The sequence below is a fragment of the Podarcis bocagei genome, assembly GCF_964188305.1.
Source record: "Podarcis bocagei genome assembly, chromosome: 1".
NCBI classification, from domain to species: Eukaryota; Metazoa; Chordata; class Lepidosauria; order Squamata; family Lacertidae; genus Podarcis; species Podarcis bocagei.
The window spans coordinates 113,344,041-113,488,219 of NC_138125.1; the positions used below are offsets into that span (position 1 = coordinate 113,344,041).

The 144,179-nt window shown below is 43.3% G+C and overlaps 1 protein-coding gene across 1 annotated transcript; it reads left to right on the forward strand.

Moving 5' to 3' along the window:
* Positions 1 to 40,374: 40,374 nt before the first annotated feature.
* Positions 40,375 to 117,617, forward strand: XIRP2 (xin actin binding repeat containing 2). Its single transcript, XM_081189409.1, has 9 exons — positions 40,375 to 40,506; positions 64,227 to 64,378; positions 75,646 to 75,771; positions 97,009 to 97,119; positions 98,929 to 99,001; positions 100,644 to 100,768; positions 102,140 to 111,599; positions 115,371 to 115,504; positions 117,479 to 117,617. Exons 2-8 carry the CDS (start codon positions 64,322 to 64,324, stop codon positions 115,463 to 115,465), a joined length of 10,047 nt encoding a protein of 3,348 aa, XP_081045535.1. The 5' UTR covers positions 40,375 to 40,506; positions 64,227 to 64,321; the 3' UTR covers positions 115,466 to 115,504; positions 117,479 to 117,617.
* The last annotated feature ends 26,562 nt before the right edge of the window (positions 117,618 to 144,179 follow it).

Sequence of the window (144,179 nt, forward strand, 5' to 3'; positions counted from 1 at the left end):
AAACCTAGCTCTGCTATCATTCTTTGAGCCCAATCAGTTGATTTGTTACATAGCAACAAGGTAGAAAGCTGCCTGACACTGACTCCGGCAGTCAGGCCGTTGGTCTATTGAGGTCACTGCTGGTCACTTCATCACAGAAGCTTGCCGGTTCTTTATTTCTTGACAGCATTTTAAAATAGCAAGATCATGGAGAGACTCAAAGGCCATATACTAGTTCATCTCCCATTGAAACAACAGGACCATCTGCTCACCATACCTCCAGAGAACAACTTACGTGATGCAAACCACATTATGCCAGTAAGAAGAGAACAGGTGTTCTGCAGAATTCTACTTACAGGGCAAAAAACAGCTCTGGGCTTCATTTTATTGGAGCTTTCTCCCAATATAAAAGGCACTTCCAGAAATATAGTGGAATGTAGCAGCAGTTTGTTCAGTTTCCCCAACATTTGGGCTGCATTCAGACAATACTTTATTCCATCTTCGCAATGTTTCCTTAGAATCTTAGAATTGTGGGGTTGGAAGGGACCCTGAGGGTCATGTAGTCCAACCCCCTGCAATGCAGGAATATGCAGCTGCCCCATACAGGGATTGAACCTGCAACCTTGGCATCATCAGCACCACGCTCTAAACAAGTGAGCTATCCATGGAAAGGTGAAAACAATGAGCATTGTAAAATTCTACCTGTAAAAGAAAAGAACATTAGCTTGCAATATTATGCCTGGCACAGGACTGTAATAATCGCTAGTGGCCTTTTCATAGTTACCATGCAGTAAGCAGAAGTAGATTTACTGTAGGAGGGTTTTTGTAAAAACCATAGCGTGTGCTGAAACAGTGCAGTATATTTGGAATAGTGATGCTTTAACCTTGGCAGCGCAAACGTTTATCAACTCGTAGGCATTAAAAATTATAAAGATGAAAAAGATGTCTAGTCTCATTTGGCTGAAATGTCAGGCACATCATCCACCCTTTTTTATGGTCCCAAAAAGAAACCCTGGTATTCCTGATGATCTCATTTTGTTTTCAGTTCCCATTTCTTCCATTCAGGGTGTTAAACTGGCATTTCACTCTGCCCGAGGCTGTGATTTTGCAAACAGGATCTCCGGGATCATTCTTCACTGCTGCACACAGTGGCTTACGCAGCATTCCTGCCGATTCTGAAACACAGCCTGGAAAGTTCAAGTGCGTGTATCTTGGCTACATTATTGCAATAGACAAAATGCTGCCTGTGCTACGAAAGAAGTGTGGGCTTGGCTGCTGCAGTTCATATTGCTTCATATTTTACTTATATTAAAGAGTGTGCAGCTTTGACTTCTCCCACCAGGGCGTGATATAGCTGCCTTATACCGAATCAGACCATTAGTCTCTCAAACTCAGTACTGTCTGCACTGACTGCCAGTGGGTCTCCTGGACATCAGAGAGTGTCAGGCAGGGTGATGGGGAGGAGGAAGAATGCTGAGAGTTGTTAGGAGGGCCCTATTCCTCTTACAGTTCGTCAGTTCTCAGAGTGGTTTAACAACCAGTTGTTCTCCACAGGAAACTCTGTGTCATGAACTGGCAGGACAACAGGGAGGTGGAAGAGGATCCCAGTGAGGGGTGAGGGACTGGGACACACCGGGGCAAGCAGGGGGTGAAGAAGGCAGTACTCACAGAGTGGTAAAGGATGACAAGGGGATGGGGGTCAATGCACAGGAACCAGAGAAGCAGGACCCATCACCAGAGCCAGAGGCCACAAACACAATGGGCTCTGAGGCATAGGGAGCAGTGGGAGGGGTGTTCTAGGAGGCTGAGGCAGGCAAAGGCCCACTAGCTGGCCAGCTGGGGCTCGCTAACTCTGGGAGGATGTGTGTGATTCTTCAGCTGCAGTGGGCTTGGAACAGGTGAGGGTCACCTGCCTCGTCAAGCCCAGAAGCTGCAAATAGCATGCAAAGTATAAAAGGGAAGCAGAGCTGAGGTGTTGTGTCTGCTCAGCTGCCCATGTTGATGGAACTTGGCTTGGATGCTCCTGGGCCTCTACAGGATTGTGCTTCAGGTTTGACTCTGGACTGCATCCTGACAGACTTGACTACTTGGATTGACCTTGGACTGTGTTTCACCTTTGGGCTTTGCTTGTGTGGCTTGACCCCCGGGCTTTGGACTGCACATACTGACTTGCTGCCAGGTAGGCCATGGATTCAGGGCAACCTACAAAATATGCACTTTCCCAATCAATAGGTTGGGCCACAACTGACCATTAGGTCCAGTCGTGGCCGACTCTGGGGTTGCGGCGCTCATCTCGCTTTATTGGCCGAGGGAGCCAGCGTACAGCTTCCGAGTCATGTGGCCAGCATGACTAAGCCACTTCTGGCAAACCAGAGCAGCGCACGGAAACGTCGTTTACCATCCCGCCGGAGTGGTACCTATTTATCTACTTGCACTTTGACATGCTTTTGAACTGCTAGGTTGGCAGGAGCAGAGACCAAGCAACGGGAGCTCACCCCATCGCAGAGATTCGAACCGCGGACCTTCTGATTGGCAAGTCCTAGGTTCTGTGGTTTAACCACAGCACCACCCGCGTCCCCTATTCCCCTATTCCCAATCAATACCTGAATAAAAACACAGCTAAGCAACAACACTCACACAGCTACAAATTTTGTGATCCAATCCTTAAACTCTAAAATGTGTACATTGGCTGAGACTGTGGTGCCTGTTCTCTCAGCCTGGATGAAGTGTGCCTTGTTATGTTATAGATGTTATGGATGAAGTGGGCTATAAGGTCACAACCATTGGCAGATGCAAATGCGTCTGGGAAGCTGTTCATTTGGCAAGAGAGGAGGGGGGCTGTCAGCAGAGAGGCTGTGCCACTGTGGTGAATGGTCAGGGTTTACAGAAGGGGCTTTCAGCATACGGTGACTTTCAATATCCTGTACCATTACTGCATCAATTGCTATGTCATGCTCTTCACTAAGTGTCTGGTAGATTTGTCCGCTTTAGTGGTATGTCCCTATGGTTTGGTGTATTGACTGCTGGGGTGTATGAGGGGGTATATAATTGATTTATTGTGAATGACATTTTTATTGGTGTTAGTTGAATTGGTTTTCTCTTCAGTATTGAACTGATATATTTAGTGCAACATTTTTATTCTTAGACTTTATTCCTATTGTTTGTCTTGCTTATGCTGTTGTGTTTGGAAGGGAAATTTCCACATCCTCCCTTTGGAAGGAAAATGTAATTAAACTCTTTCGTAAAATGAACACTCTGTAATTGTGTCTTCACAATCCTATGCAAGTCTACTCAGTAATAAGCTCCATCAGTTTCACCAGGGCTGCTTCCAGGTAGACAGGTATCTGATTGTAGCCTTTGTTGTTCAGTTTATAATGGCATGCCAGGGACGAATCACATCTGCAGATTTTGCCAACTGATAGAGGTGAGATTGAACTGGTGGTGGTGCTGACGCGTAATTATGCAATAAAAGAAGGAATCCAAGGCACTAATTTTCAACCTGTCAATAGGTAAAATGCTGATCCTGGTGAAATCAATGGCAATGTTTTTGTTGACATCAAATAGGGCAAGGTTTAATAGATTTCATTGAGCCCAGGTGTTTGCCCTGGTGTCCTAATGACTTTCAACCATGCTGGGGAAAATAGTTCAACTCCTTAGGAGCCTAAGATGACAAAGTGCCTGAGCAGCAAGATTCCACAGCACCCCACAATCAAGAAACTGACATTTCCCTACATCCCCCCATCCCAGTTTAAAAGTGAGATTTTGTTTGTAATCTTGAACCAACAATGTGAAAGTTTAATCAACTTTATTTGCATCAGGGAGGAATCAGCATGCTGCAGTGCTCCCTTGCGATGCATTTCCAATCGCATCTTCCTAGGAAGATCAGACCGATCACTGATCATTGGGTGGTTTACCACCACACGTCAACTGCTAGAAACTTAGGATACTTGTTGATGATGTTCATTAATGGATAAGGAAATTTTCACTGGCTATGAATCTACCACATGCAACGCCTCTGCCCAAGTTTTTTTAGGTAAAGCGAGATGAGCGCCACAACCCCAGAGTTGTCTGCGAATGGACTTAACTGTCAGGGGTCCTTTACCTTTACCTAAAGGCGTAGTTAAGAAGGGCCTGCACAATGTGTCACCCATCGCAGAACTTCCAAGTGTCTCTACTGTATTTTCCAGGGACAGTCCCAGATTTACAGAAGCCATCCCGGTTTCTGATTTGATCCCGGAATGTCCCACTTTTCCTTAGGACTTCCCTATTTTCATTGGAGAAATGTTGGAGGGTATAAAGTTACGCAATCTTCAAGCCAAGGAGCTAAGTAACTATGCTACCTTTAGAAGACATCTGACAGCAGCCCCGTATGGGGAAGTTTTTGTCTTATGTTTTTCTATACATTGGAAGCTTCCCAGAGTGGCTGGGACAACCTAGTCAAATGGAGTATAAATAGGTAAGTTGTTGTTACTGTGGAATAGGACATCCCTATTTTCATCAGAGAAATGTTGTAGGATACGGCATCAAGATGCAACCTACTGCTCATGCACGGTCACCCACCAGAAACACTGAAAAAGACCAATACAGCCCAATACAGTTGTTCCATTAGTGCAAAGATTTACTCTTGTCCAGTGGAACTTCCCCCTTGTCCTCTCCCCTGCATGCCCCCCACCCCCCACACCCCAAATCTGTTCCAGGGGGTTGGGGAAAATCCAGAACAGATTTAGGTGGGCATGATGGGGAGAGGTAGAAAATTATGCTCAAGCTTAAATCCATGCGCTGATGAAAGGAGTTCCTTAGCACTGTGTTGGATACAACATTTGATCTATTCGGGCCAGTTATTTTGATTGTTTCTTGTGAGTGTTTCATTATTATCTATTCAGTTTTTAAAATTTTTGGTCCTAGTTATGTTGTTGCAGGGAGGAGCGCATTGGAGGAATTGATTTTTCCCCCTTAAGGGCCCTCATCATGGCTAGTGCTATGGAGTGGGTACAAAGCAGATAAAGTCACACTACAGTTTCCAGTGGGTAATGTGTCCACACACACACACACACACACACACACACACACACACACACAAAGCATAAGCCCACGTGCCCTAACAGAAGAAGCCATGAGAGAACTCTTGGGAAAGAAACAAACCTTTTCTAACCCAGAAAGCTCATAAATGCTGAGCCAGTTCCAAACTGAGCAGGCACGCTTTGCTGAACATCACTGGTCCTTAAGCACCTATTAGAAAGGCAGTGCTTTGCCCTTCCTAATGAGGAATTTCAGTACATGGATATGAGTGTTTAAGGATTAATGTCTGGCCTTTAAAGCCTTCAATGGCCTGGGACCAGAATATCTCAATAATTGCTTTCCGTCTTATGTTGGGGGTTGAAGAGGCCAAAATGCCATGGGGTTGGGGAACGAACATGCCAGAGATATTTGGAGAGGGGAAAGAACCTCCACTGGCATTTATATCGTGACTGCTAGAAGCCCTCAATCCAAAATGGTTCAGCTAGAATGCTTGGTTTTAAAGGAGAGCATAGATTGCTAGAAGGAGCATAATGGAAACTGGTGAAATGGAGCAAACCAGTGAGCATGTACACAAATTCTGTTGGAAGGGAAGGGGATACTGGGGATGATGTCACTCTGTACATCAAAGAGGACATAAATTCCAACAAGCTAGAAATCCCCAAAGAAGCAGATTCTTCCACAGAGTCACTGTAGCTGGCAATATCAGGCCCCATAAGTAATTCAGTAATTGAGACGTACTATTATTCCCCTGACCCAAATGCCTCTGGCAATTGTGAGTTAGATAACAGAATGAAGGAGACAGACAAAGAAGGAAGTGTTGTAGCAATGGGTGACTTCAGACTGGGTAAATGTGTGTCCTGCTCACAACAAAGAGGCAAAGTTTCTATATATAGATGGTTAGGGAACTGGCCAGAGAGGAGGCAACTCTTAAGTGGCACCCAGAACCCGGTGTGAGATGTAAATGTTGTTGAGTTGTAAACAGTGAGCACAGTGGTAGTAACTTCAACACAAATGTAAATGGCAATTGCCAAGGAAGTCCAACGTAGACATTATTGAGGAAAGTTGGTAGGAAAAAAAGTTGAAAGAGAAAGTCAAAAGGAACAAAAGTCTCCACCCCCATCATTCTGCCAGGACACTGAGGTCCAGCGCCAAGGTCCTTCTGGCGGTTCCCTCACTGTGAGAAGCCAAGTTACAGGGACCCAGGCAGAGGGCCTTCTCGGTAGTGGCGTCCTCCCTGTGGAATGCCCTCCCACCAGATGTCAAAGAGAAGAACAACTACCAGACTTCTAGAAGACATCTGAAGGCAGCCCTGTTTAGGGAAGCTTTTAATGTTTAACAGACCACTGTATTCTAATATTTTGTTGGAAGCCTCCCAGAGTGGCTGGGGAAACCCAGCCAGATGGGCAAGGTATAAATAATAAATTATTATTATGATGTTATATATTCCTTTGAAATGACCAGAGATAATTCAAAACCACAATAATGGGAACACAGCTAGATTGTATAGCACAGATCTGAAAAGGTACCATCAAGGCCTAGAGAAAACTATGGAGTTTTGTTGGCAAATGCAACCTTTGCCAACCTGTTGCTTTCCAGATGTTTTGGACCACAGCTCCCATTAGTCCCAGCCAGCATGGCTTTGCAGAACTTTAATGTGCAATTAGCAGCAGAATTTGGGCTCGAGTGCACCATTTCCCCTACAAAGCTAGCCCTTTATCATTCATCTTGCTTTAATGTGACTGCAGGCTAATTCAATGTGTAATTTTCAGAGGCCCCTCAGATCACTGCTTCCAGCACTCATCAGCTCTTCAATGTCCTTAAATTGCCAATCTACATATTGACTCATTTACAATGACTGAAAGGGCAGGTATGCCTGGGAGACAGAGATGGAAAAGATGGGGAACAAGTTTTAGAAAGCTACATTTTCTTTTCTTTTCTTTTTTTTGGGACATCGGAGCACAGTAAAGTGGTGCATTGCAGAGAATTGGCTGAAAGTACGCTGGAGTTTCTCTCTTTCTCAATACTTTGCTTTCCCCCCCTTTTGATGCAGCAGGTATTATTAGCGCTCCCCTGTAACAGACAATTTGTGGAGCTTGTCGTCAATCTTAATAATGCCCTTAGCATTCCAGCAGATGCTCCACAGGATTCCCAGCTCAGTGTGAGCTAAATGGCAGCAGGATAAATTTCCATCATATTTTAATTAACAAATGTGAACCACATTGGGAGCAGATTTTTATCATGCCACTTTTGTAAGCGACGGTCTAGTATTGTTATTATTATTATTATTATTATTATTATTATTATTATTATTATTATTATTCCTACACACCAACAGTGCTGCACATTTGCATTCAGTTTTTGTTTTGTGGTACATAATTGTGGGAAGGCGAGTGAGCGAATGATCCATTTGTCCAGCGGTCATGTGAAGCTCGTATTACTCTTAACACCTTCTCTAACTCGGCAATCTGATGAGGTGCTGAAGTCAGCCTGACTAATGGCCATGGAGCAAAATTCCCTCTCCTCTCTCTCGCACACAGAAGATACAGGAACATATGAAGCTGCCTTATACCAAATCAAACCATTGGCTGGGGATTGAACCTGAGCCCATCTGCACAAGGATGCTTTCTTACTGAGCTCCGACTTTCCTCCTATGATCCACGAATGTTTTAGCTTAGCAAAATATATGTGTGTGCCAGAAATCTGCCATTCTAGCAGGAGAACTATAGGGATGTTTACTAACTCAGAAGTTAGTGCCACTGAGTTCATTGGCATTTTCTCTCCAGTATAACTCTCTTTCGGATTGCAACTGAAATTATTTTGCTTTATCTGGCACTACTGTCTAAAGAAGGGATGCAGGTGGCACTGTGATCTAAACCACAGAGCCTAGGACTTGCCGATCAGAAGGTCAGCGGTTTGAATCCCCGCGACGGGGTGAGCTCCCGTTGCTCGGTCCCAGCTCCTGCCAACCTAGCAGTTCGAAAGCATGTCAAAGTGCAAGTGGCAGGAAGGGAAATGGCATTTCTGTACACTGCTCTGGTTCGCCAGAAGCGGCTTAGTCATGCTGGCCACATGACCTGGAAGCTGTACGCTGGCTCTCTCAGCCAGTAAAGCGAGATGAGCGCCGCAACACCAGAGTTGTCTGTAACTGGACCTAATGGTCAGGGGTCCCTTTACCTTTACTGTCTAAAGAAAGCCAAAGAATGAACAACAGCAGCAACAAAACAAAAAAATCTTAAGGTAGTGGCAAGATCATTAAATAGGAAATGAAGAAAAGAGTGCCGATGCTAATAAACAGTATAATGTGATTGTAAAAAAAAGAAGAGAGATTATTTTGCCAAACTAATAGATGTTTCACTCTCCTTTCGATATTGTAGACCTATTCTAAGAGCTGTCCAGAGGGTTATTTTGAAATTAGGATGGCTTTATAATCCAATAGGGCTGCCATATGTTCAGAATTTGCTGGACATAGCCAGGATTTGTCCTTCGAAAATGGTGTCCTGGAAGAATTTTTCGATGGTTAAAATGTCTAGGAAAATGTTAGCATATGGCAGCCCATTTTGGAATTGTTGATGTTTTTGGGTGGGGGAGTGAATTTCCTTAAAAATAGCTTTAAAACCTCTCCCCTTTTTTGAGATTTTTCTCAACTAATTTGTGTCTGGATTTTCACTTTTTGAAATATGGCAACCCTATGGTCCAGTCAAACCCATCTTAAATTGTACAGTCTACATGTAGTGTTGGGGGGATGAGATTGCACCAACCTGGCCCTCAGGTACACTTGTGTCAAGGTGCTAGAAGGAAGACATTCACACATCAAACATTTATTCAGTGTTAGTCATACTCACCCATTGACATGAATGGACATCACTAACTTAGGTCCATTAATTTCATCCATCACGGAATCTCAAGATGCAACACAGGAAATGGGGGTCCACAGCCCTGTATGGGGTGCTGGAAAAGTTTTTGAAGTTCTCTGTATTGTGGCTTTTAACTATAAAAAGAACCCAGCTAAACCATATAGGGTTTGATTATTTTACCCCATTGTTGTTGTTGTTTAGTCGTTTAGTCATGTCCGACTCTTCATGACCCCATGGACCAGAGCACGCCAGGCACTTCTGTCTTCCACTGCCTCCCGCAGTTTGGTCAAACTCATGCTGGTAGCTTCAAGAACAGTATCCAACCATCTCGTCCTCTGTCGTCCCCTTCTCCTTGTGCCCTCCATCTTTCCCAACATCAGGGTCTTTTCCAGGGAGTCTTCTCTTCTCATGAGGTGGCCAAAGTATTGGAGTCTCAGCTTCAGGATCTGTCCTTCCAGTGAGGCAGTGATCCATGAAGGGGATTTTACCCTATACTTTTATTAATAGGATTACTGATGAACATTACGTGTAATATTTACATCAAAATAAATGGGGCCTGAGTATGTTTGTACATAACTTTAATAGAAGTAATTAAGCCACATCCCCCCCCCCAACACTGGGATGGATGCTTACAAACTGGTCAATATTCTGTCACCTGCGCCTCTCCTCTTCCCAAACTGTGCGTAAGAAAAAAGATAACTGTACTTTGATAAAGCATTTCCCTCTATTTTAAGCCTCATGTGTTCTGGCTTACTGACCTCTAGATCAGCACAGGGTTAGATAACAAGCAGAAAGCCCACTATCTAAATGAAGTGGAACTATTGAGGAAGCGAGTGAAATGGGGAGACTTTATCTCTGACATATTCTGAATATAATGACTACATATTTCTGACATATGGCATTTGGATACTTCCTTTTTTAAAAAATTCCCCATACGACACTGAATAGAATGGCAAACTCATATCAAAAGATTAAAAGTAGCTTTTAAAAATAAAATAAAAATATGTAAGTGATTGGGGTGGGGAGGGGGAGAAACAGAACATCTGTATGTTTATTTTAAGCAGCAGCAGCAGGCATTTAACATTTAAAATAGGGGACTATCTACCCAGCAAAGAGTCTCGGCTTAATAGGGACTTTTGACTGAATCTTTCTTAGATTAAATGACTGCCTCTATTTAAAGAAGGCAGCTTTTCATAGGCACAGAACTACACAAGAGCTTAACATGAAATCCATTCAGAAGGAATACAGATAATCCTCACGCTCCTTATTCAAAACTTCTTTACAGTAGAAAACAAGCACTTGGAACAAAATACCAGTTTGGTGTCTAACTCATTTAAACATAAGAACATGAGAGAAGGCTGGATGGATCAGACCAGTGGCCTATTTCAACTATGGAGGCAGAGCCATCATGGCTAGTATTGTTATTATTTAGGGTTGCCATATGTCATTCAGCAAAAGGTCCGGGCAGAAATCGGTTAAAAAGAAAGCTGAATATCCAGACGTATGGCAGCCCATCTCGGCAGTGCTGTTTTTGCCAATTTTTCATAAAAATAGCTCAAAAATGACATTTCTTTCCTCATCCCTCCCCCCCCCCCCGAAAGCTCAACAACTTTTCTGTCTGGAGCTGTTTAAGGCTTTATAAGTCAAAAACATCAAGAGCCCCATCCTCCAGGAATTTGTCTAAAAATGCCCATCGCGAGAGGCAGTGAATTGATCCTGCTGCTCTCTAGTTCATTTGGAAATGATGTTGCATTCTCTCTTAAAGTAGCCAGTATCATTGCAGACAGTCGAGGCCAGTCAAGGCACAGTAGTTTTGGGGACACAGGACAGGCCCTGTGGCAGACTGCAGCTTGGCCCAGAGAGGAATGGCAGGGAGGGTTCCTATCATTGCCATCACTACCACCCAGCGCCTGGCACTAGAGGCAGCTGACTCACAATGCCTAATAGCAGTGCTTTTTTTCTGGGGGGACGCAGGGGGACGCAAACCCCTCACCATTTTGTGGATCTTTCAGGGGCAGTATTTCAATATGTGTAGGAAAAAGAGTACCCCGAAACGTTTTCCTTATTGAGGACGCTCTGTTTAAAAGAAGGATGGCAGTTTGCACACCATACTTCTTTTCAACGATGTTTTGCCCAGTGAAAATGTGCCCTTCAAAATACATTTTCTTCCCTGCAGAGTTGTTTATTGGGAGGGGCAAGACACTCACAGGGAGAAATGGCTTTAAATCAGTGTTTCCCAAGCTTTTTTGGGCAAAGGCATACTTGTTTGATGAAAAAAATCTCGAGGCACACCACCATTACAGCCCCGTGACATCAGCGCGCAGCGTCACGCCGGGAGGGACGCACGAAAGTGTAAGTTTCAATTTTTTCCCCTCCCCCTTGCCGGGGAACCTCCAAGCTTTGGGGGTGGGGGGAAGGAGGCAGCAAAGCGAGGCAGGAAGGAGAGCGCGGCTTGGCTGGGTGAGCTTTGGCAGGGAATGAGAGCCACGAGGCGGGCGCTGCGGACGGAGGCGCTGCCCGCCGAGCTCGCAGGCAGCCAGGCAGGCAGACGGCGAGAGCCCCGCGCTGGGCGGCCTCTCCTCGCCGCCCCGCCTCTTGCCGCCCGACTCGCCCGCCTCCCTCCAGGCAACATCTCGCGGCACACCAGGCAACATCTTGCGGCACACTAGTGTGCCGCGGAACAGTGGTTGGGAAACACTGCTTTAAATGTCCCTGCGAAGGAAGGAACTGTATTGTTGCTGACCAAGTCAAACGATTTATCCAGCTAGTCTGTTCTGTGTGGGAAATAGATTCTGTGGGGTTTGTGTGTTGTTGTTGTTGTTTTGAACCATTTTCTATCTAAATAAATAAATTTCATACAGAAATTATTAATAAAAGGGGCGGGGAAGATCAGATCAGTTTCTGCTAAAAAGTAACTTCCTTGGAATATGTTATCTCCAGGGATATAAAATCAATATACTGAAAGTGGTTTTTCTTTTCTTTATTGATAATAAAAAGCATAATGATTCCTGACTAGCTCTGGTAAGCATAGAGCCTGGGAAAGGGAATATGACAGGGTGGGGATGAGGGAACCTGTGACTCTCAGGAGGGTCACAGGTTCCCCATTCACTGTGACAGGGTACCTCTGTCAGTCTTTTGTGGAAGTATTTCAATCATGTTTCCAAAGCCTTAGGTTTGTGCAATTAAAGCACTCTGTTGCCCAACGTAATGTAACACATGTTCCCATCCCTGGCTTACTTTCTCAGCAAACCTTGTGCATATACCAGCTGTAATGGCAGACACTGCTTTTTTCAGATCCTATGTACATAATACTCTGCCTGTGTACACACAATATGGAGAGGCAGTAGACTGAACACATATAGATCAGGATTAAGTATGATCCAACCCCATATTCCTCTCTATGAATGCTGAGTCCCCACACACTGTGTTATGCCGCAAGGACTTAACAAGAGTTGATGGAGTTATTGGGCAATATGTTATGGAGGGGGTTCATTCTTTTGTTTGTTTTTACAGTTGATCTTTGAAACTTATTTCTCTAGTATCACACATGCATAAATAATGTGAGGCTGCCTCAAAGTACAACACTGATACTGTGGCAAGGTTTTAATTTTTTATTGGTTTTCTGAAGGAGCACAGAAGTTAACCTGTCTAACATAGAAAATCCAAACAACAAATAACTTTCTTTTTTCTTTTAGGCCACAAAAAAATCCCCACTAACTGTGATCATATGCTACAACAAAGAACCCTCCAAAATCATTCCTTCGGCCAAAAACATTTTTTAAAAAACAAAAAAAAACAAATTCTCCTGCAAGGCTAATGGAATGCAGAAATCTAATCTGCAGCACAAAAGTGTTTTTAAAATAACGGCTTTTGCTTTTTAAAGTTGTAATTAATGCAAGCATTTTGGAAATACAGCTCTGGAACAAAACAGGGACCCAGATTACAATGTTGCAAGTTCTACATCCCTGGGAAAAATTCAGCAAGGCAGGTGGATTTCTGTAAGCATTCCTATGTAGAAAAAGCAAAAAGTTACTCTCAGATGTGAAGACTCCCTTCTCTCCATCAGGTCTTTGTTCAGGAAGATGGTTGAGAATGCCAAAACTCAGCTTTGGAATTTGAAAAAGTAAATACTAGAGTGGCTTTGTGGACATGAAGCGTATTGCTGAGTAATCCTAATCCAGAGGTGGGTTACTTCTGGGGGGCTGAGAGAGTTGGAGTAACACAATCCAAGGCATTGCTTGCTACTTCCACACCCAGATTTATTTATTTATTTTTATAAAAAAAATTTATTGGTTTTTCACAATTTATATAAACACAAACAGTACACAATACAAACAAACAAGCACATAAACAAACATGTATAATTTCAAATCCTTTTTTCTTACACCTTACTTCACCGACTTCCCCGTACCTCCCCTTTCTGCATCCCAATTTCCAAATTTATTTCAGCAAATCTTCCCCCTTGATTTTATATAATTTTCCCTTGTTCTTTTCTTTTACTTAACCTTTTACAGCTGTAATCCCCTTTTTTCTATAACCTCAACATTTTAGCACTCAATAATTTTACAATATTTCTTAAGATAAATTTTGAATTTCTTCCAGAGGTGGGTTACTTCTGGGGGGCTGAGAGAGTTGGAGTAACACAATCCAAGGCATTGCTTGCTACTTCCACACCCAGATTTAAGCCCCAAAGTCCCTCACTGAATGTAACTGGGCTCATAAAGAGGCAAGACATATTCATGGGAGATAGGGATGCTCAAATTGGTTTTCCTCAGTATGCCACAAAACATCAGAAGGATAAGAGGAGAGGGGTGAGTGTGCGCTGCATGAGCGTTCTGTGTTGTTAAGCACTTGCTCTAAAGGATCCAGAAATTGCCACTTTCAGAGACATGATGGCCTTTTAATAACAGCCTTTGATCTGACCTTGTAAAGATGCACTTAACATTCATTCCAGCCTTCAAAAGTGACTCTTCATAGAGGGATGAATAAATTGTCTCTCCCACTCACCACACAAAGATGGAACAAAACAATTTCAACAACACAAACTTGTTGAAGCAGTTTTGTGTGTACAAACTGATATTCTCATAGAACCATAGAGTTGCAGAGGTGGAAGGGACCATGAGGGTAATATAGTCCAACCTCTTGCAATGCAGGAATCTTTTGCCCAATTTTGGCTCGAACACATGAGCCTGAGATTAATAGTCTCATGCTATACCGACTGAGCTATTGTGTGTGTGTGTGTGTATTAGATGTCTATACAGACTGCCCCAATCCAATGTTTGTCCCTGCCCCAGATCTGAAACCGGACTGTGACGGGGAAATACAAATATATGGAAATCCCATTGGCCTGAATTGCTGAATCAAAATGGCCACACGCTCCTTGTTTTTTCACATAGGAGCATGACCTCTGGAGACAGGATAGCCCCTTCAGAGGGGATTAACCCTGCCAACTTTCAGATGGGTTCTTCTGGGGCTTTTCATGCTACCAACCTTTTAACATTTGCTTTTTCCAAACAAAGAGAATATATACTGTATTTTTAAAAATACTGTAAGTGCTGAATCTTGCTAATTATCAGATGAGAATGAGTTTTCTATTGGGAAAATGAGTACAGGGTTGCAACCCAAAGCTTTTAATATATTTATGGAACACTAGCAAAATCAAACAATTTGAAAACCAAAGTACCTATTGCTTCTATCGCTTCAAAGGGCATTTCTAGTGGTAGGGCAGAGACAGAGAGCTGCTTTTTCAACATTGACATCAGTACACCATGCAGGGTCGGCACTGGGGTGGGGCAGTGTAGTGATGAAGTTAAAAGGTAAGGGGACCCCTGACCATTAGGTCCAGTTGTGACCGACTCTGGGGTTGTGACGCTCATCTCACTTTATTGGCCGAGGGAGCCGGCGTACCGCTTCCGGGACATGTGGCCAGCATGACTAAGCCGCTTCTGGTGAACCAGAGCAGTGCACGGAAACGCTGTTTACCTTCCCGCCGGAGCGGTACTATTTATCTACTTGCACTTTGATGTGCTTTTGAACTGCTAGGTTGGCAGGAGCAGGGACAGAGCAACGGGAGCTCACCCCGTCGCAAAGATTCGAACCGCCGACCTTCTGATCGGCAAGTCCTAGGCTCTGTGGTTTAACCCACAGCGCCACCCACATCCCTGTTGAAGTGATGAAGTTAGGGCTGCACTAATGCACTCATAAGAGTGCCAGATTGGCTCCTTTAATGTTGGATGGACTATTGTATTTTAATATTTTGTTGGAAGCCGCCCAGAGGGGCTGGGGAAACCCAGCTAGGTGGGCGGGGTATAAATAACACTGGTCAACAACAAATTTGTTGTCTGCATTTTTTCAGTTGATTTAGGATGAATCTGATGCGCTGAATCCAAAAATCACATTGGTTTTGCTCAATCAGGTCAAGTTTTTGAGCTATGGCCACATGTCGTTTTTTATGTTTTTGTTCACATGTACGCTTCTGTGGAGCATTTTAGAAGAAGTTGGTGGGGGTAAAATGCCATGTTGAATAATTGTTTTGATTGGAAATGATTATTTTAATGACAAGAAGTATTCAGGTCCGATAGTTCTGGGTGATTATGTCAAAAAGGGATCAGTTTGAAGTCATAAAACCTCAAAATCTTCCATAAATTGGTCAGCCAATTGGGGGATCAAAACTAGGTTAATGGGGCAGCCGCCCCACGAAGTATCCTGATCTTCAATCAGCACGTCGTCCTGTAGCTCATTGTGATGAAATTCCAGTGCCTATCTTCAGAGAACTTCCAGACATGAGTGACGAAGATGCCTCCAGTGTTGAAGGACATGAAGAAGAAGAAGTGGTTCTTGAAGATGATGCTCCACATCCATTTTCCCAAAAGGAGTTGAATGATCTAGTTCGCGACCTCAGCTTGTCAAAGGACTCTGCCGAACTGTTGGCATCCAGATTGAAGGGAAAAAACCTCCTCTCTGACAGTGCTCGCATCAGCTTCTTCCGCAACAGGCATCAAGAGTACCTCCGTTTTTTCTCAGAAGAGAAGGACTTGGTGTACTGTGCAGATATTGCGCAGCTTCTCCTCAAGCTTGGAGTGCCACAGTACGAACCCAAAGATTGGAGACTGTTCATTGACAGCAGCAAGTGATCACTGAAATGTGTTCTGCTACACAACGGCAACCAGTTTGCCTCTATACCCCTGGCTCACTCGAGTACACTGAAGGAGAACTATGAAGCGGTGAAGTATGTGCTGGAGAAAATTGGTTATGATCAGCATAAGTGGTTTATTTGTGTTGACCTGAAGATGGTGAACTTTTTGTTGGGACAACAGTCTGGCTTCACCAAGTACCCATGTTTTCTGTGCATGTGGGATAGTAGGGACCGTGCTCAGCATTACATGAAGAAGGACTGGCCTGTGCGGGAGGAATTGGTGCCTTGCAAAAAAAAAAAAAGGAACGTCATCAACGACCCTCTGGTGGACAGAGACAGAATACTCTTCCCACCGCTGCACATCAAGCTCGGCTTAATCAAGCAGTTCACCAAGGCTCTGGACAAGGATGGTGACTGCTTCACTTACTTGTGCCAGGCTTTTCCAGGATTGACCATGGAGAAGTTGAAAGCTGGCATCTTTGATGGTCCTCAGATCCGTCAGCTCATCAGAGATCCAGAGTTCGGAAAGTCAATGAACAACCTGGAGGCGGTTGGAGGATGGATGGCGGCTAACAGATTGAGGTTGAATCCTGACAAGACAGAAGTACTGTTTTTGGGGGACAGGGAGCGGGTTGGTGTGGGGGATTCCCTGGTCTTGAATGGGGTAACTGTGCCCCTGAAGGATCAGGTGCGCAGCCTGGGAGTCATTTTGGACTCACAGCTGTCCATGGAGGCGCAGGTTAACTCTGAGTCCAGGGCAGCTGTCTACCAGCTCCACCTGGTACGCAGGCTAAGACCCTACCTGCCTGCGAACTGTCTCGCCAGAGTGGTGCATGCTCTAGTTATCTCACGCTTGGACTACTGCAATGCGCTCTATGTGGGGCTACCTTTGAAGGTGACCCGGAAACTGCAATTAATCCAGAATGCGGCAGCTAGACTGGTGACTGGGAGTGGCCGCCGGGACCACATAACACCGGTTCTGAGAGATCTGCATTGGCTCCCAGTACGTTTCCGAGCACGATTCAAAGTGTTGGTGCTGACCTTTAAAGCCCTAAACGGCCTCGGTCCTGTATACCTGAAGGAGCGTCTCCACCCCCATCGTTCAGCCCGGACACTGAGATCCAGCGCCGAGAGCCTTCTGGCGGTTCCCTCATTGCGAGAAGTGAGGCTACAGGGAACCAGACAGAGGGCCTTCTCGGTAGTGGTGCCCGCCCTGTGGAACGCCCTCCCTTCAGATGTCAAAGAGATAAATAATTACCTGACATTCAGAAGACATCTTAAGGCAGCCCTGTTCAGAGAAGTTTTTAATATGTAACGCTGTACTGTTTTAAACACTGATTGGGAGCCGCCCAGAGTGGCTGGGGAAACTCAGCCAGATGGGCGGGATATAAATAATAAATAATTATTATTATTATTATTATTATTATTATTATTATTATTATTATTATTATTATTATTATTATTATTATAAGTGGAACTGGAAGCGTGGAAGGCATTTGTTCTGGTAGTGAAGAACTTTCTTGGCAACAAAAAGGCCAGAAACTACGCAGAACTTTTCAACAACATGCTGACTGCTTTCAGAAACCTGGGCTGCAACAGGAGCGTCAAGATGCACTACCTATTTTCACATATGGACCAGTTTCCTGAGAACCTGGGTTCAATGAGTGACAAGCAGGGGGAGAGATTCCATCAGGACATGAAAGAGATGGAGACCAGGTATCAGGGTCGCTGGGACGCAGTCATGATGGCTGACTACTGTTGGACTCTGAAGAGAGACCTCCTTGCCACTGAGCATTCCAGGAGTTCCAAGAAACGGAAGTTCAAGCCCTGAAGTTTGAAAAATGGTGAAGCAACATGCAATTTATGTGTACTTACCTTTATCAATGCCCACCATTCAGTTTACAGTAAACCTGACCTGATGGAGAAAAACGGATGCCATTTCCTGATTCAGCAGTGCAAAAATACCCTAAATCAGTTGTAGAAATCTAGACAACATTCAAAAAGTAAAAAATTGTTGCCCAGTGTAATAAATTATTATTATTATCCGCACGGATTTGACCTCATTGCTGTCCTTCCTTTCCCCAGCACTGTCAGGCAGTCTGCGATTCCAAGATCAGGAAGGTGGAGCCATGGCTATGCCTTACCATACTGGTCACTTCTCAAATCATTTTTCTTATGCCACAACAATGATGGCTGATGCCCATTGTGACCGGCGGGGCAGAAGGCAGGGAGGTGGACCCAGAGCAAATGACAGACTTCCTCCCTGCTCAATTCTGCAAGGGCAACACTGAGACTAAAGCAGAGGAAGCTGACAGATGGTGTCCGAAACATCTGGGGGGAACCAGGTGGGTCAAGGCTGCTCTGAAATGCAGCCATCCATATTACTCTGGAACTCCATTAATTCATCTGATGCCAGCCTTCATTCTTTTTAGCTCACCTGCTTCCAAACATCTCGGATCAAACAAAAAATATTCCTGCTGGAGTAAAAAAAAAAAAAGGAAGAAGAAGAAGAAGGGACAAATATGAGGCAAAGCATAAAGCATGTTGCATTTCCCTTTTACTGATTCTTACTAATTTCATGCCTCATTATCCAGATTATGCTTTTGTGTTTTTTTGTTTCATTTCCCAGAGCGTGACCTTGAGTACATCAAAGCATTCTGGACTCTGGGGGAATGTCTCTGTGTGCATTAGCTCACTATCTCTTTTGAGTTGCAGCAGGTTGACTTTAAAACACACACTGCGCAACAGCCAGAGCATCTATGGTAATATATAAAACATATGAGCACCCTTCATCTCTAAGGGTCAGCCCAGAAGCCCCCAGAAATTAATACAGAATGGTTTATGGATAAATCAGAATGAAAAATACCTTTGCTGGTTCTTTGCATTTCACGACTCAACTGCTTCTCTCAATAGCAGAGTAGAGTTCTATTTCCTTTTGTTTAATACTTCACCATAAGGATGAAATTCCTGCAAGCCAAACTGGATGATACGGGAGATCTGTGATTTCCTCCCCCCCCCCTTTTTTTTTAATGGAAAAATGCAGTCACTGACATCCCTCCCAATTTGGAATAAGCCTGTGCAGGAGGTAGATTAACCCATTTCTCATTCTCCTCCACCATATTTTAAACCATAATTAAACATTGTGCAAGGTCCCTGTCAGGGAACTGACATCGGAGCTAGAAGCGGAGGGAAGGCTCTCAAATGATGCTGGAGAAGGGTCCAGCAGGGAGAGAGGCAGCTCCGCAGATGGGGAAGCAAATCAGCGCAACACCAGGGATATAGAGGGGCTGATGGGGGAATCGGCGAGAGGGCTCCAGGACTCTTCACCGGACACCAGCGGGGAGAGCACGGGTCCTCCGCTACCCATGCCCACCCTGCGCAGAAGACTTCCACGCAGAGAGAGTAGGAGGAGACTGGGTGTCAAACAACTTTTATATTGGAAAAGATTTAAGAAACACCCACTGACGGATTCTGCTAGCGACTGAGGCAGCCACGAAGTGAAGGGCTGCCCAGACCGAAAGGTTTAGCAAGGCAACAAAGCCTGGGGAGGCGGCAACTTACGCACGAGCAACCCATACACATTACAGTCCCTGAATTTGTTCAGGGCCCAGATATGGGTCTAGTTTCTCCCTTTTCCGATTTGTAGTTTAGTTTGCTCCATTTCTGCATCGGTTTACAAACTTCTTTTTTTGTCCACCACATGAAAATTCATATGCAGTTTTTTGTATTTATGCACTCATTTTTGCAAGCAATTTCCCTTAAAATAATGCAAATTTGTATGCCATTTCCCCTAATATATGTATTTTTGTGTACACTTTCCAAAATATATGCTGTTGTTTTTAAATTGCATCACATATATTGAAGGCTGGTTCTGTTTAGGCTCATGTACTGCTCTAGAAAGTGTGAATTAGATAGGGTACACACAAACCCGTAACCACGTGAATCTAACTCCCTTGGGTTGTGGGTATTCTGACCCACTCTAAATTCCTGGGTTCTAGGGTTTGATCAGCTCTTTGAGAATTAAGATGAGCTGAATTAAGAGTGTTAAAATGCAGGCTGAATCAGCTTCCTGGCCAGGAATCACCTGGGGAGAAGAGCCATCACATAGTACAAAGCGAGGTGATAAGTGATTAACAATACACTTACTCTAGACCTGATAGTCGAGGAACTTGAGACTCTCCTTTCATGAAGAGATGGTGAGCAGAGGTAAAGACTAGGTTTAGCATTTCAACTTAGGCTGTGAGTGGTGTGAAATTCCAGGGGTCTTGGTGCTCATCCTGTATTCGTGTTTCCTTTTGAAATTAGACTGCAGTGTCTTTATGATATATGGTTCATTTATACACCCTGAGTCTACCATGGAGGGGAGGGTTCAGAACATTCACATCTCAAGATCATTCTTTGGTCCTTTCTTTGAAGCAGCAGGCTTAGGTCTACAAACAGAGGAACCAGCCTCTTCAGCCTGCCCGCCAAGAGTTCTTGCCAGCCCCCTTCTCCCCTGCTTTTCAGACCTCATGCAAAACACCACAATTTTCCTTCAGCTTACATCACCCAGCATTAAGCAAGATGGTTTGCAACTTGTATATATGCCTGTATACTGAAGAGCTCTCCTTTCCTTTCCCCCCTTTGGATTTCTTACACGATTCCAGCTATAGCAAAACATGTTGCATTCAGCATTTCAAGTACACTTCTGTTATTTTAAGGATGCCTCGAGGATATCTTTAGTTGCATAAAAGTCAGGGCAAAACACGGATCGTGAGGACTTCTTTGGTTTGATAAAAAATACTGGACAAGTATTTGAGAAAGTGCATTGAAACAGTCAGGGTACTGTCAGGAACTTGGCTTTGGAAAAAGTACTTCGTACTTTTCTGGTTCTGCCACTGTCAGTCAAAATTATACTTAGTACATTTAAAATGGCACCGATTTCATGTTCATTTTGTGCCCCGCCCCACCCATCCACTTTTTTCATTGTACACAATACGTTCTCAACAATTGCTCAAAGAAAATAATAAAAAGACAGTGTAAAAATAAGTAAAACAATTAACAGTACTAATGTATATACAGTTGTTCCTCTGGTTACATACTTAATTCGTTCCGGAGGTCTGTTCTTAACCTGAAACTGTTCTTAACCTGAAGCACCACTTTAGCTAATGGGGCCTCCCGCTGCCGCCGCGCAATTTCTGTTCTCATCCTGAAGGAAAGTTCTTAACCTGAGGTACTATTTCTGGGTTAGCGGAGTCTAGAAGCGTATGTAACCTGAAGCGAATGTAACCCAAGGTCTAGAAGCGTATGTAACCTGAAGCGAATGTAACCCAAGGTACCACTGTACACTCATTAAAAAATACACTCCCCCAACAAAAGCCCCTAAACAATTCCCCAGTCCAAAAATACAAATACAAAAATCCAAATTAACATATAACATTTTAAAACAACCCCACCCCCAAATAAAACAATAAATATACTCTGAGTAGGACGATTAAATACCAGTCTCTCCCCCCCCCCCATTTCGTCAATCTTTATTGAGTTATAATGAATATATCCATACAGTACTTGCCATTACAAGCTTACAACATAAGAAAGAAAGAAAAGAAAAATGCAAGATAAGGACAAGTGTATAAAAATCAAGGAAAAAAGAAGAGAAAAAACATACATAATTATGAAATTCCTCAACATTCTTTTGTTAATACAATGATTATTCACACAATTAGAAATAAAAAGTGCCGCAAACATTTTAAAAGACTTCCAAGTAGTCTCATTGTACTTTATCTGTTATGTACATTATACCGCACAGTTACCTGTTTCTTGTGATTTTTCATTATACCTCAGTTACCTTTTATGAATTTCAAGGGTCAGTCTAATTCTGCCAGGAGATTTCTGTTTACACCATATTTTTTTAAAAGTATTCTTTATATATTCTCCATTCCTTATAGACTCTGTTTTGTCTGACCTCTAACTCTTCCTGTCATCTTTGCTAGCTGCAGTTATTCTACCATTAGATTCTGCCAGTCCACTATATTGAGTATTGATTGACTCTTCCAGTTTCTTGCCACTAATATTCTGGCAGCTGTTATCCCATATATGGTCAATGGTCTTTTTTATTTTCCAAGTTCCTTCGGCAGCATGCTTAGGAGGAGGATTTCCAGTCTTTTTTAAAAAGTAAGTTTAAGTAGTTTTTTGAGTTCCTTGAATATATTATTCCAAAATTCACAGATTTCTATGCAATTCCACCATATGTGTAGATAGGACCCTTTCTCTTGTTTACATCTCCAACGCATGGGTGATCTGTTTTTATACATTTTGGCAAGTTTTGCCGGGGTTTGGTGAATACCAGTCTTTGGACACAATTATTTTCATTGCAGACATAGATGTTCATGTACGGAAGGGCTTTGTAAAATTCATGACATTTGCAGAATACCGAAGACTTAAGAATACCACAGGAACATGACTGTGTGTATATGATAGATGACAATAGGGAATCCTATTGCTTGTGGCCAACCCCACTCTTTTCTCAATTTCCTCTAATTCTTTTAGTTGTGCTTTTATGAGAGCTAGTGTGGTGCAGTGGTTAGAATGCTGGTCTAGGACCTGGGAGACCAGGGTTCAAATCCCTGTGAGCCATAAAACTCACTGGGTGACCTTGAGCCAGTTATTATCTCTGAGCCTAATCTGTCGTCTTGAGATTTTTTATGAGGATAAAAAGGAGAGGGGGAGAAGTGTGTGCGTGTCACACTGAAATCCTTGGGGGATATAAATGTAATATGAATGAGTGTGTGTATGAATGAATGAATGAATATATGTGTGCATGGGTATGTTCCATGATCACATGCAATTTGTCATATACATGATAAATAATTCCTTTTCCTAAACTTTCCTTGTTTCTCTAGAGGCTATATATGCCTGCATATTTTTCCCTTCTTTATTGCAGCTCTGGCAAGCCAAGATATCTTGATTTCAGGTAGATGCTCGCTTTATTACATCAGTATTATTATTATTCAGTATTTACTGGATACTCATAACCGGTACAAGATAAGATTATTTAGAAAAAAGAAAGTCAGCAGATTTGTTGTTTGTTTTTACCAGCATACAGAGAATAAATACACTTTTGATTAACAACTTTGCCTTATGAAATAACTAATAGAAAAGTCACTCCAATAAATGTGCTTTCAAAGTTATGCTCTGTTACATTTCATTCTCATTCTGCTTTGATTTCGGCATGCAAAACAGCAAAAGGTATCAAAAGCGACTTGCTTGTAGTTGCTTTGGAGATGCCCACAATATTTTCAGTCCACAGGAATCTTTTACAAATTAGTCCTTTGCAACATCTCATCAATTTTGCAGCTGTAATCACCTTAGTATTCTTATTAAAATCAAGGATTTGTCTAAAGTGTTTATTCCCAAAGAGCCAAATATGCTTTCCTGTCGCATCCTGAACAGCAAGACAGGCAAGAGAACAAGCGGAGCTTCAGATTGCCCACTCTAGTGAAATTGTAATTTATTTATTTTAAGGGTTACTTAACTGCGGACATTTTGCTGCTACAATTCTGTGTGTGATCATGATTACTGAATGAGATGGGTGGAAGGAACATGCAGCAGCGGAGCAAGCCAATCGGGCGCCTGGGGTGGTGCATGTGCCCTGCACCCAGGGACCTGACAGGTGCCAGGGTGGGGCGGGGCAAGCAGGGCAGGATGCTTTGCAGGGCTTCTGAGGAGTCTGCCTGCCTCCTCCCACTCAGATGCCCTACAAGGGGGGGGGGGAGGTGGCAGGTGGACCGTCTGGGGCAGCATGGAGCCTGCGGGTGCCCAAGCCACCGTGTCACTCCCAGGAGAGACGTGTGGCTCAGGCGTGCTGCAGGCCCCATGGTGAGTGCCTGTGACGTTAACGTAAGAGAGAGTGCTGGAGGTGAGATAGTTAAACAGGTTGGCCAGTCAGGACCCGGGGGGTGGAGTCAGTGGGACTATAAAACCAGTTCTGGGAGGAGTTTGTGGAGGAGTTTGTTGGGAGTTGTTGGTGGGTAGTTGGTTGGATTTAGTGGATTGGCTGGTTGGGAAAGGCAGTTGGTAATAGAGAGTCAGTTAAAGCAGTGGGTTCTTGAGTATGGGGAGGTAGAAGAGATAGAGAGAGGAAAATAAGACTAAGAAAGTAAAGAGCAACAACATTTGGAATGCCGTAAAAGTTTGTTTGTGTCTGAAATAAAATACACTCTTCTTTATTAATTGAGAAGCTAACTGAGTCTGAAGTCAACAGGCTCATCTCAGCTATCTGCCAATCTCCCATTCCCACCACCCTTCTGAGTAATACCCCTCCCCACCTTCTCACTATATAGAAGGATCTGACAACTTCTGTTTCGGTGTATCTGAAGAAGTGTGCATGCACACGAAAGCTCATACCAAGAACTAACTTAGTTGGTCTTTAAGGTGCTACTGGAAGGAATTTTTTTTATTTTGAGTCTGAAGTGATTTTACCAGGGAGGACCTGGTTGGTGGCAGCGGATTAGTGGTGTATGGGTCAATAGTCCGTGAGACGACCGGGGGCGCCGTACGAACGCCACAGTGCCATTTGGCATTTTGTCACCCCCCTCAGTGGTGACACCCGGGGTGACCCGCCCCCACCACACACCCTTCACCCGCCCCTGGGAACTTGGCTCCCTATGGCTGTGATGATGAGTGAAATCTGTTTGGAAGATCCCAGGGATAGCAGACAATTAAAACTCAGCAGAAATGCATCTAACTTCCAACATACCCTTTAAATGAGCAGGGACATGTTGCATCAAACCCATTGAAACACCCTTTTGGATTTGTAAAAATAAAATAAAAGTGCACTCAGATCTGTTGTTGTTGTTGTTACATACAGTATTTCCTTCCGGAAATGTGGTGGTGTTGAAAAATGTGCAAAGAAACGCCAAATGTGAAGAGCTGCAGTGGTTGCCTAGCTTCCCAATGTGTTGAAATGTAAACTGACAGCAAATGAACATTTGTAACCCTCTGCAATGTTAGAGATTTACCCTGAAGCATTTTGGAAAACATCAATCATGTAATGGAACCCCACTGCTCTTTCCCTCACCTTTTCACATCCTCCTCCCTCAGACAGCCACATCTGTTTCCTACTGATAGCTTTTAATACACATTCCCTTAATGTCTTCTAACAGGAAGTAGAAACCGAGAGAAGTTTGCGATCACCAGCATTTAAAATCCAGCCTGGGAGCCATTCTGTCATTCCAGGGAAAGATCCAGAAGCAAAAGGTGGCAAACCAGTTTTTGACAAGATGCCACCAGTAAATGCGCAGAACAACAACGCTGAAGGTTAGCATAACACTTTTTGATCTGATTTCTTGCTTTCATACTTTGTATAGAACAAGTTAGACAGCAAAACATCAAGCGGGGGAGGGGGAATTCTTCTTCTTCTGCAGCAGCAGCAACAACAACGCCCCCCCCCCCGCAAGATACAGATTCAAAGCAAAATTATAATGATAATATATGGGTAGGCTTCTGAAGTAAACAACATTCGATGCTGTAAAGCACAAATTTATTTGACACTCTTGTAATTTTGAAAGGCAGGTTTCAGTAGTAAAATGTTTGGGGAAGGTGCTTTTGTGATTAAATAAGGGCAAGCAAAAAGAATAAGTTTGATTGTTCTCTTTTTGTAAGATAGTTTTCCCAGCTTCAAATAGAAAACCATGTTAATTTCTTCAGGCACAGGGCATGAATATATATATATATATATTCAAAATACCTCTCTAAAACCATGACTGTATAATGAAAGCTGCATTCAATAAAAGGAGGAAAGAAAAAGCTTTCCGTCTATTCTTGTTCAGATGATTACCTTAAAATATATTTAATGTTTTTATGGTAGAACAAGACAGAATGGTGCCACGTTTTAGTAAAGCTTTCATTGGGTGTAATTTTGATTTATTAAGATTTTGGAAGTGGCATTTAAATGTTAATGCTCAAAACTGCAGATTGCCACAAATTTCAATGTAATTTAAGAACAAAATACAATGCAAGTTTACGTGAGGTAGTGAATAGATGCTGTTTGGAATTTCTGAAGAGAAAAGTCAATGCTGGAATTTTACATTGTGTATTTTGAAACCTGCAATATTTGTCAAAAATTATCATTGTGGAGAAGCATCCCAATGTTTCTTTAATATTAATGTTGCATATATATCCAGATACCATATTTCACATCCAAACTAAAGTTTGTTTGGAAAACAGATGTTAAGAACAGAGAAATTTAATGTCATGCACTAGTTGGTCACAGTGGGAAGAAGGGAGATCAAGGGGCAGAGAGGAGTCTGGCTAGTGACTCATCTCCCATGGGTGTCTCCCCATCCTGCTGCGACAAACTTCCCTCGCCCCTGACTCCCAGATCCAGGAGAGAGATGAAATGGGAGGAGCAAAGACAAGCTGCATGTAGGCGCAGTCTCCAATTGCTGGTAGAGGAGACGACCTAGACGGATGTGGGGAGGCAGGGTCTTTTAGTCTCGGCAACTGATTTCATGGAGTTATAGGGTTGCCATACATCTGAGGAAACCCAGACATGTCCTCTTTTGGGGGGGCTACAATGCCCATCCGGGCAGATCTTGGGGTTTTAAATGAAATGTCCAGGTTTTTCGGGGTCAGGTGGCTCGGGTTTGGGCGGTTCAGGCTGCTCTGCACATTGTGGCCGCTGCCAGCCTGAGCTGAGGAAAGAGGTGCCCAGGCATGACAGCAGCCCCACACACCTCTTTCCCTGGCTCAGACTGGCAGCAGCTCAGGCTGTCCTCTTCTTTTGCTCTTCAAGATATGGCAACCCTAATGGAGTAGGACCTACAGGGCATGAGTTGCTGTGCACATTAGGCCTGAAACTCAGCTAAGTCTGAAGTTCATGCTTCTCTAATTGAGTTAACGCAAGCTTTGAACTGTGTGATTTACTGACCGGCTTGCTCCGACATTTAAATGCCTCGTGAGATTAAGAGCCTCTTGATGAATTAAATAATTTGGTTTAATAATAATAATAATAATAATAATAATAATAATAATAATAATAAATGCTCTGTAACTACCATAGACTTAAATGGGATTATCTAATGTTTAACTTGACAGGTAAGCTCCGTGGAATTCAGTGGGTTGGAGGAGAGGTGAGAACCTACAGCCTGCAGGCATAATTAGTCCTCCCCATTTCCCCACAAGGCCATTTTATATATCCTCATTAGAAGGGTGTGTGTGTGTTTAACCCCCCCCCCTTCACACCAGTGTCTTGATCAAAGTCAGGCCCTTGTATCTGCCATTTGCTTTAGAAAGCTAGGCAAGCAACTGCCATGCCATGCTGCCCACACTTAAGTATGGCCTCCAGTCAAAACTAGCTTATGTCCCGTTAATTTTAAATGAGATTTAAGCGCTGCAGCCTTGTGGGATTTTTATTCAGGCATTTCAGTATCGATTGCAGGCTTTTAATTACTTCTATGTTGCCTTGAACATTTTATGAGGAGGTGGAGTGTAAATATATGGCCCAACTCTGCGAGCACCATCTCTGTCCGTCTAGAGATGCTAGCTTACCTTGAAATACTAGGGGAGGAATTCAACATTGTGCAAAGGTTTTTCCAGATAGAATGATCTCCTCTCTCCTCCCCCCCCCCCCAGGTGCTGTTCTGGTGGGTCTCCTGACCCTGCCCCAAAACCAGTTTTCAGGACCTCCTCCAACCGTGTGACATCACAAGCGTGTTGCACGTGACATCACTCACACGCGCAGGGCACTCACAATGTTGGGCTGAACCTGGTGAGCCTGTTGTCAGGACTAAAGGTTCAATTGGTAGCTAAAGCACAGTGTTTTCCTGAGCAAGTGCAGGACATGGGTGGCGCTGTGGGTTAAACCACAGAGCCTAGGACTTGCCCATCAGAAGGTTGGCAGTTTGAATCCCCGCGATGGGGTGAGTTCCTGTTGCTCAGTCCCTGCTCCTGCCAACCTAGCAGTCCGAAAGCACGTCAAAGTGCAAGTAGATAAATAGGTACCACTCCAGCGGGAAGGTAAATGGCATTTCCGTGTGCTGCTCTGGTTCACCAGAAGCAGCTTAGTCATGCTGGCCACAAGACCCAGAAGCTGTATGCCGGCTCCCTCGGCCAATAAAGCGAGATGAGCGCCGCAACCCCAGAGTCGGTCACGACTGGACCTAATGGTCAGGGGTCCCTTTACCTTTACCTTAAAGGACAGTGTTTTCCTGAGCAAGTGGAGTGTGTCCTACAACCAGGTAATGTGACTGTGGAAGCAGTCCGCTCTTAGAGGCCTCAGGTTAGGGGATGTGGGCCTCTTCTGCAAGCATGAGCTTTCAGTGCCTCTTATTTAAGACGTTAAGCGCTGTAAATAAGAATGACAAGAAAATACGATGATGTCTGTTTGATTTGCTCTTATTTATGCACGCCAGTGAAATCTCCACATCAACCTTGATCTCTCATCCTTGAGAGAAGCGCTATCTTTTGGCCTCTGCCAAGCAAACCTTTCGGAAGCAAGGTGACATGAATAAGGAATGAGCAAGATCCTGTCAGAGACGTGCATGAACTTTACCTTGTTTGCGCATTAACCAGAGCAGCAGGATCCATGGATATAGGAGCAGAATTTCCATTTAGGGAAAACATACTTTTCTCAGAAATGTGCTCCTTAAAAAGAGATTTTTGTCATGCTTTCCGCAAGTCAGACTCATAAATCTTTGGGCTGAATGGCTCCAACACAGCCTCTTTCATATTTATAACACTTAGGCTGTCAACGGCTAAGGGGTAATAAGCAGGCACATTTTTAGCCAAATGATTTCATATGATGTAGCATGAACGATGAAATGCAACTTGATAACAATCCATTTGTCACTCAGTGACATACCAAACTGGACACTTAAATCACATGATTAAGGATATTTTGACATTTGTATTACTCATCTGTGTTTCTGAGAGTTATTAGATGGCCATTGTGCCATGGGGCTGATTCTGCCTCCCCCTTCCAAACTGTCTTCTTTAGTTGCAGCAAATCAAACACCCATTAGTTGGATTTCATATAAATTCTGTTTTGACCTGCCAAAGCTAAGAAGAAACATTCAGGGCTTGTTTTTTGTTTGTCTCTCAGTAATTTAATTCTTACTTCAGAGTACAGACTTTTCTTTCTTTTTCTTTCCATCTTTCCCTTTTTTCTGCCTTCCTAATCCAGAATTTTGAAATGTGAGGCACTTGGGAAATGGGGCTAATGGAACCCCCAAAGGGAACAAAAAGTCAGTATTTGTTCTCTGGCAGATGGTGTAGCTCTGAGGTTAAAACCCCACTTGAAATTATACAGGAGTGGAAGGCAGAGAAAAACATTGGTTTTTGACCACTAAGAATTCAGTGAAGGGCACATTGGTGTGATTCCCTCCACATCACCGGTACAAAGGAAACATATAATTAAAATGAAGCTCTGAAGGTGAGCCTTGCAATAAAAGCAATTGAGAGCCTCTCTGCTCCCCATTCTGTCAATAGGAAAAGCAGAATCGCCCAAATCAAATTCCCGCTAGGTAATGATGTTCCTAATGCAGCAGGCTGCCAGATGATTATATTAACAAGGCTTGTTGGAACAAATTCTCGCTAATAATGTAAGAACAATACTTAATGATACTGCACTTTCCCTACATGCTCACTTCATATAAGTAGGACACTTCATATACATGGCACTTCATATGCACTTGGCAGAGGCAGATCTGTCGACTTCTGGTCTGTACCACTTTTGCATATCTCAACCCGTAATTCTATTCTGTTCCTTTTCTGCATTAGTTGGCCTTTTATAAAAGAAAGAAAAGTGTTCAAAATTCATATTTTAATGTATATTTTAAATGGCATTTAAATGCATATATTCTCTCATGTTTAAATATTTTGACATGTTAAAAAACTGCTGAGAGCTGCATTGCCGCCATTGGAGAATTGCAGAACGTTTGATACTGAAGTACAGATCCTTGCATCAAGAGGAGCAGACCATGTTGTTTTGTACAAGAATTCATGAAGAACCGACTCCCCAAGCATACCTGAATACATTGGGTTATATGCAACAATCATTCTCAGAGCAAACACATTGAAACTGATAGGTAAAAACTAACTTAGGGACATTTTCTACTCCAAACAGAAGGGTACAACCCATTATTTGGGGGAGCATTGTTGGGCCACCGACTCCTCATCCCTGAAATTGATAACAGCAGTAAAATAGGCTAGCATTATTGGGTTCATATACAAGCAAGAAAGTGTGGGTGGAGACTGTGTTTAAAGCAAGGATATGGTGGTTTTTGAAATGCCACCATGTGGGCTTATAAGCAGAATTGAGATACGTATTGGAGACTCCACAGTTCATAAAACATATGCTCTTGGTACCAAACAAGAAGTGCTCTCAGTAGCTGCAACGGACTGTCTTCTTTCTGATTTTCAATTTCTTGTCTCTTGCGGCAGTGCATGTGAATTAGTCAGGTGCTTCAGGTGTTAAAGTTGGCTTCTAATAAAAGTACAAGGTGAAGAGTAAGTGCATTTCCTCCTTTCCTACACAAAATTATAAATGCCTTTAGGCCTCTTCCCTTTGGTTTGCAGCCTGTTGTCAATGATGCTGATGCTGGATATTATAGAGCTGGAAAAGGGCAGAGAAAGGGCAGCAAACATTACACACACATTGCCCTTATGTCCTGCTTGTGGGATTCCCAGAGGAATCTGGTAGGTCACTGTGAGAACAGAATGCTGGGCCTTTGGTCTCCTCCAGCAAGACTTTTCATATGTTCTTAAGCTACATGATGTGGTGAAAGAAGATTGAAATAATGTTTTCCTCTCCTTTCCCCATGTACCCCTGCGCCTCCTCCGAATGCACCCTGGAACATCAGAGGAAACCCCTGAACATTGTGGAGGAGAGGGAAATTGTTCTGCTTGGCCAGCAGAAACGCTTGATGGAATGATCAGAAGAATTCCTTCCAACGTTTCCAAGTGTGTTTCTAGTCTGAAATGTCACTGAGTAAAAGTGAAATTTCGTGTTTATTATCTTCCAGCACTTTCTGAATCAAGTTTGATCAGATATTTCCATTTGTTTCAAGGTCAGCCTGGTAAATGCAGCTTGCATTCCAAGTTAAGCCTCCCCACCACCACCACCACCACCACCCAAACCCTTTTCCTTGTTCCTTGTAGCAAAAGTTCTCTAGAATGTACTTTTCTGCATTAAGAACTCTCTCTGTGATCCTACTATGTTTAGTGGGCTTTGCACAAGACAGAGGCGGATTCAGATTCTGTTAGGAATTCTGTCAGTGATGCACACTGAAAGAAATAAAGCTCAGCTTTGGGGGTAATTACAGATGAGGATGAAGCTTACGTGGGATACCAGGGCCTCTAGGCCAAAGTCTCAAGTTGAGAATGGGTCAGAGGGAACACTTGCGTTTCCCTCGCACAACTCATGAGAAGTGTATTTAAGCAATCTGAGGTGCTGATTCTTCACTTTGTAAATGATCTGTTGCCTGCAGTTGCACTTTTTAATTCTATATATGGTCCCTTTGATGATTTAGTTGTTAATGCTTGTAATGGAAAAGTATCCTCTATTTAGAGTTTGTAGGTAGTGCGAACAGAATCTCCAGGTCTTTGAAATGGTGAAGATTCATGCCAGCACTCTATGATACATGAACTGGCAGAATGGCCAAATAGAAACTACAGGCAATGTCGGTGTGACTCCCTTCAGAGGATGAGTGAGTGTTCTTGTGATGATTACACTGTCTTCCCAACAAGACGATGACATCAGAGGGACTGCCAATGGCCGAGAGGCTGAAGCAACAGAGTGGAAGGTTATAGCTCTCCTCCTCACTTCTACTCACTCACCAATCCCTAAAGAGTGCCTAGTCAATAGACCCAGCTGTTGTGACTGAAACTCATTACTCATCCATGCCCCTGTGTTTCCCTTGCCTTCCCACAGACAACTGAGCACAGAGGTTGGGTATTCCCCTCTGAGCCCAGTGCCAGGCGGACCACTTGAAAGGCTTCCAGAATAAACAGCTCTGGAAATCCAGCTGCTTATCCATGGGGATCCCATCTTTTATGTCCTTAAGCCAAGGGTACTGTGCCTTTTTCAGAGTTCATGGCTGACGGCAGTGAGGCAGCCAGGCGGGTGCAATGCTACCCAGTAAGGAGATGCAATGGTGAGGAAAGCTGTGCCAGTTGCTCCTCTGTCTACCAGGCAACGTTCAAAGAAGACACTGTGAGTGCACAAAGACTGCCATCCCCATTCCTCTGTGATGCTATCAGAATTCACTCTGCAAACTGATGCTGTCACACAATAAAACTGGTGACTATTTCAGCAGTGTCTTGGCATCCCCAGCTCTTCACAGGCAGTCCCCTTCCAGATGTCTTCATGATGGGACACGTACAGGAAGGAGTGTAGTTGAGTCTGCACTGCCGACTCTTCCACGTCTCTCTAGGAGATTGCATATGCATGAGATTCACATATAACCCTTTAAAAAGCTTGTGTGCGAGAGGGATCTTTTATGTGGGTACCACCCTGAGAATGAATCAAAGGAAGTTCAAAAGTCCAGGAATTCGCATCCAGACCAAAAGCTTAGGTTGAACAAGGAGACATCTGTTTAGTCAGTGGGGTAGAAGCATATTACTTCAAATTCACTTGCGTACCCTACTGCATTCACAACCCTAAAAAAGAGAATAGATTCTTAGAGGAAAGGGAGAAAGGTGGGGATGGGGGGGGGAGAGAGAGAGATAATCTTTAAAAAAGTGAGGTAAAAGGATGGGAGCACATCAATTTGACATAAAACTCCAGAAGACAGAACAGAGTTTAAGAGTTCTTTATTCAGTGGTTAGATGAGCTCTTGCAACTGTTAACTGAAGGAATTCTGTGCCTTAGGTTTTCGGATGATTTTCAGCTCTTAGACTCACAAGTTTTGCCTTGCAGTTACTCTGAGTAGGATATAATAGTCCCAGCAGGACCTCCAGGAAGGTAGGTTTGTGCCTTGTGAAAGCTTCACTCACATCTCCCTGGGGTGGGATTAGGGATGGGCAGAGCTGTCCATTTTGGTTCCTTTCAGTTTCTGCTTTTACCATTTTAAAGTTCAGCTCTCCACATTTCCCCATCAGTTTGCTTTTAAAAAAAAGTCCTCATGAAATTTCTCTTAATATACACATAATTTATATGCCCGTCTTTTGTAAACACATGTTTGCAAAGCAATTTGCTCTTACATAACACATTTCTCTATGCTATTTTTCACTAATAGCTGCTTTTCCATAAACACATTACCCTAGTATATGCATTTTTGAATGCATCACTGAGCTGGAGAACTCCATTGCAAAATTCAGACAGTTTCTTATTTTGAAGAATAGATGTATTTTGGTGCGTGCATGCATGCATTTGGAAAAGTGTGCATTAGGTTGGTTCACCTAAAGATGTGAACGGAATCAAATTTCTCCCTCAACTCTAAAGTGATCCCTGACCATAAGGTCCAGTCACGGATGACTCTGGGGTTGTGGTGCTCATCTCACTTTACTAGGCGAGGGAGCCGGCTTAATAATAATAATAATAATAATAAATTTTATTTATATCCCGTCCTCCCCAGCCGAAGCCGGGCTCAGGGCGGCTAACAACAATCAAATAATCAATCAAATAATCACACAATCTAAAAATATTTCATTATAAAAATTAATTAAATCAAATTGATGGCAACCAATTAAGCAAAATTCTGAGCAGGTTGCCAGAGGAGGGAGTCAGGCTGCGCCCTGACCAAAAGCCTGGCGGAACAACTCTGTCTTGCAGGCCCTGCGGAAAGATGTCAGGTCCCGCAGGGCCCTAGTCTCTTGTGACAGAGCATTCCACCAGTTTGGAGCCGCAGCCGAGAAGGCCCTGGCTCTAGTTGAGGCCAGCCTAACCTCTCTGAGGCCTGGGACCTTGAGGATGTTATTATTTGCAGACCGTAGGTTTCTCTGTGGGGCATACCAGGAGAAGCGGTCCCGTAGGTACGAGGGTCCTAGGCCGTATAGGGCTTTAAAGGTTAAAACCAGCACCTTAAACCTGATCCTGTACTCCACCGGGAGCCAGTGCAGCTGGTATAATACCGGATGAATGTGCTCTCGCAGCGAAGACCCCATAAGGAGTCTCGCCGCGGCATTCTGCACCCGCTGGAGTTTCTGGGTCAGTCTCAAGGGCAGCCCCACGTAGAGCGAGTTACAATAATCCAGTCTGGAGGTGACCGTCGCATGGATCACAGTGGCTAGGTCAGAACGAGAGAGATAAGGGGCCAACTGCTTAGCTTGGCGGAGATGAAAAAATGCCGCCTTTGTTATAGCTGTAATCTGCGCCTCCATAGAGAGGGAGGTATCGAAGATTACACCCAAACTCTTAACGGCCGGTGCTGGCACTAATTGCACCCCCGCAAGAGATGGGAGTTGCCCCCTCGATCCCATATCGTCCCGCCCCAGCCAGAGGACCTCTGTCTTCGAAGGATTTAACTTCAACCGGCTCCCACGTAACCATCCAGCCACAGCTTCCAGACATCTGGTCAGTGTGTCTGGGGCCGAGTCAGGATGGCCATCCATCAACAGATAGAGTTGGGTGTCATCAGCATACTGATGGCAACCCAGCCCAAAACTCCGGACAAGCTGGGCGAGGGGGCGCATAAAGATGTTAAAAAGCATCGGGGAGAGAATTGCACCCTGAGGCACTCCACACACCAAGGAGTGGCGTGATGACAATTCCCCCCCAAGCGCCACCCTCTGTCCCCGACCAGAGAGAAACGAGCGCAGCCATTGAAGGACTGTGCCCTGGATCCCCACGTCGGCAAGGCGGTGGTCCAGGAGTTCGTGATCGACCATGTCAAAGGCTGCTGACAGATCTAGAAGAATCAGCAGCCCCGACCCGCCTCGATCCAGCTGCCTGCGGAGATCATCTGTTAGGGCGACCAGAGCCGTCTCGGTCCCATGACCAGCGCGGAAGCCGGACTGGAATGGATCCAGAGCAGATGTTTCATCCAGAAACCTACCAAGCTGTTCAGCAACCGCTCTCTCAATCACCTTACCCAGGAATGGAAGATTCGAGACCGGGCGGTAATTGGATAGATCTGAGGGATCTAATGATGTTTTCTTTAAGAGCGGACGCACCACCGCCTCCTTCAGTTCCCCTGGGAATATCCCGGTGCCAGCTTCCGGGTCATGTGGCCAGCATGACTAAGCCGCCTCTGGCAAACCAGAGCAGTGCACGGAAACACAGTTTACCTTCCCGCCAGAGCGGTACCTATTTATCTACTTGCACTTTGACGTGCTTTCGAACTGCTAGGTGGGCAGGAGCTGGGACCAAACAATGGGAACTCACCCCGTTGTGGGGATTTGAACCGCCAACCTTCTGATCAGCAAGCCCTAGGCTCTGTAGTTTAACCCACAGCACCACCTGAGTCCCTCTCTAGCGTCAGCTCTAGGTGGGAGTTAAAATGATGGCTCTTATTTTCCCATTGCATTGTCCTTTCCCACTGAGCAGCTCCCAGTGCTGCTGCAATTCTCATCCTTCCTTGCATATGTAGCTCTCACCTCTTTCTTGCATGATGCTGACTTCCATGCACAGAGGCTACAATACAGATGTGCTTTATGCAGTGTCGGAGACACTGCTTGTGTGGAACCATGTTTGTCACAGTAGAGCTCGAACCTGTGTACTCTGACATTCTCCATGCAGGTCTCATTCCTGGAGCATCATGACTGTTTGTGCAGAGGGTGGGCATTGCTGTCCTCTCATTCCTGATGGTTGCTTGTGCATTGTGCGGAGGCCATGTGTGCATAATGAGAATTTCCAGCTGCCATGCACCGACTGGTACTTTCTATGCACAATTAGAGAGCATCAGTGGCATGATTGAGGGTTGGAAGCAGAGCTTCCAGGAACGCTTGAGGGAGTGTTGGCATTGGCACATTAGCTTTCCTTTCTGCAGCTATTTTGCTGTTGACCTTGATATTGGTTTGCTATCGGGTTGTGACTTTATGTCTGTGGCAGCCCTGGCATAGCGATTTCCCAGCATACCAAGGATCATAGGATCGCCCTGTAATTTAGGCAATTTAAATACTGTCAGCAAACTGTTAATTGCACACCTCCCCGGCTAATCTTGTTTGCTGCTAACCAGAATCATGACTGAGGAAGATAATGTATTGAAGTCTGGGAAACGAAGTTGAAATAGAACCTGAACGTTTTCATCTAGTAGAGATGGATGTTGTTAGCTTGTTGAGAGGAAGTGAAGGTTAAGCCTTTTCCTTTTTGAAAAAAAGCACACGCCCTCAGTTATGTGGGAGTGTGGCTTCCATCAACCTTGAAATTATACTTGTTTAGAGCATGGAAACTGTAATTGATAAACCGCAGCAGTAAGTACCAGTAGCTAGCTGCTGTTGGATTAACATAATTTGAAAAATGTGAATAGTCATCGACGGAGTTCACCTTGCACTTTTGTTGGCTTTATAACAATGTCACGCCCAGAGTGATTGCTCATTTATCCCAGATTGTGTGCTAGAGGACTTGGATTCTGTGCCCTTGTTCCAGGGAATTTATTTCAGCGGCAGATAGAAACACGTATTTCCTTAAATCTGACAAGCATTTGGAGAGCTGATGTCGGTACACACATCAGTCCTTGTCACATTGGTAAACAAGATTAGAATTCTTATTTATTATTATTTTAAACCCTCTTGCCAGACATTTTAGTTGTATGAGAGAGTGTGTGTGTTGTGTATTTTCTGTCTTATTTTATCTCTCTGGGATTTAAGTCCCACCTTTAACAGATTTATCATCTTCCCCCCTTCTTTTCTTTTTCACCATTTGGGCCTGTTCCTACCATCCTGGGTACATCTGTCAACATACAAAAACTTGAGTAAAAAAGAGAAAGACAGTGAAAACAAGGCTACTTTCCCCCCACTCTCAGGTCACAGGGTCTGTGTAACTCACAGGATAATTGCAGCCTCCTTCCATAAATGTGTGAAAACGCTGCCATCAGGCGCCATGTGATCAATCAGCATGGATCGCTGTCCTTAATTACTTCAGGCTTTAATTGCTTTAATTGACTCAACCAAATATCTAGTGGAGGCAAAGCTGAGAAGCAATCTGCATGCTTGATGGCAGCTGGATCATACCTCTAACTTACTTGATGAATCTTAGCTACCGTTCATACGGTTTTAATCCATGCTTACTAATTGGGGAACAAAACTGAAGTTTGCTAAGCTTCCTACCAAAAAAGTGGGGTGGAGGGAAAGACAAACAGCTGAGACTTCCCAAAGTGTGACATCCTCAGATTTGGGGGCCAAACAGGGAACCAGGATTCCCTGACTGGTCCTTAAGCCACACACCCTCCTGAGCCACACTGCTCACCCAGACTGGCTTTGCAACCTTCTTGAGTGTTTTTGCCTGGCCTTGAGCTCTGATCATGCATGGAGGGAGGATAGAGTGGGGTGTGGAGAAGCTAGCCTACTGTACAAAGGTAAAATCCACATTTCATTCTCCGCCCACTTCTGCCTCTGTTCTCACCCACCATTGGTATGTTGCTCTCAGAAAGGAATAGTAGAATCAATGAATTGTAGAGTTGGAAGTGACTCTGAGGATCATCTAGTCCAAACGCCTGCAGTACAGGAATATGCAGCTGTCTTATACAGGGATTGAACCTGCAACCTTGGCGTTACCAGCGCCACACTCTAACCAACTGAGCTATCCAGGCTGCAATGTGGTCCTTGAGCTGAGAAAGGGTCCCCACCTCTGTGTTTATGAATTGATTAACAGAGAGGCAGTGCTGGTAAGAAGCAGCTCCAATGAAAAGTAAGATGGGTATGAAGGCATTCACTTCAAAACAAACCAAGGATGTACAAAAGCTCCCCAGGAGAGGTGGCAGAACACAAAGATGATCTATAAGACAATGGTTGAGGAGGAGATCTCTACCCCTTTGTATGATTGCATGTATCAATTTGTATTTCTTTCTTCTTTTAAGTATTGTAAGCTACTCAGGGAACTCTAAGTTATGGGGCAGCAGACAGATGTCATACATAAATAAGCAGATGGTATCTTGACTCCATGACATCCATGTCATTCCTAGTGGTGCAGCAGTAAAACTACTAGCACATTTGCAGAGCTAATCAGGGTACAGTATGGTTTCAAGTTGGATGGGGGCCTGAGAGTTGAGGTTCTTGCATTGCAGGGAGTTGGACTAGATGACCCTTAAGGTCCCTTCCAACTCTACAATTTTATGATTCTATTGTTCCATAGTTTATGGAATAAGATGCCAGGAAAACTAAAGGTGGGTAGTGAGAGGTTTGGTAAGAAGCCTCTTATTCCTATTAGCTGTTCATCTCCTTAATGAACCTTCCTTCACTTATTCAAGGATGTGACTCACAAGTTGAGTGCAGAACTATTGAAAACTTGACTTTAAATTGAATATCGGATGATTATATATCATCCTGGAAATATACCAGAGTATGTAACTTTTTTTGGGGGGGGGGTAAAATAAATATTGAGGGTGGAATTGTTGTGTGTGCAGAACAAGATCAATCAGTGCAACAGGACTTTTTAGGCAGAGTTAGGTAGTCAAGAATTCTAAATTTTATAAAGGATCCCTCTATTCATGGGGGGGGGTTGCTAATTTAAGAAGAGTAATCATCACCCTATATTTGTTTAGACCTGCCCTGGATTATGTTCTTTGATCATGCTAATACATGGCAAAAAGGTGATAGATAATTTAGGGATCCAAATAAAGGCATACTTTGTCACCATCCTGTGTGAAAATAGTGAAAGCATTTACTGGCCTGGGATCCACACCATTGTTTCATTTTAATACTCAGTACTCATTCTTCCTTGTGTCTAAAATTAGCTTCGCAATAGAATTGGAAAGTGTGCCTGCCCTCTTTGTGGTTAGGGGTAATTATACAGTCAACTCACTAGGTGGCACTTGACTTAGTTGTATTTGCGGGAGTCAGGCATTCCCTGTGTCACTTCTGTTTTTGCTAGAGAGAGACAATAAAGTTTTTTGTCTAACTTTCTGACTGGTTTGCCTCTAAGCTTTCCATGATATCCTCAATGCTTAAAAGCAATGTACTAATGTATGCTCCTGTCTAGAAGCTGCATTTTCTAACTTAGAAGATACACTTGTATGTATGCATGAAACTGCTACCACCACCCTGATCTAGACATTTGGCTAGACTTACACAAATGGTCTTCCCTCCAAATTCCACAATTGTCTCACCTGATCAGGGTGCTCCCAATAATACAGTACAAGCAAAACTTGGGATGACAGCTTTGGGATGTGTGGAATTCCTGTGAGGAGCTTCACTCCTTTTCTCAAAACCCTATCAACATTCCTCAGATGTTTTGACTGATGACCCTTCCTCCAAATTCAATTCATATTTCACAGTAAGCAGAGTTTCACTGGTGAATCTATTATCAACCTCACAGGCTTGGGAATAGAGAGTCGTGATGCAGAGGTGACCAGGGGGGGGGGGGGAAATGCACTCATGGCTACTTCACTTTGAACTTGACACTTTGAGCAAGTTGTGGGACTGAGTTTTGGCTCAGGTTAAAAATTAAAAAACCCTGTTCCAGTCAGGGTCAATTTCATTTTAAAATAATAATATCAATTTTATTGAAAGTTATTTTTAACATATTAAACATGAAAATTCAAACTCATAAGAAAATACAAAACAGAAAGCAGATAGGAAAAAAGAGAATAAAAAGTCTTTTTAGTTATTCTTTAACTATCACATTTATGTCATGCATATCATATCATTCCTAGAAAGAAAGGCAGACTCTCGCAGCTCTCATCTGGTTGCCTACCTCTTCTCCCAGTGCTTTTTTTCATGCACATCCCCAGAGTTTAATGTGCTACTTCCTAAAAAATATGGACTTCTTGGTTTAAAGGAAACATTTCCCTCACAAAATAACCTGCTGTATAACCTCCATTAAATAAATGCTAATCCAAAGCATATATGTTGTTTGGTAGAATAGGAGTTTAAAATAATAATAAAAATTCCCTCAAAAAATAACTTGGTATGCATAAATTAAGGGGAAAGGGGTAGAAATGTTAATCCAAAGCATTGTGGGGTTGTTCCTATTTTGGTAGGATAATTGGAGTTCTTGTTTTATATAGGGGAGAAAACACTTAAGGAGGAATGACTAGAGGGTTAGGTAAGTGAAACTTTGATTGACTGAACAAGTGCTTATGCCATGCATAGAGATATGACAAAAGGACACTCTAAGATGGCCTTTACTAACAGGTTCCTAGAGCTAGTAGTCGACTCAGGCACTGGCTCATCAGGCCTCAGCCCCTAAAAATAGGTGCCAAGTGCCATGTTCTGCATGCAGGGCTAAAATAAAACCAGCTGTCTCAATCCACTCGCTTGAGAGAAGGGAGAGGTGTGTGTTTCAGTGGAGCTGGTCTCCACTAGACTCTGTATTCAGGGGACTGGGAACTTTGTCTTGCAAAGAAAACCACGCAAAACCGAGTCTGTGTGGAGAGGACTATAAAGATTTTTCAGTGACAAAGAGGCTGCGGTTCTCTCACAGAGTTCTGAACGTTAGGAAAGGTAAGTGGGTTGGGCATTATTCTCTCTGTTCGTGTGAGTTGGGAGCAAGGCATTCCTGTGTGAGCTGTGAACAGAAACTGCTTCCCTCTCAAGACATGGGTTTTATGTGGAGATTATAGATACAGCATGGCATTTATTGATACAGGGCTGAGAGGGAGCAAGAACACATGAGTGGCATTTAAATGTTATTTTAGAATCAACAACAGCAGCAAAATGGCTAATACTTTTAATCTCACACCACTCTCTCCATCTGTGGCAGTCACTGGCTTTGCTTTGTTAATTTGTGTGGACTTCTAGCTGAGCTGCTGTGGACTGGTCAGGTTTGTGCACGCAAACATCACACACACTGATATATTGGCTATACACCACATGGATACATTTTCAGCACCTCATCATAATGATTGCAGCTGGAGATCAAACCCCAAACTGCAAGATTGCACTCCCAATTCCACTTCGTTGGACATAAACCTTGGTTTGATCTGAACAAACCCCACTGAAGTTAATAGCACCCGCTGCATGAAAATCTCTCTCTCTAATTCCTGAGTGCATCAGCATTTTTAAATTAAAACAGCAATCGTCATTTTCATAGCAGCTCAAGTACATCATAATATTTAACACAGCCTTCCTGAAACCTGATGCATTCCACATGTTTTGAAGCACAATTCTCTGGCCTTTGCTGTCAGGGGCTGACAGGAGGGGACTTCCAAAACATCTGGAGGGCACAAAGGTTTTGTTGTAAAGAGATAGCACACCATCAAAAGGTAGCATTTATGACACTGTGCAAATGTAGGATTGAAGTGAGAACTGAAATTGCCATGGATGTTTAAAATCACCGGGTGGAATTCGATGCAAGAGGAATTCAGTGTGGTGGGAAATGAGGCCCCCCCCCTTGTGCTCCCCTGAGCCTGTTCTTGGGGTGTCCCCAACGCCCGGAGCAGATTTAAGGGTTGTGGGGGTATGCAGGTGGGTGAGATGGGGGGGGGTCTCGTTGTGTGAGCGGACCTCACTTCATGCATTCAACAACTTAAGGCAAGAACACAGAAGGGGGCCTAGAAGCAAAACTAGTAATTAAGAATAAGAAATACAGATAGTTTAAACAGTTTATCTTTTTAGCTTGCTTTTGAATAGTGTGTATGATGTCTGAAAAGTTTTGAACAGATCTTAGAAAATAGCACTGAAACTAGCAGAGGTTTTATACAGCACTGAGTACAATAACTTTTCAAATGGCATATATGGCTAGTGTTAATTTGTTTCTGGTTACATTGTCACGACAGTAATTATTGCGCTGGTATGAACTCTTGTTGGAAAGATTGGCTAGTGATAATCCCAAGTATTTCATGCTAGGTAGGGGCTTTGTTTTTGGTTCCTTTGCCTCCTAATTATTTATTTCAATGGTGAGCTAATACGATAGGGTATTAGATTACACATGACTTGTTCCTTCAGTGAGATCACCGCCCCTAATTGTGCCATGTTGGCTAATAAGTTCACAAGGTATTCAGAAGCAATCCTCACGCAGCCTACCCCATTACTCCAGCATGTATTTAAGGACCATTACCAAGCTGCAATCTTTATAAAAATAGACATGCTGAAAATAAAGAGGCATGTCCCTCTATCGCTAATATAAACCAACAGCTTAGTGCATTACAATTAGCACTGTGGTGAAGATCTAGGGATTCTGACTGAAATGTTTGTGGTATTAATAGGCATTGGGTTGCTTTTCCCTACCTCCCTTACCCCCAAGAGCATTCCACTTGGACTTCAAAGTTTAATTAAACCTGAAGTTATTGCTTGTTGAACCTAGCATTCAACACAACTTCCCAAAAGAATTATCTGTTTTTCATTCCAAAATCATATCTACGCTGACTTCAGCATATGGCGTTAGTATGCTCACACACACAGCCAGCTCAGCCCAAAATGGCACAGTCAACGTGCAATGACTGCAGAAAAATGGCTGTGCAACTGTGCAATTCGTCCTTTTTTTTCACCATAAGCATAGCTCAAGACAACTGATCTAACAACTTTTCTACTTATTGATATTTTGCACTGATATTCTGGCCTGAAATTGAATCTTTCAAACCAGGATGATGGAAATAAAAAGGAAGGCAAAGTATCAGCAGTGGAGATAATTCCTTGCACCAGCACTACCGGCACTTTCAAAGTTCTTTCTCTCCCGGCTGGAGTAGGGAGTGGTCCAGTCTTCTCTGTTTCAGCAAGGAGAGCTTTTGAGAGCAGACCCTCAAGGTGTCCTTATTTTCCAGGGACAGCCCTGGATTTACAGAAGCCATCCTGGTTTCTGATTTGATCCTGGAATGTCCTGCTTTTCCTTAGAATGTCCTTATTTTCATCGGAGAAATGATGGAGTGTATAGAGTTATGTGACCCGCGAGCCAAGGAGCTAAGTAAGCAGCCCTGTATAGGAAAGTTTTTTTTAATGCTTAATGTTTTATTGTGTTTTTTATGTATGCTGGAAGCTGCCCAGAGTGACTGGGGCAACCCAGTCAGATGGGCAGGGTATAAATATTATTATTGCTATGGAATAATAATTACAGATGTCCCTATTTTCATTGGAGAAATGTTGGAGGGTATGTGAGAGTGTGGATTGCACTCTTCCCATTTTTAAGTGTGTGTGAGGGAGGATGTCTGTGTGTGTGTGAGAGAGAGAGAGAGAGAGAAAGAGAGAGAGAGAGAGAGAGAGAGAGAGAGAGAGAGAGAGAGAGAGAGAGAGAGACTATGTACACATGAATGAATATGTGCAGGCCACACCTACCACAAGCTTCTAACATTAAGTTCCCCCCTTCTTTTTCTAATAGTTCTTTCACATGCCTCTCATTTAGGTTCTTCTTACTCTCCCAATATCTTTCAAGTTATGTTCCCACATTGTCTAGTAGGCGCTTATCTCTTTGTCGCCACCATCTCCAGCCCCCCAAAATTTAGCATTGTTGACCATCCATGTTATATCTGAGGTTCATCTTTACTTCTGAACTTCTAAGGCCAGCTGAGGTCCTAACCAACTTCAAGACTGCTGCCTCAGGATTGCACTGAAGATACAGATTCAAGTTCATCCTGGGGCAGATTATTTTGGGCTGTGAGTCTATCTGCAGCTTTCGGTTTAATCAAGCAGTGCCTTGGCATCATTCGATGTCTGACATTCAAACAAGTTATGTTGTTTTCTTCCCTCCTTATCACTTAAACACTTAATGTCAAATTAGCCAGGGATGAAAAGGTATGTGTACTTTGGAGGATGCTAAAATTAGACGAACAAGTAGTTCCTGACTATTTTGAATAGATCCAGGAAAGGGGCAAACAGGAAAACAGTTTCCAGTGTAGTGCTGAGAAACTCCAAGGATTTACACTTTTTGTTAAGTTGTGGGTGAACATATCAGACGACACAGCAATTCTTCGAATAGCTCTTGTTTATTCAGAGGCCAGAACAGAACTGAACTGAAGGGTTCAGTCAGCCTGCTTATAATAGAGCTCCAGTACAACGTAACTGTAACAATTTTCTAAAACTACCCAATCATTGAACGTCACTTTCAAACCCTTATTTGCATAACTATCTACAGTATCCCCCTGCTGGCCCAGGGTGAGAACTTCAGTACATAACATCTGAATCTGTTCTAGGTGTTCCCCTAACCTTCCAGAGCAGATGGGGCATGTGCAAGCGGAGGACAGCGGACGTCCTGCTGCACAAACACAAATCCTTACACTGGTAGGATGGTTACTCGGTGCTACATTAGATACAAACCTTGCTTTAGTACTTAATGGGGGTGGGGGGACCTGTGAATTGGGAAAGCTGCCATGGCTTTTCTGCAGTGAGCTGTGAGAATGCACAATAACTGCAGGGTCAAAGGGTTGCAGCCATGATAATCTCAACCCATACATCAGGGGTGGGCAATGTGTGGTTCTGGGCCTGTATGCAGTTCTCTGACTAATTTTTAAAGCCCTCTGCAAACTATCAGTTTGTGATGAAAGGCTCTGTTGCAAAAATCAGTACACTGTCCCAACAAAGGCTTAGCTGCAGGCTACACATTCTTAAGGCATGGCAGAGCTCTGCAATATATGGCTAGGTGTAAACTTACCACTCACAGGTCCTTATAATATCAGTGGAAACAGTTGGTCCTGGCAAGTATTAACCACTTTCAGTTTTAACCTGCGGATTGTCATCAGTTCAGTTTTAACTTTAATTTTAATTTATTTGAATTAATTTTAGGATGCATTTTAATCGATTGATTGCTTGTTTCTGTGCATATTGTATTATTTATATGATGTTAGCCACTCTGAGCCCAGCTCTTGCTAGGGAGGGCGGGGTACAAATAAAAATTTATTATTACAGTGGTACTTCTGGTTGCGAATGGGATCCATTCCGGAGGCCCGTTCGCAACCTGAAAAGAACGCAACCCGCATCTTCGCATGCATGGTCGCAATTCGCCGCTTCTGCGCATGCATGTGATGTCATTTTGCGTGTCTGCACATGCGTGAGCGGCAAAACCTGGAAGTAACCCTTTCTGGTACTTCCAGGTCGCAGCAGGACACAACCTGAAAATGCGCAACTTGAAGCAAACGTAACATGAGGTATGACTGTATTATTATTATTAGTTGTTTCAACACTTGACATGCCCCCTAGTCTCAGCACCAGGCAAGTAAGTGGGCATCCTTATGAGTACAAAAAGTTTGCACTGTCTGTTCCTGCTGGTGCAGTCATCTCTGCATCCTTGGAGATAGAGATGGAGGCAATGGGACAACTTGAATCCAGATCTACCCTTAGATGCCTCCTCCCTGAAAGCCACAGGCAAACACCAAGGCCACCACACTTATGTTATGCTAATGGTATCTGATGGCCCAAAGGTGGGTCACTCTTCTGCTTAGCCCTGTCCCCAAATCCAATTCTCTGCTTCCCAAGCCATAAGGGCCCTCCCAGCATTCCTCTAGGGCTTTCCTCTCCTCCCACACCTGCTGCTCATCTGACCACTCTCTCCATGATGTCTCCATGTCTCTTGACATGGGCCAATTCATGTGACAAGAAGTCAGTGCTTTAGATATTCAAATGCCAATCTGTAGAGAGCTCTAATTGTTATGATTTGAATTGTGCTATAAAAAAGACCAGGAGCCGGTTAGTTGGTTTTAAAACACCAATATATTTTCTTTCCAGACTGTTGAAGTCAATTGTCTAGTGACTGCATTTGTATTTTGTATTTCTTTTTGTTAAAAAAAATAGTAAATACCACAAAAAACATAAAAACATATTCAAGACATAAATAAATGTCACAAACAAAGGTTTTCAAAACCTAAGTAGAGAAACCGCACCAACCTTACACATATTGCATTATTATCCCAAAAACTGGCTGTATTTTGACCTAATTGAAGTTTCCAGGTATTCTTCAAAGGCAGCCTTGCATACAACACTTTGCAGCACTCTAACAGGGATGTTAGTTTAAGGCCGCAACAAAGTACTCATTCCCAATTTTACTATGCCATTTGGTGGTGGTGAATTGGGAAGACAGGTCTTCAGTTGGGGTGGTGGTGTGGGGGATATTTAAAGGCCAGCAAAGCATTAAAAAAAAGGCAGTGTACGATAAAATCATTAAAACACCATAAAGCTATAAAACACAGAACAAATGACTAGCACTGAATCAAAATGATTCCCTAAAAATGCTTGGAGAAACAAAAATGTTTTTCAGTAGGTGATGAAATATCAGAATTAGCAGCGCCTGCTGGAATTTAATAGGAAGAGTGTTCCAAATTGCTGGTGCCAGTTTGCTGAGAGCCTTGGCTTGCATGGAAAACAAGAGAGCATAAAATAAATGTGAGACAGAGGACTTCTCCAGGTGATCACAGCAATCTGGCCAGTGTATAAGAGAAAAGGTGATCCTTCAGGTAACTGGCTCCTAGGGTGTTTTAAGGGCTTTTATGCACTTTCGGTAATACCTTGAATACTTTAGATACATGTGATAAAAGCAAAGATGGCGGCTATCTCCTTTTCCTCATTAAAAAAACAATGGCTGAAAAATGTACTTTGGATGCCACTTGCAGTGGCATTATTCCAGGTGTGTGCATTAGTTTTACCATATGTTTATTAATTTTCAAAAATACAACTGCAAAAAGTCAACAAGGTGCACAAATCAATCAAAGGAGGAAAGCAACAACCATAGCTGTAACCATAACTGTAACTGAGTGAAGTACAGAAGTGGTTTAGATATTCATCATCTTCATCTTCACAGCTGTCTTATTGGGGGAGCTGCCTTTGCTCATGGCTGTAGTCAACATACACTAGCTATCTGAAAAATTTACTCCCCACCCTTGATATTGCCTCCGAATTCAGAGGTTCGAAATCTTTTGCACACGCATACAGTCATGCTCACACACATTGGAAAAGTTTGTTTTTGCAAACCTTTGGCCCACTTGTAGACTGAATGACTGATTTAGCAAAATGTCATTTCATTTAAAAGTCTCTAAGTAGTTTGTGTAAAATGCTATAAAATATCCATGAAAGATTTCAATAAAAACAAAAATATATAAATGAAACCAATGGTTTTAAAATTGTACAAAATAAATTTTAAAAGACATGTCTAGGTAGGCTAGTTGTTACCAGAGTGTGACAGGCTATCTCTGTCCAAAGAGCTAAAGTTGCTAAAGTTTACAAGATACTGTGGCTTTAGGGTCATCTGGGGTCATGCCAACCTGATATATAATTGGGGGAAATTAGAAATGTTAGCGTTGAATATGGTATGGAAACACCAGGTGCCCTATGGTATTCATTTAGTTCCCTGCTCATCCAGGCAGATGGAACAGATTGCCCCATATCCATTCTTTGTTTTGTTTTCCACAAGTTTTAAAAATAGTTGTGTTAACGGGGAAAGGAATATGACCTTATGAATAATGAAAGCTGAAAATAAAAGAAGTGATTTATTTTTTCACCCTGGGTATGTGCTATAAGCTGTTCAGCATCCATGTTATATGAGTCCTTCTCTCACATCCACCCCTCCCCCACCTTGGATGCGTATCATTTTCCACAGAGCGTCTTTGAAATATCTCCCTCGGCTTACTGGATTTGTCCAAGAAAGTTGTAATTGCCTTGTCTGTCCCAAATTGAGCTGTGTCAATTTTACTTAAAAGGATTTTTAAAAAGACAAACGTTTGGTTTGAGCCGATAATCTGACCTGTCATAAAACTGATCCTAAAACGGTTTATTTTGGGAGATTGCTGTGCTAGTTGCGCATCAAATGCCACCATACTGAGAGCCTTCCTCACATTCTGTCTGCCTGTGAGTTGTGCTCTAAAATTGTTGGTTGCATATTTAAATGTGTGGGACCTCACGGGGATCCTAGTTTTAAATAGAAAGGTTGTGCTTGAAGGGAAGCTTAACTGATGATGAAGGCGGCGCCTGAATTTAATCATCAGGGAATTTTGTATTTTTGTTTGCCTGCTACATGATACTTATGCCCCATGACACTTTTTGAGGATACACAAGCAAACCTGGGAGTGTACAAGAGAGAACAAAATAAGAAAGACTAAGGCCTGGTCCTGGATAGGGGCTACAGGTACACACAGGTCCCTCTCACATGAATAAACTGATAGAAACAGTCCTCCCACCAAACACACAATAACTTACACAAAGGTCACCTATCCTACACCATTCCTTAAGTTTGCTCACATGCAGAATGCTTTTTACGTTACTCCCTCTACATTGTCTCTCCTCTCTGAAACATACTCAGAGTCGCGTGTGGATTTCATGCTCTTTATTCAGCTCATAGTAGCGAGGAATGCAAGTTTCCCCAAACTCTCTGCTTTATATACATTATTTACACAATGGGCCCCATGTGATTGGCTAATTCCGGGATTCTCCTGTAGGCCAATCAGGTTGCAGATTCACTTCCACCTGGAGTGGATTGGGTGGCTCCTGCGGACCAATCAGACTGCTACATTTTGGATCCTATTCAACTCAGTACATAACACTCTCTCTAGTTCTTGTCATGTGTTTATTATGGGAAGGAGCATCTGGCACTGGAAAGGGAAGCACTGGACTATGGCACCAGCCAGTCCCCAGCATTGTGCAGCTCCCTGTCTCCCAGTGCCCACGTATTGAGCATGGCTTTCTAAGCTGAGGAGACCAGCATGCATAGATTTCTAGTTGACCTGGAAGCATGCACAATCAGGCTTCCAGATCCCACAGAAGGCCTACTCTCAGTGCTATTTTCTACAAAAAGAGGTGCCGGAACTCACCTTGAGCACCATCCTCATTGAATGGCAATGGCGCCCACCTTAGAGGTGCCGGAACTGAGTGCCCTGCCTACTCTGCCCCTTCCAATCCTTGTGTGATTAGGACATGAAGCAGGCTTTTCTGTTGACTTCCCTTGCCTCTTGTTCCTCCCTGGTTGCATGTGTATATGTATGTATATATGCAGGTTTGATGGGACAGCTGCATATTCCTGCATTGCAGGGGGTTGGACTAGATCAGGAATAGGCAAACTCGGCCCTCCAGATGTTTTGAGACTACAATTCCCATCATCCCTGACCACTGGTCCTGTTAGCTAAGGATGATGGGAGTTGTAGTCCCTAAACATCTGGAGGGCCAAGTTTGCCTATGCCTGGACTAGATGATACTCAGGGTCTCTTCCAGCTCTATGATTGTATGTATAAATGCATAAACATATGCTTTGTATTATCAGGGATGGGCAAATCTGTCAATTTCTGCTTCTTTCAGTTCCCCATTTTTCCACTCTTTAAAAACTGATGTTTCTGATCAGTTTCCTCTTTTTCTTTAAGTCCTCGTGAAAATTAATTGTGAAACTCAGCTACATGAGCAAAGAAAAAGCGTTTTATATGCGTAGCAACACTGTGACACCAGATGACACTATGGAGGTCCGTCTTCCACCAACATGATTTCCCACTTTGAGGTTTACAATGCTTTTTTGGTGTGTCTAGATCCAGCCAGGATTTTGGAGTTAATGTACCCGTGCTTCTATGCATTTTCCCCTGTTATACACATTTTTGCAAAGTAATTTCCTTAATATAATGCATTTTTGCTATGCTATGGTTGCTAACATATGCATTTTTATGCACACTTTGCCCCAGCATGTGCATTTGTGTAACAGTACTCGACTGGAGAAGTGCCATGCAAAATTCATGAGTTTCAAAGGATGGTAGTGTTTTGGTTTTTGTATTTTTGTATTTTTATTTTTTTGAAGGTGCAAATTAGGGAGGTTCACCTTTAACCGTGAGCTCATTTCTTCCCTTATCGCTATGCATTATGTACATAATTAAATTATGGAGGTGAAGGTGAAAACTTGGTGAGAGAATATGCCAAGATTCATTTGCTCAGTGTTATTTCCCACCAATTTCCATGGACAGATGGCAGACTAAGGCCACTGTGTCCAAGGCTGAGTTTTCTAATCTCACAACCACATGAGCAAATGTAAAGCCTGTTGCGATTTGGCCACCGTCAAAACGAAATCTTTATGTTTAGTGGGGTGGGGTAAAGTTTTCAGACCCAAATAAATATTACCTTTCACTGTGCTGCAATAATGGAAACATTCAACTTCTGGCAGGGAACGGAATTGGCGCAAAGCCCGATAGGTACGTGTTTTGCTTTCCATACAAACAGTTTTGTAGTTTTAATCTTCACTTGCTCATGTGGCACCTTTCGGAGGATTTTTGGCAGTAAGTTTGATTGTGTTATAGGAGGTTCAGAGGTTCAAAGTAGCCTTCTATTTTTAATCTGCCAGGGGAGTTTAATTCCCATTCTTTCATGCCTTATAAGTGCTGCAAAGATAATTACTTAAGTGATATTCCCGGCACATGTTTTCTGCTCTGGCTTTAAAGAGGTGAAGCAGAGCACACCTTATATGATACAAACTGCTATCAAAACACAGCAACATACCCTCCAAGTGTCCCTATTTTCCAGGTACGGTCCTGGAATTACCAAAAGCCATCCTGGCTCCTGATTTGATCCTGGAATGTCCCTAATTTCCCTGCCAGTATTGCTGCCACTGAACTCGGGGAGAAGGATGAGCCACTACTTGTCACAGCAGTGGTAATAACAGCTGTGAGGGAACATCCCATGGCATTTCCATGTCCGCCACTGTTGGCCTCCACCTTTGGGCCACTTGTAGCAGAGAATGGGCGGAGAGAAGGAGAGGCTGCTACCATCAAGGCACAACCCAATGTGACACACTGGCTCTGAGGGGCAGGCAGAGGCCACCTTGGGTGGGGGGAGTGGAGCGAAGCGCAAGGAGTCTTGATTTCTTTAAAAAGTGCTTTGTGCCCCCACATCTAATCCTGCCCCTTTCTGAAACTTATTTATTGCTTTTCGTTCAGTAAATCTACCAAAGAATGAAGTAAAATAAAATCAGGATTAAGGGGTTTTCCCCTGGACAGTGTGTGTGCTGTGTTCGATTTGTGTTGCAATTGTGGAAACGCTCTGTGGCAGCGGATGGGCCAAAAATGGGGGGCCGAGGAGGGTCAGTTGTGGGGAGTGAGAAATGTCCCTATTTTCATCTGAGGAATGTTGAGAGGTATGCAACACAAATGTGCATGTGATTACTCTCATTAGTTTAGGTCAGGCGTAGGCAAACTCGGCCCTCCAGATGTTTTGGGACTACAACTCCCATCATCCCTAGCTAACAGGACCAGTGGTCAGGGATGATGGGAATTGTAGTCTCAAAACATCTGGAGGGCCGAGTTTGCATATGCCTGGTTTAGGTAACCGCAGTTCATTGTTGTAGCGTATATCATCCATGAGCCCCCTCCCTTAAATAAAACCTGTTTAGGTAATGGAGAATTTAGTTGCAACGGTATATATGGAACACAAGAACTTTGCTCTTGAAGTTGGCTCCCAAAGTTGTTTTAAGTGCAGGTCAGCTGTACCTCTTCCAGACAGAATAATCCGCATGCATTTGTTCACTTGTGCATTTATCACACTTAGAAAGATTGCACATTTAAAACTGCTTGTTGACTAGGGCAAAGACTATATAATTAAAAGAAAAGGGAAACTGGGAAGAATAAAGGAGGGCAGGGGCAAGAGGTAACCTTAGCTGCTCTCAGGTTTATCTGCCATCATGAAGAGGGAGAATATAGATTTCCCTGAACAGGAAAGGTAATTTTTGTGAGGGCAAAAACCAATCAACTCCTTCCTAATCCTTATCTTTCCTTGAACATGCTTGTCAAGGGCAGCCTGTTCAGAATGGAAAAGCAGCCATAAAGCCCTGCCATTTGAAACAACTGTTGCATTGCCATGCAAAGACCATTGCAAATGGGTCTCACCTGCAGATATAATGATGGCGTTTGGTTGGTTCTCATGGGATGGATGTTGGCAGTGAAACTCTCATGAACCTCAAAGATGTGGCCACAGTCTAACATAGTTTCTGTCTCTTTTAAGTTATCTGAAACAGGTAAGCGCAGGCATAGGCAAACTCAGTCCTCCATATGTTTTGGGACTACAACTCCCATCATCCCTGACCACTGGTCCTGTTGGCTAGGGATGGTGGGAATTGTAGTTCTAAAACATCTGGAGGACCAAAGTTTGCCTATGCCTGGGTAAGCATTTAGCAAGAGCAAGGGCCTTCCCATCCCCACCACCCGCCATCACGATGTGACATCAGAAACTGCACTTTGCACCTTCCAACTTCCTTGGGGTTCTTAAAAGGACAAAAGCTGTTCCTTTGTCAGAGAACAAAAATCGGGTTCCCTCTAAGATATCAGTTGTCAGCTCTGCCCCAAGAATTGACAAGCTTCTCACAAATGTGCCCCCACCTCCCTCAAACGGTTAGCTCTCAACTGATAAACATGATAGCCTGGCAAGTAGTCTCAGGTGTCCTTGCAGGGACATTTGCACAGAATGTCAGGTTTGCATTCATCAACTTTTTTAAAAAAGGTGATTTCTATGCTTAAAAAAACATTGTGGCACTGGGAAATAATTTCAGAGTGAGTCAGGCAGATTTTGAGAACCGCACGGCTGTCAGAAAGGGAGCAGTGACATTTCAATGGCAAGAAATAAGACACACGCTCTCTGCTTTTTACTCCTCTGTCTCGCTCTCTCGCTCCCCCTCTCCTTCCCTTTGAATTAAACTGTACACTTCTAGGCTCTCGCATACCTTATAGGTTGGGTTACCCATGAGGTTGAATATTTCAGTATGTCCCACTTTATGTGCAATTTGAGTGCACCCACCTCTATAAACCCTTTCCCAGCAGTTCTTCTGTCAGATTCTGTTACTTCTCTAGGCTTAATTTATGAAGGGGGAAAAGAAAAGGAAGCTGCAATGAGAGCACTTAAGGCAGGAAATTATTAAGGCAGGAGAGTACCCCTGTTGCACTAGCAAAGCCCTCGTTATGGATCGGTCTATATTGATTATGACATCATATCTTTCTGGAAGTTATAGCTGAGTAATTCAGATGTAGTTATTATAAGGCTGAGAGACTGACTTGATGGGAGGCAAAATCCATTCTAATCCTTGCTTTGCGTCCAACACATCCAATTTTCATTGGTTCCATTTATAATAATAAATACCCCTCATTAAGCGGAGAACGGTATGGCAACATTATTTAATATGTGTGTGCAATTATGAGGCATAGAAAACAAATGCCGGAAAAAACATAATCACAATTTACATATTAAAGATGAATCATAGCACCCTTCAAACGCCTTTATTAGCTGGAGTTCGTGGGGGTTTTTTTATGTTGCACACTGATGTATTCTTCCAAAGGGTTTCCCCCATTATTTCACTTATATGTGTTCTGCAATGGCATGTAAAATGAGACCAGGTTCTTTTATTTTTATTATTTCTAGGTAATTTCAGTATGTGAAAAGAAATGTATTAAAGCATAGCTAAAATAAGCATCCAAGCCTCTTTTTTAAAAAATCCAATAGCCCATTGATTTGGGCAGCATAATTTGGGCGGGAAGGCCCACGTCCAAAAAAGTCTCGAGTTTCCTTCTCCCTTTGTATGCCTTTATTCCATTCGTAAATGAAATTGCTAATTGTGCATACTGCATATTGATTGGAGAGGAAGCAGATTCCAAGTGTTCTAAAATAGTTCTTTTAGCAACTACAATGCCCTTAACAGTAAATGCCTGTTGAGCTACTGGGAAATGACCAGATGCTGGTATATATCTCAGGAGGAGTTCTTTAAAATTAAATTACATGATGTCAGACACATCAGATTAAATGCATTTTGAAATTTAGAACAAAAGCGACAGACCGTTGTGAACATCTACAACATAGGAATTAAATTAACCTCCTGATAGAGTGTTATAAGAACCTTCCCACTCACCCCATTCCTAAACTAATGGAATAATCTAGGCTTGTTCCAGCAACTTTCACATGGGCTAAGGTGCTCTGCTGATTAGCAGTTTTCTTTTCTTCTAACCTCTCCAAAATACTACACTATCCAGAAGTGTTAAACCACTAATGCCAATTGTCAAATATCCCCTTTGGGGGCAAAATGCTTGAGAAGGTGGTAGTGGACATGCTTGGAGGAAGCTGATTACTTGGGTCCCTTCCAGTCAGGCCTCTGACCTGGTCATAACACTGAAACTGCCTTTATTACCCTTGTTGGTGACATTTATCAGGAGAAAGATGGGGAGAGTGTGACCCTACTTGTTTCCCCTCAATCTTTCAGTAGCTTTTGATCCTTGGTATCTTTCCAGAGCACCGCAGGAATGTGGGGACTGGGGGCACTGTACTTCAGTGACTCCACTCCTATTTCCTGGCCATTTCCAGAAAGTGGTTGGAATGCTGACTGCGCAGCTTCCATGAAGGAAGTGAAAGATCCATTTGCTTGGGAGAAAGAATTCGGACAACACCTGCAGATGAAACAAGAAGGACTGTGTGTTGTTGGCAAGAGAAATAATCATGGTCTAATCACTTATAAGCACTTTATAAATTTGTTGAAATGTACTAAATCCTCCTGTTACTTCATACTTTTCAACATTTCTCTGATAAAAATAGGGACATCCTATTCCATAATAATTTTATTTATACCCCACCTATCTAAAAGGTTTCCCCTAGCCACTCTGGGCAGCTTCCAACATATACATAAACCTTTTTTAAAAAAAAAACAAAAACAAAAACCTTCCCTATACTGGACTGCAGTTGTCTTCTAAAGATTATATAGTTACTTATCACCTTGGCTCAGGTAACCATACCTGCCAGCATTTATCTGATGAAATAATAATAATAATAATAATAATAATAATAATAATAATAATAATAATAATAATAATAATAATAATAATTTATTTATACCCCGCCCATCTGGCTGGGCTTCCCCAGCTACTCTGGGCAGCTTCCAAAAGAATATTAAAATACTATAATACATCAAACATTAAAAGCTTCTCGAAACAGGGCTGCCTTCAGATGTCTTCTAAAAGCCTGGTAGTTGTTGTTCTCTTTGACATCTGGTGGGAGGGTGTTTCACAGGGAAGGCGCCACTACCGAGAAGGCCCTCTGCCTGGTTCCCTGTAACTTGGCTTCTCGCAGTGAGTGAACTGCCAGAAGGCCCTCGGTGCTGGACCTCAGTGTCCGGGTAGAACGATGGGGGTGGAGACGCTCCTTCAGATATACTGGACCAAGGCCGTTTAGGGCTTTAAAGGTCAGCACCAACACTTTGAATTGTGCTCGGAAACGTACTGGGAGCCAATGTAGGTCTTTCAAGACCGGTGTTATGTGGTCTCTGTGGCCGCTCTCAGTCACCAGTCTAGCTGCCGCGTTCTGGATTAGTTGTAGTTTCCGGGTCACCTTCAAAGATAGCCCCACGTAGAGCGCATTGCAGTAATCCAAGCGGGAGATAACCAGAGCATGCACCACTCTGGCGAGACAGTCCACAGGCAGATAGGGTCTCAGCCTGCGTACCAGATGGAGCTGGTAAACAGCTGCCCTGGATACAGATTTGACCTGTGCCTCCATGGACAGCTGTGAGTCTAAAATGACTCCCAGGCTGCGCACCTGGTCCTTCAGGGGCACAGTTACCCCATTCAGGACCAGGGAATCCTCCACACCTGCCCGCCTCCTGTCCCCCCAAAACAGTACTTCTGTCTTGTCAGGATTCAACCTCAATCTGTTAGCTGCCATCCAACCTCCAACCGCCTCCAGGCGTCCTAAGGAAATGTGGGATGTTCCAGGATCAAGTCAGAAACCAGGACAGCTTCTGTAAATCTGGGACTCTCACTTGGAGGGTCTCATATATTTAATGTCATAATATAGTCCCAGAAAGTCATGAGAAGATATGGTGGTAATCATAATCAATGCAAAAAAAATACAGATAGCTGTGTTAGTCCATTGTGTGTCTATGGAGTGGGGAGGGGGGAATAAAACAACAACAACAGTGGTATAATACTTTCCTTAGGACCTACGACAAGGACAGAGTGTAGTGAACAAGCTTTTGAGCCCACAATTCTTCATCCAGCTGGACATTAAACAAGTATATAATAAAACTTTTTAAAAAGCGGTGGAGGAGAGAATGAGAAAACTGGGTATGAAGGAAAAGGCCCAGACTACTGTCCATTCTTGTAGTCTTAAGATGGCGCACATGAAGTCTTATGCAAACTATCAGTGCAATCCTATACATGTGTAGTAAGAAGAAAGGTATATTTTGCTCAATGGGCTTTCTCCCAGCACTAATTAAATTAGATCATGATGTATGCAAAAGAGCTTTCAGGTTCACCAAAGGTTACTAGGACATCATGGCTGTTTCCCTTTCAAAAATATAAAAACCAGCAATATTTGCCTCTGAATATTGCAGCAATTCCATATTTGCTAATTGCTGAACCTTTCAAACACTCTGGGTGCTATCAAACAAAGTTGTTCCATTAGCTCAAGGATACTTGGTTGTGCAATGAAACTTCTCCCACACATCAATGAAAGTGGAGGAATCCCAAGATTGTAACAAGAGGCTGAATTCAGGGCACAGTGTGTTCGGCCTGAGAGCTGTACATTATTGCCTGTACTAACCCTTCGCCCCACCAAGATGCTCAAAGGTTAGCACAGTATGTCCATGTGGGAATTGATAGCAAGGCAGCATTTCAATCAATACCGAATTGCAGGCTGAACACTTCCCATTTTCTAGAGGAAAACATCCTGTTCGCAGAAGTTTGTGTGCTGCCAAATCAAAGTTTCCAAGCAGCGTAAAGCTTGCCCACACAGGAATGGTGCAATTTTTATGAGGTAAACTTGGGGGAGATGGGTGGTTGATTCTCTACAGAGAGATTATTAATAAGCCAGAGGATGTTCACAACTTATTTTCTTCATCCCTGCGTACACCAAGAGCGAAGATATTCATGGTGATGCTTTTAAGGCATCCTTTCAATTATAAATGATTCTCTTAGCCTGGCAAGGGAATAGGGAAAATGCCAACAGAAGAGACTGCTGGGTACTTGTTTGTGAATGGAGACATTTCTGAGGTGCTAGAGATGGCTGCGTATGCATTTCTCTGTACTCCTGGATCAAGCAGCATATATTAGTTTCACAGAGTAAGTCAAAGGAAGCAAGAGTTTGGGCAGAGTTCTGCTCTACCTGTTTTGCATTCCTCTCTCTCTCCCATTTGCTGTCTCTCTCTCTCACACACACACACATAGCCAGCATTTAATGACAATCTCTACTTTGCATGAATATGCAGTTTAAAAACAAAACTATGACCCAGTGCTCAAGTTAGAGCAGATAATGTAGAGGGGCTCTTAATGAAAATCACATTCCCACACTGCTTAAATGCCCCCCCATCGTGCTCCTTCCACCTGTTACCTTCTAAAAACAATAGCTGAGAAGGCCTTCAGAAAAGGGTAAGGGGGACAGACTGGGGATGGGTGGTGGAGCTATAATTTGATCACCGCTGTGGCTCGCCACAGCTAGCAGCCTGGAAGACAGGAGCACGGATTAAAAATGGACGTTATTTTTGTTTAATATACAGCAGCGGATCCCTCTCTAGTCAACTGGAGCAAATGCTCTTCCAGTAATTTTCGAAGGAAGTGGTTTTTTTGGTGGGCTTACAATTATTATCTTTTTAGTACATTCTCTTCTCCTTAGACCTAATACAGAAGAAAGGGGAAGAGCTATGCAGATGACTGCTGTTTATTAACAATCAGCATGACTTTGCCAAAAGGAAATTGCTACATGTGTAATGTTTTACGGGCCATAAGAACAGCATATTCCTCCAGTAACTATAGGGGAAGACTCCACCTGCTGGTGTGTTTCTGAGTATTACTGCACTCCGATGTGGCTAACACACAATGCCTTTAATGCACATTCAGAGCATATTCTTTCCCTCAAAGAATTCTGGACACTGTAAGTTTACCCCTCACAGAGCTACAATTCCCAGCATCCTTTAACAACCTACATTTCCTAGATTTTTTTTTTCGGGGGGGGGGGGATGTGCTCTGAATGTGCTTTAAGAGCACAGTGTTGTCCCCACGGCATGAGAAACAGCTATTTCATAGTATTAACCAACTGAGGGGAAACTGACCTTGCTGCTCTGGTTTCTAAGCACAGACCTCCACATGTCCCTATTTTCCAGGGACAATCCTGGATTTACAAAAGCCATATCAATTTTATAATTTGATCTGAGAATGTCCTGCTTTTCCTTAGGACATTCCTATTTTCATTGGAGAAATGTTGGAGGGAATGGAGTTATGCAACCTCTCCCCCCCCCCCAAGCCAAGATGATAAGTAACTATACAACTTTAGAAGACATCTGAAGGCAGCCCTGTATAGGGAAGTTTTAAAATGTTTAATGTTTTATTATATGCTAGAGGCTGCCCAGAATGGCTGGGGCACCCCAGTCAGATGGGCAGGGTATGAATAATAAAATTATTATTATTTATTTTTATTATTAAACAGGACGCCCCTATTTTCACTGGAGAAAGCCCTTTATCACAAGGAAGGTTTACTGCCCTGCACCAGCTGTTTCAACCGTAGCAGAATGAAGGACAGAGACTACTTTGCACTGCTGTAGTCCATCATGTAATCTCCACTACATAAAAGCAGGGTTGAGGAACATTTATTCTGTCAATATTGCAGCATTTCCTTGAGGGGGGGTTCTGCTGGCATGTTAGCAGTGGGCAGGGCCTGAACCCAAGATGGGTGAGCCACCTATAGCCCCGCTCTTTAATAATAATAATAACTTTTTATTTATACCCCGCCCTTCCCGGTTCAGAAAACCGGGCTCAGGGCAGCTAAGAACAAATTTAAAACACTTAATTGATGCAACAAAAAACAGCATAAAATACAATATAAAACGTGAATAACAATAAATTCAGAATTCAAAAATCAATTTGGGGGGGAAATCCATCCAATAAACATTAGATGATCACTAGGGCTATCTGGCTACATTAGTCCTATTTGGGCCAGTGAGGAGACCAGGGGAGAATTAGCTGTGGGATCCCAGTGCGGGTAATGACACTCCATTCTGCTGTTACACTCATGAGTCTCTTGTGGACTTCCTACTGACATATGTTTAGCTATTTTGAGCGTTGGATTCAAGGGGCTTTTGGTCTGATCCAGCAGGAATCTTCTTGTATTATAAGAAGAAGTGTAACTGAGTCCACTGGGTTTCAATTCAGACATAGGGCTAATTATATTCCTCTTATGATAGCAGCCATATCAAAGATGTGGTGTATAATCAAAACTTCATGTTAACGGCCTCATGCAACTTTCCCATTGAGTCAGCACAAGCATTAATCTGCTGCTCTTTAAACCAGTATTTCTAGATAGGTGCGTTTAAAACAGCAACAGCACAGAGGTGTATTTTCCTCCAGCTGTAGGTTTGTCTGCAGCTTCTGCCATCCAGGCACACCACAGCTGGTAGCAGGATAAAAAGAAACGAGTTTATAGGAAACCACAGGGAGCAATGCTAGCTGTATCACCTTCAACTCTCTAAGAAAGAAACTATTGTCTGGCTTTAGCCTCTATTGCTTTGTTCTGTCCCTTGTTCATAAAAAAAAGAAGAAGAATCAGCCCAGAAATATCAGTAAGCTATTTTAAGAACCAATGAAAAATCTTGCAAATTCTAGCTACTAAACTAAGTTAGTATTCTGGTAATAGTAACAAAGGCATTATAGGGGACGTGCCACACACAGCCCAAGAGTTCGAAAAGGAATTCACTGCTCATGGTATATGGACACACCGTTCACGTAAACTTACAAGATTTAGTCTTATGACACTTTTGACCAGAAGGGGTGGGAGTGGGGCAGAGAATCTATTTGTATCTTAAGAACATAAAGAAAAGCCCTGCTGGATTCTGTTTTTATTATGTATTTTGTGTGTTTTATATTGTTGTTATTGGACGCGGGTGGCGCTGTGGTCTAAACCACTGAGCCACTTGGGCTTGCTGATCAGAAGGTCAGTGGTTCGAATCCCCATGACGAAGTGAGCTCCCGTTGCTCTGTCCCAGCTCCTGCCAACCTAGCAGTTCAAAAGCACACCAGTGCAAGTAGACAAATAGATACCACTGTGGCAGGAAGGTAAACGGCGTTTCCGTGCGCTCTGGTTTCTGTCACGGTGTTCTGTTGCGCCTGAAGCGGCTTAGTCATGTTGGTCATTGTCAGGGAACTGCCATCAGAGGCACGGGAGAAGGAGAGGGTCTCTGATTCTGCAGCGGAAGGTCCCAGCGCTAGAGGGAGACTCAGCTGGGAAGAAGGGGAAGAGAATGAGTGTAACACCAGGGATCCAGGAGAGCAACGGGACAGGGAGGTGCAGGGGCTCCAGGACTCTTCGTTGGAAGTTAGCGAGGAGAGCCCAAGCACCCCGCTGCCCACGCCCATCCTGCGCAGGAGACTCCCGCGCAGTGAGAGGCGGCGACGATTGGGCGTCAAACAACTCTTATGTTGGCAACGCTTTAAGAAACGCCCACAGACAGATTCTACGAGTGACTAAGGGCAGCCACGCTGAGATGGGCTGTGCAGTCCGGAGGGTTTAACCAGGCAATCTAACGCTCAAACGGAGCAGGATTACACACGAGTAACTCCCAACCATTATAGTCATATGACCCAGAAAGCTGTCTGTGGACTAATGCCTGCTCCCTCAGCCTGAAAGCAAGATGAGCGCCACAACCTCATAGTCTCCTTTGACTGGACTTAACCATCCAGGAATCCTTTACCTTTACCTTACTGGCCTTTATTGGCATAATGCTTTATATTGTAATTTTATGTTGTGAAGTGCCAAGATCGATGGGTACAGGGCAGCTACAAAATTAATGCAATAATAATAATATCTTGTTTCCCACTCTTGTGCTTTGATGCTGGAGGTGATGCATAGTGCTCAGGACCAGTAGTTCTTGGAAGAGCTGCTTCTCTGAAATCCTTTCCCAATTCCAACCATTACTTGCTATTTGAATATATCTGAAGTGGAAGTGAGAATAAGAAAGAACGAAATAGCACTACTTGTTCTTGAATGCAATTGCCTATTCTCTGTGAGTGAGCAACCTGAAAGGTTTTCAGGATACTCTTTCCAGACGGAAATAGAACAGCTCATATGAAACCAAGTTTACATTCTACAATGGGCATAACTAAATGACAAGAAAACAAGAAATGTTTTGAGTACTGTAGTACCAATACTAGTCCTATAGGCTGTCACTGCCAGTGGGAGAGGGACTTCATGTCAATTCTTACTGTATATACCCAAAGTCAAGCTTTGCAGATCTTGTTTTAATGCCTTATTGCAACCTTTAGAAAAAGCTTGACCCTTCTGCATACTCTAACACAGTGTTTCTCAAACTTGGGTCTTCAGCTGCTGTTAGACTACAACTCCAATCATCCCTAACCACTAGTCCTGCTAGCTAGGGGTGATGGGATTTGTAGTCCAACAACAGCTAGAGACCCAAGTTTGAGAAACGCTGCTCTAACGTTTGTGTGACTGGCTTCTCAAGCATATGTGGATTTTCAGCATTTGTGTGGTAGTGAGACCAAGATTTCCTTTTTCCTTGCTCACTGGTGTCTCAACTCATGCCATCCTGTATGAAGCCCCACCATGTCCCTGGAGTTATTGTTGTAAAGTTGTGTTCTAAGAAATAAAACTTTCAAAAGGACAGGGTTATAAAGTGAGGCTGAAAATGACTGAGACGCTGAAAATCCTAGCAAACTCATGAATCTCATCAGCTGTGCATGGAGAGCCTGTAACAATTTCCCAGCCTCACATCCCCTACTGTGATCGAAGCGGAAGGAACAAACACCAATAAAAATGTAAGGACTTTTAAAGCAAAGTAGTGTTGGTAACGCGGGTGGCGCTGTGGGTAAATCCTCAGCACCTAGGGCTTGCTGATCGTATGGTCGGCGGTTCGAATCCCCGCGGCGGGGTGAGCTCCCGTCTTTCGGTCCCAGCTCCTGCCCACCTAGCAGTTCGAAAGCACCCCTAAAAGTGCAAGTAGATAAATAGGTACCGCTTTAAAGCGGGAAGGTAAACGGTGTTCCGTGTGCTGTGCTGGCTCGCCAGAGCAGCGATGTCACACTGGCCACGTGACCCGGAAGTGTCTGCAGACGGCGCCGGCTCCCGGCCTCTAGAGTGAGATGAGCGCACAACCCTAGAGTCTGTCAAGACTGGCCCGTACAGGCAGGGGTACCTTTACCTTTAGTGCTGGTAACAAATCACGATGACATCACCTGCAAGCCTCATAGGCTGCAATCCGATGCTCTGCGAGCAAGTTCCATTGAATTAAGTGGGGTTTATTTCTGAGTAAGACACATGCTGGATTGTGCTTACAGAGTCGAATGGAAGGCGCATGGAAATGGGGCTGTTCTTTCTGGAACATTAAGTGCATAAATTGATCCTAAATGGTGTTTGGCTCCATAGTCTTTTGTGATTTTGCTCATTTCAGTTGCATGCTTGGAAAAGTGTGAATGTATGGTTGAAATCAACAAGCACAGGTGTAATACATAGGTATATTTTTTGGGCAAATTTACAAACGCTGGGTTTCCTGTTCCCCTCTGCTGAAAAGGTTATATTGTAGCCCAGCTAAGAGCTCAATAAAATGGTTGTTAAGCTCATTAAGCTGCAAATAAAAAAGCATATTATGACAAGAAAATGCACATATTTGACAGGAATAATTTCATTAATTGCCGGTTGGAAGGAAAATTACTGACCTGGTTGTGAAGCTAATAGAGGAAGTAATTTATGTTTTGCGTTTTCACAAAAAGTTTTACAGAACTAAGGGGACAACCTGTGGGCTTGGGAGTAGTCAGCCCCTGCACAGTGACTTCATTTTGCAGTACTTCAAGGGAGGTCAAAATAATTAATTATTGCGAAGGATTTATCACAGTCCTGCAGGCAAAATAATTAATAGTAAAAGACTGAATTGTGGAGATCACATTCATAGAATTATAGAATTGTAGAGTTGGAAGGGACCCCAAGGTTCATCCAGCCCATTATTGTATTGTTGCACACCACCACTATAGCTGAGCAGAGCAAGATTCCTAGGTGCTCCCCAGGATTTGTATTTTGTTTGGAAATGAGGCACAGTGGAGACTGCGGTGTCTTTATGATATGTGGTTTATTTACACACATATATACAACCTGAGCCTATGATGGAGGGGTTCTGAAGGAAGACCTTCAGAAGGTCTTATTTTTCCCTGCATCCTCTGATTATCTAGATTTTCCCTCTTTTCTAGCAAGAAGCCTTCTAACCTTAACCAGTTTCTGGAACTGGTGTTACCGCTATCCCGCTTTCCCATTCAGTAGGCATTGAACACCCTTGAGAATCCAAGGAAAGGTTCCCGACGCAAGGAAAACCAATAGGTGCCTCCTGTTGATTCATAGCTGCCACATGCAGCATTAAAAACATGTATTTAAAACATTTATAACCCATATTTCCATTGCAAGGCCGGCTTGCATCATAGGAAAGCAGCCCGGTAAGCATATCACAAATAAACAAACAACAAAGCCAGCGGCAGGTCACAACGGGTAAAACAATCTGATAACAGGTAACCAGCTCATTGTACTAAATATAATAAACAGCTTCATCTACGCACTATAGAAATATTGCATAGATGCAGCACAGTGGCCGTTTGTATAATTCTCTAAGGAAAAAACAAAGAAAGTAGCAGTTTTGCCTATCTCTGGTACAAGCAAAATGATTTTAAAATGGCTCATTAATTGTGTTTTAGGGGCTTTTAATCATTTGTTGCAGATGTTACTCTTTTATACCACAATCCAATCCAAACTAGCTCCCATGTGACTTTTGTTTATGGAAAGGGTATTGTAATGTGTATGGGTTGCTCGTGCGTAAGTTGCCGCCTCTCCAGGCTTTGTTGCCTTGCTAAACCTTTCAGTCTGGACAGCCCTTCACTTCGTGGCTGCCTCAGTCGCTAGCAGAATCCGTCAGTGGGCGTTTCTTAAATCTTTTCCAACATAAAAGTTGTTTGACACCCAGTCTCCTCCTACTCTCTCTGCGCGGAAGTCTTCTGCGCAGGGTGGGCGTGGGTAGCGGAGGACCCGTGCTCTCCCCGCTGGTGTCCGGCGAAGAGTCCTGGAGCCCTCTCGCCAATTCCCCCATCAGCCCCTCTATATCCCTGGTGTTGCGCTGATTGGCTTCCCCATCTGCAGAGCTGCCTCTCTCCCTGCTGGGCCCTTCTCCAGCATCATTTCAGAGCCTTCCCTCCGCCTCTAGCTCCGATGTCAGTTCCCTGACAGGTATATAAATGCAGCCTTTAATAAATAAATATAAACCATTCCACTTCCTCTTTACTTCACACAGAAATAATCGTTTTCTTCATACCCTTGTGTTCTTGTCTTGTTTTGTTCTGTTTTAGGTTCCGTAGGTGGTAAGAAATCAGCCAGTGGACAGCCAGGAGGGACTAGCCAGAGCAACAAGGAGCCCCAGGAGGTGGTCTCACTGAAGGAGAGGATGGCTTTGTATCAAGCAGCTGTGTCCAAAGTAGAGATCAGCAATTCCTCTGCGAATGTAAGTGAGCCACCTTTCCCTCCTAAGCCTTTAGTTTGATAGTGTGCCAGTGTTCTTTGCCTTCATACCATCCCTTCGAAGCAAATATTTGTCAAGTGATAATGTTCCATCCTGCCTTTCTTTCATGAGTCACGTGATAAGAAGGGACAATTTTCCCTGTCTGGTCCACCTTAGGCTGTTCGCACAACCAGTAGGCAAACAGGTAAGCAGAGCAACGTGACCATTTGTCATAGCTTGTTTCAGTAGCAGCACATGTGGAGGCATTGCCCCTGCTTACTCCCCCCACCCTGTAAGATTTTATTAAAGTTTTTTCATAATAGAGTAAGATAAAAGAAACTAATCTAAATAAAAACAGGAAGGAAGGAAGGAAGGAAACACAGAGTCCTCTCTCAAAGGTGGATCTTAACCCTTGTCTCACACAGAAAGTGGTGGACCCTTCTCCAAACTCTCACCTGGGAGCTTTCCTTTTGCTCATTCTGGCAGGTCTTCCCTTCCCTGCCTCTCACTCAGTCAATGTCCTTCACCCAACCATCCCTCACCTTCATGTGTCTCTAATCCTTGGACCCCAATAATGGCCCAGAGCAGAGGACATCAAAGGAAAACAAAACAAAAAGAAAGAAAGAAAAAAATGATAAAAGAAGGAAAGGAAAGAAGAAAAAAAAGAAATGACAAGGACTTCTGGTTTTCTACCTGTCAGTTACATAAAAGAAATTATTCAAAAAACTCACTCTAGGATGACATCCAACTTGTTCTACCTTCTCTTCAGCAATATTTCCCCAATCTTCAGACCCAAATGTCTCAAATTAATTCATTTTCCTTTCCCCACACATACACACAAAAATCCAAAAGAGTTCTCTAATTAGCTGCTGCTTACCTTGATGGGGTTGGGCTGGGACAGGCTGATGGTGATCAGTGATTGTCCTGCCAATGTACTCGCATGGTCCCAACCTCACCATCACCCTGCCCTGACACACTTCTATCCCTGATAAACATCAGTGATGTTGGTGCTGGGGAGTTGGCTCTGTAGCTCCTCCCTAGCACACACGCCATTACAGAATGTGCTTGTTATACAGTCGTACCTTGGAAGTTGAATGGAATCCGTTCCGGAAGTCCATTCAACTTCCAAAATGTTCGGAAACCAAAGCGCGGCTTCCTGCAGCCAATCGGAAACTGCGGAAGCCCCTTCAGATGTCTGGCTTCCAAAAATAGTTCGCAAACCGGAACAGTCAAACCGTAACGTTTGTGACGTTCGGGAGCCAAAACGTTCGACTAGCAAGGCACTCGACTTCCAAGGTACGACAATACTGACAAAATATCCTGGGATTAAGAGGCCCATTGCTTAGCTCCACAGTTCTTCCAAATAATGTATAGTGGATGCACCTCTTTTGGAGTTAGGGACCTGGTAGTCATATTTGAAAGGCGGTAAGAACTGACCCTGTCCTCAACTGGAAGTCCAAGGAAAGTGTCTGATTGTGGGCCCTACTGAGGGATAACAAAAATGATTAGAAGCTAAACTCTTGGGGTTTGCTCTGAAGGTGTAACTAATTCCTGGAGAGCTCAGGAAAATAAATTGCTCACTGCAAAGATAATAACGTGGGTCAGAGGGATCGCCGCTGTGCTCCCACTTGGGTGCCTGCTTTCTGCTCAGAAGTGCTGACGTCAGCTCTCCCAATGGAAGCTTCTGCTCACGGATTAATCTTTGCTTAGCTGCATATGAGAATTCACGTCCAAGGCATAATAAAATGAGCCTGGACTCCTGTTTGCTTTTGCGATGTTTGGCAAATCCTAAAGTCAAGGAAACAAAAGTCAATCAGATATATCAGAATAATCTCGTTTCATGATGCAAAGGGAGCCATCCCAAATTAAGGATATCTTTTAAAAGTGTGTGTGAAGTAAATCCACAGCAGTGTGTATGATGGATTTTTAACCTTCAGAAAGGAGTCCAACTTTTTTTTATGGAACGCCGAATGGAACATAAAAAGCCCTTTACTCTCCCTATGTAAGCGAATGTCTGCTATTCACTCGTGTGAAGATAAATGAAGCTCTGCGCTTGTAGACATCTTTCAGATGGAGCTGAAAATTGCCTCCCAACCCTAACCCTAGAGGCTTCAGCCTCCAGTAACAGTTTGGATGGAGGGGGCATATTGCATATCCAACTTGGGAAAAGCCGGGTCTGTATCTATATGGTAGAGCATAAGACTCTTACTCTCAGGGTATGCTACATTGAACTCCTTGGAGAAAAAGGTGGAATATAAATTCAGAAAATAAAATACATGCATACATAACCCAAGCTAATATACAGGGTGAGTCCTTTAAAAGAGGCCCCATGGATACAGAGTACACCTGTTCCACAGGGCCTCTTTTAAAAGACTCACCCTGTACAATAGGTTGGATTCAATGTCACACTGCCACACATGTTGTCAGCACATGCATTCCTGCTTGCTCAATGGAACAATCTCTCCTCTCCTCCATATGTAAGCAGTTCTACTTACTTAATTACACACACACACAGCCAATTCAGTGGGGAGGGAAGAAGGGGGAAGTCCTTGTATGAGCTGGCGATAATGAGACCAGTTAGTTGAATTTGGCCCAATGGGTTGTATTCAACCAAGTCCTGCTCAGAAAAGACCCACTGAAATTAATGAACCTAAGTTAGTAATGTATATTAAATTCAGTGGGTGTACTCTGAGTAGGACTAGCATTGCTTACCACCCAATGAATTGTATGGTACTGCTCATATTTAGAGCAGACTAATTGAAATCAATGGATGGGACTGATTTTGGTCATTGGTTTCAGTGGGTTTACTCTGATTAGAATTTATTTAGCTACATTCCAGCATTAATGGCACTTTATGACTGCTGTGTAGCATCTTTAAAATTACCTAGGGTTAAATATAAGGTATGACAGATAAAAATTTGTACTGTGTACATCATACTGCTGGCCAATTTCTCTTCTTCCTGCTGCTGAAGGCATAAAATCTGTTCGAATTGGCTTAGTCAACAGAGAAATGAGATCTGTTTACACTCTTGTCACTTGATAAACCAGTTAAAGGAGTAGGAATAGCTGCAGATTCCCATGGTGGCGGCAGCTTAGTATTGTTGTAGTAGTTGTTGTTGCTTGAAATGACTGCAGTGCAGCCACAGCTGCCTCCTGTTGTAAGAAAAGCAACAGGAATGTTAAAAGATCATTGAAATAATTAGTGAATTGTAATGAAGATGGATTCTCTAATCCCAGGAAATATGGAACCAGCAGAAGGGTTGATGCCTGCAGTCATATCCATGGTTCTATAAAATTGGCTGCTTTACATAGGGTAATACACCATTACCAGAGTGTTACAGATGCCCTTGTTTTGTCCATATCCTCCATGTTGCATAATACCACTACTACTACTACTACTACTAATAATAATAATTTTATTATTCATATCATACCCATCTGACTGGGTTGCTTCAGCCTCTCTTGGTGGCTTCCAACACTCATAAAAACATAAAAAATAATTGCACATAAAAAAGCTTTCCTATACAGAGCTGCCTTCAGATGCGTTCTAAAGGTTATATAGTTACTCATCTCCTTGACATTTGATGGGAAGGCGTTCCACAGGGTGGATGCCACTACCGAGAAGGCCCTCTGCCTGGTTCCCTGTAGCTTCACTTCTCACATTGAGGGGGCCACCAGAAGGCCTTCAGTGCTGGATCTCAGTGTCTGGGCAGAAGGATGGAGGTGGAGACGCTCCTTCAGGTATACAGGGCTGAGGCCATTTAGGGTATACCCATTCCATCTCACCTGCATGTGAAAACTTGTGTCAACGCACAAGATGCAGCTATGCTCACAGTTAGGGACACCCCTCTTGTGGTGGGGAAAGGTCACCTCTCTTAGACCCCATGCTTTGTGGGGAGGGGGCCACACCTGACACTGGCAGCTACAGCTGGCAGCCCTGCTGCCTGACTAGCTCTGCCACCACCTATCAACCCAGAGAGGCTTTCCAACTTCTCCCTTCCCAGAGCAAATAAGGGAGGGATGAGGTGGAGGGTCTCAATGCTGCCACTAAAGAAACAGCGAAAGGAAAAATGCAAGGGAATTCTCTCACGCACCTGAACCACGCAGGATTGAACTTCCAATGCACAGAGACATCATTCCTGCTTTCTACAGATTTTGGCCACAACAGTTGCCAATTCAGCTGCATCTGTTCCTGTTCCACACCTGATGTCACATATGACATCAGATTTGGGGCAGATGGGCATGGTTTCTGGGCCAAATGAGGAGGTCTGGTGAGAAGCTCTCCATCCCTGCTACACACACTTAGCAGAGAACAAGTCCCATTGAACTCAGAAGCCCTTAATATTGAGTAGTCATGCGCTGGAATGCACTGTTATAGTTGCTTTATACATAGAGGGTAACTTGAAACAGAGATGGGGCAAATTTTAATTCATGAGGCTGTAAGTTCATGGCACAATACTTATTTTTGAGGCTGTTTTGCTTTCTGTGTGTTTCTGGGTAAGGAGGAATGAGCAATAAAATATTAAAGGTCCCGTTCCTTGCTAACAGTGAGTGATCACTTAAATTTTCGCAAACAAAATCTGTCTTCTTTGATATATTAAAAACACGCCCATACGGCAGTTTGGGTAATATGCAAATTTAATATGAAAATCGGTTGGTTGTTTAAAAGTCAAGCAATTAAGGAACTACAAATCTTCTTTTGACAGCCCCATTTAATAGTGCCAGAATACAAGTATCAAAATAAAAGTTCCACGTATAATACTTAGAGCTTGGCATTACTAAGTGCCTCAGAGGAAGTACCCAGGTAATGTGGAGACTTTAAAGGTATTGCCTAATCTACTTCTTGCTGTTTAGTTGGTGGGAGCACAATTCAAAGTGTTGGTGCTGACCTTTAAAGCCCTAAACGGCCTTGTCCAGTATATCTGAAGGAGCGTCTCCACCTCCATCGTTCAGCCCAGACACTGAGGTCCAGCACCGAGGGCCTTCTGGCGGTTCCCTCACTGCGAGAAGCCAGGTTACAGGGAACCAGGCAGAGGGCCTTCTTGGTAGTGGTGCCTACCTTGTGGAACGCCCTCCCACCAGATGTCAAAGGGAAAAATAACTACCAAACTTTTAGAATACATCTGAAGGCAGCCCTGTTTAGGGAAGCTTTTAATATTTAATAGGTTATTGTATTTTAGTGTTTTGTTGGAAGCCGCCCCGAGTGGCAGGGGAAACCCAGCCAGATGGGTGGGGTATAAATAAATTATTATTATTATTATTATTATTATTATTATTATTAGTCCCCAAACTCTACAGCAGGGGAACATGTGGACCTCCAGATTTTTCTGGATTCCAAGTCCCATCGTCCCTGAGCATGGGTCATACTGGCTGTCAGAAGCACCAACCTGCACAGAAGATGGGGCGGGGGGCTGATGACACATATGTGACGTCAGGATGCCAGGAAGAGCTAGGGCCCAGAGCGAAACACAGTGGCAGTGTGGCTTCAATGGCCAGCAGCTCCTCCCCTCTCGTGCTTGGCCTTCTCCTCCTGCTGTTGCCGCCACCGGCCAGGGGCTGCTTCCCCCGTCTTTCTGTTATGCTGCAGCAACAGCAGGAGAAGGAACCATGAGCCGCTGAAGTTGTGCCGCAACTTGCTGGGTTCCACGGCTGGCCGCCTCTTCCTCCTCCTGTCGCTGCCACCGACCAGGGACTGCTTCCTCCCTCTTTCCCCTCTGGGGCAGGAGGAAGAAGAGCCAGCCACTGAAGCCACGCCACGCTTGCCTCCGCACTCGGCCTTCTCCACTCCCTGATCATTGTGGGTGGGGAGAGAGAGCAGGTCCCTAGGAATTGGTGCCTAGGAATTGGAGTTGAACAACATCCGATGGGCCACATGCTCCCCATCCCTGATAGTGATGTATGACCAACAGGTGTCCATTGGGCATGATGAAGCAGCAGTAGCAAATGCCTTGCAGTTCTTTAGACCCGCACAGCTGGAAACGGCTTGCTCCTTTTGCATAGCACTGCAATATGTAGCCGAGAAGGCTGGTGAATGAAGTGTACTTTTGTGTGTTGTGTAGGATACTATGGTCATTTGCATATTGTGTCGTGATGCCTCTACTCTGCCCTAAGCATGCACACAGTCCAGTACACAGGAGCCACAGGAACAGGACTTGCCACTGGGAGGGGGTTGCCAATTCCTGCCACTCACAAAGGAATATAGGAAGTGCCTTATGCTGAAACAAACCTTTGGTCCATCTAGCTCAGTATTGTCCACACTGACTGGCAGCAGCTTTCTGGGATTTCAGAGCAGTGAGCATTTCCAGCCTTACCTACCTGTAGAGATATTAGGGATTGAACCTGGAAATTTCTGCATGCAGCGCAAATGCTCTACCACTGAGCTACTGTCCTTCCTATCTGAAGAACAGGCCTCATACATTTAATTAGACAAAACATATTCTCTCTCATTCATATATGTGTGTGTGTGTGTGTGTGTGTGTGTGTATTTCTCTGAGTGCCTTCACACAATGCAGTATTCAAATGTAACTTGTGTTTTTCATTTGTTCAGAAATAGTGAAATTACTGTAATCAACCATCCTACAATTGCTTCTCATTGCCTTCTAACACCTCAAACAATCATCCAACAAAGGGCCATTGTATTTTATTATTATTATTATTACTACTACTATTACCTTTTCTACCTATCATATGACAACTGTTGCATTCGAGCTGCTTGGTTGATTGACATTTCACTTTTGGTCAGAGAAAATGTGTGTTGCAAGGAGATTTTGCTTGTTTGTTTTTGTGCTGGAGAGAGAAAGAGATACACTGCTTCCATAATTAAAATAGAGAATTTAATGGAAACCTGTAATCTCTATCCAAATCCAAGAACTGTATTATGAACTCTACACACCTTTGCATTGTAAATTTACTGACTATTGAATGTTCTGTGCCATTTAAGGACTCAATACGTAGCTAAACTTAACACTGAAATTAGAGCTACTTTCTCCCAAACAGGATGTCTGAACAGACAGTAGATATTTGCTAGTGGCCTTTTATATAAGTAACATTCATCGGAGAGCTTAAAGAGTGTCAGACTAAAATTGCCCACCACAAATCATTGAAAATTCACTGGCTTGCGCTAGGCATGCATGAAATGGCCGCTTGCTAATATAACTGGCTGTTCACATTTGCTCTGCCAAAACATAGATCTTCAAACGTAACTTCATGTCTTTTGCATCCTTTGGAAACCGGTGCTGTTTTGTTAGGACATGCCTAGTTGCTCCTCAGATATATGTACTAGCTACCCAAAATGACTTGGACATTTCAAGAAAATTACATTCCCCACTGACTTGCTAGCTGCTATAGTGTTTTGGGGTTGTTGTTGTTGTGAAGAAATATGTCAGATCCTGGCAGCTTTGGCTATTCAGTGCCCTGGTGTGAAATTGCCATTTCAAAACAGAGGACCCCAAATCTAAATGTAAGGTGTGACACCTCAACTTCCCCTTGATATAGTCCAAAATGCTTGCCATTCGGCAGGAACCAGGAGGGAGCCGTCTTTGTTGGGAAAATAAGGTCCATGTGAATTTTGTGCAAGGCAACAGAGGTGTGTGTGGAAGAAGGAGCAGCCCAGCCCCCAAGTGTGTGTCTGGGGTTGACACACAAGGTCATAAACAGGGTTTGATTTTTAACAAACTGTGCAGGACAAGAACTTCCATGCCTTTTGTTAATGTGGAAAATCTTAATGGAAAGCTCTGCGCACTAAACTGAGAACAGTTTCCCACCAAACTAGGGGATGAAGTTGCCAGTTCCTTATCAGGAGAGTGTTTTTATAGACTTTTTGGTGGTTTAAAAAGACATTTTAAAAATACCATACCTGGTTTATTAGAGTTCACTTCTGTTTCGATAGACAAGACATGACTCTTTTTGCTAGAGGTAGCCTTTCCCAAGGTCACTGCTTCCACCATCTCCTAGTTTGCAACAAAGCCATTTCCAAGCTAGAGAGGAGAGGGGGTTGCGGGCTAACCCTTCCCACACACTCCACTCGCGGGGGCTGGCCTTCTGCCCCCGCGAGAGCAGGGGAATCCCCGGGCGTGCCGGCAACCCGGCCCACCAATCGGCGGGGATGGGGGCGTGGCCTAGCCCATTTAAGGCCAGGCACGTCCGGGGACCGCCCTCTTTTGCCCCGTTCAGCTGACAAGACGTGACTCTTTTTGCTAGAGGTAGCCTTTCCCAAGGTCACTGCTTCCACCATCTCCTAGTTTGCAACAAAGTGTTCAGTTAAACAGGCAGAGTGCTATATTCTAATGAGGTCCAGTCAGCAAGGTAATTTGTCACAAAGCAGTGGTGTCCAATCCCCCTGCCACGATGTTGCTGCTTCCCATCTGTCTTTGGATGGCCCTAATGCCCTGCAAACCACAATAACGAAAGTTACTTGTACCACTAGGTTAGATAGAACATGACACAGAATTTTTGCTTGATTTGTTTAGGAGGGGAAGGATGCCTTGCTAGGATTTTTAGTTTAAGTTCTTTACTTTTTGACACTATACCCTTCTTCATATCTCTTTGCCATGGTCTCCTTGCCCCTCGCTTCCCTTGAACGTGATGATCTTGGCCCTTCGGTGGGTTTCTTATTCTTCCCATGCCGTTTCCAGCCCTGATACAGAGAAAAGCGTGTCTTTTTGTGCTTCCATAATAATCTGCAAAAGGTGAGATCCAGATGGGAGGGAGCAACTCCCCCTTCTTGCTGTGGGGGAGATGAGTGAGATTCTTTTTTGTAACAATATTACCTAGGACGTCAACTCATTGTGACATGTAAATCGTTGTGAATAAAGGTGAAGATCAAGATGGTCCCCTCTCCATTCCACGTACTGAAACCAACTGGACTGCTAGTTTAATTTTCCCTTCACCACACCAGAGGATGGCAGGCTGGCTTGAAGGTTCAAGGGACGTTGTGTAGCATATTCAACTGTTTCTTCCAATACTTCATTGCTGCTGCCTGCCCCCACCCAAGTTTCTGCTTCCTAAGGCAGCTTCTTCACTCTACCTAATGGTAGAGATGGTTCTGATATCAGTGGGCAAATATACCATTTTAAAAGTATCCCATTGCTGCCTCTTCTTCTTCTTCTTCTTCTTCTTCTTCTTCTTCTTCTTCTTCTTCTTTGTGGATGTTAGTGGCAAAGTAGCATGTGTTTTTTTGTTTTTGTTTTTAAAAAATCAATATGTTTTTGAAGCTATTTTGGGAGGCAGTTTCTTAGCCTTGGAGTTATGAAGTCTCTGAGTGAATTCATACCTGTCCAAAACATGTTTGTTTGGGTGTTGTTGTGTTTTGTTTTTTTAATCCCACAAACTTGCACAATGCACTCTGGCAATATATCCCCTTGCATTCCTGGAAAACAAAGTGTGCAATGGAGATTTGCAAAGTGTGTGCTCATCTGTTTTTCACAGCTTTAATATATAAGAACGCTGGAAGCAAATGTGCAGATTTGTCAAGCTGGCACCCAAAGAATGAAATATATGCTTCACCCACTCACACTTGGATATTAGAGAACAACACAGTGATGTATAAGAAACAAATGGGATCTCTATACTTAGGGGCAAACGACATGTTATACAGAAATGCATGCAATGCAGCTGCAGCAAATTTTATCAGAGAAGCCATGAGTAGGGGGAGGGTCCTTTACCATTTCCAATGGGTCATCTTCTTACTCGAGATCTTCCTTCCCCCCTCACATCTGGCATACACATGTGGATCTTGAGGATAGTTTGGAGGAAAGGGAAAATGGCCAGTAGAAAAAATGGAGAAAGGATGAGGCACCTCCTGGTCACCTGAGACTTCTAGATCAGTGTTTCCAGCTCTTGTTGGACTACAACTACCATCGTCCCTAGCTAGCAGGACCAGTGGTCAGGGATGATGAGAATTGTAGTCCCAAAAAATAGCTGGCTGCGCAAGTTTGGGAAACACACTTCTAGATTCAAACAGGCTGCTTTCCTTTAGAAAGAGCAGTCACTGTCAGTGTGTCATGTGCATTTGTGCATGATGTATATAGCTTGCCCCAGGCCAAACATGCACGTGCATGACCCAAACTCCAGGCAGAGCTTTGGATCTGGGTTATTACCCTAAAGCAGAAATGAGGAACCTCTGGCTCCCCAGATGGTTTTGAAGCACAGCTCTTGTTTTTCCTGACCATTGGCCATGGTGACTGTGGTTGGGGGGAGTTGGGGTTCACAGTTTCCCACCCCTGTCCTAAAATTACCTGCTGGTTCACACTCCCTTCCTGCCTCCTGCTTCCTCCTCTTACATGGTAAAAATAAAAGGATCCTATTAGCACAGAGGAAAACAAAGGAAGATAGATAGGTAATGGGCAGATCCTAAGTGGTAGTGATTAGTCATCATTGTGGTTGTCAGGAGCCAGTGGCTTCCAGATGCATTGTGGATCCGCCACTGTTTTAAAAGTCTCGCTGGAATCCCAGTTTCCAAGTTGTCATTGAGCCTCGGCTTTTCTAACTTACTTTGTGGCTCTCTCTGGGTCAGCGTCTGAAAGGCAGTTCTTCCCAAACACAGAGTGCAGCGTGCATTATTGTGCTAATCCATCTGCATTATGGAATGGGCCTCTGAGACTTTGCATGTTGGTTTTGAAAAGAGATTAATTCGTATCTGTGTAGTGGCAGAATCTCTTCGTTGTCTCTGAACACCTGACAGTGTAAAGTAGTTAATGGTATTGAAGAAGCTCTGGATTAGGGGATTCTGAAATCTGCTTATTGTTAGTATGGCTTTAATCTTTTAAATCAATGAGGTAATAATACCACAGCAAGCTTCTCTAAGTAGGAATCTTCATAATGTACAGCCCATTCATATTTTAAGGATTTTGATGACAGCCTCCTAATAGGTTTGCTTTCTAACTTTGGCATGGCTTATTAAGAAATGTATGCGAATGAGCTGTTGTTCGGGATACAAGGAACAAGTGTCAAAAGGCATTTTCTGCATAAAAAACAACAACATCATCATCATTGCATAATAATTCGCATCTTACACTTTGTGCACTTCTAATATTTTAAAACTCCTTTTTTAAAAAACTGACTTTTTAGAAAAACAAAACAAAAGCAATCCTACAAAATGCAAAAGCGTCATTTGGAAGAACAGGCAGAATAGCAACTATGGTTAAGTAAGATGGTGGTTGAGAGACAGTGACTAGTTCAATTCACCCGGCAAGCTTCATGGCTGGGTGAGGATATGAACCCTCCTCTCATGTATCCTAATCCAACGCTCTAACCACTATTTGCCCCACCAGGCTCTTGAAGAAACAGAGGCTTGTAGGATACCTGGAGGCTTGGCAAGTGTGAAGAACCAATTTGAAAAAGCAGAAACGGCCACATCGCAGAGTGCTCAGTACCAATACCAGCAGAAATCTGTACAGGTAAGAAGTAGTAGACTTAGCAATGGTGCTTGTGTGGAGGGTAGTCCTAGTTTTAAGCAACAGCAAGATGTATTGACCTTGTAAGCCACCTTCATATAAATCAGGGTGTATGCTTACAGATGACTTTTATGGGCGGTTTTTTGTTTTTGTTTTAAATGTGTGATAGCCCATTCATATTTACAGGACTCAGCTATACAGCTGCAAATAAAACGTTTTAAGTGTGTTTTAAGTGCAATACACAATGTGACACTAGATGGTGATGGCGAGCTTATGGAAAATTCAATGTATTTTTAAAAAACGCTTTTTGGAAAAAGCATTCCTAGAACTTTTTTAATATGTGTATAGATTGCAACTAAAGACTGTCATCACTAAGAACAGGGCTTACTGCATCTTTTCATCATGTTACCATAACCCAAACTTGGTCTGTTGCAGTTCATATTTTGTTAAACATATATGATCTCGGCCAAATCTGGTGGTTTACATAAGTGCTTTCGATCTTCCTGACAGTGTTGCTGGCGTTGCTTGTGTAACGGATATTGTTATTGACAGTACGGCTACTGTTATTTATTGCCCATCATCAAGTATCCCATCATATACCCACCCCACCCCCACCAGGCGCATTGTAATTCATCTGTCTTGTGGCAGCATCACATTAATTTTGACATGTCCCTTTCTTCTTTCCCTTTTTTTTAAATTTAATGAGATTTGTGCATGCAGCTGAACACTGTAATCTGCTTCACTATTTTCTGTTTTAAACGTTTACTCAATCCTCAATCCTCAATTGTGTTGTTGGTCCTAACTGGGTTTTTTTCTTGGGGGTGAGGGTTGATACCGAGAAGTGTCACATGTCTGAATGGCTTTATTTTAAGCCTTCAAGCACTGTGATCATGTCTCTTGGCCTTACAGTTACTTGGTGGGACTGTGAAGTGTGACTCAAACCAAAATTGATAAGGCAGGATCCACCACCCAGTATTGTATAGGTAATGTTTCTGCTTCTATTCATAAGGCCCGCCCTCTAGTCCTCCTCCTCTCAGCTTGTCGATGATACTTTTTGCCTCAGGATACAGATTTCTACCCAACATTGTTTGTGCAGATTACTGAGCCATCCATTGATAGGATTTCCTCAAGTACCTCTGAGGGAAGCTGAGATAATCGTTCTTACTTTTAAAAATAATCTGCCTACATATTTATTGCCTGCTACTACTGCTATTATTTAAAGGTAAAGGTACCCCCTAACCGTTTGGTCCAGTTGTGGACAACTCTGGGATTGCACGCTCATCTCGCTTTACTGGCCGAGGGAGCCGGTGTTTGTCCACAGACAGCTTCCAGGTCATGTGGCCAGCATGACTAAGCCGCTTCTGGCGAAACCAGAGCAGCGCACGGAAACGCCGTTTACATTCCCGCCAGAGAATGTAACCTATTTATCTACTTGCACTTTGACGCGCTTTCGAACTGCTAGGTGGGCAGGAGCTGGGACAGAGTAATGTGTCCCTCCTACTATTATTTAGTATTTAATAAATTTGTATTCCACCCTTCATTTGTAGATCTCAGAGCAGTTCACAGCATAAAAATACAGCATAAAAAGTTCACAGCATAAAAAAGATATAAGCACAAAATATTTTATTTTATTTTATTATTTATTTATATTGTATGCCGTCCTATACCTGTAGGTCTCAGGACTGTTCACAACAAAAACTAATATAACAGAGAGTTATATAGGTGGAGAGACAGGATAAGAAATATAACAATTATTGTTAATGGCTACCATCATCACTTCAAGGCAATATACATTTCAGCATATCAGATTGGATGGTAACTCCAAAACAATGTCAGTGAACACAGTACCATTAGTATAATGGTCTGGGTTTGACAATATTGAAGTTTGTGATTGATTGATTGATTGATTGATTTACAATGTATCCTTAAATATTGCTAGTTCTTGCATAAAACTCTGCATACTCATATGGTTGGCGAATAAGCAAACATTACAGAGCTTGCATTAAAGTTTGATGACTGTGAAATTCTCCAACTTGCAAGAGGGCTGGCCCATGGCATTTTGTTGACTGAACAACAGAACAGCTTCCCCAAACCTATCCCTATGCACATAAGGAACCCAAGCTGGCTAAGTTGTTTTCAAAGAAAATCCCACGAGTCCCTTTCTCTGGGAGCAAAAATGCAATAAATATACATTAAACAATTAACAGTTTGCTGCTCTCTAATGACACTCAAAACCAACTGCCTGAGGCAGCCCCTTCACTCTGCCTAATGATAGCGCCAGCCCTGCATCGCCATCTGAAAGAGGATGAGACATGGGAATGTTCACTTGGCTTTAAACAAAAAAAGTAATATGAGCTGCTTCCCTGATTGGCCATTTTCCTGGATGCACATGAATATTGGTAATTTTCAATGTTCTGTTTTACAAGGTTACCGTAAGGTAAAGTTAAAGAACCCCTGGATGGTTAAGTCCAGTCAAAGGTGACTATAGGGTTGTGGTGCTCATCTAACTTTCAGGCCGAGTGAGCCAGCGTTTGTCTACAGACAGCTTTCCGAGTCATGTGACTAGCATGACTAAACCACTTCTGGCACAACAGAAGCCAGAGCGCATGGAAATGCCATTTACCTTCCTGCCACAGTGGCGCTGATTTATCTACTTGCACTGGTATGCTTTTGAACTGCTAGGTTGGCAGAAGCTGGGCCAGCCAAGAAGAAGAAGAATTTGGATTTGATATCCCACTTTATCACTACCCGAAGGAGTCTCAAAGCGGCTAACATTCTCCTTTCCCTTCCTCCCCCACAACAAACACTCTGTGAGGTGAGGGGGGCTGAGAGACTTTGAAGAAGTGTGACTAGTCCAAGGTCACCCAGCAGCTGCATGTGGAGAAGCGGAGACGCGAACCCGGTTCCCCAGATTATGAATCTACTGCTCTTAACCACTACACCACACTGGCTCACCAATGTGAGCTCACCCCATCACAGGGACTTGAACTGCTGACCTTCTGAATCGGCAAGCCCAAGAGGCTCAGTGGTTTAGACCACAGCGTCACCCGCGTCCCTGTGGTGGTTACTGTATCTGAAGGTAAAACAAACAAATGAATGAAGTGCCAGTCAAAACTCATATTGTAGAACAGTGATCCAAACACACCTCTGTTCTATGGCCCCCAAACATATGAAAATGTGAACCACGTCTTTGGGGTTATAATTCATTATAAACTATCTGTGAGTGTTTTGCATATATTTTTCTTGGAGCTGTGCTAAGCTGTTCTCTTTGGGAAAGAGTTTGCTGTTTTCTTTGTGTTAAATTTAATCAGCTTCTCTAAATAGATCAAAAATGGCACAGAGGAACCCAGATGCTACACAAAGCCATATAAACGCAGCTTCCAAATGTTGGTTTAGATAAGAGGTTTATGTATTTTATTACTTCATTATCATATATCATGGAAAAAAACTGTTGCAGCCAAGTTAATGATTTTTGGAATATGTAAGGGATGGTATAATGAAACTCATTGCACTATCTATGTGCTGTTCATTTTGAGAAATAGTAACGGCTTGATAAACAGCCACATTTACTCTAATGCTCAGCGCTCATCTATGAAACAACAAAATGATGTTAGTCTAAAACTCTGCTGAACCAATAAATAAAATTCCATGGTCTCGAGGTGCTTTAAATCAAGGTCATTCATACACAAGGTCACTGTCAATTATGTCATCCAGCTTTTACAGTCCACAGTGAGACAGCTAGCTGCCTTTGGGTATCAACGTGAGCAGGTTTTATTTACATAAAATGAGAACTCTGTATCCGAAGGCAGGATTTTTCTCCAGTTGTAAATATGGAAAGAATTAAAAGCATCACCAGAAAATGTTTTGAGTCTAATGCTGGAGGTACATGTCAATGAAATCATGGGTTTTCACATGGAGAATTGTGATTAAATCCTTTCACACAATCTGTATTAGGAAATGTTTCATCCCTAGAGAAATGTCATATCGTGTTTGTCCGTGCCTGGGTTTGTGTGCCTGGTTTCAAATAAAGGTTAAGGTTCTTGGTTCTTCTTCCCAGAGAAGTCCATTAGGATGAAGCAGCCTGAAATTACTCAGAGTAGCCTGGAATCTTGACTAGGACTGGGCAGAGGCACCAGCTTCTCAAGTTGATTGAGGGGCCTGATGCGACGTCCTAATGTTGTCACAAGGAGCCATGGGACAGAGCCAAATGCCCTCTGAACATTGAGGGAGTCCGACCCTCTTAAAAAAATCAGGGGAGCCAAAACAGCCTCAGGCCCTAGGAGCTGGCATGTATGGACCAGGGACTGAGTATACCATAGTAAAGGTAAAGGTAAAGGTACCCCTGCCCGTATGGGCCAGTCGTGTCCAACTCTAGGCCGGGGGCCAGCGCTGTCCGGAGACACTTCCAGGTCACGTGGCCAGCGTGACGAAGCTGCTCTGGCGAGCCGGCACCAGCGCAGCACACGGAAACGCCGTTTACCTTCCCGCTAGAAAGCGGTACCTATTTATCTACTTGCACTTAGGGGTGCTTTCGAACTGCTAGATGGGCAGGAGCTAGGACCGAATGGCGGGAGCTCACCCCACCGCGGGGATTCGAACCGCCGACCATGCAATCGGCAAGCCCTAGGCACTGAGGTTTTACCCACAGCGCCACCCGCGTCCCGCGAGTATACCATAATGTATAGTAAATGTATGTGAGAGAGTTTCTGTGTGTGTATGTGGTTGTACTGTAAACAAATCCATTTTGCATCTAGGCTGCTTTGCTTTTAAACTGTGGGTGAAACACAATGTTGTGTGAGGGGGCTACTGCTTCTTCAACAGGACTTCCTCTTCCTCTTGGGATGTTCCTTGGTTAGAGCTCCAAAGGGGAGGAGGGGGAGGGGAAGTCCATTCCACTCATGCATTGACAACTGGCTATCACCCTGTGAATTTTAAAATTAGCCATTGACAATACTTCACTATGCTTCCTTAAATTAACCCACTGATACCTAATATGGGAATACAGGTTGTGTGTGAGGCAGTGCTTGTTAGGTTGTCGGCGAACATATCAGACGACACAGTGATTCTTCCAAAGCAGCTCTTTATTTGTAAGCTGGAACAGAACTGAACTGAGGAGCTCAGTCAGCCTGCTTATATAGAGCTCCAGAACAACGTAACTGTTGCAACTTTCTAAAACTATCCAATCACTGAACATCACTTTCAATCCTTCATTTGCATAACTATCTACAGTATGCCCCTGCTGGCCCAGGGTGAGAACTTCAGTACGTAACAGGGCTGGTGTTGCAAACTCTTCTGGAAGAGGCCGTGTTATGACATCAACACATTCTGCATTTTCTCTCTCTCCTCCAGCAGGCAGCCATTGTTCCCTGCACAGGTGCAGGGAAACACATGTCTTGATAATGTGACAACCTGGATATGTCATTAGTGCAGCTTCCAGATGACCCTTCATCATGATTTGTTTGCAGGAGTATTAGACAAAGTTGGCTATTTAATGAGCATTCGCTCTCAAGGCTTGATCATTGCAATATGCTCCATACGGGTCTACCCTTTTGCTTTGTCTGGTGCCCAGTGCTGAGACTAGATTGTTGATGGGAACATGTCAGCACATAACACTGGTACTTATTATACTTATTATACCATATTATACTGGACCAGGTTCAGGGTTCTTGTCTTAATGTACAAGGCCCTTGGGTGCAAGATACCTTCAGCACCTCCTGATGCCTTATATCTCTGCCCAACCACTGTGATCTTTGAAAGGAATCTCAGTTAGCCCCCCTCTTCCCCATGGTTCAGATACATGGCCTGTAACTACCAGAAGCTATGCATTCAGTATTGGGGGCAAAATCCTATAGAACCCCCTTCCAGTTGAGATTAGGTAGGCATCCTCTCTGGTAAACTTCAGGTGCTTGAAAAAGACTTTCCTATTTTGGCAGGAATTAAAGGTAGTTTTCTGTTTCTAGGATAGATTTTAAGTGTCCTTATCCTAGAGGGTTATTTTGTTTAAACATTTTACGTGCACCACATAGAAATTCTGTGTTTTAAGTGAGCAATGTGGTGCTCTGCAGATATTGCTGAACTTCAACTACCATCATTCCTGGCTATTAACCAAGCTGGCTGGTACTACAGGGAGCAGGAGTACAACAACAACAACAGATGGAGGGCACCATGTTAGCTAACCCTCCATTACAGGAAAGCAAATTTAGGTGAAACTTGAGGGAGAAAAAAGCCAAAATAATTAAAGGTGTGAAACACAAAAGGCCTATATTTAATAGGTTTGCATATGCAATTTCCTCAGACCATCTCATATCTACAGTCAGAAATTCTGCCAGCTATGGTGATACAATGAACCATTCTGACAGCTCTCTGTGGCACGGTACATTTCATTGGTGCAAGTTTAACATGCCTCAGCAGAAAAACCAGGAGTGAGTTATAGAGGTCAACCAAAACAAGCGTAAATAAAGCCTTTTAGAGTGTTTTAAAAGTGTTTTTATTGATACTGGGCTTTATCTTCAGGTACTTTATGCCATGTTAGCAGTTCCCTGATCTCTCCAGGCTGGTCAGAAGTAGCTGTTCCCTTCCATGTACTTAATAATTACTTCCCATGTTACTTTTTAACTGGGAATGGGGGGGAATTTGATCCAGTTTTCATTTAAAGACAAACTTGCTTGATTCACACTTAACAATATGCAAATCAAAACACAGCCAACTCTCAAAATTTGCACTTCTCCGAAGGTAACTTCTCCAGCCAAGTGATGTGTATGAGAACACTATATTGTACATGTCATGATGTAGCATTAGTCCCAAAGAGCAGTCTGTTCCGAGAATGGAGCCTGAGCAGCTACACTGTGGAAAGCCATTTCTGTTGTTTTAAAAAAGAAATGAACAAACTGAGAGCACATTGAATTTGAAGTCAACGATGAAAATTCTTAACAATTTGTCCATTCCCCAAAGATTAATCCAATCATCAGAGGACATTCTCCTCAAAATGTATGAAAATGACTGGGCCAAATACTTCAGCCAAGGACTAGATTTGAGTGGAGATGGGAGGTGGGAGGTGGGAGAGAACCTGGCAGGTTCCCCACAATAAAGCGAAAAGACCATCTTCTTTGTGTAATATTTACAGCAGTGTTTCTCAAACTTGTGTCTCTGGCTGTTTTTGGACTACAACTCCCATCATTCCTAGCTAGCAGGGTCAGTGGTCAGGGATGATGAGTATTGTAGTTCAAAAACAGCTGGGCAGACCCAAGTTTTTTTTGGGGGGGGGCTGGTTTACAGCAGGAGATAGGATGTACATGCAGTAGAACAGGGACGTCCAACTCCCAAGAGACTGCGATCTACTCCCGGATAAAAAAATCTAGCAGTGATCTAGCATTTGGGAGGGAACCCAAAGTTGTTGAGCTAGGGAGGCAGGCCAAAGTTGTTGAGCTTTTTTGGGGGGATGCCATACTTCTGCTGCTTTTTGGGGGGGACGCGCCATGAAATGCTTACCGAGTAGTAAACACAGCAGCAATAACTCCGTCTTCCGTTTTTGCAATCATGCATGAATGAAGGGAAGACCGAGGGGGCGGGAGTGGGGGCAGGGGGGGATGCTATTTTTCCCCCGCAGAGGAAAGTGAGCCCGCGATCATCCACTATCACCCGGGGATCGACCTGTCAATCGCGGTTGACCGGTTGGATATCCCTGCATTAGAAGTTTAGTATAATACTAAACTTTCAACTTCTTGAGACTGAAAAGAAGCTTTTGCCCAATTAATAATGTCCCATGAATTACGCCACTCTTAATTTGATTTTCAAATGCATCATGAAGAAGAAATCAGCATACCTACTACAGGTTTGTAAAAAAAACCAAAAACCAAAACAAGCACAGACCTCTAGGCATCTTCTTTGTCTTCTATGTATGCAGGCTTTGTACAAATAAATCCTATTAGCAGCAATATGTACTGCAAGGCTAAAAACAAACAAACAACTACCATAGTCTTTTGGGCTGAAAAGGAATTCCGGGCACAAAAGACACTCACAGAGAGAACAGAGATTATCTTTTTGGTCTTAATAGAATAGGGCAGAGCAGAAAGTGGGACTGTCTGGATAAAAACAAGAGCTTGGTCCTCTGCATATTTACTCAGAGTTTCCTGGCCTGTGGATGGGACGTGGGTGGTGCTGTGGATTAAACCACAGAGCCTAGGGCTTGCCGATCAGAAGGTTGGTGGTTCAAATCCCAGCAACGGGGTGAGTTCCCGTTGCTCAGCCCTGCTCCAGCCAACCTAGCAGTTCGAAAGCACGTCAAAGTGCAAGTAGATAAATAAGTACCACTCCGGTGGGAAGGTGGTACGAAAGCTGTACTACTCAGGACAGGATGGGGTTGTGCAGGGTTGTTAAGGCAGCAGAGAGCATTGTTGGCTGCCCACTCTCCACCTTAGAGCAGATTTATGCCACAAGGTACCATAGGAAGGCACTGGACATAGTAAAAGATCCATCGCATCCTGGTCACTGTCTCTTCAAGCTCCTGCCGTCGGGACGGAGATACAGGACAATGAAGACAAGAACGAGCCGTCTTAAGAACAGCTTCTTCTCCAGAGCGATCTCGGCCCTGAATGGGAAGCCCAGACTTTGAAAGTCATCTAACCTCCCTTGCTGTATTATACTGTATTGTTTAATTAGTGTTTTTATGGAGCAGTCAAGTAATTTCGTTGTCCCCGAAGGGGACAATAAAGATATTATTATTATTATTATTATTATTATTATTATTATTATTATTATTATACGGCGTTTCCGTGTGCTGCTCTGGTTCTCCAGAAGCGGCTTAGTCATGCTGGTCACATGACCCGGAAGCTGTACACTGGCTCCCTTGGTCAATAAAGCGAGATGAGCGCTGCAACCCCAGAGTTGGTCACGACTGGACCTAATGGTCAGGGGTCCCTTTACCTTTACCTAATCCTTTAGGAGCTCAATTTTTTTTCTTCTGCTGCTTTCATTGATGGTGCTGTATTTATATCCAATGGAGCTTTCTCTTCTGTAGGATCATAAATAATACACACTCCTAGTTAAAAAAAGAAAAGGTGCTCACCATTTGATTTAACATGATTTGTCAGTAATGTACTACACTCTCACGGGCGCAATCTCAACTGGTACTTACCTATGCTTAGTGCATTTCACTTACTTAAAGTAAACCTAATGCTAAAAATAAGTGTAGATCGAAATGCATATGGTAGTCATATCCCTTGAGGTATATGGGAGACAGACAGGGAGAGTAGCCTCCAGCAAAAAATCTCATCTAATCAAGTTATGCATTCACTTCCCCTTCTGAAACTGCATGGGTTTTCTGTCCACAGATTTCTGACAACTCTTAAGGGAATCCATAGCCTGTCACAGGAAATTATTCAATTCCTTTTAATCAATGTGATGCATTCCCAGTTTGAAAGCTGTTTTAAGCCACCCGAGCAAATATAAAGATCAGGTCTGCTGTGTTGCCCTATTGCAAGCCAGGATTCACGTAGCTAATGGTAACAAGGAAATCCAGGATGGCATCCTGTCCTTATTTAACTTTAGTATCTTGGGTCAATATTCAATGCAGTGTACCAAAGAGAGCAATAGAAGCTTGATCAAGATGCATTTTAAACATTGGACTTGAAGCATGCATCACCTCAGTTAGAAATAATAATGATTGTTGAGCCCATGTTCCTTAGGGGAAAAAATCTGCTAATGTTATTGTTGTGCATTAGAGTCAAATAGGCAAAAAATACCCGATTTTACCGTGAATTTTCTTTCATACTGCAGTTTTCAGGTCAATAGCTGTTTGCCTCTCCTTTCAGGAGAGTGTGTGTGTAGGAGCACACAGTACAGTCTTACTATAAAAGATCTTTGTTCTAGAAGGAACATTTGGCAATAAACAGTGGAAAGCAAGTTAAATCTTCATTTTTGAAAGCTAGCAACGAACCAGGAAAGCATATCAGTTCCATGACATTGTAAGATCTGGGAGGCTGAAGGAAGAAGGCTTGCTCTTTTCTGATCACTGACAGGATCCTCCTTGAATGATTTCCTCTGTAAGCGTTCATTCAAATTATTTGCTGTGGATATCCTACTAGGAGGAACATTTTGGATCCGAGACACTGATTTGGCTTTAACTCACCCCACCCTGAGTGGAAGATGGTTCTGACCATACTCATTGGGTACCCATGAGGCCAAGGCAGCAAGGCAGTTCTGTGGTTGCAGCACCAAGTGAACAACTTGCTCTGAGGAAGACTGGACATGAACCGAGACCTAATACACCTCTTCGTTCAGTCTACCTTCCCCAGGCTCCACCACCTTGGCCTGGCATCTGTGGTTCTGGCCAGCACTCTGTCCTGAAGACAAGTACTTACTCTTACTGTGACCTTCCTTCTGATGTTCTCCTTGCATTGCTGGGCAGGTCTGATTCCTCTATCTGTCTTGGGGCTAATAGCGTCCCTTAAGGACCTAAGCTCTGCAGACTCCAGACCACCAGCCTCAGGTTCCATGGCTTCCAAATCATCAGCCCAAGCTTCTGTAGGAGCACACAGTGAACCTGGTCCAATTCCCCAGTGAGTGGTACAGCAGCCTCAGGTGTGGCTGACTCAGTGGCGTAGCGTGGGTTGTCAGCACCCGGGGCAAGGCAAGTAATTTGCGCCCCCTAACCAGTGGATTTGCACCCCCTAACCTGTGGATTTGCGCCCCCTAACCCTACCCCCCAGATGTTGTGCCCGGTGCGGCCGGCCCCCCCTGCACCCCCCACGCTATGCCACTGGGCTGACTCCTCTTTATTCAACTCTGATTCTCTTCTGCTGTCTGTAATTTGAGCACTGATACCATTTAATTACAAAGGTATTATATATTAGTTGTGCAAGCTTTTGAGCTATGTGCAGTTCTTCACATAAAACGAGTGGCTGAATAATGGTTAGTACTTGCTTCTAGCAGAACTGAAAGCAAAGTCCAGCTAAAGGGCAAACATCACTCATCTCTGGATTGCAATAAATATATTTATTAGTAATCCTTCTCTTCTGGCTTCTGAAGAACTCAGGGTGCCACACTTGCAATGATCTCCTTTCATCCTCATGGCATCCTGGTGGGATAGGTAATGCTGACTTGCTAAAGGCCACAAAATGCACATCATGGCTGCGCTGGAAGCAAACTGAAGATGCCATGTGAATGCCTCCATCTGTCAGATTATATTAGATTCCGCATTTACAAAAATACAGCCCGGTTTAAATGTGCTGAGCAAAAAAGAAGAAAAGGAATTGCGCACACAGTGTCACCGGTTCTGTGTGCATAATGAACATGCTAGCACAAAATACTCCTGAGGCACAGATCACTTGTGTATTAATGCTGCACATGTAGATGCCAACAGGTGTGACACCAGGTGCATGGAACCCAGCATGGGTGAGTTTGTTTCACATTTAACCCAGGTCTGAGTCCCATTGCATTCCAGTGACATACATCCTAGTGAATTTGCAATACACTATCTATTTTGGAGACCCATTATGGATACCTCTTTTCTGCTTGACCCAAAGACAGGTCTTACCTAGTGGTCTTACCATCTATGTAAGAAACAATCTGCTAATACTGAAATAATATACTAAAAATGAAGCTAAACACTGGAGAAGGCAGCAAGAAACTAGCTGAAATAGACATGACAGTGCAGTTATATATCTCTACTCAGAAGCAAGCACCACTTCTAATGGACTTATAACACCATCCAAACCATGTATACTCAGAAATAAGACCTATTGAATTAAATTGGGGTTACTCATAGTTAAAGAGGATTAGGATTTCAGCATAAACTTCAGATTTGATTATAGAATTGCATTCTAAAGACATTTTAAAATCAAAAGTATGAGAATTAATTTAACAAATATTGTTTGCTAAAGAGTTGCATAGTGAAGGAGAAAAAGGAAAAAAAGCATGAAGCATGAGAGGAAGAAGTCCAGCATGTGACAAATAATAAGAAGCAGAAAAATGGAAAGGAAGGAAAGTAGAATATAGAGAAACCAGAGATGAAGGCGAGCAGGATCTAGAGAATGAATACATTTTTTGCCAATTATTTTTATTGATTTTCCATAACTTTTAACAAATTGTCACTAAATTAATACAAATTCAAGTTGACTTCCCATCCACCCCAGATGTCCCCTCTATTTTCCTTCCTCCTTTGCTGCTCCCAATAAAATAACTTTTCCAGCTATAATTCAAAATACATTCATCCCTTCGCCTCTACACCTGTTCAGTTACCAATTTCTGCTATGGCATTTATACATTGTTATAACCTGTCCTCAAAATAGTTGAGTAGAGTAAACCCTCATCTATCTATAATAGTTGTTCATCAATTTTCAAACATTTCCTTCTGATACCTCTTGAGTAACATTTTACCTGAGAAAAACAGATCTTGCTTCCTCCCAGTCAACATACAAACATTCCTCCTTAACATGGCCTTGAACATTGCTGTCTGACATCTGGCCCCAGTAATCAACAACTCAGCCTCACTGGTGCAGCGTGCAGAGCGTGAAAATGAAACCCCTAGAATTTTTTTGTAAAAATATATAATAAACACCCCCCCTTTAATACTCCCAATCTCCCAGCATCACCCACCCTTCAGATTTTGCCAAATTTAATCCTCAATTTTACATCCAACCAGCTCATTAATAAATACACACAATCCATATCTATTCTTTTCTGTCTGAAAGTCTCAGAAGCTGCCAAGTTGGTATACACTGTGGTCCACCCTGTCCCTTTCACTGTTCTTATTTCCAACTTCAAGCTTCAAGAGGGTGGGCTGATGTAATCTAAACAAAATCCATATCTCCTCTCCATCCTCCTCCCTAAACTAATTAATCTTCCTGCAGTCCATCCTGCCAATCCTCAGTTACATTACATCCAACTCAACAGTTTATTCTCTTCCAAGTGCTTTACAGACAGTCAGTCCAGTTGTTACCAAAAAGGCATTAATGGACGACCACAGGTCATGCCCTTTTGTTACTCTGAAAAGGATAGGGGAGACATGCCCCTTACCCATTAATCTCCACGGGGACCCCTCCCAGGCATCAGAGCACCTGAGAGGGTGACTTGCTGGGTTCATTGCATAACAGGAAGTCCGAGATTGAATACATTTTGTGGCAAGTTGCAGAATCATAAATTGAATGTGAAAAGGAAAAGGTAACCACTGAAGAGGAATCAAAGGCAGAGAAACATGATCATATTTGTGTGAGGAAAAATAAGGCAGGTAACAAAATGAAAGCAACAAGAGGGTAATTCAGAAGACCAACCAAAAGAGCACTGCAATAATCCAAGTGTCAGAAAATAAGAGAATGATTCAAAGGATGGACAGAATAAACAAAAAGAAATGAATGAATTTTAGCTGGCTTTGACAACCGAAAATGACAGAGCTTAGCTGAAAATAAAGTCTCTGAAGAAAAAAGAAGGAAAAGGTTCTGAGATCTCTGGTTCGAAGAGAAGGACAACTGATAACATCAGCCATAAATCAAAGAAGCAAAAAGAACAGGAAGAGAAGAGACAGGAAAAATAAGATATTCTATTTTCTGTTTGAAGATTTAACTTCAAAGAATGAGCAGGCTGCCATGTGGAAGCAACAAGAAGACATGACAAAAGCTTGGCAAAAGAAGAAGACAGATCAGAAATAGAAAAGAGTAGCTGGATATCGTCCTGAACATGCTGATCAATATGAAAAGACTAAATGAGGGAATCTAAAACTCTAATGAAGGTAAACAACAAGAATCAAAACCTTTAGGAATTTCAAATAATAGAAACACAAGCGTTGTTAAAAAATATATGAGGAGAACCATGAAACTAGACTCATGCAAGGAAGAAAGAAGAGTATGATTAACAATATTGAAAACAGAAGGAAGAAGAGAATTACTAATAATATTTAATGCAGAGGAGAGATCAGGAAGAGATCAGCATACAAGGGGCATTCAGATAAATTAGCTAAGGAAAAGAACATTGTTTCTGTTCTGTTAGCATGAAGATCTGATTGATAAGACTCAAAAAGAGTATTTGATAAAATTCAAATAAGATTTGTTCAAGTAATTAAGAAACAAAGGGAAATATCCAATGTTAGTGATTTTCAGAGTAGGCCCACTGAATTCAACAGACAACCACTGATTTAAATGGGTCTCTCTAAGTTTGACTAACACTGGATGCCACCGAAAAGCAAGATGAAAAACTAGCCAATAGCAAGTGAAGAAGAATCAACCATTGTTGACACTTCTGTGTTCTTAAATTAAAATTAGAGTTAAAGGTCAAATAAAACTAACCAGAAATCAAGGAGGGAATAGTTAGAGAAAGAAAGCAAAATGAGCTAAAGCAATATATTTAATGAGAAGAAGAAGAAATGGGATCAAAAAGGACTGGATGTAGGTGAGGGTGAGGACAAAACCAGAAAGATCTTCTGATAGTAGAGAAAGAAGAAAATCAAGAGGCATAGGGGGAGGCATAGGAATCTGCCTTGTAGCAAAGCGGCTTCCTTTATTTCTTCTGCTCATTGCTTTCCTTCTTCCACTGCTATTTCTTTAGATGATCTGTCCAGTTCAGTATTATCTATACTGACTAGGTGTCTTTTCCAGCCCTGGAGATGCCCAGGATTGAATGTGGGACCTTCTCCATGCACTGCAGGTCCACTGCCAATGAGCTATGACCCATTTGGTTGAGAAGGTTTAGAAATAAGAGTTCTATAAAGGACCAGGAGATGTAAGTTACAGAAATAGAAAAGTCAGGAGCTGCTGATTTATTATGGTGGGCAGGGGAACTAAGCAAAATTCTGAGATGTGAGACGTGGGGAGGGGATGAAAAAAGGTAGAGCACAAAATTAACAGTTAAAAAGCAAGGAGGAGAAGGAAAAGAAGCAATTCATGTTGGCAAATAGTAAGGTTGAGCAGAAGGAAGAAGAAAAGAGATGTACATTAATTTATGCCAGGGAGAAGAAATGTTTAGTCTTGCCCCATAACTTATAAAGCAGCCCAAGTTCATTACCAAAGTTACTACAATGAGGAACTAAAGGCAAAGTAGGAGAAGGATGACAGGAACAATATAGAAGAGGGAAAGAGGAACACTGGAAGAAGATGCAGGGAATAAATAAACAGGAGATATCAACCGAAGGACCTAGCAGGGACGAAGGCATCAAAATCCAGATGCTGAAGGTAATTTGATGATCTAGTAAGAGGTTTGCACAAAGAAGAATGAGAGAAAAAGAAGGTGACCATCAGAAAATGGAAATATAGAAAAAACTGACATGATCTGTGAGTGAGCCAAAGAGGTAGAAAAATTGAGGGATGGGGATACAAACCAGAAAGCGCAAGATGACATCAAGCATCTGAATCATCAGAGTTATTGGGGTGGATATTGAAAACTACCACAAGAACAGGGAAACAATGGAACCCAAAGTTCAAAGTCAGATAATAAGTTAGGTAAAGGACCGGGTGGGGTGGGGGAGTTAGGACAGTTTTGTTCTGCAAAACTTAGGTTCTAACTCATATGGGGAGCATAGAGCAGTCTACACATTTCAAATTTCATCCTCCAACTCATAGAGAATAACGGGCATCACAACACAGGGCTTAGTAATTCCATCCTGCTTTTGTGTAGCTTTCCCACACAACCAGCACACTCAAATAGATCTAAAAAGCCATGCATTAGCAGGAGCCAGATAGATGGAGCTCTTTCATTTGACTTTCCCACCAGGGTGGTGTTCAATTCTAAGTAAAAGTAAAAGTAAAAAAAAAGAAAAAAGCAGCATGTGGTGAAGTGCTTTCAAACTCTGGTTGTAAATACTGCTAGGAAGCCCCCTCCTGTCTCCTTCACACAATGCTACTGAACACAATGAAATAGTTTTGAATGGCATTTAAGCAACAGCCATTGATGGGAGCAGCAGCCAGTGTTCTGGAAACCAAAGCAAGCGTAATCTGCTCTCCAAAAAATCATCTGCCTGGTATATGTCTCTTGCTCTTCAGAAACAAATACAGTGGTACCTCAGGTTGAGAACTTAATTCGTTCTGGAGGTCCCTTCTTAACCTGAAACTGTTCTTAACCTGAGGTACCACTTTAGCTAATGGGGCCTTCCGCTGCCGCCGCGTGATTTCTGTTCTCATCCTGAAGCAAAGTTCTTAACCCGAGGTACTATTTATGGGTTAGCGGAGTCTGTAACCTGAAGCGTCTGTAACCTGAAGCATCTGTAACCCGAGGTACCACTGTATACTGTAATACATGCACAACTTAACATTGCAAAGAGAACTGCATAGAATTGTAGCATCAAATATTAAACTCTTTGGCATGGAATGCCACCACCCAGCGTCGGTGAACCTCAGTCCTGTGCATATGTATGCTCAGATGTAAGTCCCACTGTATTAAATGGAGCATACTCCTGGTTTGTCTGTGCAGGGCTGAAGCCCTAATGGATAAGGATCCACATGTGCAAATGAGGGTCATGCCTGCAGTTCCTTTTGCCAAATTCTTACCAGGCCTTGGGATGACCTAGTTTGGTTCAATGAAATTCACTGAATTAGTTCAAAAATTTCTGAACTGTATCTGAAAATAGTTCCCATAATTGCCAAGTGAGCTGAACATGAATTAAGTTCATTTTTGGAGCAGAACTTTGAATGATTTCTTGTTCATCTTCAAGTTCATTCACACTTTGGGCCTTTTAGTTTAAAGATCCTAATTGCTGGGGGAAATAAATGAAACAAAATTCACACACATATGTGTGTGTGTTTAGATGTTTTCTTAGACTTCTTAAGTATGTTTTATACTTTGGCGCAGCAGCTTTGTTTTGCAAAGGGACAGCTGTGAGCCAGAATTAGCTCCTTTGCAGACATGTTGAACTTGAACTTGTTTGATTTTAAAACAAACTTCCTTACATCTGGTACCAAGGACTGATGTAGGGTTCCTGCAGTGTGCATTGGGATCCATGTTATAGTACCAAATGCATGGCCGATGCTGTCCATTTTGACAGTGCTGATCATATCGTTTGGAGAAGGTTGGGGACTGTTCTCTCACTATCTTCACAATGTGTCTAGGCATGCAGACCACTACTAAACACCAGGATCTTTGTATCAGAGCCTGGTATCTATGTGTGCGTGTGGCGGGGTGTAGCATGCAATTTAGCTACAGAAGTTCACCACTGCACTGTGTGAAATTGGAAAGAACCTCTTCTGTTCTTGAAGGGGCCAAAAATCATCTCAGGCGCAGCTACTCAATTGATTTTGAAGGATAAGGAGGGCAGTCCGTCAATACGGCATAAACCTGGCTGTCAGATACAAACACTCTCAGACAAAGAGCAGGCAGCCTTCTCCATGGGAAGGGATAAAGCTGAATTCTTATAGACCAGAGGACATTGTGCCATAACAAAGAGCATCAACTGATATGAAGTCTGGCTCATCATAAAAAGCACAGAAAGCTCAGGAAAATGGATTACTGCTAGTAAAACCAGGGTAGTGCACCTGAGTCACTGCTGAAGAATATGATCATCATTCCCTTTAGAGACCTCTGGCTGCACATCTCTCCAAAGAATGTGATTACAAATAATATTGGTCACTAACGTGTAGGGCTCATCCACTCTATTTTGGGATTTGCTTGAAGGGGATTGACAGCTCTTTGCCAGGGCTGCACAAAAGCAGGCCAAGGCTGGTAGATGAAAGGATGAGCATAGCAGGTGAGGCTTGCAGTCCTGCACCCATTTTCCCTGGGGGTGGGTCCAGCTTCTGAGTAGACATGAATAGGATGTCACTGCAAGTGATAGATACACAAACTAAACAACGCTGATTACTAATATGGTTCATTGTCAAATGGGTGAGAACCTGTTATTCTCCCATGCTGCGTAGTCCAACATCTCCTGTGGTGTTGTCTTACAAAAAATTAGTATCTTTAACGCAGAGTTTGCTTATCAGCATATGTGTCATGAGAAGACTCTAAAATGTTGTACACATAACTTCCATTTAATGGATAAGAACGTGGTTGGCAGACCTGAAATTGGACCTTCTTATATCCGGATGAAGAAGAATTTCTCTCTCTCATTTGTGTGTGTGTGTGTGAACAGGTTCAATTTCAAGTCCGTAAAGTATTAAATTAGTAATATATTAAAAGACCATTCAGTGGTCTTTTGTAGACGATGAACAGAAAAGTGGATAAGATAGAACCCTGAAGCAGAAAAAAAAACCCAGTGCTACATTTTGGATGAGTGGAACCACCACAATGAAATACCACCCTCACCCAGCTTGGACAGCCTTTCCAAATTAATACCATGGTTCAAAGTAACAGCCACTGCTGTGCGGACAAGGGGAATCAACAGGGTCACACTCCCCCGTCATAGAATAATTGAATCATAAAATTGTAGAGTTGGAAGGAACCACAAGGGGCCCTGCAATGCAGAAATTTTTCACCCAATGTGGGGCTCAAACCCACTACTTTGGATTAAGAGTCTCATGCTCTATCCTTGATCCCCACAGAGGTTATCCTGCAGGGTGACCAAGTACCAAAACCAGAAACCCCATCTCCTTCAAGAGTGCCTGGACCAGACTGGCAACTCATCCCATTTCTTTTACCCAATGAAGTTACTTGGAGTTATAACTTAAGAGAGGAGCCTTTATTTTTGGCACTGGACATAAAAAGCACACAGACTGCGATAACAACAGCTGTAGGTGAACCGCGTAGAATAGAACCAGTTGTGTTCCCTGCAAATTGTGTGCTGTGCCCATCACTCAGTCTCGGCAAGGAAGAAAGATGAGGCAAATTGTAAATGGAATGCCTGTAGCTCTCAAGCCACTTAGCTACATAACAATCCCATTGGCGCTGTAGGAAAGATTCAACTATAAATACAAAGCAAGCCCTCATACACTTACTAACCATTGTTAGCTGTCTTTGAACTGTCAGTTATATCCCTAATGGAACCATAATTAGGAAAATGCTTAATATAATGTAGTTTTAAGGTGCATCTCAAAATGAGAGAGATGCCAGTGGATGATGCCATCTAGACTCCTTGACTTCTGCTTCCTTTCAACTGTGATCTACTCCAGAGAATTTTGTATGTTAAAAAAAAAAAATCAATCCTGAACACTTCTTAACATTTATTCTTACCTGTGGGACATGCACACTATTTTTATGTGAAAATCACTGTACAACAGCATTTCCACAATTACATTTATTGGGGCGGAGGGCCATGGCCCATCTAAATAATCTTGCCCATTCTTCCTACCATTCCTTCCCACCTAGTTTGAACGATATGTTCTGCCTCATGGTTGCCTCCGCTTAACATAATTGCCGTTGCAAGCAACAGTTGGAAAGTTCAAACCTTTACATTCTGCAATTCACATGCTCTCTTTCCCTTTGGACATTGGGAAATATTTATGAACCTATGAATTATCAAACAATGAAATAGATTATTTTCTTTGAAAATCACCCCCACACCCATTGTCCCTGCCCAAGGGCTTTGGGAACATGAGCTGAACAGTCCATCACACCCAGAACCATTTGTGTGTCTCTGTCTATTTCCATGTGCTCCAGGTGCTACAGATCTGTAGAGCCAGGCATCTGATTTTCAAATTTGGCATGAACATCCATGATAACATGGATCCGAGGAGGATCATAGAATCATCAACTTGTAGAGTTGGAAGGGAGCATGGGGGTCATTTATTCCAACCCCCTGCAATGCAGGTATCTTTTCCCCAGTGTGGGACTCAAACTCACAACCCTGAGATTAAGAGTCTCATGAATTACCAGCTGAGCAACCCCAGGAATGGCCAATTAAGCCATTGTTTAGGGAATGCAATGGAAGCCCTCTTGTGCATGGCCCAGCCAAAGTTAAGCCCTCATTAATTCCTATTGACTTCTGCTAATGCTCCCCTTGAAATCCATGGGGATTTAACTTGGGCTTGTATATGGCCATCATGCTGAAAAAACTAGCTACATTGTCATAATAATTGCCACACACTGCAGATGTTGCTTCCCACCATTATGCTGTTTGCTGGAGACCTCATTACTTTACAGTTTCCGGCATGTGAATTGGCTCCTCCCTCATTTGTCCCTTGGAGAAACAGGCAGTGAGGAGTGAATTCTCCAGGCTTGACTCAGGCTGAGGCTAGCAACCCAAAGCAATTCGTACAAACAGCACAGTGCTCTTTCTCACCTTCCTCTTCTTTGGCACTGGTGGTGGAAGAAAGAGGTGTCTCTTTCCACTCTCCGTCCCCCAATGTCTGGAGCACTGTAGTAACAGCATCCCAAGCACCAGGGAGCAAGTAGGAAATTACAGAGGTGTCCTTCCCTGAGGAGCAGAAGAGGGAGGACAACCTTCTTCTTTGTGGCAGCTGCCCCCACTGTGGCAGAAATCGGGTAGAAAGGTGGGTGGGTGGGAGTCCTTGTTCAGCTCGAATAGGGTTGAAATCTGAGGGCTGAAGAGCCATAATGCACAGCTTGTATTGAAGGCAAAGATTAAGAGTTGCTGTGGTTTGTAATCAGGGATTTAAGCTGCAACAATTTCTAGCAACGCTAGAAATTTTCCTCTGTCCCAACTGCTGGGACTCCTAGCTCCGCATATTTACATCCTCCGAACAAGACCTTCACATCATCTTCAAGTTGGGGAACTTTCTCCTATATATTCCAGTCACGTACTTGCTTGTAAATAGGAATCTGACGATTAAATCAACAGAGCTTCCATTAAAACCCAGGTCACTGTGTCCTGTACTACTACTTTTAATACATATCTTATGCCACAGAGCCTAGCAAAGGAAATCTCCTGGATGCACTATAGTAATGAAACCACAATGTGTGTTACGGCAAAAGCCATCCCAGTATTTTTTTTTCTTATCTTATCCTTGCCAATTATATTATGAGTTATGCCCTGTTACTAAATAACTGGCTCTTTCCTCTTATATACCGTAGAATCATTTATGATTATGGAGGCAGTTCTATTTCTGGAACTGCCTCCCAGTACAGATCTGGTTCTCACCCGCATTATGTATTGATTCATGCGCCAGCTTAAGAACCATTTATTTTTGCAGGTCTTCAGAGCATCGCGGGAGTGGCCCTCTTGGTCAACCTGTTTCGCTGATTGCCACATGCTGTTGCATTGCCAATTGTGGCTTTACTTGTGGTTTTTTAATGCGGGTGTTAGTCCCTGTGGGCTCTGTATGAGGAAAGGCCTGTGTACAAGAAATAAAAGGAAAATAAAATAAAAAAGTGTTTATTTAAGTGTACTGTAAACTTGCCAACGTAGAATTATTTTCTATTCATCTTCAGAAGGTGACGAGTCGAAGCCAAGCCACAATGTCAAGCAGCAGCAGCACAGAAACCAGGGTGAACGAGGTGGCATCAAAGGCAACTCAGCGTGAAGCCTTTCAATCAGAAAAGGTAACTGTATCAATGCAATGAGATACCATTTTGCCTGTGCCACTTTTGCCTTCTGGTGCTTAGGGCATCCGTCCTTGCTTTGGTGGCAAGGAGGGGTTTTATATGGGACGATTTGCACCTGTACTCATTACCCATCCCCATTACCTGTCTCAGGAAATAATTGAAGTACCACTGATAAAGTATTTGTGCAAAAATTTTGCAACTTGGCAGGGCAGGCTTCAGGTTTGTGTGGGCCTTGGGCGACAGAAGAGCAGTGGATCCCATTGGACACTGCCCCTTCCTCCTTTCACCGCAACTTTCCTTCTTTGACACCTTCCTGTTAACCACACCCGTTCCTCTTCAAACCCATTTCCACTTTCTTCTTTGGTCTCTCCTCTTTGGGTTGCCCCATGCTAAACTGGAACAAGTGAACATTGTATGCAATATGCTATACCTACCGGATAGACACTTTACTACAGAAATTAAAGAACTGCTGGTCCAGATGTCTTGTACCGATGTGTAAGTTTGTATTGCTGTACCCAGTGCTTTTCAGTCTCTAGAAAATAAGGTGCTGGTACTCGCTGCCTAGAAATGGCTGGAGGAGGGACAACCAAGTGGGCAAAGGGGGGGAGGCGCTCTGCCCATGCTCAGGGAAGGAGGCAGCAGGGCTCCAGCAGGACTCTTGCCTCATTCCCTAAGCGCAGGAAGCACTTGCTCAGCTTTGGGATGGAGGCAGGAGGGCTCTGACAGGGTCCAAGAGCCCTCTCATTTCAGGCTCCAGGATGCTGGCAGGGCCTCGCTCCCTGAGCCCAGGATGTGCTTGTCCACCTTGCAGGATGAGGGTGTGAGGGTCTGTCAGGCTCCATCAGGATCCCAGCATGCTGCTGCATCCTTCCTAATGCCGGGCAAGTGTTTCCTGGGCTTAGGGAATGAGGCAGCAGGTAGTCAGGATCCTGACAGAGCCTTGTGCCTTGTTCCCCAAGCCCAGGAAGCATTTGCAGCAATGGAGGCGGTGGCAGCAAAAGTGTGAGGGAAGCAAGGGGGTAGGCAAACAGTGGCAAGATGGGGGGAGAGGTGGTGTGCACTGTCCCTGCGTGTACTACCTCAAAACACAAACAAACCACTGGCTGCAGAGTTTGTGCTCTGTGTGAGCTGCTCCAAATTCAGTCACTGGTGTTGTGTATTTGATCTTTTCTGCATTCATATGGAAGTTATTGAGTCCTCAAAGCACTTCACATACTTTGTCTCAGTTATCCCTGAAACTGCCCTGTAAAGTAGCCTAAATTATTGACCCAGTATTATCACAGAATGCTTTGAGATGATGATGATGATGGCATGTCCAATTATATGGGGCTTAAATTATGGGGATGGGGAGGTGGTGGGGGAAATCTCTCATCCCCTAACATACTAAGCTTAGCCAAATGATGCAGCCATGTAGGAGGACTGACCCCTAAAATAAGGGAGGCTGGACCCTCTCTGTCCCCCCAATTCAAGCACTGTCAAGTATTGTGCTTACATATTTATAAATAGTAGTATATACATCAATAAAATACATAAATAAATGCATTTCAAGAGATGAAGAGATGGCAACTTGCCTACCTTGTGAATTTTTGGCAGAGGTGAAATTTTAACTGCTGATTTTCTGACTCACAGATAACTACAGAGCATCAGTTCTAGTGTAGGAAGGACTCACACTGTTCCCTCCTTAAAGCACTTGTTCCTCCTCCTCCCAGAGTTGCATAAAGCATACAATAGATCAAATTAAAATATTGATTTTTCATTGAGATTTGGTTTATTTAATTATTTTGTGGTGTGTATTTGTGTTTGCAGGTTTCTCATCGTGAACAAGCTTTGTCTGAGGCTATGAGAGCTTCTAACGTCACTCAAAGCATTGAGGAAACAGGTAAGAGAAATCTGAGAATATACTGGGAGCGATAGCTACACTTTCACACAGCAAATTCTGTTGTATGCATATGGATGAAAGACAAAATCCATCCACAATTAAGTCCTGGGAGTGCCATTAATTTTGACTGGAGAACTAAGCACCTACTTAAATATCATCCATCAAAATCAGTGGGACTTAACTTTGGATGGATTGTGGCCATAAAGATTAGAATATAATTAAGGTTATTTACACTCACTCCAGCCCAGAAGCCTTTGCATCTCCTCTTAAGCACATTCATACATCCCATTGATATGAATGGTGGTGTGCTTAAAATTACCTAATATATGCTTGAGTGTTTTTCACAAGTGCCCTGGGCTTAGGCAAACAATTTTTCTTTCTCTATTATTATTGTAACAATTCCCCTAGCAGATATTTTAATGTCATGAATATCAAAGGATATAATTACCCTTGGACTGATCACCTAGGCAGAAATTAATAAAGGCTCGCAGTCCCTGTTATTGCAGTGTTCAATCAGCTCTGATCTGACATGTGAAAGAGGTGCTGTATGTCACTCAGCAAATAAACTCTGGTTCACTGTGCTTCCAGCTCATGGCTAGGACTTTCTATCTATGAAAGGTTCTCTGCTATCAATGCGAGAGAAATAGTGCAGAATAAGAACCATAGAGTCTCCAGGCTAGACTTTGACCCAGAGGCCCATCAGATCCACCCTGGTGGTTTTTGGTAGCATCTTCCAACCAATCACGCTACTGGGAAGGCTCAGGCCTTTGGGGATTCCTGAAGTAGGGATGGAGGAGTGTTGCTCTGGTTTGCAACACTATCTACACCCTTGTGCAAATTAATTGAAACAAACACAAAAAGTCAGTTGATCATTATGGTGCCAGAAGCTGGAAGCCAATAGAAGTAATGATGTGCTCACCACAATATATTGAGGTTCTATAAAAGAGGGTTATTCCAGAGCTGAAAAATAGGTATCCTGATGGTACTGGGATATTGCAGCAGGACCTAGCCCCCTGTCACATATCGAAAGTGGTGAAGAAATTCATGACAGAGCAGCAAATACAGGTACTTGATTGGCCAGGGAATTCCTCAGATGTAAATCCCACTGGGAATTTGTGGGCTATATGCAAAAGTTGCCTCCGTTCTGTAGACTGTACGACTATGGAGAAGCTGGTTCAGGTGTGGTACAGGGATCCGAAAATCAACAGTGACTGTTCAAAACTAGTAGACTCCATGCCAAACCATGTTCAAATGCTGCTTAAAAATAGCAGAGGTCATGTCTGCTAGTTTTGTATGTGAGTTTTGTACAATAAACTACTAAATTCATTGTTTGTTTCAATTAACTTGCACAAGGGTGTAACTCACACATCCTAAATAATATGCACACCAAAATGCAAACCGTCCTTTGAAATTTGCACTTTGAGGGGGGGAATGAAATGCATACGTTAGGGGGAGTTGTTCATAAAAATACATACATTTGTGAAAATATGTTATAAAAATGCAATATAGTTTTTTTTGGGGGGGGCACATACAAAAATGTGCCTGTGGGGAGAAACGCACAGAAAAATGCTGATGAATTTTCATGCAACCAATATAGATTCAAGTTTTCGTTTTTTCTTTTCATTTTCTTTCTGTATCACAGTGGTCAATGCAGCTACAGATGAGGAGATCCCAAAGATTTCTACGCAATCCTTAAAGCAGCACTTTGAAAAAACAGCCCAGTTCCATTCTGGCCGAGAGAGTGGAACGCCTGCAAAGCAGATCAAGGTCGGTGGTGCCGAAAATGGGATTATCTCCATCCAAACAATCCTGAATTGTTATCATTTTTTGCATATAGTTAACATTCTTTTCTGAGTTGCAGTGCCTTTAAATTCAGAATAGCCATGTTACATTCGTTTAAGTGATATTTCCAGTGCAAATCTTAAGTCTGTAAACAAGGGATGTGTGTGGCAGGGGGGGGGGGGTATGCTCCAGTTGTTTGGGGGCAAATTAAAACTGTGTCAGGGCAAACAGTGACCAGCTAGAGTGTTCTCTGATCACTTGCTAGCAAGACAGAGTGTGCTCACTGTTTTTCCTGCCAAGTCCTTGCTGCAATGAAGTAGTGGGATTTGATTACACTGGCTTTTCTTTGACTGAAAAAGTTGTTAGGATGCTGTGAGCATGGCAGCCAATAGCAGAGTTGGGGTTGTGACCCCCCCTTACCTTCCCATGTACCTGTTAAAGCATCATAACAACATTGGGCTCCTTAAGCGTGATCCCATAAACCAATGTATAGTGACTCACAGGACAGTGCTGTTTGTATATTAAATTATATTTAGGTCTGTTTGGGAGAGATCCAGGAAGATCTTGCAAGTGTTTAGTCTAAATTTTACAGACATAATCTGGAATTCTCTAACATCCTTAAGTGTATTTTTTTGATCAACACCCACCTATAAGGTACAGCTTTCCTTTTTAAAATATCCTTTGTGTGCTGTTAAATTCTTTTTCTCTGGCTGCATGTTCTGTATTCCATTTCCAATTCTTAGAAGAAGGCACACACGCTATAGTATAGATAAATGATATTTTACGGGTATAAACTATCTGGCTCCTTGCTCTGTGTTCTGTCTATTTACAATTCTTACAAGAAGGCATAGACCTATGACTGCTGCATCTGTTAATATGAGATAAAAGCAGGCAAGATCAAGATTATCTCAGAATGTGTATATACTATAGTGCAGATAAATAATATCAGAACAAACTACCTTGTTGAAGTAATGGAGGCTATGGATGAATTGCACCAGTTCTAATTCATAGAATGTAGAAGGCTGCCTTCTACCAGGTAGGCCCATCTAGCCTATTATTGTCTACACCGACTGGTAGCAGCTCTCAAGCATAACAGGCTGCGGACTCTCAGAGCCCTGCCTACAGATGCCAGGAATTGAAATTTGGACCTTCTGCCTGAAAAGCAGATGCTCTACTACTGAGCAATGGCCCTTCCCCAGTATGTTGACTCACACTGTTGGACATTAGTTTTGTTCTCAGGTAGATTAGAAATTTGAGCTCCTACTGCTTAGCACTTGGGAGGGCTGAGTGAACTATATAGAATGAATTCAAGGAAACAGTTTTTTAAAAAGAAACAACTAATTTTGTCCCCTAAAGATTGAAAATGAGTATCCAGAAATGGCCTGGCCTTCTGCAGCCTTTTCCTCTTCTGCTGAAGTGGCTTCTGCAAATAGACAGCAAGGAATATATATGGCGAGGGAAACCGAGTGCACATCTGCTGCCTCAGCTGCAGCTTATAGCTGCTCTTCCAAGTATGCAAGTACAGAGGAGTTTCCTCCTCCACCTTCTCCAGACTTACTACAGGCTCCACCTGAAATGACAGAGTTTTCCCAGTCCCCTGAATCCTCTCCCTCTCCATCGAAGCAGCCCCTTCCCAAAGATCTGTATTCCAAGCAACGAAACCTTTACGAATTAAAGCGTTTGTACAAACACATCCACCCAGAATTGAGAAAGAATTTGGAAAAAGATTACTTCAATGATATTTCTGATATCGTGTCTAGTGACACTGAAATAAGCCGCTCGGCTGCAAGAGATGTACGCCAGGCGAGGTACGTCTTTGAAAACACAGAGAGCAGCCCTCAGAAGTGCATGAGCCCAGAAAGGGAATATCTGGAGTGGGATGAAATCCTCAAGGGAGAGGTCCAATCTATGAGGTGGATCTTTGAGAATCAGCCTCTGGATTCCATCAAAGATGAATCTCCTGACCCGGACAATGTTAAAAGCATTGCCAGTCAAGAAATCATTGCAGGTGGGGATGTTAAGTATACCACCTGGATGTTTGAAAACCAGCCCATTGATGCACTGGGTGGACATTCTTCAGACAACACTGAAAGCGCAGACAGAATTCCTGAATTGGCTCGAGGCGATGTCCGCACAGCTGCGTGGATGTTTGAAACTCAGCCACTGGACTCAATGAATAAAATTCACCATGAGAAAGACCAGGAATCCAATGAAACCTCTGATGAGGAGATCACTGGTGGAGATGTGAAAACGGTGAGGTATATGTTTGAAACACAACATCTGGATAGCATTGGACAACTTTATTCAGTGGATGAAGCTAAGCTGCTGCAGCTCCGATCTGAATTACAGGAGATTAAAGGCGGTGTGAAGAGAAGTATAAGGCATTTTGAAACTCTACCGATGTATGTTATTAGAAACGATTTGGGCCAAATGCTAGAGATTAAAACTGTCCACAGAGAAGACCTTGAGAGAGGAGATGTCAGGACAGTGCGCTGGATGTTTGAAACACAGCCTTTGGACATGATCAACAAAGATTCCTTGGAAATCAAAGTTGTCCGTGGAATCTCCATGGAGGAGGGTGTCAGAGGTGAAGTAGGCAGGGCAAAATGGCTCTTTGAAACCCAGCCTTTAGATGCCATTAAGGAGGAGACTGAAGAAACTGTGATGGAAAAAGAAGTCATCCTAGGCACTGATGTCTGCAGAAAATGCTGGCTTTTTGAGACTCAGCCTCTTGACACTCTAAAGGAAAGTGGAGATGAAAATCCTCTACCCACAGAAGAAATAATCGGAGGTGACGTAAATACCACAAAACACTTGTTTGAAACACTGCCAATGGATATGCTGAAAGACAGCCCAGATGTTGGGAAGCTTCAGAAAATGGCCGCCACTGAGGAAGAAAAAGGGGATGTGAGGCATCAGAAATGGATTTTTGAGACTAAGCCCCTTGAACAGATTAGAGAAGAAAAGAAAGAAGTCATAAGAACTGTGAGACTGGAGGAAATTGACAAGGGGGATGTGAGCAGCTGCAAACATGCATTTGAAATGTGCCGTTTCAGAAAACACGACGACTCATGTAAAATCCATGTGGAAGGTGTAACAAGAGGTGCTGTAAAATTAAACAAAGGTCTTTTTGAAACAACTCCATTATATGCCATCCAAGATAGGCATGGCAAATATCATGAAGTTAAAACAATTCGACAAGAGGAAGTCGTGAGAGGGGATGTCAGGAACTGCAGGTGGCTCTTTGAGACGAGGCCCATTGACCAGTTTGACGAGAGTATTGAAAAAATTGAGATCATCAAAGGGATCTCCTCACAAGAAGTACAGTCAGGTGATGTGAAAACAGCCAAGTGGCTGTTTGAAACTCAGCCCCTTGACTCCATTAAATACTTTAGCAACGTGGAAGATGAAGAAAGCACAGAACAGACTGAGACAACTGAAATTGTGAAGGGGAATGTTAAAACATGCAGGTGGTTATTTGAAACCCAGCCAATGGAATCTCTATATGACAAAGAGAAGGTCACGACAGACAGTGAAGAAATCCGCAGAGGAGATGTCAAGACCTGTACCTGGCTCTTTGAAACTCAGCCTCTTGATGCAATAAGGGAAGAAGCAGAAACAGCCATAAAACTTCACACTGTGGAGCAGGAGGACATTCAGGGAAGTGACGTCCGCACAGCTTGTTTCCTTTTTGAGACTGAAAACCTAGAAAATATCCAAGGAGAAGAAGAGAAAGAACTCAAGCGGGTGGTGGAAATTGACATCCAGCCTGGAGATGTCTCCACCATGCGGTATAAATTTGAGAATCAATCGTTAGACTCCATAAATGTCAACTCAGAGGAAGTTGTGAACAAAATTAAAACCATCCAAAGTGAAGATATACAGAAAGGGGATGTTTTGCGCTGCTGTTGGCTTTTTGAGAACCAGTCAATTGACGAAATAACAGACCACCAGGGAGACAGGACCTCAGTTAAAACTGTTACAGACATACAAGGTGGAAATGTGAGGAAAGGATGTTTCATCTTTGAGACGTTTTCTTTGGACCAGATTAAAGATGAATCTTCTGTAGATGTCAGCACCAAGAAAACCATAAGTGAAGAAGAAATAGCCAAAGGGGATGTGAAAAGCTACAGAATGCTCTTTGAGACCCAGCCACTTTACGCAATTCAAGACAAAGAAGGGTATTATCATGAGGTGACTACCGTGAAGAAGGAAGAAGTAATTCATGGGGATGTACGTGGAACGCGGTGGTTGTTTGAAACAAAGCCTTTAGGATCGATAAACAAATCAGATAATGTGTATGTTATAAAATCTGTCACCCAGGAAGATATTCAGAAAGGAGATGTTAGTTCGGTCAGATACCGATTTGAAACACAGCCGCTGGACACCATTTCAGATGAGGAAAAATTCATTGTACCCACAGTCGACACTGTGCAGGGTGGCAACGTGAAGGCCAACAAGAAATTATTTGAGTCTGAAGAAAGCCAAGGAAGCATGTATGTAAGAACAGTGAGTGTCAGCGAAATACAGCAAGGCAATGTCAAAACGTCTACTTGGTTATTTGAAACACACACCATGGATGAGATTAGAGGAGAGGGGTCAGAGTATAAAGATGTCAAGACAGTAACAAAGGAGGATGTGCAAGAAGGTGATGTTCAGCATGCAGTGTGGCTTTTTGAAAACCAGCCTCTGGACTCCATTAAGGAAACTGACGAAAACGATACAAAAATAGATAAAGAAGAAATTCCACAGGCAGATGTAAAGACTACGACGTGGCTGTTTGAAACAACTCCTTTCCATGAATTCAATGAAAGCAGAGTTGAAAAGGAAGAAATCATAGGGAAAAGTGTGAAAGAAACTTTAAAGGAACTTTATTCTCACAAAGTCGTAGAATCCCATGGGATCATCTTGGAAGCAGATGAAATTGGCGATGTCCGAATGACAAAATATAAACTCATGAATCAGGAGGCTCCTGAAATACAAAAAGAAGAGATAATCAGAGGAGATTTAGCCAACATCATGTTGAACCTGCTGTCCAAACCAGGCCCAATTGAAAGGGAAACTAAAGTCAATGAAGATGAAAAGGGAAATGTGAATTTAGCAAAAGAGCAACTGCTGAATAGATCAACAGATGTTCACATTGAAAAGGAAGAGGTAGTGAGAGGTGATATACAGCAAGCCATAAAAAACCTGTTTAGTAAGGACAGCTCTGTAAAACGTGGAATTTTAATTCAGGAAAACGAGAGAGGTGATATTAACATGACAGTCTATTCTCTCTTTCACAAAAAGGATAGTGATAAAATCGAGCAAGAAGAAGTGATATGTGGCGATGTGAAGCGTACAATTCATAGCCTTCTCTCTTCTGCAATGAATTATGAAATATCAGAAAGACCTAAAATAGATGATTCAGAAAGGGGAAATGTTCAGTTTTTTACAACATGCATAGAAGCTGGGGCACTAGATTATTTGAGACTACTCCAGACAGGCGAAAGTGAAACATTTGCAAGACGCGATCAAGAAGAGGAGGAGGAGGAAATCATCGGTGGTGATGTTGAAGCTACAAAACTGTTGCTTAAGAAAAAGAAGTCTCAAATTCAGCGGACAGTTGAGGAAACTGACATAATCCCTGGAGATGTGTGCAATGCAGTTAAAATCTTTACAACAGAGCCACAAAATACATCTTGTCATGTATGCAAAGAAGAAATTATAAGGGGTGATTTGAAGGCAGCTTTAAATTCCCTCAGCCAGGCCATAAATCAAACAACTGTTACAGAGAAGGAAGAAATTATAAAAGCTGACATCCTTGCAATTCTGAAGTCCCTTAAAGAATCGGCTTCTCAGCTGAAGGAAACAGAAAAGCCTGATGTCATCCCTGGAGATATTAAGCAAGCGATTGAATCTCTGGAGAAAGCAAGAAACACAAAAAGCCAGGTATTGAGAGAAGAGGTTGTTCGAGGTGACCTTGAATCCACACTGAGGTCTTTAAAAGCAGCACATCAGTCTTTCAAGAGCGTCAGCAAAGAGGAAATGGTCAGGAGGGATGTTCAGGTGGAGGCAGAGAGCTTTCTTGAAACTTCTGCAGAAACTAAAACAAAGCTGCAGCAAACAGGCACCGGCCGAGAGATGAAGAGGCTCACCGAGCAACTGCATGAGCCACCTCAGCAATTAGTCAAGAAGCAAGTTAATGTAACTGAAAGTTCACAAAATAATATTGAAGAATGTCACCAGGAACTTCATGAAGGAATGAAGTCTGAGGAGACAAGCGTTCTCAGTGGAGGCACCAGAGCAATCCATTCTGTTCAGAAATGGAGCAGCAAGGCACATGAGTCAGATAAGAAAAATGTGAAGTGCTTATCTAATTCCCAGCACAAGGTCACCGAGAAAGTGGATAAGTCCATGAATAAGGTCAGAGTCCAGAACATTGTGAAAAGGGAAGCAAAAAGTCATGCAGATCAATATGTGATTGATCAACCCGCTCTTCCTAGCAGTATTCAGAAAAGCGAAAGAACAGAGAAGTCAGAGGGAGGTGGAATGCTGAGGAAAGGCAGTTCACCCGGCATTGGACCGTCTGCAAAGCAAGTAATGACTGGAAAGAAGCAGAATGTGTTCCAGGAATGTAAAGATGAAGAATATTTTGACATGAGCGTTCAGGAGGAGAGGAAAGAAAAATCAAAATTGTCGGCCCGTGAGCACAGCTCTCATCGCAGGGGTGCGGAGCAGCTGGTCAACATGTCAACTGGCATGATTTCCAAAGCAACTGGTCATGTTGAAGCGCAAGGGGCGCAGCAAGATAGAAAACAATCTCAGTATTCAAAGGCAGTTTGCCAAGAGAAGAAAAAGAATGTTAAGGCGACCCAAGCGGAGGTTTCCATGGCATCAGAGCAGAATATTAAAACCAATAAAAAAGTCAGAGTCACCCAGGAAATGCACAGCCAATTTAAAGAAGCCGAGAGGAAGCAAGACATTATCCAGCGAAATGAAAAATCCACAGTGAAGTTTCAAGGAAAAGCTAAAGTGGAAGCTGCGGCATCGAACTTCAGAGGTGTGCTGAAAAATCCACTGAATCCAAACAAAAACCCCAAAGGCCCAGACAGGACAGAAATTGATTCTCCGCCTCCCCCTCCCCCTCCCCCTTCGCCCCCAATCTCAGTTACTTCATCTGAAGCAGATCTTCCTCTGCCTCCTCCTCCTCCTCTGACTCATTTCATGATGGCTTCTGACAGACAAAGCTTTCCTTCCCCTCCGCCCCCCATAGGACAGGCTAAAGCCGAATATGAACATTTTCCTCCTCCACCTCCACCCCCTATCGAAGATGAGCATGAATTGGTGGCTTTGGCTTCATCTCCAGTTCCTCAGCCCTTTGCTGTTCATCAGGCAAAGCAAAGGAAAGAACATTTCCTCAAACGTCTAGACAACACTTTACAGCAGTCGACTCAGCTTCATGCCAGTGTTAAGCCTGGCAAGGCCCCACACACCAAGAAACATCCTCCAATAGAACTTACGAAAGAGTCAGAAGCACCCCAGCAGAAAACATCTCACAAAGTTCACCCAAGCATTGTCCAGAGGCACCAAGAAAACAATGCCACAAAAATAATGGAAGAAAACATGGAGAGCACAACAACGAGGAATGTTGTTAGCTGTGAAAAGAGAGAAGAAAGAGTTTGTGCAAGGGCTGAAGAGGTTAGAAGGCCGGCATCAGTTATGGAAGTGATCAAGCTGGAGCCCTCGCCATTAAAGAGAACAAGTCCATTCCCGCTTGTCAAATCTCCTTCCCTGCCAGCAGATGTGACACAAGCAAGTCCTAAGCCTTATGTGCGAAAATTCAAAACCCCTTTAATGATCGCAGAAGAAAAATACAGGCAGCAAAGGGAACAGATGGAGCAGAAGCAAACCCAAGATGTTTGCAAAGTGGTTATGAGAAGAAACAGTGAAGCTTCGGGAAGTTCAGTTCAGACAGAGCCAGAACATTGTCTGCCAGTACTAAAACCAGACAAACAGGATCAAACCCCTCTGCCAGGCCTTTTGCCCTCAGCTCCAGATCGGCCCACTCAGCCTGAATGTCAGGGAAAGGCACAGGTTGTGGTGTCACAAAGCAATAAACTGCAGTCTATGTCAACGGTATTGGCTGCTGAACAGTCTCAAACCATCGTTAGGATCTCAGCAGAGGAACACACTCAAAAAACATCAACGCATGAGTCAGAAAACCTAACAAAGCACTGTGTGTCTTCTCAGAAGGTACAGACCCATGAAGAACATCCTATGCATGCAGGAGAGCAACAGAAAACTGTGGAGCATTTGCACATGCCCAAAAGCAAACTGGTCTCCCCTACTTTCAATGTAAGAACCGTCAAGCTTCCCACCTTAGAACAAAGTTCATATGAAACCCACAAGGAGTCTGAGATGCATAAAAAGCAAGAGGGAACTAGCTTCCAGAATGCTGTGAAGCAAGAAGTTAAAGAGAAACAGAAAGACAATGTGAGCAATTCTATCAGAAAAAAGCAAAGCACCACAAAGACCAATAACCAGGTGACCGTTGATGAGAAGATGCACGTGGGGAAAGGACTCCTAAAATATACAGAAGGCAAGAAGGATGGAAGAGAGAAAGATTCAAGTGAAGTGAAACAAATATTAGTTCAAAGGAAAGAAACAGGGACCGAAGAAATGAAGCAAGAAAGAGTCTCCTTGGCTGTGGAAAGAAAGCAGAAGCAAGTCATTGCTTGCCCCAAGGAAGAGAAAGTAATAATCCAAAGAAAACAAGACGAGGTTAGCAATAAATCAGAGAAAATGGTCAAGCAAAAGATAATTGATATGCATCAGGAGTCACAGACATCTATCTCACAGAAAGAGAAAACATTTGTTTCAGAAACAAATGCCCAAAATAAAAAACTGCCCCAGAAAACTAGCAGCCTACAAGGAAAGGAATATGCCCAGGAAAAGTCCACACAGCAGAAAAAAGGCCTTTTAAAGGCAACAGAGATGAAACAAGAGCTGGCACAGAAAAAGACATTATCATCCATTTCACCAGGAGGATCACTGCAGAGCAATGAGAAAAGCCCAGTCGATATATTAGAGTTTTTGAGGAAACGTGAGGAAGTACAGCAGGTGTTGTCCAGAGTGAAGGAGTTTGAAACTGAGCCGAATAAAAATGGGCTCAAAACATTACAGGCATTCTTAAATGTCATTCCAGAGTGGTTGGTAGAACAAGACAGGAAGCAAAACTTAGCTTACTTCACACAAGGGAATGATGTTGAGAAGATGAAAGAAGAGTTATCGCTGATTAAAGATCAAGCCACCAAAATGCTTGGATCCTTTGAGGAGGCCATCCAGACAGCCATGAATTCCACAAAACCCCAAAAACCAAGAAAAGAGTTTCCTAAAGTTGGGGGATCATTGCAAAAGATAGCTAAAGTAAGCATTGGTTCAAGCAGGAAAGAATCACAGGAGACTAAAGAGATGATCAAAGACACAAGGGCACATCGAGAGGTGAAGCAGCAAGTTAGTGAACACAGGTTTTCGGAAACCAGAACTTCTTCACCCTCAACCCTAAGAATGAGAGCACCTTCACCTACTTACATTACAATTGAATCTAGATGCATTGAATCTCCTCTCAGGGAGGTCTTGTCTCCTGTTCAAAGGGAAAGTACCCCGGTTCCACCATCACCGCCTCCCAGGTCTACTACACCAACGTCTAAGGTGCAGCGGCCAGCTGCCTGCCTCTCCCCCTCTCCTCCAAGAAGCCGTTCTGAGCAGCTAGCCAAGCTTAAAGACACCACAGTAAAACTCGCTCAAGGAGCAACGCAAAACCGATCAGTAACCCCAGTTCCTATTGTGGAAAAGAGGTCAGAGATAGTGAAATCTCCTGCAACACTCCGCCGACAAATCAAGATTGAGGCACGGCAATCTGATGTTTTAACTTCAAAAATGTCGTCCGTAAACGAATCCCAAATAACTGCTGGTACAGTGAAAAAAGCTAGTGAAGATTCCAAAACAAACAAGACTCACATCTCCAAAAAGGGAGGAAACATTCCAGAAGGCTTAGAGCCACATGGACAAAATATGGACTCTGTCTGCAGGACTCAAAATATTGAGGTTTCCAAGACTGGTCCCCAAGGTCTTGCTCAGAAGGCCGAAGTCCCTGAATTGATTATTCCCATAAGGAAGGAACCGTCTGCATCTGAAAGATTGGGAAAGGAGAGTGAGGATAAAATACATGTAGTGTTAGGAACACTTCATGATAAGCCAGTGGCTGAGGTGAAAACAAAGAAAAAGTATGTTGAGAATGGTGTAATCAGTGGTAAAATAAAAGAAGAAAGGCACAGGGTTAGGAAGGAGGAATTGAGCCAAAGTTCCCAAGAGAGTGAGAAGAGATTAGATAGCTTCCAAAAGTTTCCAGGCAAGTGGCAAAGAGAACCCAAGGAAAACGCACCTTGCAAGCAAAAGCAATGTGCCATTAAAGAGCATCCCTTGGAACCCAGGGTGTGCTTTGATGCAAAGTTCCACACTGAATGCTCCTCCGGCATGGATACATTTGAGAACACCGTCGTGGAATCGAGAACTGCCACCTCCACATCACGAAGTGCAGATGGGATGCAGTCAGGATTTGGCTTCAAGCGTGCACCGCCAACCTATGAAGACGTCATCTCAGGGCATATCTTGGATATTTCTGCTGCTGATTCACCAGAAGAGCTGCTAAGGAATTTTCAGAAGACTTGGCAAGAAAGCGAGAGAGTCTTCAAAAGCCTCGGCTACACCGTGTCTGATGCTGCCGAAGCAGAAGTGAGAAGTAGCTTCCACGAGGAGGCAGAGTTTATCAGTGGTAAATAAGCATGCAGCGTGTGAAGCCGGTATTAACAGCTTGGGAAGAGTATGGCGCCATGGCAATGAAACATGGAGTGCAATTAATGTGTCTATTGGAAGAGTGAGGTTACATAACTCCAACTAACAATTCTTTGCTGGTGTTTCCCCCTCCCACTTACCCCAACTCTCTCTGTGTCTCAGAAATCTTTCTTCTTCCTTCCCTTTCCTTTCCAAAGACATGTGCTTTGATATATGTGCCAAGTGTGGGACTAACCTAGATTTAGGTTGAAAAAGGCAAATGTTAAATTTGATTTCTGGGAATGACATTTTCCTGAGCACTAAAATTAGAACAAAATAATTAACATACTATGACATTTGTTTTAAGATACTTTTGTTGATTCCTTCAGTTTCAAAAGTATGCTAACCTGTGTGGGTTGTTTTGTTGTTGTTTTTTTGCACTTAATTGAATGAAGGTCTTTGGATCTGCATGGCGTATAAAATTAATATGATCTTTTGCAGCCATCATTTTTTTTAAAAAAAAGTGGCTAGTGCTTGACTTTTTCCTAGAAGAGTATGCCCATAATGCAGGGGTGCCTTATCTCCAGGCACCTGATGTTGATGGACTACAACTCCCATCATCCCTAGCCAGCATGACCAACGGTCAGGGATGATAGATATTGTAGTCCATCAACATTCGGAAAGTGGCAGGTTAGCTACTCCTGCCTTAATGCAACTTCATTTTGTTTTATATGTGCAGGCCTTTAAAGAGATTTATAGCCCAACCCTTACAATGTGCTCCGTGGTAATGATCTAATTATAGAAGTGTGTTTAGGGCTGAAACTCAGAATGTCAGACAGAGAGAAAGAAGACATCATAAAATGTTGCATTTATTTGTAGTTCTACTCTGTGGAGTGTGGTATTATTGTCAAAAATGATTCTCCCATAGGAAGGCATTCTCAATGATGTTTGTGCCAAGGGATGGGCACAAATTGATGGAGCAGGGAAAGGAAGCACAATAATATTGCACTGATTTGGTGAAAACACTTCATTCATACTATTGCAAATACATGTTATAGTGAAGGAGAGACTGAAGACACTAAGAGCAGTAAAAACAACATTGTGAAAAGGAGTGTTGAAGTTATGGATATAATCACTAGATGTTATCCAGGTAAATAGTTCCTCTTGTGTAAACACTTTTGGCTGCACCACAGAACTTCCTCTCCCTCTTCTCTGCCTGCACATCCCCGATTTCTCCACAACCATCTGGAACAGCTTTAAGTGGTTCATGGGGTTGAACAGGAAGAAAAGAAGAAGAGTTTGGATTTGATATCCCGCTTTACCACTACCCGAAGGAGTCTCAAAGCGGCTAACATTCTCCTTTGCCTTCCTCCCCCACAACAAACACTCTGTGAGGTGAGTGGGGCTGAGAGACTTCAGAGAAGTGTGACTAGCCCAAGGTCACTCAGCAGCTGCATGTGGAGGAACGGAGACGTGAACCCAGTTCATCAGATTACGAGACTACCACTCTTAACCACTACACCACAGGGGAAGTTTAATTGCATTGCCAGAAATGCTTGCACTACCAGAACTTTTTAGGGTGATTACATCTATAGGATTTTGGGATTTCCAAACTTTCTGTTACAGTATACGTAAATGTGAAACCAACTTATGGGCTTGGAACCCATGAATAGGGAACAAAAAGAAGCTCATAGAAAGGGACTTTCCTGCCCCTTTCTCTCACCTCCCCAACAACTCTTTGGCCTCCCCAGATATTTATTTATTTAAAGACATTATTAGCCTTCATTCCAAATATTTTCCCACAGTAGTATACAGGATTTAAAACAATTAAAAACCTTGTAAAATATAAGCAATATAATCAGGGTCATAATAACAGCAATAAAAACATTTCAGGTCATTATATCACAGCTAAGAGACTAAAAACAAAGGGTGATGATATTGATGCCATATTAATCCATTTTAATTGCTATAATAAAAGTGGTGATGGGCTTCATCTGTGAGGGATTTCATCTGATTTACTTGCATGCCACTTTTCCAACAGCAAAGTTGAGCTCAAAGTGCTTCATAGCAATAATATGTACAACATGTCAGTAAATACATCAATGTCAAAAGTATAATAACAGAGCAATCCGAATCAGAATAATCTGATCCCAGGGAAAATCAGAGTCATGGGACCATCACCTTACCTAAACCTTTTCTGGCAGAGTTGGGGGCATTTCTCTCTCTCTTCCAATTAAATAATGCTAAAAACAGTTAAATCAGCAACCCAAGAACTGTATGAATGGTCTAAATGCAAAAAAAACCAAAAAAACCCACAGTGTCAATACATTTAAGCATAGAGGAGCACATGTAAAATATTCACAGATTGTTGTTGTTGTTTAGTCGTTTAGTCATGTCCGACTGACTCTTCATGATCCCATGGACCAGAGCACGCCAGGCACTCCTGCCTTCCACTGCCTCCTGCAGTTTGGTCAAACTCATGCTGGTAGCTTCGAGAACACTGTCCAACCATCTCGTCCTTTGTTGTCCCCTTCTCCTTGTGCCCTCCATCTTTCCCAACATCAGGGTCTTTTCCAGGGAGTCTTCTCTTCTCATGAGGTGGCCAAAGTATTGGAGCCTCAGCTTCAGGATCTGTCCTTCCAGTGAGCACTCAGGGCTGATTTCCTTAAGAATGGATAGGTTTGTTCTCTTCTTGCAGTCCATGGGACTCTCAAGAGTCTCCTCCAGTACCATAATTCAAAAGATTAGCTCAACCTAAATAGGGTATTTCAAGAACAAAATTTCTTTCCAAGACCCATTCTCTCTTCTTCTGGCCAAATGTAATTCAAAAAGAAAAGGGAAAAAATCCAGATTGTGGTCATCTATTCTGGTGTCTTCTTTTTAGCAAGGATGTCTAAGCTGTGCCCCTTCCCCCAGATGTTGTTGGACTACAACTCCCATCATTCCTGAACATTGGCCAAATTTAGCTGGGGCTTATGGAAGTTGTAATTCAACAACATCTGGGGGAGGGGGCACAGGTGAGTCAGCCCTGGTTTATAGTTTCAGTATGCAGGTGGTGGGACTGTGGAGTTGGTCAGCTGGTTTCATCCATTCCTGGATGGAACACAGTCCCTCGCAGAGAGCACAGCAATGCAAACCTTGGCAGCAACTTCATTGCTAAACAGCATCAAGCCCCCCCCCAAACACACACAAAGGGATCAACATCACTGTAATAATCCACGTTGTCCAAGGAGAACAGGTCTGATTCAACAAAGTAAATAACACAAAATGTCTTGGACTATTGATCAATGCTGTTGAGCCAACCCTTTAAAAATGTATGATCTGCTGCCTGCAGAAAATCCCCAATGCAGTGAAAGAGGAAAAACAGGCATTTCCACTGAAATATGTGCTAAGGGGGAACATATGCATCGCCTCCCCAGTGGGAAGGTGTGGGCGAGCTCCGGCTGCAGAAATATGCAGCTTCGCTATGCAAGCTCCTGCTTGGCACATGACAGTGAAAATGTAAAAGTAGGAAGCATGAGTCACTCTTCCTCTTGGAATATTAAACTGCAATCTGTGCCTTCCAAGTAAACAGGTGAGCCTAGTCTCCCAAGGATGTATAGGTTATGATGCAACATGGATTTTATTTGGCCCTTTAAACTGGAATCTTAGGTGTTAATTCAATGTGAGTCAAGCATTTCAGCTTTCTTAGTGGTGGCAAAACATTTGGTGCAGAGCTTGAAGGGGGAAAAAATGAGTAATAGCTCTGAGACCCTGTCTTATTTATTTCTAGAAACTGCAACTTCAGGGAAAGGAAACGTGCCTACTTTGTCAAAAGAGAGTCTATCCAATGGAATGCCTGGTTGCCGACAAGCAGACCTTTCATAAATCATGTTTCCGGTGTCACCATTGTGGCAGTAAATTAAGGTAAGATGAAGTGAACAATTAACACGTTGACATACAAATACTGTCATAGCCGGCATCTGTTCTCATATGAGTGATATCCAAGAGAGTGGGTCAAAAGTCAACAGACCGGGCATTCCTGCCGAACTCTAGCACCGAAATGGTCGTTTGGCAGGTCACTTAAGCTCTTTCTCTTTGGACATTTCCATCTAAGGGGGGGGGATATTGGTTCTCCATATTTTAGAACTTGTCAGAGCTGGATGCAAAGTGTGATGTAAGTCTTGTAGGTAGAATCAGAGCGACAAGAATGATTGGGCGGATCTGTTCCCTGGAAATTATTTTCCATTTGCTATGTTTGCAAAATAATATTGCACATGGACACTAAATATGCTGTGTTTCCCAAGGAACTCATAATATTAATTTAGTTGAAAAATTCATTACTTGCCCTTCAACAAAAGGCCTCAGGACAGCTTACAGTAATACAATCATGCAATTAAAAAACAAAGAAAAGAAATATATCAGTTTATGTATGATTATTAAAAAAAAAACCCATGTAAAATGATTCCAAGAAAAAGCAGCAAAGTATAGATCAATCAAAAGAGAAGAGGTGCACTGCAGCTCTCCTACCACGTTGCCCATTCCCATTTGGCTCCCAGGAATAGTAGTGATGTGACAGGACAGCCTCACCACGCTTGCATTGCTGTGCTGTATTTCAGTACGCTGCAGTTAATCAATACTTGTGTAATGAATCTGAAACACACCTTGGTTTATCTGAAAAGTGTTCAAACAGAAAGTACAAATGGGTTGTGGTTCCTCTTTCCACACTTGGGGGGTCATGTATGAAATGTCCGGCTCACATACCACGCAGGGAGATGTGTGGCTATCAGATGCAAGGTCTGATGTTCCTTGGTGGTGGCGATCACACAGGTTCCCCGGACGTTTAACGTTCTATTGATCCCTGTGCCACCACTGTGCTCGCTTCCCCGCTGCCACCAACCTGTTACTCTCGGGTAAAACACTGAGTCCAGACAGTTGTTAAAAGTGAACCAAATAAACAAGTTTATTTTACAAACATTAACAAGTTTATGGTTTCTCAGATAATATTCCTGTCAGTATCTTAACTTCAGTTTCTTTACCGGCCTATACCTTCCTAATGCCTTCTGACTGATTATCTCAACTGTTTGACTGACTCCTCTTAACAAATTCTCTCACTCTTTCACACCAGACTAGCCCAACCAACAGATTTATCTTCTCTGTCTCTTTTAATATGTTTTTCTAAAGCGGGTGTCTTCAGCCTTTGGAGACCCATGGCCTACTTTTAACCCAAACAAAGAACAATAGAATTGTGGTGTTGGACCCTGTGGATCATCTAGTCCAACCCTCTGCAATGTAGGAATATGTAGCTGCCCCATGCAGGGATCAAACTTGCAACCTTGGCATTGTCAGCACCACCCTCTAACCCACTGAGGTATCCAGGCATGCATGTGAGGACTCATTTCTTCTTCTTGTGGCCATATCTTTGCATGGTGGTAGTGCTCCTGTTTGGATCAGGCCACAACCCAATAGTGAGTTGAAGACTGATCCGTCAAAAGAACAGGCACCTTCAACCTACTCTTATTCCACACTGCCTCACAAAGAACAATTTCTATTTAGTGCTGCACACTGCTATGGTTTGTGCCACTTCTTGCACAGGAAGATAGCAGATGGCCCTGAAAAAACAATTTCCACATTTAAAACAAAGTTATAAAACCAAGATTGAAAGTGAATGTTATATCACTTGCTAGTAGACATAATCTGTTAGAATACATCGAATCTATAATCTCTGAGAATACATTAAATAAAATGCATTTATTATTTCTTTTCTAAAATGATATGAGTTAGGGCCATATTTATAGAAACTGTTATTTATAGGTACTTAAAATGTCAACTGAAATTGGATATTCTTGGAGCATTTGTGATAGATAGATGCCATAAAACACTTTCTCTTTGATTTGGCAGCTTGGGAAATTACGCTTCTCTCCATGGAAAAATATACTGTAAACCCCATTTTAAGCAACTTTTCAAATCCAAAGGAAATTATGATGAAGGTTTTGGACACAAGCAACATAAAGAATTATGGATTCCCAAAGATCAAAAAGGTCCCATTGGCTGTGTTCGTGCTCAAGAAGTCCATCCATCCATCTCAAAGACAGATAAACCAACCGATCAAATTTCAAATTCTGGCAGGCGGCGAGGGCATCGTGAAACTTTGGGTGAGAATTTAAAACAAAACACAGAGTGGGGGAAACTAAACGTCACATGGCCTCCTTCTATGGAAACACCCAAAAAATCATTTTCTATTGAGGAGGAGGTTAAAGTGAATAAACCAAAATGGCCACCAGAAGTTCCTGAACAAGAGGCCGTCAGGACCTGTCTAAATCCATGTGTGGGTGACCGAAACCAGCATCAACTGGCAAATGGCGATGACTATATTTGGGAAACCAAGGAGAAAAACAGAGGTGAAACTGTTGACTCGCAATCAAATGGTCAGCCCTTTCCTACTCCTGCATCTCAGGGAGTGGAAGCCACAAATACCAGTATGACAAGGACATGCGAAGTAGGCAAAAAGGGGGGAAATGAAACTAGGCAAGGGAAAATAAGTGAAGCTGAAGAATCAGAAAAGGAGAAGGAAAGTGGAAAGAATGTGAAAGAATGTGGTAACACGACTATGAAGGGTACAGAAAAGGAGATGAATAGAAGAAATAGCAAGGCTGATGTTGCGGAAGTTATACCAGTTACTAACACAGATGAGGACATCATATTGCCGAATAATAAGGATATCACTTTCAACAGCAGCAATAACAACAACAACAACAACAACAACAACAACAACAACAACAACAACAACAACAATAACAGTTGTATATCCGCTTTTCCGCATCAGAACATTGGGAGACAGGAAGTATATCTTGGTGATATGCACTCTCTGTTAGGAGAATTGAGCCACGCAAAGAGCGCTCCCTATGAATATGCATTTGAAAGGCTAGAGAGAGACACAGGAAATTCAGAACAGCTCAGTAGAACTGACCCTGACATGGGCTACTCCACTGAGGCTTTAAATCTCGTTGAAGAAAGCATCAAAAGGAAAGTTACCACTACCTCAGATAATCTTATTCGACATAATAATAAAATTGCCAGTTGTCAAAAACCACGCGCTAGCAACGCCGTCATTTTAAAGGAGGTGGCTAATGCAACATATCCTTTGGATAGTGAGTTACTAGGCACCAGGGAAGCAGTCAGACATGCTAAAAAGTTAAATACTATTTCATCCGGTAACGCAGACACTTTTTTTTTACCCCGCAATGACAGCATTGGTCTGTTGGGCTCTTTTGGCAGAACCAAAGATGTTTCCAGACCGCATTCAAAAGACAATATGAATGGTCGTATTAATATCTGTCAAGCAAAGGAAATTATGCAGAAAGATACAAGCGTAAATGCACTGGACTCAAGCTGTAGAGCTCTTCTGTCTTCTCAAGAAGATTATGTCAAGATGAGGAAGCCAGCTGATGGAGATCAATTTAAAGGAAATACACAGTATGATGATAATGAGTAAATGCAGTCCAATTGACGGAGCATAATTTGTTAACTGTGGTTAAACGTTTATATATCCATTATTTATGAAATATACCTTTCACATCCGGCTACCTGCCATAACTTTTTGTAAACACTTAAACCACGAGGTCGCACCAGAAAACATTTATTTGTACTCTATTTACACTTATTTTGCTGGAGGTGTACTGGAATTCATGTATAGCTGAGAAATATCTGTCATGTCTGTTCAGACAAAGATAATCTGTATTTTTAAAAAATGTTTATTAAGGGCTACTTCATACATGCAAGCGCACTCCTGTTTACCCAATGCTTGATAGCTCTGGCTAAAGGTGTGAACTGAAATGTATCTAGTTTGAGGTGACATTGAGTGTATGAAAATTCTCGCTGTGGTTTTAGCTCTTATGATGGGTCCCTTCACACATGCTGTAGATCATTGTGTTAGTGTTGCATTCAAGAGATGAACGTGCATGTGTGACTCCATCCCTGGAAAAACAGGCTACAATATTATTCTCTTCTACTGCACTTTTTCAAATATATGCTTTATCTGCTGTAATAAACTTGGAGATGATGCACCTGGTGTGCTGTAAGAGGAAGACAAAGGTTTCTAAAGATATTTTTTCACCTACTGTTATTACTGTAAGTAAATGAGCTGTTGTTTCATGATATGGTATGTACATTTGCTTTCTTAGCTATAGGAGTAGCATTGTTTCTTTTTCATTTTTTTTAAGAAAAGAAATATTGAATCAGAGTCCTTGGTTGAAATAGATCATCATAATGCACCATAAACCATTTATCCAGCATTTGCACATTATACATATCATTTTTGTCGTTGAGGTATGATGTGCCTTCACATTTTTGAATCCAGTGTATACATTATGTTGCCTGAAAACTAAAAAATAAGGTGCATGATCCAACCAAAGTTAAGCAGTATGCCGCAAGATCCTTTGCATATTTTCTTAAAAGTAAGTACTACTAAGTTCAATATGGCATACCTGCATAGATTTACACACTAAAAGTCCCATTTAGCTCAATGAGAAAACAGTAAGCTAAGTTTTTCCCATTGGAATCAATAGGACTTCAGCTTGCTTGTGTTGAGCTGATGTGCATTCAGAGAACTTCTACAGAAATAGTGAGCTGGTGAGCCAATGTTAATTCACTGAAATATTCCAACGTGACTGGAAACGAAACCAGGCTCTGGTTCAGTTTTAGAAACATGTAGCACTTTTGATGACTGACTTTTATGTACTGAATAGCAGTGATTTTTCTAGGTTAACAGTAGTCGAGCTTGCATGAAAGCACTTCACTGAGCAGTTGACAATGCCTAATAATAAAAAAGCACTTTACAAAATGCAGCTTTTGAGTTTATTTTTAAGCCCAACACTTTTTGAAAAAGTTTGGTAATAGCAAATTACTATAATGGTTTTAGCATAAGAGAATTACTTTGTGGTGAACATAAAAAATAAATTAAATAAAGTCCAGCAGCACTGAAAACCAAACTGAAGCCTAACGTTCATAATTATTCCTCTCTGGGAACACTGGCTCATAGAACTAAAGTAATATACATGATGAGAACAGAAGAAAGATGCTACTGGGTGAAGCCAAAGGCCCATCTAATTTGAGGTGGCCAACCAGATGCCTGTGAGAAGCCCACAAGTGGGACACATGAGCAAAAGCATTCCTATGCACATAAAGACTTTTTCAGTGACGGCATGAGCATCACAACAAGAGCCAGTGGTAGACCATGAATTTGTCAACTGTCCCGTTAATGCAGTTTTGGGAGTTGGGATTTCAACCTCACCATGCAGCCCAGCATCCAGATGGGAATGCAAGTTGCCCCTTCCCTGGTCATCAGATTGTAGTAGTAGTAGTAGTAGTAGTAATATTTATTTATACCCTGCCCATCCCAGAGTGGGTGGCTCCCCAAAGAATATTAAAAACACAATGAAACATCAAACATTTAAAACTTCCCTAAACAGGGCTGCTTTCAGATGTCTTCTAAAAGTCTGGTAGTTGTTTTTCTCTTTGACATCTGGTGGGAGGGCATTCCACAGGGTGGGTGCCACTACCGAGAAGGCCCTCTGCCTGGTTCCCTGTAGTTTCACTTCTCACAGTGTGGGAACCTCCAGAAGGCCCTCGGTACTGGACCTCAGTGTCTGGGCTGAACGATGGTGGTGGAGATGCTCCTTCATGTTTACTGGGCCGAGGCCATTTAGGGCTTTTAAGGTCAGCACCAACACTTTGAATTGTGCTCAGAAACGTACTGGGAGCCAATGCAGGTCTTTCAGGATTGGTGTTAGGTGGTCTCGGTGGCCACTCCCAGTCACCAGTCTAGCTGCCGCATTCTGGATTAGTTGTAGTTTCCGGGATTGATTATTTGATGAGCAGGGAGGGGGCAATTTCCACCCTTCTCAGCTGATCTGCATAGATCAGCTGAGGAGGAGGAAAGCTCAGGATCTGTGTATGTATTTTGTACGTGTGTGACAGAATGTGGTGTGGCCCCCACTGCCATGGCGAGCTATCAATTCTGCTCTGTGTAAAGCACTCAGCTTAAGTGATGCTTCAAAAAAAGGGTGGGAGAACAGACTGAGATGCACTTCGTGTGGAGAAACCCACTTCTCACACTGTGAGCAAGAAGCCCAGCCTCACTCCACCGGAGAAATTAATGTTACAGGGCTGTACTGTATAAAAAAATTGTGGGTAGTTGTTTCTTTTTTAAGATGCACATTCCCTCCACTTGAGAGCACTTTGCCTTGAACTGTTCCTATTATACAACTCATCGAACATTTACTCAGAGATTTGCCATGATCATAACCATCTCACATGGCCTTTTGGATGCTGATCATTTTTATTTGTTTCTGAGAAAGAGGTTGCATCCTTCACCCTTGCCTCCGATGAAACAAATGTGGTATTATGACCTACATCTAAGTGATTGGCAGGGAGTGTGACTTTGCAAGTGTAAATTCCATTGCACAAATGATTACCAGCCCAAAGTGCTCCCTGAAAATATATATATATATATATATATATATATATATATATATATATATATATATATATGTAGGTTTTGGTGTCTTCGGGTGTCTTCCCGTGTAAGAGTTGGGGTGTCTAGGCGACGTTCTAGTAACAAGAAGCCGAAAGCACCAGCCTGAAGATGACGAGTGAGACCTCGTCGAAACGTCGCCTAGACACCCCAACTCTTACACGGGAAGACACCCGAAGACACCAAAACCTACATTCCTGTACCCGTGAAAATCTACGAAAGCATATATATATATATATATATATATATATATATATATATATATATGCAGGTTTTGGTGTCTTCGGGTGTCTTCCCGTGTAAGAGTTGGGGTGTCTAGGCGACGTTTCGACGAGGTCTCACTCGTCATCTTCAGGCTGGTGCTTTCGGCTTCTTGTTACTAGAACAGAGCAGGATCTCAGTGTTTGAGTTCCTATAAATACTGTGGAGGGGGTGTGGTGTATAGCCTCCAACGATCTGGGCAGAGAGGAAGTTCCCAGGTTAGTGTGCCTTTTCTTCTTTTGTTCATTAATTACTTGAGGGATGAACAAAAGAAGAAAAGGCACACTAACCTGGGAACTTCCTCTCTGCCCAGATCGTTGGAGGCTATACACCACACCCCCTCCACAGTATTTATAGGAACTCAAACACTGAGATCCTGCTCTGTTCTAGTAACAAGAAGCCGAAAGCACCAGCCTGAAGATGACGAGTGAGACCTCGTCGAAACGTCGCCTAGACACCCCAACTCTTACACGGGAAGACACCCGAAGACACCAAAACCTGCATTCCTGTACCCGTGAAAATCTACGAAAGCATATATATATATATATATATATATATATATATATATATATATATATATATGCTTTCGTAGATTTTCACGGGTACAGGAATGTAGGTTTTGGTGTCTTCGGGTGTCTTCCCGTGTAAGAGTTGGGGTGTCTAGGCGACGTTTCGACGAGGTCTCACTCGTCATCTTCAGGCTGGTGCTTTCGGCTTCTTGTTACTAGAACAGAGCAGGATCTCAGTGTTTGAGTTCCTATAAATACTGTTGAGGGGGTGTGGTGTATAGCCTCCAACGTTCTGGGCAGATAGGAAGTTCCTAGGTTAATGTGCCTTTTCTTCTTTTGTTCATTAATTACTTGAGGGATATCTTGAGTGATTACTTGAGTGATATTCTGAGTACCACTTAGGAGGGTCATTAGGTGTGGATTAGTTGCTAAAGCTTTCGTGTCTTGACCTCTTGACCTTGTGAAGAGTTTTTCTGAGAAGATGGCTGTACTGCACTTAGTTGTGCTCTGGCTTGGCTTCGTGTATAGGGGCGAGCTGTGGTTTTGTGCCCTGTGCCAGCCAGATCTGTGTAGGGATTGCAGGGGGGTGCAGCATCCGGAGGTGCCACTATGGTTTGGCTACTGGATGGTGTCTGTAATTTATCTGTGGAGAGGGTCTGGGTTTGGGTCTGGTGTGGTTGATTGGAGATGGCGTTCTGTGTGCCTCTGGTTCTGGTGTCGGTTTTTGTGGGGAGGGCTAATTTCCAGATGTCTGGCAGGCGGGACGTGTCGTCACGCTTGTTCATGTTGTGAGGGTGTTTCTCTATCTCGATGGCTTCCATGATTATTCTCTTGTGGTGATGCTCCATGTTAAAGAGCAATTTGGAATCTGCAAAACACAATATCCATAAACACAATATCAAAACAGCCTTTTGCACCAACCAAAAAATAGCCAATATCCTCAGAAACCCAAAAGATAAAATCCAGTTAGAAAACCAAGGGGTCTATGAAATACCCTGCAAAGTCTGCCCAGCCACGTACATTGGACAAACAAACAGACGAATAAATGCACGTATCGCAGAACACAAGAATGCCGTCAAAAAAGAAGAAAAAACTTCCTCTCTTTACCAACACATGAAAGAAACAGGACACGAAATTAATTTTGCAGATTCCAAATTGCTCTTTAACATGGAACATCACCACAAGAGAATAATCATGGAAGCCATCGAGATAGAGAAACACCCTCACAACATGAACAAGCGTGACGACACGTCCCGCCTGCCAGACATCTGGAAATTAGCCCTCCCCACAAAAACCGACACCAGAACCAGAGGCACACAGAACGCCATCTCCAATCAACCACACCAGACCCAAACCCAGACCCTCTCCACAGATAAATTACAGACACCATCCAGTAGCCAAACCATAGTGGCACCTCCGGATGCTGCACCCCCCTGCAATCCCTACACAGATCTGGCTGGCACAGGGCACAAAACCACAGCTCGCCCCTATACACGAAGCCAAGCCAGAGCACAACTAAGTGCAGTACAGCCATCTTCTCAGAAAAACTCTTCACAAGGTCAAGAGGTCAAGACACGAAAGCTTTAGCAACTAATCCACACCTAATGACCCTCCTAAGTGGTACTCAGAATATCACTCAAGTAATCACTCAAGATATCCCTCAAGTAATTAATGAACAAAAGAAGAAAAGGCACATTAACCTAGGAACTTCCTATCTGCCCAGAACGTTGGAGGCTATACACCACACCCCCTCAACAGTATTTATAGGAACTCAAACACTGAGATCCTGCTCTGTTCTAGTAACAAGAAGCCGAAAGCACCAGCCTGAAGATGACGAGTGAGACCTCGTCGAAACGTCGCCTAGACACCCCAACTCTTACACGGGAAGACACCCGAAGACACCAAAACCTGCATATATATATATATATATATATATATATATATATATGCAGGTTTTGGTGTCTTCGGGTGTCACCCGAAGACACCAAAACCTGCATTCCTGTACCCGTGAAAATCTACGAAAGCAAATATATATATATATATATATATATATATATATATTCATTGCACAATAGTCTAAAACTTTAAGCAGTACTCTAAATCTTCCCTGAAGGAGATAAAAATGAGGCAGCTCATCCATACCAGAATTGAGACACATGGATCACTTGCCCAAATCCCCATCAATTTCAGTGAAGAACGCTGAGTGAAAGAAAGAGAATGCGAAAGTAAAGCCAAACCAGTCCGTGCAGCGCAGCCGTTAGCATAATAATAAAAAAGTTGAAGTCAAAGAGATCAGGGAAGTGGCATTCTTGAAAGTATTTCTCATCAGGCTAATAGAAAATGACTGTAGCAACTCTCCATTGCAAAACTTGGGGGGAAATGGTGTTGGGGTTGGATGTGATTGTGCTCTTTGTAATATCAATAGTATGCTGAAATCAAATCTAAGAAGCTTTGGAAGAACCATACTGTGGGAGCCCTGGAGCTGTCAGGACAAACAGGCAAATTAGCAATGTGGAAGCATCTTTTAGCAGAGGTGAGTTTGCACCGACTTTCCTGAAAGAGGCTGACAGGAATTTCCTAAAGAAGAAGGGGCAAGCTCACCTGGGCCATGGTGACCAATCATGGGGGAGCAGACCTGGCCAATTTAGGGCTGCTCTGACTTCTCCTCGTTCTCTTTCTGCTCTGCAGCAAAAGTGAAAGGTAGAAGGTAGACAATGATCTTTCTTCCTGTGTGGCTTGGATTCCACCTTCCTGTCCTCTTGCACAACCTGCAGAGAATGGATTGCACAGAGTTGTGGTGGGAAATGAGCTGCTACCAGCAATGGCAAGCCTGGATTGACTTCTCTCTCGTCTCCCAGAAACATGTAATTGAGCTTACCTGACAGGACAGGAACTGGCCTTGAATAATGGAGCATAATTGAAATGTGGTGATGGCCAATGGCTTAGGCTGCGATCCCAAACCTACTCCACCCTGGTGGAGTTTTCCAGAGGGCTGGGACCACCGCCACCTTCACAGTCCATCTGCACCTTGAGATCTATGGGTATAGGGCAGTATGCAAAATTTAATAAATAATAATAATAAGGTGGGAGGGGCAAGCAGATTGCTGCACAGCAATAGGGCCTTGCCAAGGATCCAAGGGGACCTATTTGGGGGGTTTCCGCTGGTAGGGATCCAATGCACTTCCACTCACGAGGCAAGGTGAAGCAAAGGTCTCAGGAAGTAGGATCCAAAGAAGCAACAAGATCCAAAGGGGCAGTAGGTCCTGCCTCCAAAGAAGGCATCAGCTGTGCTGTCCTTGGAGGCCAACCCTACCACCTCTTCATCCGCCCACCCCTCCCTCTACAGCAACCTTTCAGTGAAAAGAGGATACTGCTGGTCTTGTTCCACCTCTAGGGAGGAAATGGCTGGGACCACTTTCTGGGGTCTCCTGGGCTCTGATTCAAAGCCAGCCCCTTTCTCCCCTGCAATGGTCTTTGATCCCCAAGACTGGGTATGGTTAATTTGATTACCTCCCTGGTTCCTGATAGAGATCTTTACTCCCACCTTGTTTCGGGTGTTGATCTTTACTCAGCCCATCTTCCCTGGTTGTGGGGGAAGGGCACCATTTGTGGTTTGCCTCAGGTGCCAAAGTACCTCAAGCCAGCCCTGCTTCCATCCACTTGTTTGGTGGGCAGCAGGTGGAGCTGAACTTCAGTAGAGCGATACCAGAGTCAATCCACAGGTAGCAGTGGGTGGGAGGCCAATGGAGGCTGGCGGAGTTGGACAGAGGGGCACTTCTGTGAATCCAACCCCTCCCTCAGCCTGGCGCAAAGTGGGTTTGGGTTGCTCTGCCAAATGCCTTTAAAAGAGAAAGGAGGCTCAATGGTGTGTCACAGATTCATGGGCCTGTCTGTGATGGGTGGCTATAAGAAATGTCTATATCCAGAGCCTATTGATCACTGAATACAATCGGCATGGGCAGAGATGGGGTATAAACCGAAATGTTGCCTTCAGACTACACATGGGTTTTCTGCAAGCGTCTGGTGGAAATAAAGGTGGTGGCCTCAACCTACAGTGACCTTTGGTCTGATCCAACAGAGAGAGAGAGTTCTTCTAATGTTCTTAAAAAGCTTTTTAAAAATTGAATTCCTTTGTCAACCTAGGAAGGCACAGGAGCCCCTTGGGAAGGTTCACTAGCTTTATTGAATTTGAAATTCCTTGGCTGCACCTCAGGCCCTGCCACAAAATTCACTTTGAATTTTGCTTTATGTGAAATATCATCGGTGACTCTACTTGCACATTTTCTTCAGACTATCTGCCAAAAGGGGGGGGTGGAGGCTGCCATGAGGGTTTTTGAAACTGGACTTTCAGCTCAAACCTGGTTCTTTTATATACATAAACCTGTAGAATTGCTACCTCTGAAATCAGGGGCTGCCAAAAATCCAGTCAGCTCTGCTGAGACTGAGCAGGAGGGGAAAGGCCATTTTGTGGCCTCGCTACGGAACTGTGACTAAAAGCTACATTAAACCTTTCAACATTTGCTCTGACTCATAAGACAGTGCCTCTCTTAAGTAGAAAAGTTAATCTGGTGGAAGAGAGATAAAAATCTAAAACTCTTTTGTAAAAATGCCATCCTGGGACAGTTTCATTTTCAGTTTTGTCAGATCCATATTTAACTCAGAATGACTCTTTGCTGCAGACGCTAGAGACTGCAATAAAGAAGCAAAACAGCCCACAAAACAGAAAGGGGCTACTTTTCACTGGTGGTCATTCCAAGGGTAAAACGCCTCTTCCCTGGAGTTGTCGTTGTTTGCTAAATATGTTGGCTTGGATGTGGTCCACAACACATCATTGTATAAAAGGCAACACTCGTGTTTTGTCATTAGTGCCATCTTGTCACTATAGCAAGAGAACTGGGAGTCCAGGTGATTTGCAGGTGGGACTTGTGGGGAAGGAGAGGGGGAGAGAGAGGGAGGAGAAAGTGGGGGGGGGGTATCACACCACTTACTATGCCCTTCTCCCAACCTTGTGTTGGTTTGACAATTCATTAGTTCTCATCTGAAAAGAGTCATGCAAATTCCTCTTAAGTATCAGTTTGTGTCATCATTTATGACAGAGGGAAAGTGACCATGGGATGGGCCATAGAACCACATGGAGGCACTTCAACAAATACAGATTCAACACGGAAAAAATGACAGGTGACCTTTTTCTTCTTCTCACAACTGTGAGTACAAACTGAGGATGCAGACTTGCATCTGGTCCAGCTGATTCCTTAGTTGGGGCTACATTTAGTTGGTGAAAATATGAAGTAAAAGCATACCTGCTTAGGATACACACACACACACACTTACAAGATTAAAAATAAAATAAAATATCATGTTAGCAATAAAATGTCACTCTGGTACACCACCTTAAGTTACATTGTGTCACAACTTTGTTTATTTTTTATATTATTATAGTTCAAATAATTATAGTTAAGGATTCAATTATAGCATGAAGGATGATAACTAAAATTACTTGTGCAATATGTGGCATGTTATTTCTTACATGCTTTCTAATTTGTTAGGCGTTTTTATTTCTAACAGACTCTCATTCTTACAATGAAAGCCTTTAGTTTAGTGTCATGGACTGGCAGGACAATGGAGAAGAGGAAGAGGATCCCAGTGAGGGGTGTAGCTGGGACTGGGACACACCGGGGCAAGCTGAGGATGGGCAAGGAGAGGTTGGTGTAGGAAGTACTCATGGAGTGTCAGAGGATGACAAGGGGATGGGGGTCAGTGCCCCGGGTAACAAAGCAGCAAGACCCATCACCAGAGCCACAGGGATCCCAGCCTCCACGAACACAGAGGGCTCTGAGGCATAGGGAGCAACAGGCAGGGTGCTCTAGGAGGCAGAGGCAGGCAAGGGCCCACAGCCCAGCTCACTGGCAAGCCAGGTGGGGCTCACTAGTGTGTGATTCCTCAGCTGGAGTAGACTTGGAACAGGTGAGGGTCACTTGCCTCGCCAAGCCAAGCTCAGGTGCTACAATCAGCAGGCAAACTATAAAACAGCAGCAGAGCTGAGGTGCTGTGTCTGCTCAAGTGCCCATGTTGATGGACCCCAGCTTGGATGAGGTAGAATCGCTGTGGGACTGTGCTTCAGTTTGGACTTTGGACATATGGATTGACCCTGGACTGGGCACTTGCCACCAGGTAAGCCAGGGGGGTTCAGGACATTTACTGAACCATTTTCTTCTCAGCTGTTGAGGAACTGCTTTAAGAAGCAAGAATCAAACATTATTTAATCACCTTACAGCCCTGGCACAGCACTCATCGCCCTGCAATGTAGGGTGCCATCTGGCACAGGACTGCCTCTCCTCTTTTGCATAGAAGGGCCACAGCTCAATGGCAGAGCATGTGTTCCACCTGCAGAGGACCAAAGTGCAATCCTTGGCATCTCTGGATTGGGCTGGGGGAGACTCCTGCTGGGGGAGACTGCTGCCTGATATCCTGAAAAGCCACTACCCGTCACTTGCGCTATGTGCTAAGTGAAGACTGTGCAAGGGTGTGAACTTCTGGAGAGGAACTTGCAGTCACTTTGCTCCTTCCCAGTGCTTTTTGTTGCTGCCCAATACTGAGATAAGCCAAAGTTCGGTTTACTGTGTTGTCCAAACTGTGGTTAAGCTCATGCTAACCTTAGTTTGGCTGACTGTGCAGTGTGAATCAGGCCAGTGTGGCTAATAGTGAGCTATATCATGGGTGGGGAATCTGTGGCCCTCCAAATGTTCCTGAACTACAACTCCCACCATCCCTGGCCATTGCCCTTGCTTGCTGGGGCTGATGGGAGCTGTGGTTCGGCAACATCTGAAGGGCCAAGGGTTCCCCAGCCCTTAGCTAGATGGACCAATGCAGACCCTCCAAGTGTCCTTATTTACCAGGGACAGTCACAGGTTTACAGAAGCCGTCCCAGTTTCTGATTCAATCCTGGAATGTCCTGCTTTTCCTTAGGACATCCCTATTTTCATTGGAGAAATGTTGGAGGGTAGGAAACTATTCTCAACCCCCGAGCTGTCTGAAGGCAGTCCTGTACAGTGGTACCTCTGGTTACGAACTTAATTCATTCTGGATGTCCGTTCTTAACCTGAAACCATTCTTTACCTGAGGTAAAACTTTAGCTGATGGGGCCTCCTGCCGCTGCTGCACAATTTCTGTTCTCATCCTGAGGTAAAGTTCTTAACCTGAGGTACTGCTTCTGGGTTAGCGGAGTCTGTAACCCAAAGTGTTTGTAACCCGAGGTACCACTGTACAGGGAAGTTTTTAAATGTATAATGCTTTATGATGTTATTATATATGTTGAAAGCTGCCCAGAGAGGCTGGGACAGCCCAGTCAGATGGGTGGGCTATAAATAGTAGAGATGTTGTTACGGAATAAGACGTCCCTATTTTCATAGGGACGTGGGTGGCGCTGTGGGTTAAACCACAGAGCCTAGGGTTTGCCAATCAGAAGGTCGGCAGTTCAAATCCCCGTGATGGGGTGAGCTCCCGTTGCTCGGTCCCTGCTCCTAAAGGGGGGGTCCCTTTAGTGTTACTATTTTCATAGGAGAAATGCTGAAGGGTGTGCCAATCGTCTGACTCAATATAAGGTTGCTTTCTATGTTTCTACCTATGTCCCTAAAATGTAAACAATTCAACTGATCCATAGCTGTCGGGACAGCACAGTCTAGATCTCTCTATCCGTATCGGCACTTAAGGTTGCCAGCCAGCCAAGGGGAAAAAACGGCATGTCTCAATCCCTGTTGTTTTAACAGCAGCTTGATAGCAGCAGCTTGGACTTTTCAGGCTATGAAGCTAAACCAGGTCACCTGCTAATTGCTGCAAATCAGACGGCTGTTAAAGGAACAGTTAGAATGCCTGCTTCTAAAACTAGCCAGCCTATTAGCAGGGGGCAGAGCACCCACTTGTGTGTCACAGGGCCCCAAGAGTGGACATGTTTTCTTCTGCACTAATCAAAGGATGTGAGTTGATGTGTCCTTAAGAGACTTTTGCATTTCTAGTACTAGGCTTTATGGGGCTTATAAATGTGTGGAGGGGAGGGAGAGAAGGCCCTTTGCAGCTTCATTAACATAGTTGGCTTAGCACCCAGGCCAGCTTGGAACAACCTGAATTGGTGCTGTTTGCGTGATCAACGAGGTGCATCCCGATAACTATAAAAAATGGAACATAGATCATAACTGTAAATGTCTGCCTGAGGTGTCCTTATTTTCATTGGGATGTGTGGCCACGAAAAGGAAGTGGATGGCTCTTGTACTGCCTTGGTAGTATTTGTGTTTTCTGTGAAACATAGCCAACTTTATGGCCCACAGCACACATACATATATTAGCATCATAAAATGACCCAGGAAGTTTTAGTGGCGACTGTAAAGTTCTCCTAGCTAGGAATTTTGCTCCTCTTAGATCCATGAATGCTAGATGACCTTGGGGGAATAAGATCCCTAGAGCAGTGTTCCCCAACCTTGTGCCTCCAGCTGTTTTTGGACTACAAGTCCCATCATCCCTCGCTAGCAAGACCAGTGGTCAAGGATGATGGGAATTGTAGTCCAAAAACAGCTGGAGGCCCAAGGTTGGGGAACACTGCCCTAGAGACTAGCCAAGAAGGTGGGGAGGGGGGAGGAAGGAGGACTGAGAGGAAAGTGTGCGTGTGAAAGTCCTTAGTAGGAAATAGCAACTTTCTCATCTTCACTGCAAGGCAGTCCTTCGGGACCCTTCCAGTCCTGCGGTTCTGTGATCCTATGATTTTATGCCCTTTGCATAAATCCTAGCTGTTGAATCCTAGAAATTTTGTGAAGTTGGGTGACAAAACCCTTCCTACACCCAAAAGAGAGAAAATCCATCACTACTTCATTTCATCGAAAGCAGCCTTCTGCAACCTGGTCCCTCCAGGTGTTTGGGACTCCAATACCCATCAGCCCCAGCCAGTATGGCCAATTATCAAGGCTCATGGGAGTTGTAGTCCAACCAAACCTGGAGGTTACCATGTGTTAAAACCTAACACACACACACCCTGCCCTGGTGATGGAATTAGATCAGTGGTGTAACATGGGTTGCCAGTGCCCGGGGCTGCGCAGAGGGGTGGGAGGGAGGGAGGGAAACGGACATAGTATGCATGCGCATTCAACTGCTTGACAGTATCCACATCACTCAGGAGATCACAGCCACAGAGATAAGAAGAGTGTTCCATTGTTTACAAAGATCACTTCTTGGTTTGCATGGAGAAGCCATTTTCAGAAAGTACCCAGTGAAGCAAGTGTGCAACTGTATTAAGGCAGCACCGGGTGTTGAATTTTTTATCCTGCTGCATAATCCGCCCACCAACTCATGGGATCTGGAGGCTGGCTGAGGTAGCCAAGAAAATACTCTGAGCCAAGAAAAACCTTACCCCAGCCCCACCAAACTGAAGGTGGTTAAATGGATGGAAGCTTCCAAACTCCTCCCCAGCAACATTCAAGGAAACTCTTCCTGTCATGCTAGAGCCCAACCTTATCTAGCACCACACAAAGCACTTTCTGCAGAATCTCAGCTATAAATATTTACAGTCAAGGCTTCTGTTCCAACATGGAGGATAATTACCAGAATTATTTATGTAAGATTTAGGTCACAGGAGTTAACTTCCAACTGGTAAATGCAGTTGCAAGCATATTAAATTACCACTGTGAACAACACACAACAAACAAATGCAGAGCAAACGACAGGCAAAAGCAAAAAATGCGTAACAACTATCAAATGTCTAATTATAATAATCTAAATGAAATATTTCATAAGTGCTAATGGCTTCTAGGTATACAAACAGAACTTGCGACTAAAAATTAAATCCATCATGAATAGGCTGTGAAGCATTTGTTTTGCAGGGTGTTTTTAAAAACAAACAAACAAGAAGTTCAGGAAGTTATTGAAAGGCACTGTAACAGATTACTTTCTGCCTTCCCTCACACTTGGGACACGGGGCACTTTGCTACTAGAGTTGCTACCTTTCCCCCCATACTTTTTGTCTATGCCTTTAACAGCTGCCCAGCATGAGAAAAATAGTGGAGGGTTTTCTGGCATAGTGATAGCACAGTAAAGAAACATTTTCATGTGTCATGCGTGAAAGTGCCACCTCTAAGTGCAATTTGTCTAGCCAGTTTGATAGCGAAGGCCTCAACAACCCCTTCCACCTGGAATAAAGATACAGCATAAGCCTGGAGAACATTGCTGGATGCTTTTCCTTCCAACCTACATAGCAGCAGATAGGAACCTCTGACCATCAGGCCTCTTTAGGCCTCCCAGGCTTCCACAGCTGGCCCACAAGGCTGTTTTGGTCAAGCCATGCCCACTTGCCTTACACCTGATGCCACATATTATATACAGACCCTCTAAGTATCCCTGTTTTCCAGGGACAGTCCTGGATTTACAGAAGTCATTCTGGTTTCTGAATTGTACAGGAATGTCCTGCTTTTCCTTAAAGGTAAAGGTAAAGGGACCCCTGACCATTAGGCCCAGTCACGGACGACTCTGGGGTTGCAGCGCTCATCTCGCTATATTGGCCGAGGGAGCCGGCGTACAGCTTCCAGGTGATGTGGCCAGCATGACTAAGCCGCTTCTGGCGAACCAGAGCAGTGCACGAAATGCCATTTACCTTCCCGCCGGAGCGGTACCTATTTATCTACTTGCATTTTGACGTGCTTTTGAACTGCTAGGTTAGCAGAAGCAGGGACTGAGCAACGGGAGCTCACCTCGTCACGGGGATTCGAACTGCTGACCTTCTAATCGGCAAGTCCTAGGCTCTGGTTTAACCCACAGTGCCACCCACGTCCTTTGTTTTTCCTTAGGACACCCCTATTTTCAGTGGAGGAATGTTGGAGGGGACATTTCTATTTTCATTGGGAAAATGGAGGGTATGTGTCAAGTGGAGGTGGTGGGGAGGTAACTAAGAGACTGGGCCAACAGGTTGTTTCCAGGCACCACCAACCAGCAGATTGGAAGTACCTGCAAAGGCCCTGTGCCCAGCTCTGTGCCCTGTGATTGGAAGCCCTGCCAACTAACTAACCATCAGGACGTAGCTCTCCTGTGCTTTTTTCTGGGGAGATGCAGGGGTACGCATACCCCTAAACATTTTGTGACTCTTTGTACTTTTGTCCATTTACTTAATTTATTTCCCCTGGTTTGAACTATAAAATGGTAGTTTTCTTGAGTCAAAATGAGAGTACCCCTAAACATTTTCTTAAGGAAAAAAAGCACTGTATCTATCACACTGTCCAACTCTTCCAGACCCCAAACTGGGGCGCACGTCTTCCAGGACGTGTTTCTGGAAGAGTCACCTGACCCAGATCTTCCTCTTGCCCCGAAAAAGCACTTTTGGAGGGCAAGATCTCATGCAACCCCAAACCCCACACTTAGGGGTGAGAATGCAGAGTGAGAGCACCCTACCCAAAATGACCACCACAATCTTGTGCAAAAAAACAGGATGTCCCATTTTTTCTGGGGCACTTGGCAGGTACAATATATTCAGTGTATAAATCTTCTTGCAATGAGGGGTACCCTGTCTTCTCTGGATCACCCCCTTAAGGTAGGCATACTATAAAAGCAGTTAAGAGGGGAAAGTGTGCAGTGAACAGCTAGATGTTATTATATAGTCCATTCTTATTTTATGAGGCCTGGGCAACCCAGGGCAGGGACAGCAAACCAGTTTTCCTCCTGATCTTCTGTTGGATTACCATCCCCAACACCCCTGACCTTTGGCCATGCTTGCCGGTGCTGATGAGCATTGAAGTCCATCAACATCTGGAGCTTTCCAGGTCTTCTAACCCTGGCTTAGGGTGAAGCAATGAGCGAAGGGGAAGAAATTAATGCGTGCACATTTTTTTTGCATCCTCTTGTTTTCTATCTTCCTTTGCTTGCTGAGTCAATGCTTATAATTCATCAGTACGGGGCTCATTTTTCAAAAAAAAGATACAAATTGTGCCTTGGTGGGGAAGGCTGGTGAGAGGAGATTTCCATCGCCATCAGGCACAGCTATTTTGATACTTGGGAAAGAGGCAACGGAGAACAATTTGAAAGGCTCTTGGTTGTTGCCTCTGCTGTCGGAGTGCAACAAAAGAGAAGCCGTGTGAACCCTGCTTGTGGAGTGAAGCAGCATTGCCAGGAGCCTTTCCCCATTTTTCTTTTATTCCTCAGAAGCACGTAAGCCAGCAATTTGTGCACGATCACACCTTGGAAGCTGTTTTTTTTTTTTAAAGGCACCATATGGCACAGCCAGAAAGGAAGATACAAACCCTCCCCCAAATACCCACAACCCAAGCCCAGATTAATGTTGCGATGAAATGATTCACTGTCAAGCTCACTGGTGCTTTACGGTAGCCTGACATAATAAAGCTCACGTGGGCTCCACAAGCAAGGCTGAGAAACCATCAGGAAAATAAATGTGCAGAAGAGGGAGATGCTCTGACTGGAGAGACTGTGTGCCGTGTCGGAATAAAGTCACCTTCTAGTACAAAGTTAGGAGCCTGGTTCAGCATTCGGGGGCTGGAAGAGGCTAGAGGACAGAACAGCCTGCTACCATTCGAAGGAATGTCTCCTTCTGATTTGTTCATTATATAGTTCTAGCCCTGGAGGATTCTTAGCACTTCAAAGAACTGGCACATTTCGGGATCAAAACCACTATTTTTGAACGTTTATTCTTCTTGCCTCTGTCCCACTTAGCTCTGCACAGCTGGAACACCACCTAAGTCACCTGCTTTTCAGAAGCAGGGTTGTGGCAATATCAGATAATTAGCGTTTTCTAAAACCAATGAGAGAGATTACGGTACATATATTGGGAGGGATGTTTATTGCAGTGACAGAGCTTCTGCTCTGTATGCAGAAGGTTGCAGGTTCCATCTCCAGGTAGGACTGAAAAATACCCTGGTCTGAAAATCTGGAGAGCTGCTTCCTGTCATTGTCAACAGATGCACCAATGGCTCGGCTTGGTATAAGGTGTATTCCTATGTTCCTATTGTCTCTTCCCCATTTTACCATTTGGAGAAAGGCTGGAGGTCAGTGGAGGAGCATCTGCTTAGTCTGTAAAAGTCCCCTGGCTCAGTCTCTGGCGTCTCCAGGGTACAAGGGCACCAGTTTCTGGGCCCAAGGCACTTTGGGCCCTGATCTTTTTTGCAGGGGCTGGGCCCCCTCAAAATTCAGAGAGTTCCAAGTGTGACATCAGGACATCACATATCATCATGTGCGCAATGTCAGGATGACATGTCAGGGGCCTTCAATCATCTGGAGAAGCTGGAGATGCCAGAGGCTGGAATATTCCACATCCTCTGTATCACAAGCACCTTCTGATCAATTCAACTAATGCTACAATTCTATACCAACTTACCTGAGAGTAAGTCCCATTGAAGCCAAAGGGGCTTATTTCTGAGTATACGTGTACAGGATTATATTGTAAGGGTTATTGAAGGATCAAACTGATGAAATAATTTCTGTGGGCTTCGATCGTCAACTAATCTGATCAGATGTACAACCTGAGTGCTATGTCCAGGGCAAAGGCAGAATGGTAGGACATGTTCATGTTTCTTAATTACTTTATGTATAAATGTGTACGTGACTACATTGCCCCAATGCTGCGGAATAAACTCTTCTCTGAGACCCATGATTGCCCTTCTTTATTGACCTTCAGCTGTTTTAATTTGCTCAGGTAGCTTGAGCTTTGTTTGCTTTATATGTTTAGTTATTCAGCTGAAATATTTCCAAAGTGTCCTTTATCAGGAGATTCCAGGGCAGTGAACAAGTGTGAAAACAATTCCCACACCCTGATCCCACTTGTACTTGCTGTGTTCCACAACTTTAAGCAATTTTCTACATACCTTACTTCATACCATATACAGATAGGTAGCCGTGTTGGTCTGCCATAGTCAAAATAAAAAAAATTCCTTCCAGTAGCACCTTAAAGACCAACTAAGTTAGTTATTGGTATGAGCTTTCGTGTGCATGCACACTTCTTCAGATACCTCTGAGGAAGTATCTGAAGAAGTGTGCATGCACACGAAAGCTCATACCAAGAACTAACTTAGTTGGTCTTTAAGGTGCTACTGGAAGGAATTTTTTTATTTTTCATACCATATGTGATCCTATTCCCACCCAACTTACCTGGCAGTTCTAAGTTTGGGGTGTGTGTGTGTGTGTGTGTGTGAGAGAGAGAGAGAGAGAGAGAGAGAGAGAGAGAGAGATATTAGGGTTCTTCCTCCTCTTACGCAATCTGCCCTGCTGCATTAGGGGTACATGACTACATCCCCCAAATTAGTGGGTATATCCCCAAAGATCCTTGAAATACAGCAGTCTTGAATCTTCAGAGCTGAAGCATCCTAACTGGTCTAAAAGATGCATAGGAAGACAGTAGTTAGCACTTCAAAGGAACTTTAATGGTCATATAGGTAATAATGGGATGTGGTCTAAACCACAGAGCCTAGGGCTTGCCGATCAGAAGGTCGGCAGTTCCAATCCCCGCAATGGGGTGAGCTCCCGGTTTTCGGTCCCAGCTCCTGCCCACCTAGCAGTTCAAAAGCACGTCAAAATGCAAGTAGATAAATAGGTACCACTCCGGTGGGAAGGTAAATGGTGTTTCCATGCGGTGCTCTGGTTTGGCAGAAGCGGCTTAGTCATTCTGGCCACATGACCCGGAAGCCGTCTGCAGACAAACGCCAACTCCTTCGGCCTATAGAGCGAGATGAGCACACAACCCCACAGTCGTCCGCGACTAGACCTAACGGTCGGGGTATCTTTACCTCTTTACCTTTAAAGAGGGATTGGAACATTCATGGTGATTATATTACCTCCCATATCAGAAGCCGCATTGAACACCAATTTTTGGGGATCATGAGCAGGAAAGGGCTATTGTAGGGTTGCCATATTTCAAAAAGTGGGCCAAAAGTGCCCCCGGGGAGGGTGCCACTACCGGGAAGGCCTTCTGCCTGGTTCCCTGTAACTTTGCATCTCACAGTGAGGGAACCAGCAGATGACCTTCGGAGGAGGACCTCAGTGTCCGGGCTGAACGATGGAGGTGGAGATGCTCCTTCAGGTATACTGGGTCAAGACCGTTTAGGAATTTAAAGGTTAGCACCAACACTTTGAATTGTGCTCGGAAATGTCCTGGGAGCCAGTGACATTTGATACGTCCAAGTTAGTGAGAAATACCAAATCAAACACTTGTCCATGGACCCTGGTTTGGTTTGCATTATGAAGTTACCTAACGTAGTAGGACTGGGGGATCCAAACACCTCTTCTTAAGCTGAATCTGCTAACATGCACATGGGACTATTCCAGGTCTTAGGCACCAGGGAATGCATTCCATGTGGTGTCTTTTAGACAATGAACATTTTAGATTGGTCAGGACACAAAGTTGTTTGCAAACTACTGGTTCCACCCTATTCATATTGTCTCCAATTTACCTCCTTTTGTTCAAGGAGAGATGTGCTCTATTACACTGCATTCTAAAATCCATTTTTTTATTCATTTGCATATTTTTGATGGCTTTGTGCTGAGCCCAAGGATAAACAGACAGCTGTTAATAGCCATCGGTTGGAAGCCAGAAAGATATTTCTTGATCAACAACATTTTAACAATAGAGTTGTTGTGTCATCATGATTCACCAGCAAATCACTCAGCCCCATCTCAGAATTTTTTATCATTATGTTTAACTTAATTATATTCACAATCTTTTGTTATCACCAGCTGGATTCTTTGAAACATGCAGAAATGACCTTCTGCACTGTAAATTTGGTACAGGAAATGAGGCTCTAAACTATATATAGCTTAAGCCAATGCATGTCCACTCTGAAGTAAGACTGCAATCCTAACCCCACGTACCTGGGAGTAAGCTCCAATGAATTTACCGGTAGCAGGGCTTATTTTTGAGTAGACACAGGTAGGATTGCACTGTCCTTGGTTTACTCTCCAGACAAGTACAGCATGGCTAGACCATGTGGCCCCCTCCATATATTGCTGCCCCAGCCAGCATGACTAAAAGTCAGGGATGGTGGGAGATGGAATGCATCTAGATTTGGAGGTCATGTGAGAGCACAACCCCCATAAATTAAACTAATTTCTGACTCAAGCAAGGTGAGTGGACTGCAGAATGGACTTTTGTTCCTTTTGTTCAATCTTCCTTTGCATCTGTGAGTGGTTAAGCTATTTCACATCCTACCCCCCACTGCCACCCCCCCCCCGGTTAGAATATGTCTCTCCACCCCCTCACCAGACAGTAGCAGACCATCTGTTTCAAGGAACATTAATGCTATCAAGAATGCAAAAATTAATTTTCTAATACAAAAAATTAATCTGAACTGGATTAACCGAGGGAAAGAACATTCAGTTTTCAGCTTGCATAAATCTGTAGTTTTGTTCAGTGGTTTCCTTAATCATGATTAATATTTTCATTTTATTTATAATTTTGCTTGTAATTTCTTTCTAAAGGCTTTTCATGGGATAATCTGGCAATTGCTGCTGCTGCTAATAATCATGAGAAGATAACCTGTTTCCCTTTCCCATGGCAGGCATGATGCGTGACTTTTTGGGAAGGAGTCCAGACACTGGCAGACCTGTCTCACTCAGGTTGTTTGGAAAGCTGGATCATTTCGCTAAAAGTCAAAACGAAGGTCCCTGAGGAGTATTAACCAGGATCCAAATACCTCTGCTCGCTAGCAGGAAGGGGAAAGGGTGGAGTCTGCTTATGGAACAGTTCCAAACTGTGATTTCATCTTCGCAGAAATATGTCCTGTCTGATTCTGGGGAGGAGGAGTTACAGTTTCAGGTTCCAGAATTTTAAAAAAGCAAAAGACCTCAATAACGAAACACAGGCCACATCTGCACTGTACATTTAAACCAGAGCAGTATCATATACCACTGTTATCATAGCAGTATCATTAGAAGCCCCCTATTCCCCTCACAGAGGCACAATTCCCAGAGTTCCCTGGGAAGAGGGATTGACTGTTAAAGCACTCTTGGAATCGTAGCTCAGTGAGTGGAATAATGGTCTCCTAACAACTCTCAGCCTCCTTAAGAAACGCTGGATCCTTTGGGGAAAGCTATGAGTACTTTAAAGTGGCATGATACTGCTTTAAGTGTATAGTGCAGATAGGTGTAGTGCAATGCAATACAGCAATGGACAGAAAATCCTCAGTAAAATCTAGCACTACTAATACAATAATATCCAGCCTCGACAGTGCTGAAAACTAGGACCTGGTTCTTCTTGATTCGGTCTTTCTGTGCAGTGAGTTCACCTATGTGGGGCATTTCTGACTAACAGGGAGAGCAAAAAAAAAAAAAAACGAGATAATAAGTGCTAGCTAAATTAAATTTTAGGCATATCATTGATGTGATTTCCACACACACCCCTTCCCAAAGTGTGATTTTTAAATGGTTTGTTTCCTTTATCTCTGCCTCCACCAAGATTCTTCCAGCAGGCACTTTTGGGAGAATCTGCAACAATACAGCTGTTGAGATGTGATAGATGGTTTTTGTATTCCAACCAAATGCTGTTTAGTTATCTTCCAACACTTTTGATGAATTGGGTTAGACATATTACTGATTCTGAGTAGGCTGAGGGCAGGCTTTTCTGGACAAGAAAATAGCTACTGTGTGCACCAGAGCTATTATATTATGGGAAGAAACTGCACCAGAATGTTGAGTCTTGAAGGTTATATTTATGAGATGGCCAATATTGTCCAAGCGGAATGGCTGAAGGTTTTTGTTTACGTTTTTCAGATAATACAAAAATATTTCTCTTAGCTATTCAGAAATGACTGAACACAGAATTATTCCCTTTCCCCCCCCCCTGGCTTGAAGGATTTATGAATCCCACACAGGGAAAATGTAAAATACATTATATGTAAAACTGCAGACTTTAAATATTTATGTTCTAAAGACAACTAAACAATTCTACTGCTAAATATCTGCTCACATACAATACCGTAGGCTAGCTTTTGAATATTCATTGAAGGTTTGAGTAACTTACAGCTGATAATTAGTTTTTAATTCAATTCTGCAGCATCCCAAGAGTCACATTTTGAAAACTGGTGGTTGCACTGGCCTTTGATGCCCCAATAAAGAAGGCTTTGACACGGGTGCCATACTTGCGCATGCAGGTGTCACCATTCATTTCAGTGAAGGACGCCACTTCACATGCACATTCCTTTCTGTGCATGGAACTGCCTCTTCCATCAAAGTTAATAAACTCCTGAGGAACTACACATATCTGTTTGAGCCCTTGTGACTGCAGGAACATTGCATTAGCCTCTGCACAGTTTAGTGCATTACGTTCCATTGACATCTTTTACCCTCATCCTGTAACAGCAACTCATTAAAGGAAACATCATGTGGATTGTTCTTCTGGATGAGGGATGAGGAACCTGTGACCCACCAGAGGTTGTTGGACTCCAACTCCCATCAGCCCCAGCAAGTAAGGCCAAAGGTCAGGCGTGGTGAGAACTGAACAATGTCCTGAGGGCCACAGGCTCCTTCATCCCTGTTAGGGATGAGCTTCCAGCCACATGTGCAAAAGGGTGTTTTGTAAGAAGGCAACAACCTTAATCTACAAACACAGGGATGCCCCATACACATTGAGCTCATACTTGTATCATCTCTTGTCGGCTGTCTGATGGATGTGGACCACAGGCTCCCTATTTCCTTAAACCACCCTGCATATATATCATTCTTTCCAGATGTTTTGGCGCTTGCTTATTTGTATCACTGTCGTGTTCCAAATGACACAAGGTTTTGTAACTAAGAATGTTGTCAGTTGATACAGTGGTACCCAACTTGTCAAAAGGATGCTGAGCTGTAGCTTGTGCTGTCCATCCTCTGTGCAGTCAGCTTTCTCTCTGAAAAATTATTGCGAAGCTTTATGATTACAGCAAGTGCACTGAAGAAGAAAAAGGTACTATTGCTAGTGTAAACTGTTCAAAATGCCTTGAAATAAAGAATTGCAAGCACACAAGTTTGGAAATCCAATGAAGAATTCAGCGCAATTAATTGGCTTACAGTCCTTCAAATCCTGTAAGCTTAAGCAGTTCAAGTACCTTGATTAATGTACTGCAAATCATATCATCTAAAATTTTTGACTTTTTCCTTTAAAAAAACACACCTCACAATGAATTAAAATCATAATATTGGTTTTCAGCACTGAGCTTTCAGTTTCTCAGAACTCTCCTTGCTTTTTATGGTACTGCTTTCCCACGGGATTTTCAGCACATTTCCCAGAACTTTGCTTGACCATCTCCAGTTTCAGAAGCTTGCAAATTTTTGCTTCAGGTTGTCTCATCTATAATCTCGGGATCAGATCGTCAAGCCAGTAAAATGAGACAAGGTCTGGAAGGAATAAATTTACAACTTAGCAGCTCCCTCAAACTATCTAAATAAATCCTCAAATCCCACTCCCTACAGGAATTAGTGTAGCTGCCAAGTTCCCCATGAGTTCCCAAGTGAAGATATTTGGCAATGTGGAAGGTTGGTGTCACCCAAACAGGTGAGGAGTGATAATTCAGCTGTGCAGCTGATTTTTGCTGACCGCTGACAGTCAAATCACCCCCTTAAAAAGGTAAAGATAAAGGGACCCCTGACCATTAGGTCCAGTCGTGACCGACTCTGGGGTTGCTGCACTCATCTTGCTTTATTGGCCGAGGGAGCCAGCGTACAGCTTCCAGGTCATGTGGCCAGCAGGACTAAGCCGCTTCTGGTGAACCACAGCAGCGCACGGAAACGCCGTTTACCTTCCCACTGGAGCGGTACCTATTTATCTACTTGCACTTTGACTTGCTTTCGAACTGCTAGGTTGGCAGGAGCAGGGACCAAGCAATGGGCGCTCACCCCGTCACGGGGATTCGAACTGCCAACCTTATGATCGGCAAGTCCTAGGCTCTGTGGTTTAACCCACAGCACCACCTGTGTCCCTTCTAATCACCCCCTTAGGATGCAGTAATAAAGAGGTGTTCTTAACTCCTCCTATTTCACAGTGGAAAGGCAATGACAAAGCAAATACTTAGCAATACTTAGCCTTAATAAATTATATTGAGAATCTGTTTACAAAAACAGTACTTTAGGAGGGGGAAACACAAGGCAAAGTCTCAGTGAGGCACAACCTTTATTAAGAAAAATGCCACACAGAGTAGAAGCCAGCTTTCAAGTTCTCCAGAACTGCTTAGGCTGGAAGTTAGAACCACAGCGAAGGAGGAGGCACAAGAAAGGGAGAGGAATTGCTGAGCATGATGTTGAAGCTGCAGAGTCTGCAGATAGGGGTGCAGGAGGTGGTAGGCAGACCATGTTTGGCTCTGCAAGGTGCAAAACAGTGTTGCACTGAGGACTGCCAGAACAAAGAAACAATGATTGTTGTTCCCCTGTACTGTTGGAAACCAGAGAATCTAGCAGTTATTTGGATGTGTCTTCAGGACTGAAGAGGACATAGAGGATCCATCTGGGGCAGGAAGCAGAAGAGAACTGTAGCGACACACATTTATGTGTATCTGTTTGCAGTGGCGTAGCGTGGGGGTGCAGGGGGGGCCGGCCGCACCGGGCGCAACATCTGGGGGTTAGGGTTAGGGGGCGCAAATCCACGGGTTAGGGGGCGCAAATCCACGGGTTAGGGGGCGCAAATCCACGGGTTAGGGGGCGCAAATTACTTGCCTTGCCCCGGGTGCTGACAACCCATGCTACGCCACTGTCTGTTTGTTTTATGCATATCTATGTGGGACGCGGGTGGCACTGTGGTCTAAACCACTGAGCCTAGGGCTTGCTGATCAGAAGGTCGGCAGTTCAAATCCCCGTGACGGGGTAAGCTCCAGTTGCTCGGTCCCAGCTCCTGCCAACCTAGCAGTTCGAAAGCATGCCCAAAAAGTGCAAGTAGATAAATAGGTACCACTCCAGCGGGAAGGTAAATGGCATTTCCATGTGCTGCTCTGGTTTCATCAGAAGCGGCTTAGTCATGCTGGCCACATGACGCAGAAAAACTGTCTGCAGACAAACGTTGGCTCCCTCGGCCAGTAAAACGAGATGAGCGCCGCAACCCCAGTTGTTCGCGACTGGACTTAACTGTCAGGTGTCCTTTACCTTTACCTTTCATGTTTGTTTTATTTGTTTATTGCATTTATACACAGCCTTTCTGCCAATGCCCCCAAGGCGGTTTACAATGTTAAAATGCTAACACAAAAAAATGATACAAGACTTTATGAATCGAAAGTGGAGATGCTATATGTACTTTGTTTGTTTTGCAACATAATAAAATATTCTGTATGTATGTATGTATGTATGTATGTATGTATGTATACAGTCGTAC

What these genes read in the sequence shown, in the direction of transcription:
- XIRP2 (XM_081189409.1), top strand. Translation starts at nt 64,322, where the DNA reads ATGGCTTTGTATCAAGCAGCTGTGTCCAAAGTAGAGATCAGCAATTCC. An exon ending in TCAAAGCATTGAGGAAACAG is followed by an intron (nt 99,002 to 100,643) that starts GTAAGAGAAATC and finishes TCTGTATCACAG; the next exon opens with TGGTCAATGCAGCTACAGAT. An exon ending in CGCCTGCAAAGCAGATCAAG is followed by an intron (nt 100,769 to 102,139) that starts GTCGGTGGTGCC and finishes TGTCCCCTAAAG; the next exon opens with ATTGAAAATGAGTATCCAGA.